Below are 117,760 nucleotides of genomic sequence, written 5' to 3'. Positions count from 1 at the left end.
GCTTTTACTTCTATTGTGCATAATCTGTGGCTATGTAAAGCCAGTCTACTGTTATATCCCTGATCTACATTTCAACCTTATAATGTCATGATAAACAAGTTGAATTCCTTAATAGCTTGGTGCATGTGGGACAGAAACATATAAATTGGGAGGTGAAATGCAGGTTTCTAGGCAGTTGTGTGTAAACAGAAGGTATTGGAAAGCAAGGAAAAAAAGAAGCAAAGGAGCTAGGAGAGAGGAACAAGTAAGGAGGAAAGGAAAATTACCAACATTAAGTGAGAATAAGTAAGAATAGGAAGTAGCAACACATGGAGAATAGAATATTGGGAGCCTATCAACCTATGGACATTACTCTATCATTTGGAAGAACACTATACTAATGTATGCCTTTCTACTGTGATGACCACTGAAACAGAAAGTGCAGGCAGGCCAGCATGTACTTTGGATGGCAAAGGCCCAATGACACACTTTAATATTTAGTTATAAGGACCTAAATGCAAGATAAAATGGCTTGATATTTCTACCTAAGGTTGGAGTTGGCAATTAAAGGACAGAACAGCAATCACTTAAAAGTGGGTTGAATGAAATGGGAGAATGGAGGCAGGTATGGATGTCAGAATAGAGTAAATGCTAAGAATCATCTTAGTGAAGGATCGTGACTCAGATGCTGTGGACTCTGATTTGGTCGCAGTTCAGCTACACTAGTTGTCTGCAATCTTCTTAAACCTCACTTCATCACAAGCTTCCCACCTGCTCTGGTCATCTCTTCAATTTCAGAGCAAAAGATTGGACTTTGTTATTGCCCAGCCTGAGATAGGCTCTACCTCTCCACTACAAGTCACATCCGCAGCTCGCAACAGGAAAATGGAAGAAAGTTAAGAACTTATTTCAGTTCCATACTTCAACCAAAATGAAGTGCTTTATTCAGAGGGTTATGGAAAAAGCAAGAAACGGAAGGTTCCTTCTGAAAAGGGAATACTGGTGGCCCCTACTCTGGAAATGAAAAATGATGTTAACCAGATTTCTCTGTTTGATTAATCAAAGACAATTATTTGCCCTTTCATTTCACAGTCATATCTGTTACACTGAAAAAAATGGTGATTCTTACTGTTCATTAAAAGGAAATATGTATGTAAATATTGTTTCTCAGATTTGACATCATGTAACACGTTTCCTTGGTTTGCAAAATATATTACATTGAATTTTTCATGGAACAGATGACAAAAGAAATTGATGGTTCAATTTGTAATGGTTGAGGAGGTCTTCAGAAGGAGGGAAGGATTAAGGGCATGGCATGGGAAATCCACTAAGAGAAGAAAAAGGTGATGCAGCATTGCTGCCATAGGTCTTAAGTGGGAGGGAAGGACGTGTTGCCAGAGAGATAGTGCAGGACCATTACATAAGGACCTTAACAAAAATTTTGTAAATATCAACTGGATGCTCTGTGGCATATTAAAGAAGGGCTTTGTTGTTCCCATTCCCCAATCACAAAAAAATGCCATTAACATTCTATGGTACATATGACTTCAGACATCTCAACACACAGCCTCGGGAAAGAAAGATTGGAATAGAAAGCATACGCCTTCCATTTATTGCCTGACCTCAAAGTGGTTGTGTCACTCTACATCAAAATTAAGGGACAAAGGATAAAACGACAACGACTCCAAAAGCAATACTTACAAAAACATTTGGTGTAAACCAATTGAACAAGTCATGGGGGGAGAGGAAAAGGGGGAGAGGAAGGAGGGAAATGAAGGAGGAGGTAACAAATTGTATAAGAAAGTACCCACTGCCCTACATATGAAACTGTAACCCCTCTGTACATCACTTTGACAATAATAATTATTCAGAAAAAAGTAAAAAAAAATCACAAAAAATAAATATATAAAATGAAGATACAATGGAAAATAAGATCAATTCTTTAATCTAAATATCAAAAAATCTTGACATGCACAAGATAGGAATGGCTACTGGGGGACTCCAGCAGACTTGAGAATCCCTGAGATGCTCTTAGGTTGTATGTTCATAGAAAAACATTTTGGGAACTCCTGAGCAATAAGAAACAGGGCAGACAAGAGGCACGTGAAGAAGTGTTCGACATCACTGGCCATAAAAGATATACAAATCAAAACAACATTGGTCTATGGAAAAAATGTTCAATGTGGAGTAGCAGTTAATGGGATATACATGATTTCTTCCTTATAGAACTTCATGTGTGGTGAGGAAAATAAATAAACTTAATATTAAATAGAGATTCTGATGGTGAGTTGACTTGGGTAGCATCAGTAAAACTTCTCTTTTTCCAGTTCAATTTATTAAAAACCATAAAAGCTCATCTATATACCAGCAATGATGAAGGTTCATTTCCTGTATGCCTATAGTTCCACTTGAAGGCTTCCAGCTTGGATACTTTTTCAAGACAGGAAAGGCCACCTGGACTCAGCTAATGATTCCTAAGTTTATTTCAGCCACTATTTTGACCACCACATTGGTTACAGCTTGGGAGTTTTCTCCTTTATTTTATTATCACCCACTTGCGATCCACATGGATAGGTAGGTATGATCAAAGACCTGGTAAAAGGGCAGACCGGAGGCAGCTTGACTGGTTTCACATCCATGCTTTGAGAGAAGCAGGACTAACATTACTAATACTCATTCTATTCCAGTTCTATCTATGTTAAAGTGAAGAAACCCATTTTTTTTATTTATTTTTTTAAATACATTTTTATTGTCAAACTGAAGTACAGAAGGGTTACAGTTCCATATGTAAGGAAGTGAGGACATTTCTTATCCAACTTGTTACCTCTCCCCTCAGTTTTCCTCACTTGCCCCCACCTCATTTTCCTGCCCCCCACCCCCGTGAGATGTACATTTGGTTTACACCATATAGTTTGTTAGTATTGCTGTTGCATTGCTTTGTCATTTTATCCTTTGTCTCTCAATGTTGGTAAAGAAAACACATTTTAACCCTTAGACTCTTGAATAAAATGAAAGAGACAATGCCTGCTGAGATCCAATGCCTTTCAATCTACTGGAATTTTCCACCCGTTTCAACAGACCCTTTTCCTTCACTTGAATTCTGAATAAGCATATCTCTTGACATTTGACAACCTGCATGTTTCCTACATCCCTTCACTGATTCCTCCCCTCTCAGAGAACACTCCATTAAAGACCTGGGAGAGGGTGTGAGGTAGGTTTGTTTATAATGCACATTCAGAGCACTCCACTGACTGCTCTTCTGGTAGATATTCCCATACTTCATATAATTCTTCTAGACACTTAACAAATCTATGTGGTGTCCTTCAAAGACCTGTCAGGAATCAACACATATAAATACTTCTGAATATACCCTGAATTAGTACAAAATTATTTAGGATGAACAAATTTTTTCCATCACATTTTATGGGTCCATTCTAGTCGTTTTTATTCTATTTTTATTTTGTGTTTTTTTTTAATTCATAAACAGTGACATGGAAAACCAATGTATCATTCACTCGGTAAATAAATTGTAAGTGTATGGACCTCACACAAGGCTGACATGGTGTCTCTCTAAATTTCTGCATATGGGATAAAATTACTGACGTGGAGAAGTGAGAGATGTGGAGCACTAACCCTTTGAGTTGGATGTTTAGATGATACTATATTTCTGTGATGATTGAACTCTTGTGTATAGGAAAGAAATCTCAGATTTTATTGATGAAAAGTACTAGATTGCATCTGTAGTCCAGAAATCTGAAACACCTGATTTATTACTTAGTCTCTGAGAAACTCTATTGTCTTCCACTCTTGTCTTCCACTCTGATTACCACTCTGTAGGGTAAAGCTGAGTAATCGAGGTTAGGTAATTGTTTCTGAAGCTTCGTTTTTGCTTTCAGAGACTCCACTTGGGAAGGTCTGAGTATGGAGCCAACCACACCAACCTTGATTCCAGAAATTATAGAAACATGTAATGATAACCACAAGGAAACTTGTAGCATGGAAATGACAATGCTTTGATGGTTGGAAGTCATTATTGATGTAGTTGGACTGTTTTGTTTTCTTAGAGGTTCAAATTTTACATCTTATTTATGTCTTAACATTATTTTAAGCTAATTTTATGCAGTATGAAGGTTAAACTTTGTTCCTTTGAATTATTTTGTGATTGTATCCTTTCCTCATAGAATTTGTTGGAAAGGCTTTCCAACAGACTCCGAGGGAACTGTGTACAAGATGATGGAAGGTGGGATCCTTGTTGATGATTATTTGAATATATGTATATATTTGAGTGCATATATTATATGATTATTTGAATACGTGTATATATGGCTTTGGAAAGAATTGTTCAGTGTATCCAGCTCTAGGATCCTGTAAGGCTCTTGAAATCATTTGTTTCAGGCCTGCCAAGACACCCACAGGCAGGACTCAAAATTTAATGAATCTAGGTGTGTTTTCATAGTAACAAAATTCTCCATTTCCAGAATCATCATAGCAATGTAACTTTGCATAACAAGCAAAGAACATTCATATTATGACAGCTAAACACACACAAATAATTGACAAGACAGACAAGGATGCATCTCCTTGAGTGCCTATGGCTCATCTGCCTGTCATATCACTTCACAACTAAACACACCCACATGCATCTTTGAGGAATAAGGATCATAAAACTGTCCATACAGAAGTCTTCTGCATGTTTTATTAATTTCTATATTCATTTTAGCTAAACCATAAATGGGACATAATTTTGAAGTACTATGTGATGTTTGGATACAAAAATACATTGTGTAACATTTAAATTATGATCAAGATATCATGCTCAGTGTTATTACTTCCATAGAATGAAAAGATTTAAAATACTTTAACTTTGTGAAATGTAAAGCATATTATTATTATTATCTCATAACACACTAATAGGAAATTATGCCCTAGTACTTCTCACACGTATCCAGTGATAACGAAGTATGGTTTGACTGACCTCCTGTGGTTCCTCCCTCCCTATACTTTTTTTTTTTTGGCCAGTCCTGGGGCTCGGACTCAGTGTCTGAACACTGTCCCTGGCTTCTTTTTTTTTTATTCAAGGCTAGCACTCTGTCACTTGAGCCACAGCGCCACTTCTGGCCATTATCTGTATATGTGGTGCGGGGAATTGAACCCAGGGCCTCATATATATGAGGCAAGCACTCTTGCCACTAGGCCATATCACAGCCCCCCTCCCTATACTTTCCCCAGACTCTGATATTCAGTTTTTCTCTTTTCAACTTTGATGAGACCATTTGATATTTCATATGTGAAGGAGATCATCCATTGCTATCTCTCTGTGCCAGGCAAATTTGATTTCATTTAATGATCCCAAGTTATGCTATAATTCCACTGATGACAAGATTTAATTCATTTTATGGCTAGTTTATATGTACATATACACATGTATATGCACATTTATATGTATATAGGAATACACACATGCAATATGCATACATACTCATTTTCTTTTATGTTATGATCTTTAAGTAACTATACAGAGGAGTTGCTATTCAACAAAGTACTTTATGAAAATAAAGCATCTTGTCCAGTTTCATCTCTTTCAACATTCTCCCCACTTCCTCCAAACCCGCACCATCACTTTTCTTTTTATTGTTATTAATTAAATTTTGTTGACAAGGTGTTGTGCAAAGGGGGTACAGTTACATAATATGGCATTTCTTGACCCTCACTTTTCTTAACCTTGTATGCTATGCATTGAATTTTATGATTGCATTCTCTCCTACTTCCTCTCCTCATTTCTCTACCCACCTCCGCTTGATCCCACTCCTCCCTTTATCCGTTTATCAATTGGTGAACACTTAGGCTGTTCCAATTACCTAGGGGTTGTAAATACCAGCAATATACCTGTGGATGCAGATGTTGCTTCAATTTTTGAATTTCATTTCCTTTGGTATATCCCACTAGTGAGATTTGTAGATCATAGGTTAGTTTTGTTTTCACTTGCCTGCCTGTCCATATTGTTTTCCAGAATGGACTAATTTCTATTTCCACCAACAGGATTAGGAAAACTACTTACATGATCATATAAAATGATATTTACTGAAACGACCTCCAAAAAGTGGAAACAAGAGGAATGGACATCACACTTTTAAGAGGTAAACTGGGAGCTAAACAATGGTTAAATATATAGAGATTCAATATTGGGTAAATTAAGGAAAGGGAAGGGGAAAGAAAGGAAGTCTGAAGATACGTAGAGTTGAAAGAAAGAATGGGAAATACTGTGAAAGCATGGAAACTGTGTTGTGGGAAATACAGAGTGTTGTGAAAAGTAGAAAAAAAAATAAAAGAAAACAACTACACCAACAAGTAACAACCCACATAGAAAACTCATAGGCTAAAATCATGACAGACTAAATCAAAGCAAATCAGTCATTTCCCTGAGAAATGTGGATACAGACTGATCTCTGACCAAGGTCAGTACTCTCTTCCAACATGTGACCCTGAAAGAACTATCTGGGTTTGGTACTGCCTCAAATTCTCATTTAGGGGCTGTCTTTGGAAGTGTTTCTTCTAGAGAATCATAATTCTCTACAAAATCTCTAGCTCCTGTAGTGACTTGGTGAGACCTGGGTACAATATTGTTGGTAAGTTGAGACTCTGGAGCAGTTCTCAGTGGAGTACTGGTGCTTGATTATCTAGATTCTAAAGGATGTTGGAAGTTTCGAGGCATGTAAAGTGGTAGCTAGAGGTAAAGTGGGGCACAGCTAGGGAGTCATGAACCCTTTATCACTCCTTAGCCCACATCTTGCCCTCCATAGGGAAGCTGGTTACTCATCTTACCTATCTGCCACCCACTCTCTTTGGACCTGATCTGTGGACCCTCATCCTCATCCTCACCCCCTATTACCTACTTGTTGGAATTGTTCTTTTTTTCATCTATTACACTTGTCTGGCCTACAGCCCATCTAGAATCAGTACAGCCACCTGAGACATACACATGGCACGTGTATCTGTTTGGATGATAACCTTTGAGCCTCCCGGAAGGTAGCTACTATGGCTTACTAGTTAGAGGCTTTGATAACTATTAATCAGTGACTTTCATTACTATATATGACTAGTAATTTTATTTGAGGTTTTCTCTAGAGTTGAGCTTAACCCTGTTGATCAAAATCTTCTGGGATTCCCAGTAGACTTCACTGGCCAAATGGTATAATCGTAAATGCTGTGTCTTCCCCTTTGGTCTGCTATGAGGCTGCCTAGTGTTTCTGCCGGCTTGTCTTGAGGTTTATTATATTACTATAAATAACCCTCTTTGTGCTCTTTTCCCCTGGTAACTTTCAAAGTAATTTAATCGGTTTCATTATAACTTCTTTTTTTTTCTTTTTAAAATTTTTTTTAATTTATTTATTTTTATTAATTAAATTTTGTTGACAAGGTGTTATACATAAAGGGTAAAGTTACAGTAAGTGTCTTGTGATATCTTACACCTCATTTTTCTTTCCCTTCCCTAGATCCGGTAGGCATATATACAATACCCAGTGTACCAAAATCATATACAGTAACCATCTAGCATACACCAAGGGAAATTCACCTAGAACTTTTTTTTCAAATTTTTATTATCAAACTGATGTACAGAGAGGTTACAGTTTCATAAGTTAGGCATTGGATACATTTCTTGTACTGATTGTTACCTTGCCCCTCATACCCCCATCCTCCTCTCCCTTTCCCTTCCCCCCCATGAGGTGTTCAGTTCACTTCCATCAAACAGTTTTGCAAGTATTGCTTTTGTAGTTGTCTTTTTTTACCCTGTGTCTCTCAATTTTGGTATTCCCTTTCAATTTCATAGTTCTAATACCAGTATACACAGTTTCCAATATATTCAGATAAAATTACAGAGATAGTGTAGGTACAACCACCGGAAGGCGATACAAGAACATCATCAATAATAGAAGCTACAGATACATATGGGAAGTTGAAAGTGGTTACAACTGTGATATAACAATTGTTTCCATAACATGGAGTTCATTTCACTTAGCTTCATCTTATGCATTCATAAAGGTATAGCTATATCCCCAAACTCATTATAACTTCTTATTCAGGCCAATAAAACATCTAAATTACATTTACACACACTGCTTTACACTCTTTTTTTGTCCTGTGTGTGTGTGGACATGTATGTGATATTTGTTTATTTTTTCAGGCTGGTATATTTCACTTAATATGAGGAGGTCCAGCTCTATCCACTTTCTTGCAAATATCATTACTTCATTCTTTTCATGACTGCACAATTGTGTGTATCTCAATTTCTTTGTCTATTTATTGTCTGATCTATACATGGGCTGATTCCATAGTTTTGCAGTCATGAATAGTGTTACTAAAAACATGGATGAGTAAGTATTTTGATTGTATATTGACATATTTCTTCAGATAAATGCCCAGGAAGACACATCTAGCAGGATCATAGGGTGTTATATTTTTAGGGTTTTTAGTTACACCCATACAGGTTTTCATAGTGGCTATACCAATTTACACTCCTACCGACAGTGTGTAGCAGTTCCTCTTTCCCCACTTCCTCCCCAGAATTTTACTTCAATTGAGATGAAATATCAATTGCATCTTGATCTTCATTTTCGACTTCTTAGCAGGATCATTAATGCAACAGTAAGAAATGTAAGGGGCATAAACAAGAGAGGAAGAGGTCAAATCACCTCTATTTGTAGATGATGTCTGATCTTATAATTTACAAAACCCTAAAATATCCACACTAACAGAAAAAAAAAACCCTTAGATCTGATCAGCAATCTCAGTTAAATAGCAAGATACAAAATAGACATATGAAAATTTGTTGTTTTTCTGCATGTCAATGTTAAGCAGAACAAGAAAGTAATCAGGAAAAGACTTCTATCATTGAATTCATAAAGCAGGCACCCTTACCATTCAGCCATAGCTCAAGCCCTGCTTTGTGTTCAGGTTACATTTTGAGATAGAGCCTTACCTCCTACTCAGGTAAGCTTCTGGAAAAGAGTCACCTATAATAAATAGACATACATCATCACTAGTACCATCAGTTTCTTCAGATGTTTTCCCTCTTCCTCTTTTCTTCTTACACACACACACATCACTTTACCTTTATCTCCTCTCTGCCTCCTTTTAGTTGCCTTCATATATATCAACATAAAACAATTCTGCTCGGCGCTGGGGTATGGCCTAGTGGCAAGAGTGCTTGCCTTGTATACATGAGGCCCTGGGTTCGATTCCCCAGCACCAAATATACAGAAAACGGCCAGAAGTGGCGCTGTGGCTTAAGTGGCAGAGTGCTACCCTTGTGCAAGAAGAAGCCAGGGACAGTGCTCAGGCCCTGAGTCCGAGGCCCAGGGCTGGCCAAAAAAACAAAAATAACACAATTCTGCTCTTCTTTCTTTCTAGGCTAGCCCACTTACATACTAGCACACCAACATTGTGCAACACAGAGATACCATACTAAGGATTTCATGTTTGGATCTGATGCCACCCCTGAATATCCCTTTGACTGAAAGATACAAAGTCTACTGTCCTCTCCAATACGCACATCTTATCCTGATCATAACAGGTCCCGTATCTGTCAGTGGACACTTGGTTTATCTCCACACCATGCTATTATGCACTTCCTAAAAGTCTCATCAACCGTATACAATTGTTACAGTTTTTCTACATCCTTTCCTGCACTTAATTCTTGTTTAGTTGTGTTTACATTGTATTCATCCTAACTACTGGGCCACCATAGTCCAGTATAGTTTTGATGTACACCTTTCTGATGATTCATGGTGGTAAAATTATTTTTCATGAGCATTTCCAGTATTTAATTGAATTCTATGATTGTTAGTATATTTTATTTTTAAGATTCAGGATTTTTTACATTTTTTTGGATTTTTATTTGGGGGTTTGTTTGGTTTTGGTTTTTTGTTTTTTGTGGGAGGTTTTGCCAGTAGGGATTGAACTCAGTGCCTAGGCACTGTCCCTGATGCTCTTTTGGTCAATTCTAGCACTGCAGGACTTGAGCCACAGCACATTTCCAGCTTTCTCTGTTTATGTGATACTGAGGAATTGAACCCAGGGCTTCATGCATTCTAGGCACTCTACCACTAAGCCACATTCCGAGACTGATATTTTTACATATGTTTTTAATCACATATATAAATGTAATTTATTTTCCTACTTCATTTATTGACTTCTTACTTTTATTACCTGTACTCTTTGATGTAACAATCCTTGACATTTTCAACTAGATTGTGTTTCCTGGAGTTTTGTTACAGAACGCATAGCCATTGCCGATGTAATAAAGGTTTACTCTCCTCTTTGTTGTTTTGTTTCCTCAGAGATTCAAATTGTACATCTCTTATTTAAATCTTTACAATATTTTATTTTAACTTTTATGTGATTTTATTGTTGTAAATTACTTTGTGATATTATCATATTCTCAATAAAATGTATTAGAGAAATTGTATTTTAAATTGAGGGAATTTAGACCTCTTGTTGAAATCACTGAGATAGATAGACAGATAGATAGATAGATAGATAGTTTAATTTCTATTCTGAATATAAAGTTGTTAGTGATACTAAAGCTTTCTATTATATATATATTGGAATCAGAAGTGTGTGTTTTCCATTTTGTTATTTTCCAAAATAATTTTTGTACATTGGCATCTCTACAGTTTCCACATGCCTTTAAAGAATTACTTTCTACATTTTAAACAAAAGTCACTGTCATGATGAGAGGTGTGCCACTACATCTGCAGATTGCCATGGATAGTAAGAAAGTCTTGATACTAAGTCTTCCTATCTAATTTCTAGGTGTCTTTTTTCTTTGAAACGTGTCTTGTAGTATGCAGTATAGGCAGATTTACTCTCAGTCATTTCATGATTGTAGGCAATATGGTTAATGGGAGTATTTTCTAAATTTACCTGGGTTTGAATAAAGGAAAATTTGCTTATCAGGTTGATTGCTAGACTGGCATTCTTCCACTTGTGACAGGTTACCTGCCTGGATTTTATGCTTTTGCGGGTTTTTTTTGTATATATATTTGTTTGTTTGTTTGTTGAGCTGTTGTCTCCAACCACTTTCTGCCTTGACAGGCTTTGAACTATGATCATCTACATCTCAGCCTCCTTGGCAACTAGAATACAGATGTGAGACACTGGGACATGCCAGAAATATTTTCTTATGTACATTCAGAGAGCTTGTTGTTAATGTTTACAAATGGAACTAATGCCCTGGTGTTGACTTTGTATTCTGAAGCACTGCCAAATTTAAAATCACTTCCTCTGTGCTCAGTATTCAGGGTTTCCTGTGTAAGTCCTTTTTTTAAACCTAAAAACAATGATAATTTTATTTTCTTCCCTTAAATTTGGATTTGTCATTTCTCTGTAACCAGAAGCAAAAGATACATTCATAGAAAATAGGTTTTGCTAGTGAAAAGTGACGACACTGGCCAGGATAGACTGCAGAAGATGAAGCAAAGACTAAGTGCTGGCGTGAAGGATATGGCTAACTCAGCAGACAAGTACTGGCCATTGTTGCTGATGCCCAGCAGGCTGCTCAGGGTAAGAGGAGATGAGAGCAAGGCAGCATGGATGACATTATGAAGTACTAAGAGATAAGTCTCCATCCAAGAGTTTATGGTTAAGTGGAGGAACTCATTACATAACACAGGTGGAGAAGTTCCTTGAGTATGTTTTCTGAAAGGATAGTTGGTATGCTTCCAGTTCCTGGAATTGATGATGTTATGCTCATAATGTGGTAGCTCGTGGGGAATTTCCTGTGTGAATTATAAATAGGAATCATCATTATTAGTGAATTAAAATGTTGGATTGATTCACAAGAAATATATTGATGGCATTGTTCAATGATATATTTACTGATTTTAGGATGATTGCATCTGTCAGTTACTGAAAGAACAATGCAATTCTAATAGTAGATTCACGTATTATTCTTTACCTATCAGAATTTCTTTGCTATCACATACTTGGAAAACCAACTGTAAGTCACATTTACATGCAGGATTGTTATGTCTTCTCAAAGGATTGGACCCCATATCATGAGGTAATAACATTCGAACTTATGCTTGTTATAACAAGCTCTAATGCTTCACTACAACTCAACATTTTTTCTTGTGGTTTTTCCCAAGCAGCGTAGAATGTGATTCTCCTACACAGGTTCCCTGAATAATGGGATGAAAGGGCATGGTTTCATGCACAGGTGTTTTCATGACAAGGAAAAAGGTGTTCTTTTTTTTGTTTATTGTCTTTGTAAAGGTGATGTATAGAGGGGTACAGTTACATAAGTCAGGTAAAGAATACTTTTTTTTTTTTTTGCCAGTCCTGGGCCTTGAGCTCAGGGCCTGAGCGCTGTCCCTGGCTTCTCTTTGCTCAAGGCTAGCACTCTACCACTTGAGGCACAGCACAGCGCCCCTTCTGGCTGTTTTCTATATATGTGGTACTGAGGAATCGAACCCAGGGCTTCATGTATACGAGGCAAGTGCTCTTGCCACTAGGCCATATTCCCAGCCCCAAGAATACATTTTTTAACAGTGTCACTGTTCATTTGCTTTCTCCCAGATTTCCTCTCTCTCTTGTATAGTTCATTTTCAACATAGTGTCTATTGAATATCGCATGATAGCTTTGCTCACCCTTTCTCCTGCCATTTCTGTGTGCCCTCCTTAGCCTTCTCCAAACAGATCAACTTACATATACAAGACATACAGAAAACAAGAATAGAAACATACTGAACTTTTGGGATCTTCTCCTAAGGATATCCTCTTGTGATCTCTGTGTGAATGTGTAGAATCCTGTATAATTTATCATGTCCAAGGGTATTTTTTGTCTTGTACCATCCAATGTGTTTAGTTGTAGCTTTATAGGCACATTCATGTTTTTTTAAAAATGAGGAAATCCATGCAAACTATATTTCTTTATGTCTAGCTTACTTCACTTAATTTTTCCAAGTCTTTCCATTTCTTTGTGAATGGTACAATACCATTCTGTCTGGTGGAAGAGTAGAATTCCATTGTGTGTATATGCCATATTATCTTCCTCTATTCTTCCACTGAGGGGCATCAGGGTTGATTCTTTATCTTGGCAATGGTAAATAGTGATGCAGTGAAAATGGTTACACTGGTAGCTTTAGTGTGGCCTTGCTTGTGGTCTATTGGATGAATGCCCAGCAGTGGGAGTGCTGGGACACAGGGAAGCTCTCTGTTTAGTCTTGCTTTGGTTTTTTTTTTTTGCCAGTCCTGAGGCTTAAATTCGGGGCCTGAGTACTGTCCCTGGCTTCTTTTTGCTCAAGACTAGCACTCTACCACTAGAGCCAAACTGCTACTTCCAGCTTTTTCTGTTTATGTGGTGCTGAGGAATAGAACCCAGGGCTTCATGCCTGCAAGGCAAACACTCTACTGCTAAGCCCCATTCCCAGCCCTCTGTTTAGTCTTTTAAGTAACTTTCGTACTGCTTTCCAGAGTGGTTAAACAATTTACTTTCTCATAAAGCTGTTCTTTCTTCTTGCTTATACAGTGCATCACAAGAAGCACACACTGTCTTGCATTGCTAGTCAGGTGGCTGGATGAACCTGGAAAACCAAAATCAATTACAGGGAAGGAAGTCAATTGAGGTGGGGACAGACACCTGTTAAGGGACCAAAGGAGCATAACACTACATATTCTGTTCAGAATATCTCCTAAGAATCATGACTCACTGGCTTCTGCTGTCTTGTTTGTCAGCTGGGTCTCAGAACAGGAAATCACAAGGCTGTGGTTTGTCCAGAAAGGAGATACTTAAGCCTCAAAGTTCAATTGGAGTGAGACCTCTATGGGGCAGAGTAGTATCCTATGGAGATTATCAACCCAGGAAGTTTTCACTTCAACCTCCTTTTTATATTGTAAAAGTGATATACAGAGGGGTTACATTTACATAAGTAAGGAAATTAGTACATTTTTACTGAACACTGCTACCCCTTCCTCAATTTCTCCTGCTATGCCTACCCCCAAACTCTCCTCCCCTAAATTGTAAAGTTCCTTTCCAACATAGTGTCTTGTGACTAACACTCTTGCATTGGTTTACCCGTTGCCCTTTATCTCACCATTTCTGTGATTCCTCTTTCCTACCCCAAATCAGATAAACTATATGCAATACTAAGGGTACTAAATCAAAAACAGTGACAACAGTATAAACCATAGAAAAAGAGAAAAAGGAAATACCTGCAAACAGTACAGTATTTAAAAAACTCTTGTAATATACTCATTACCTTATTATCTAACTGTAACCCATCTGTACATCACATTTACAATAAAAATTAAATAAAAATAACTTCTTGTTTCTTTATCTTAGAATTCATTTCTAATAGCATCATTTTCTATGGTCATATGTACATAGCTCTTGAGCTATTGTGATCCTCAGCTAAAACTGTCCTAGACATATTCTAGGGAAACCAAGGAACCTCTGTTTCTTTGGGTTTGGCTTACTTAATATGATTTTTTTCCAAGTCTTTCTGTTTCCTTATGAATGAGGCTATGTTATTCCTTCTAATGGAAGTGAAGAATTCCATGGTGCATATATACAACATTTTCTTGACCCATTCACCTACTGAGGGGCATCTGGACTCATATCATATCTTAGCTATGGTAAATAATGCTGCAATGAATTTAGCTTTGCTTTCGTGTGGCCTAGTTTGTGGTCATTTGTGTAAATACATGTTTCTATAATTTCTGGAATCAAGGTTGGTGTGGTTGGCTCCATACTCAGACCTTCCCAAGTGGAGTCTCTGAAAGCAAAAACGAAGCTTCAGAAACAATTACCTAACCTCGATTACTCAGCTTTACCCTACAGAGTGGTAATCATTATTTTCATTGTAAAGTGGAAGACAATAGAGTTTCTCAGAGACTAAGTAATAAATCAGGTGTTTCAGATTTCTGGACTACAGATGCAATCTAGTACTTTTCATCAATAAAATCTGAGATTTCTTTCCTATACACAAGAGTTCAATCATCACAGAAATATAGTATCATCTAAACATCCAACTCAAAGGGTTAGTGCTCCACATCTCTCACTTCTCCACGTCAGTAATTTTATCCCATATGCAGAAATTTAGAGAGACACCATGTCAGCCTTGTGTGAGGTCCATACACTTACAATTTATTTACCGAGTGAATGATACATTGGTTTTCCATGTCACTGTTTATGAATTAAAAAAAAACACAAAATAAAAATAGAATAAAAACGACTAGAATGGACCCATAAAATGTGATGGAAAAAATTTGTTCATCCTAAATAATTTTGTACTAATTCAGGGTATATTCAGAAGTATTTATATGTGTTGATTCCTGACAGGTCTTTGAAGGACACCACATAGATTTGTTAAGTGTCTAGAAGAATTATATGAAGTATGGGAATATCTACCAGAAGAGCAGTCAGTGGAGTGCTCTGAATGTGCATTATAAACAAACCTACCTCACACCCTCTCCCAGGTCTTTAATGGAGTGTTCTCTGAGAGGGGAGGAATCAGTGAAGGGATGTAGGAAACATGCAGGTTGTCAAATGTCAAGAGATATGCTTATTCAGAATTCAAGTGAAGGAAAAGGGTCTGTTGAAACGGGTGGAAAATTCCAGTAGATTGAAAGGCATTGGATCTCAGCAGGCATTGTCTCTTTCATTTTATTCAAGAGTCTAAGGGTTAAAATGTGTTTTCTTTACCAACATTGAGAGACAAAGGATAAAATGACAAAGCAATGCAACAGCAATACTAACAAACTATATGGTGTAAACCAAATGTACATCTCACTGGGGTGGGGGGCAAGAAAATGAGGTGGGGGCAAGTGAGGAAAACTGAGGGGAGAGGTAACAAGTTGGATAAGAAATGTCCTCACTTCCTTACATATGGAACTGTAACCCTTCTGTACTTCAGTTTGACAATAAAAATGTATTTAAAAAAATAAATAAAAAAATGGGTTTCTTCACTTTAACATAGATAGAACTGGAATAGAATGAGTATTAGTAATGTTAGTCCTGCTTCTCTCAAAGCATGGATGTGAAACCAGTCAAGCTGCCTCCGGTCTGCCCTTTTACCAGGTCTTTGATCATACCTACCTATCCATGTGGATCGCAAGTGGGTGATAATAAAATAAAGGAGAAAACTCCCAAGCTGTAACCAATGTGGTGGTCAAAATAGTGGCTGAAATAAACTTAGGAATCATTAGCTGAGTCCAGGTGGCCTTTCCTGTCTTGAAAAAGTATCCAAGCTGGAAGCCTTCAAGTGGAACTATAGGCATACAGGAAATGAACCTTCATCATTGCTGGTATATAGATGAGCTTTTATGGTTTTTAATAAATTGAACTGGAAAAAGAGAAGTTTTACTGATGCTACCCAAGTCAACTCACCATCAGAATCTCTATTTAATATTAAGTTTATTTATTTTCCTCACCACACATGAAGTTCTATAAGGAAGAAATCATGTATATCCCATTAACTGCTACTCCACATTGAACATTTTTTCCATAGACCAATGTTGTTTTGATTTGTATATCTTTTATGGCCAGTGATGTCGAACACTTCTTCACGTGCCTCTTGTCTGCCCTGTTTCTTATTGCTCAGGAGTTCCCAAAATGTTTTTCTATGAACATACAACCTAAGAGCATCTCAGGGATTCTCAAGTCTGCTGGAGTCCCCCAGTAGCCATTCCTATCTTGTGCATGTCAAGATTTTTTGATATTTAGATTAAAGAATTGATCTTATTTTCCATTGTATCTTCATTTTATATATTTATTTTTTGTGATTTTTTTTTTACTTTTTTCTGAATAATTATTATTGTCAAAGTGATGTACAGAGGGGTTACAGTTTCATATGTAGGGCAGTGGGTACTTTCTTATACAATTTGTTACCTCCTCCTTCATTTCCCTCCTTCCTCTCCCCCTTTTCCTCTCCCCCCATGACTTGTTCAATTGGTTTACACCAAATGTTTTTGTAAGTATTGCTTTTGGAGTCGTTGTCGTTTTATCCTTTGTCCCTTAATTTTGATGTAGAGTGACACAACCACTTTGAGGTCAGGCAATAAATGGAAGGCGTATGCTTTCTATTCCAATCTTTCTTTCCCGAGGCTGTGTGTTGAGATGTCTGAAGTCATATGTACCATAGAATGTTAATGGCATTTTTTTGTGATTGGGGAATGGGAACAACAAAGCCCTTCTTTAATATGCCACAGAGCATCCAGTTGATATTTACAAAATTTTTGTTAAGGTCCTTATGTAATGGTCCTGCACTATCTCTCTGGCAACACGTCCTTCCCTCCCACTTAAGACCTATGGCAGCAATGCTGCATCACCTTTTTCTTCTCTTAGTGGATTTCCCATGCCATGCCCTTAATCCTTCCCTCCTTCTGAAGACCTCCTCAACCATTACAAATTGAACCATCAATTTCTTTTGTCATCTGTTCCATGAAAAATTCAATGTAATATATTTTGCAAACCAAGGAAACGTGTTACATGATGTCAAATCTGAGAAACAATATTTACATACATATTTCCTTTTAATGAACAGTAAGAATCACCATTTTTTTCAGTGTAACAGATATGACTGTGAAATGAAAGGGCAAATAATTGTCTTTGATTAATCAAACAGAGAAATCTGGTTAACATCATTTTTCATTTCCAGAGTAGGGGCCACCAGTATTCCCTTTTCAGAAGGAACCTTCCGTTTCTTGCTTTTTCCATAACCCTCTGAATAAAGCACTTCATTTTGGTTGAAGTATGGAACTGAAATAAGTTCTTAACTTTCTTCCATTTTCCTGTTGCGAGCTGCGGATGTGACTTGTAGTGGAGAGGTAGAGCCTATCTCAGGCTGGGCAATAACAAAGTCCAATCTTTTGCTCTGAAATTGAAGAGATGACCAGAGCAGGTGGGAAGCTTGTGATGAAGTGAGGTTTAAGAAGATTGCAGACAACTAGTGTAGCTGAACTGCGACCAAATCAGAGTCCACAGCATCTGAGTCACGATCCTTCACTAAGATGATTCTTAGCATTTACTCTATTCTGACATCCATACCTGCCTCCATTCTCCCATTTCATTCAACCCACTTTTAAGTGATTGCTGTTCTGTCCTTTAATTGCCAACTCCAACCTTAGGTAGAAATATCAAGCCATTTTATCTTGCATTTAGGTCCTTATAACTAAATATTAAAGTGTGTCATTGGGCCTTTGCCATCCAAAGTACATGCTGGCCTGCCTGCACTTTCTGTTTCAGTGGTCATCACAGTAGAAAGGCATACATTAGTATAGTGTTCTTCCAAATGATAGAGTAATGTCCATAGGTTGATAGGCTCCCAATATTCTATTCTCCATGTGTTGCTACTTCCTATTCTTACTTATTCTCACTTAATGTTGGTAATTTTCCTTTCCTCCTTACTTGTTCCTCTCTCCTAGCTCCTTTGCTTCTTTTTTTCCTTGCTTTCCAATACCTTCTGTTTACACACAACTGCCTAGAAACCTGCATTTCACCTCCCAATTTATATGTTTCTGTCCCACATGCACCAAGCTATTAAGGAATTCAACTTGTTTATCATGACATTATAAGGTTGAAATGTAGATCAGGGATATAACAGTAGACTGGCTTTACATAGCCACAGATTATGCACAATAGAAGTAAAAGCATGCTTGCAGGCGCGCGCTCCGCAGTGCTGCAGCCTGGCCAGCAGCGAGCCGCTCTGGGCACTCGCAGCCCGCATCCTTTTCTCCTTTTCCTCAGTCGCAGGAGCCCCCCCCCCGCCCCCCCGCCCCCCCCCGCCCCCCACCTGCGGGCGGGGAGGAGGAGGCGGGGGTGGGGGAGGAGGCAGAAGCAGAGGCGGAGGAAGCGGGCGGGGGAGGAGGCCAGGCCCAAGCGGTCCTCGCACCTGCCCGCACGCATGCACGCACGCACGCCGTTCCCGCTCCGCCCGCCCCTTGGGCCGGCTGCCGGCGCTTTCCGGGCGGCCCCCGGCGTCCTGCGCCCGCGGAGCTGCCGCCCCGCCCCCATCGCCACCGGGGCCTTGCGTTCGTCTCGCCGCTCCCCGCCCCCACACCGGGCGCGCGCACTCCGCTTTCGGAGCCGGCAGGGAAGATGGGCCGGGGCGCCCGGGTCCCAGGCGGCGAGGCGCCGGCGTCTTAGAGCGGAGCCCGGAGCTTTCGGAGTGCGAGGTGAGCCGGGGGGCCGCCCGCGGGGTGGGGAGGCCGGGCCGGGCCCCGCGTGAACCCTGCTCGCCGCGCCGGCAGAGTTGGAAAGTGCGGCCTCGGGCGGCGGCGGGGGCTCGTCAGGGCCGGCGTCTCGGGGCCGCGGGCTGGAGGGCGGCGTGGGCTCCGCGTGGGGCCCGCGGGGGCCGTGGCGGGGGCGCGGCTGTGTCCGCCGCCCGCGGGGACCCCGGGCCGCCGAGACGGAGGGTCGCAACCCTGGCGCGCGCTCCCTGGACGGGGTCGGCCGCCCGGCGGGGGAGCCCGGGGCGCCGGGGGGCGCTCCGAGCCGGCCCGGCCGCCCTGGGTTCGAGGCCGGGGATTGCTCGGGTGGGGAGGTGGGGGTCGATTTTCCTCTCCCGGAGAACCCAGGCGCCATTGCGGGAAGGAGCGTCGCGGGCCCCGGACGGAGCTAGCCCGGGCGCCGGGGTGGGAGCAGCCCTCGCGTCGGCCCCGGAGCCCCTTCCGCGCGCGGGCCGGGCGCCCCGCGGAGACCCCACCGTCCGCCGGCTCCGCGTCCCGTGAACGCGGCTCGATCCGCCGCGCAAGCCGGCGCCGGGCTCCGCGGATGGAGGAAGCAAATGAAGGTTTTCATTTCATTGTAATGCTAGATTATTCCCTGGAAAACATTTTCTTTCATCTTGTCTCTGCCCCTGAATCTCCCTCTCACTTTCTCTCCATGCCTCACACCCTCGTTCTTGCATAGTCTCTCTCTCCTTTGCTCTCTAAATATTCCTATCCAAGAATCACTTTCTTCATAATAACCATTTCCTAGTGACTTCCAATTTCACATAATTTTCCTACGAAATTAAACTTAAGTTAGCATTTCCTTTGGGCACAATTTTATTTATAAATATTTTGTACGTCACATATTTCTTTTTTTTTTTTTTTTTTTTTTTTTTTTTTTTTTTGGTCAGTCCTGGGCCTTGGGCTCAGGGCCTGAGCACTGTCCCTGGCTTCTTCCCGCTCAAGGCTAGCACTCTGCCACTTGAGCCACAGCGCCACTTCTGGCCGTTTTCTGTATATGTGGTGCTGGGGAACCGAACCTAGGGCCTCGTGTATCCGAGGCAGGCACTCTTGCCACTAGGCTATAGCCCCAGCCCACATATTTCTTATTATATGTTAAAATTACTGAAAGCAGAAATTGCCTTTCTGCCTTTTTGTGTCCTTTATTTAATTCATAGATTCCATAAATTAGTCAAGTACAGAGCCATAATTTGAACTCAATCTCAGTCACAGTTCACCAGAATCCCAACTATGAAGGCAATATAAATAAAATATTTCTTCCATAAACTCCAATTTTCTGTATGCTTAAAAAAACAAACAAACATTTTTTGCCAGGCACTTGTGGTTCACCCCTGTAATCCTAGCTACTCAGTGGGCTGAGGTCTGAGAATTGTGGTTCCAAGCCAGCCTGGGCAGCAGGCGACAGTGGGAGGTAGCCAGCCATGCAGCAGGCCAGCATGCTCTTGCAAGGCCACGTGTGTGTACAGAACACACGCAATTGTAAATGCATCTCCGTGTGCATATGTGTATACATGGACTCTGACCCACGTGGCCTGCGTGCCCGTGTGTCCACCTGTGTCCTTGTCCCTCCATTTCTACTTGTGCTAATGGATCCCTTGATTCCTTTTATGCATATTAACCTATAGAATGCATTCACTCTCCAGCTCAGAAGGAGCCTTCTGGAACTGACTGCGAATCTGCACATAGATGCTAACATGATTCACTTAAGCTCCATAAGCGGAATCATTGCAGCCAATTGCCTTTGCAAATTTGGCACTAAACACCCAGAGTGGGGAAGAAGATTGATATTAAAGTGTGAAATCAGAAAAGTATTTGAATACTTGTGGGAGGTTATGAGATCCAGAAAGGTCAGCATATCTAGTTAAGTGTTTTCTTGGCAACAGAAATCTATTCCCCTCATATTACTAGTTGAAAAAAAAGGAAGATATTACCAGTATTAGAATTTCTCAGGAAATATTGCATTCAGCTTAGTTCCTCATTATGACGTTGAGTAAAAATGTCTTCCCACAGCTGCATCCTGATTGAGTTCTACGCCTCTGTGAGTTTGTCCAAGTGCAGTGAACACACAAAGCGTTAGTGCATTTTATAAGTCACTGAGGCTTCCTTGTGATGATTCCTCAGTCTGTGGTCTTCCGCTATTGGAAGACAGATCAAAGGACTCTTGTGCTAACCCAGGAATCCACAAGGAAAGGCAGTGGTACCATGTGGCATCAGCAGGCCTGGCCCGATGCAGCAACGAGGGAGGACCCTACAGGTCACCCCACACACACCAGATCCGAAACACACATGACATTATGTACTGTCGGGAGCAGAGTGTCAGGAGCTGAGCTAGCAGCTAAGCTCATCTTGACCTCTGGCTGTGCCAATGTTGGGAGCCAAACCTGCAGCTAGGTTCATTATCGCCTCTGGCTGTGCTGTTACTGCCAGGATATATGCTAAAGGCAAAGTCCACAGCCACTGTCCGGAATTGCTTTGTTACCTTGTGTCTACTGTAATCAAATGTTGTAAACTTCAAAGCCTCTTTGTGTTCTGGAATTTTAACAACCCTATGCTATTCCCTGGTTCCAAAACTGCATATAAGCTGGGAGTTGAGAATAAACTGTTGCTGCAGTCTTGAGTCTCAATCTCGAGATGCAGACCTCCCGTACCCCCCCAAAAAAAGAAGTAAAAGCATTATGCCTAGTATAAGTATCAAGCATATAAGTATGTTTTTAGAGTTGAAAAATTTTTTTGGTCTAGGTTTTGTCTAGTTTCAGGCTCATGGCCTGAGCAGTGTCCTTGGGCTTTAATCTCAAGAGTCGTGTTCAGCCCCTTTTTTCAGAGTTTCATTTCCAGTCTTTATGGTGCTTGATTGGCCTTTCCTGTGTGCGTTGGTGTTCAAGTGTGATATGGCTACAGGTATGTGGCAACAGTGCCCACACTAGAGTTAATTTTAAAAATTGATTTAAGTAGATTTAAAAGAAGTTGAATTGAAGAACTTCCTGGGTTGAAAATCTCCCAAGGACACCACTCTGCCCAGCAGAGGTCTCACTCCTGTTGAACCTTGATGCTTAAGGATCTCCTTTCTAGATGAAGCACAGCCTTGTAATTTCTTGTTCTGAGACATAACTGACCAATCTGGTAGCAGAATCCAGTGAGCCACGTTTTTCAAGAGATACTCTGAACAGAAGTGATATTTTCCTACTGTTTCTCAACATGTGTCTATCCCCACCTCAATTGATCCCCTTCCTTGTAAGTGTTTTTGGTTTGTGAGTTTCATCTGCCACCTGACCTACAATGCAAAAAAAATGAGTGCTTCTTCTTATAGCTCATGTAAGTTCAAAGAAGGAACCCTGTATAGGAATGTAAACATGTTCAGCTCCTCTGGAAAGCAGGATGGAGGTTTCGGAAAAGAAGCTAAGGTATTTCTGGACATAAGCCCAATCTGAGCCTCTCCCTTTATCTTCTACCTTTCTGTAAGCTATTGCTTTTCTGGAGCCTTAGGTTTCCATCTGTGAGCATAGGCAGCAGTCAGGTTTGCTTTGAGGCTTTAAAATTGAAGAATAAAGAGTATCATGTTGTTACTCAAGATTCACAATAGCCTGGCTTCCTTTTTTCTTTCCTATTCTCAATGTAACACTATTTCTTCATACATATTCTTTGAATCCTATTGTTAAGATGCTTCTACTTTCAATTCTTTTTTTCTTTTTTTGTGATTTTATTTATTTATTTATTTATTTATTTATTTATTTATTTGGCCAGTCCTGGGCCTTGGACTCAGGGCCTGAGCACTGTCCCTGGCTTCTTCCCGCTCAAGGCTAGCACTCTGCCACTTGAGCCACAGCGCCGCTTCTGGCCATTTTCTGTATATGTGGTGCTGGGGAATCGAACCTAGGGCCTCGTGTATCCGAGGCAGGCACTCTTGCCACTAGGCTATATCCCCAGCCCTTATTTATTTATTTTTTAATATATATTTTATTATCAAACGGAATTACAGAGAGGTTACAGTTTTTTACATTAGGCGTTGGATACATTTCTTTTTTTTTTCTCTAATTTTTATTATCAAACTTATGTACAGAGAGGTTACAGTATCATACGTTGGGCCTTGGATACATTTCTTGTACTGTTTGTTGCCTTGTCCCTCATTCCCCCCCTCCCCATTGCAATTCCTTTTATGGTTTTTTTTTTTCTTTCATCTGAGACAACACTCAAACTTGTTATCTGATGCTGTTACTCATTAGCTGTCTCTCTGTGATCTGAGCTGCACCCCCAAACCTTCTTTCCTATTTCTTATTTATGTATATTAGCTTTGAGCAGTAGCTGTTATGCTATTACATTATTATAGTTCTGCTCTTATTTTATTCATATTAACAGTGTTTCATAGGAGCATTGTTATGCTCCCAAAGCAATTACTTACTTATTCTTCTACTTAAGCTTTCAGGTTTTTTTTTTTTTTTGCCAGTTCTTTGCTTGGACTTAGGGCCTGAGCATGGTCCCTGGCTTCTTTTTGCTCAAGGCTAGCACTCTGCCATTTGAGCCACAGCACCACTTCTGGCCGTTTCCTTTTTATGTGGTGCTAGGGAATTGAACCCAGGGCTTCATGTATACAAGGCCAGCACTCTTGCCACTAGGCCATATTCCCAGACCAATTTTTGTCTAGTATAAATATTACATTTTCAAGTGTTAGCTTTTATGATTCTATTTTCTAAAAAACATTATGGCACAGACAATATAGCCTGTTTGTGTGCCAGTTAGGGGGGCTTGAGCCCAGGGCCTCAGGCTCTCATTTAACTTTTCACACAAGGCTCATGAACTACCACTTGAGCCACACACCTCCTCCTCCAGTTTTTTATTGATTAATTTGAGGTAAGAGTTTCTTACATTGGTCTGCCTGTTCTGAACTTGGAGCTGAGATCTTCAGTGCTCAACTCCTCAAGTGGCTAGGAAGACAGGAGTGAGCCACCAGCACCTAGTATGTTGGTCATTAAAAAAATATCATTTGAATGATAATGTATTTTAAATATCCAGAAAATGTCTTCAATGCTTTTTTCTGTAATGACGTTGTGATGGTCTAACCTGTGTTCTCTTCAAAATTATGGATTAAAACCTTCAGAACCTCAGAAAATAGTGATATTTTGAAACATAACTGAGCAAGAGGTGATTATCTTAATTGGAGATTATTAACATAGTCCCGAGTGTAGTATGTCTTGTATTTGTATAAAAAGCACAGTTTAGGGGGAAAATATAAGGGTTAGAAACAGGGAGAGATGCCATCAAAAAATCTAGGAAGACAGACATCAAAAGAAGGATGACTGCCAAGATCCTCATCTCAGATTGATAGCTTCTGAGAAGTGAGCAATCACCTTCTGTGTTTAAACTATCCAGTCCTTGGCATTTCAGTTTTGTATTCCTGTTAACCTAGCATTTACCTACTGTATAACAGGTATTGAAGTTTCAATGTGAAGAAGAAGACAATGGCTCCTTTGAGCTAATTCTCAAAGGACAGGCTAAAATTCCCACAAAAGTAAATAGATATAGAAAGACAATGTGAAGGCATAAACAGATACATTGACTGTACAGACATGCACAAGAGAATTTAGTATATAATAAACTCTAGCTACGGGTTAGTATACTACAAAAACCTTGAAAATGAGCAGCGGTTAAGGGAGCAGGAAAGGCAGGATGGTATGGTGTTCCAGAATGTCAGACAATGGTGTTAGTGCAATCAACAATAATATATCTCACACCAAGTAATGGTAAATCTCACATGTCTCACCAGACATATAATTCATAAAGGAGGTAAAACATATGATAACAGCTTGATTTAATAATAGTATGTTGAAAACATGTGTCAAAACATGACAATGAAGAGAAAATTGTCTTTAATGATCATGCCTTTCAATAATAATCAATTTAAAACTCATATATAAATGTGTATAGTTGCTTTCTTTGTATAGGAAAAATGGAATACAAACAAATGTCTTCTACTTCTGAATATTAAATGAAAACATTTTGTTGACAAATAGAATAATAATCAGTACTTGAGAAACAAAGAAATAGAAAACCATTGATAACTTGTAAGAAATTGGATGGATTTTGAACTCAAAAGATTAGGTACTATATGATTCTTTTAAAATGGCATTTGTCTTGTGAAAAATAATGGAGATGAGTAGGTCGGTGGCAACATGGATGTGGGCATTAAGATGGTATGCGTAATGACAAACAAATAGCCTCAAAGCATTTCTTGAATGAAGGCAAAGTTCCATATTTGAATCCGATAGTGGTTATATGAATCGATGCATGAACTAATATGTCAGAGGTTATAAACAAAATTACACTTCATAAAATTGAGTGCACATAAAATTGAAGAAATCCAAGCATCTCCTCCAGGAAGTATAGTCATGACAGAACTTCCTGTTGCAACATCAGTTTTGCTGGACACAGATTCTTTTCTGTGTCTGAAATTTTCTGAAGAGAATTTCAAAGAAAAATAATTCATGAAGAGCTATTCAGAGGAAGATAAATCTGAGCAATTTGTTGTCAATGTCAAGAAGCATAGAGGCACTCTTTCAAACTACATGAATCCTTAAAATGTCTTGAAAAGCAGCCTAAAAATGCAATTGAAATTTAAAAAGCCCTAGGGTTGATACTGGGCATTAACTTGAAATAAACCAAAAAGTTAGTAAGATTGGCTGGTGATAATAGTTCAGTGGTTGCGAACTGGCTTCTTATATGTGAAGCCGTAGGTTTGATTCCGAGCACTGAGAATAAAGTTCCAAAAATGGATTGGAAGGCAATATGAGTGCCCCTGACATATTTCAGAGATATAAGGTTGAGAGAAGAACAGATGGATGTCAAGTAGAAAAGGCAGCATTGGCTCTAAAGATCTGTTTCTTGCCAGGAAGGGTGACCTTCATCACTGTTCCATTCTGCTTCCCCACAGTGCCAGTGCTTCCTGAGCAAGGCTGCCTCCACTGTCACCCACACATTCCAGTGTCTTGCAGAGTCCTCTGAAAAAGAAGTAGCATGAATGTCTGCCGCAGCTGCTTCCTAAAGGAGCCAATAAGGGAAGAAGTGATGAGAACGGCACAGCTATTAACAGACCAACAATGGTGAAGGAGTACATCAGAATCCTTGTGAGTCCAAACTGAGGCATCAACTGCTGCTGAGGGACGAGTCATGGAGGAGCAATACATCATATGAAACCATACCTTTTTCCCCCTCACATTCCTATCACGGGTAACTGATTTTTAATACCCTGGGTATTGTATATATATTTATTAGAACTAGGGAATGGAAAGGGAATACCAAAATTGAGAGACAAAGGATAAAAATACAAACCAATGCAAAAGCCATACTTACAAAACCATATGGTGTAAACCAACTGTACAACTCATTGTGTGGAGAGGAAAATGGGGAGGGCCAATGTGGGGAAAAAACAGGAAGGAGATAAGAAGTTGGATAAGTAATGTACTCACTGTCATACAAAAGAAAGTATAACCCCTCTGTACATCACTTTGACAATAAAGAAGAAAAAAAAAAGAAACAGCAGCAAAAAGAAATCAGACATGCTTCACTGAGAAATACACCTGTTAACTCCAACCAACAAGACAAACAGATTATACCAAACCCCATCACAGGGCTGGGAATATGGCCTAGTGGTAAAGTTTTGGCCTCCTATACATGAAGCCCTGTGTTGGACTCCACAGCACCATATATACAGAAAAGGCCAGAGGTGGCACTGTGGCTCAAGTGGTAGAGTGCTAGCCTTGAACTAAAAGAAGCCAAGGACAGTGCTGAGGCCCTGAGTTCAAGCCCCACGACTGGCAAAAACCAAACCAAACCAAACACCATCACAGCCCATTTCTAAGGTGTTCAGCAAGGAAAGGGCATAAATAACACATTTGCATGGCAGATAGTATGTGTCTTCAGTGTTAGCAGTGGTTCCAGTGGGGCCACAGGGTGGCCAGGCATGGTGGTTGTTTATAGCATTGAGTGTGTTCAGCCTACAGTTCTACTAAGATGGACAGAAGTCAAGGAGCTGGGGACAGAGATGGGGATAGACGGAGAATGAGGTGTTCTAGCAGCAAACCTGTCGCATGGTAGCAGAGTGAGAGTGTGATTTGGCTAGGCTGAGAATGTCAGTGAATATATTTCTGCACATGCAAATGTGTTTCCTGTAAATGAACTAAGGTGGTGATGAATTGAGCAAACTTGGGGTCAGAGTCTTCAAGTAACAAGCTATGGTAGTCTGTCTCTCCTTTTTTTTTTTTTTTTTTTTTTTTTGGCCAGTCCTGGGCCTTGGACTCAGGGCCTGAGCACCATCCCTGGCTTCTTCCAGCTCAAGGCTAGCACTCTGCCACCTGAGCCACAGCTCCCCTTCTTGCCGTTTTCCATATATGTGCTGCTGGGGAATCGAACCAAGAGCTTTAGGTGTAGGAAGCAAGCACTCTTGCCACTAGGCCATATTCGCAGCCTCTGTCTCTCATTTTTGATATTCTCCTTCCCTAGTTCATATATATATATATATATATATATATATATATATTCCAATGTATTCCTGTACATAATGTATGTTATATATATACATGTATGTATATGTGTATATATATATATATATTACCCAGGATAATGAAATCATTAACAGTGATATCAAGGGTAAAATCCTGTGAAAAAAAATACAAAAGAAAGTGGCATAATTTCAAATGTTACTTTTCCAACAGCAACAAAAATCATAAGCCACTTATTTCCATAACCTGGAGTTCATTTCATTTAGCATCATCTTATGTGTTGAGCTATTTTGATCGTCTGCTGACTATCCTAGACATCTACTAATTATTACCAATGAGGAAAACGGTAGAATCTATATTTCTTTGGGTCTGCCTCACTTCACAGTTTAATTTTTTCTCAAGTTCTTCCATTTCCTTATGAAAGGGGCAGTGTCTTTCTTTCTGATAGAGGCTTAGAATTGCATTGTGTCTATGTGCCAGATTTTTTTGACTGTGGGTAGAAAAGGTTCAGTTGCATTATTTATTTATTTGTTTATTTGTTTGTCGGTTGGTGGGTTTATTGTAGCAGAGTTATGGATTTGACTTATACTCTTGGATAGGCATGCTAAACCATCCAATTAAGTGCTTTAATTTTGCTCGCAACGATGCTGACAATTAATTTGATATCAAGTGTGAGAAGGAAAAGTGTAGTTCCCCAGGCTCAAGCCCAAAAGGGCTTGGAACATTTCACTGTCTTAGAGTTTACTCTTAGCTTCTATAACTCCATTTTTTTCCTCTTCATTGTCAAAGTGAAGCACAGAGGGGTTACAGTTTCACATGTAAGGCAATAACAGTGAGTTCAACTTGTTACCTCCTCCCTCAATTTTCCCCCTGTCTCCCCACTCCCCCTTTCTTTCTCCCCCCATGTGCTGTACAGTTGGTTTACACCAAATGGTTTTAAAAGTATTCCTTTTAGAATCGTTTGAGTTTTTATCCTTTGTCTCTCGATTTTGATATTCCATTTTCATTCCTTAGTTCTAATACATGAATATACAATATTCAGGGTACTCAGATGAGATACAGTGATAGTTGGAGTACAACCATAAGAAGGTAATACAAGAGAAACCAAAGAAAAGCTATGTTTTCACCTGGCATGTTTAAAATAATTTCAACAGTGTTATAAAACTTGTTTCCATAACATGGTGTTCATTTCACTCAGCATCATCTTAAGTGTTCATAGGGCATAGCTATTGGGCTCTTGTTATCCTCTTCTGTGAATAGCCTAAACCTGTACTAATTGTTCCCGATGAGGGAAACTATAGAGTCCATATTTTTTGGGTCTGGCTCACTTCACTTTGTGTAATTTTTTCCAAGCCTTTCCATTTCCTTACAAATGGGGCAATGTCATTCTTTCTGATAGAGGAATAAAATCCATTGTGTATATATACCACATTTTTCTGATCCATTCATCTACTGAGGGGCATTTGGTTTGATTCCATACTTTGGCAAAGACAAATTCTGTTGCAATGGACTTTGTTGTGCTGATGGCTTTAGTGTGTTCTTGTTTGTGGACTTTTTGGTAGTTGCCCAAGAGTGGGGTTGCTGGGTCGTAGTTGGTCCCTATGTTTAGCCTTTTGAGGAACCTCAATACCACTTTCAATAGTGGCTGAACAAGTTTATATTCCCACCAATAATGTAGTAGGTTTCCCTTTTGGCCACATCCCCTCCAGCATTTGTTATTGTTATTGTAACTCCATTTTTGTGACTCCATGTTAGAGGACTGCACCCACATCCATGAGAATAGTTCCTGAAAGTTTGATATTTAAAGATAGATGTAGCCTTTGCTCCTCTTTGTTTCGACGTAGCAATCATAGTAATGAATTGTGAAATTGATCATAGTAATAAATTATCGAAATATCATAGTAGTAAATATAGAAATACCATGGTAACTGTCAGGTTGCTCCACTTAGGATTGAGTATTGGATTGTTTTTGCCTGCTCATGCTTGCTTAGTTGTTATTAGGGATACATGGCAACAATTATTAAAAATGAAATTTGTATTAGGTCAGGCTGACTGTGAATTTCTGTTTTTGTAAATGGCTTGCTTCACCCATTTGTGACTTGCTTTGTTTCCTCTGAGTTGAACCCCTGCATGTCATACATGACCATCTGCTGTAGAATACATACTTTCTTCCTTTAGAAACCCAACCTTTCCGAGGCTCAGTGCTTTAAACACAGTACATATTCCCATAGGAATATGGAGGGAAAATGTCTGAACAACTGCTGTGGATAAGAAAATTATACGCAGATATTTTTGATGCCAGTCCTGGGACTTGGACTCAGCTCCTGAGCATTATCCTTGGCTTCTATTTGATCAAGGATAGCACTGTAGCTCCTGAGCCACAGGGTTAGTTCTGGCTTTTTCTGTTTATGTGGTGCTGAGGAGTTTAAGCCAGGGCTTTGTGCATGCTAGGCAAGCACTCCGTAATCTCAGCCCTATGAACTGGGTTTTGTGGTGTATAGGAGAATTCTCCCTATTGATTTGTAACTAAATCTAAAAAGTGCTGAGTAAGAAAATATTAGAAAATGTAACAGAGCTTTGTTCATATATATTTATGTAGATATCTACTTTCATCAAAATAACATCTCTGAGAAAAGCTGGGAAAACTGCATTCATTTGATGATACTAAGGAATTACTGAGATATTTCAGAGAAATAGTCTGAGACAGGAGAAATAACTGTCAGTTGTGTTATGGCCAGACTAACCCACAAAGCCACATCTAAAAACCAGGGCAGAAGTTGTTTTTCATGGCTGCACTCTGTGCTGACATCTTCAGGGTCCCCTGAGAAAGGCTTTCTCTGCATTCATTGTCTTCAGGAGTGGCCTGCAGAGCCCTCTGCAGAACTTGCTAAAGGTTCTTCCTGTGCCACTGCCTGAAGGAGCCCACAAAGAAGTAAATCTCAGGGTTGGCACTGCTATTAACAGAGGCTAGTTAATCTAAAAGCTCTGTAAGATAATAGTAGAAGTGGTGGATATCAATAGAAGGCACAAGTTTTAGTAAGGAAAAAATTGGAACGTACAGTTCACAGAAGGTTTAGACCAGCAGCAAGAGCAGGACACTCACATACAACCTGGTCATTGACATCCATGGAGAACCACAGCACATCCTTACAGTCATTGCCAGGCTGGACCCTGAGACAATCACAAACAGAAGCAGCAAGTATCCATCAGCAGAGAGTCTACTTAACTCACACTGATTCCCATAATAAAAGACAGAAACACTTGGGCAGTAATGAGAATGCAAAGAAGAAAATGGCACTGGTAGGACCCAGAGCAGCACACACATCAAGGATGATGCATGTCTTGGGCGGCAGCACCGGTTGCAGATGGGATACAGGACAGACAGGCAGAGTTATGAATCTGGGATCTTCATTTTTTTTTTCTCTTGCAAGTCCTGGGGCTTATACTCAGGGCCTGAGCACTGTCCCTGTCTTCTTTTTGCTCAAGGCTAGCACTCTACCACTTGAGCCACAGTGTCACTTCTGCCTTTTTCTGTTTATGCTGTGCTGAGGAATCGAACCCAGGACTTCATGCATGCTGCAAGCACTCTATGGCTAAGCCACATTCCCATTTGCTAATATGAAGTTCTATAAGGAAGAAAATCATGTATATCCCATTAACTGCCACTCCTTTACACTGAGCATTTGTTCCATAGACCATGCATTTTGCTATTTCAACCCATGTTGGGAGAAACTCCATGTAAAACACATAAGACGATTTTTGTGGGATCTCATCAAGAAGAACACCCTTCACAGCATGTCCTGGTCCACTGGTGTGTTGTGCAGTGTTCTTTCTGTTTTCTGTCCAGTTCATTGTTTCTCAGGAATTCCCAAAATATTTTTATGTGACCACAGTACTTGAGAGAATAACAGGGGCTCTTCAGTCAACTGAAGTCCCCCAGTAGCCAGTCACTTTTTCTGCATGTTGGGAGTTCTGTTTTGATATGTTAATGGAGTAATTGATCTGCTTTTCCATTGCATCTTCATTGTAATGACAGAAGGAAGAGACATACAGCCACTTCAAGGTCATTGATAAACAGAAGTTGTATGCCCTTTATTCACATTTTTTTCTTCCCTAGCCTGGGTGTTGACTTGCTTGAAATACTGTTTACCCTATGATGTTGATGAACATCCTTTGTGATTGGGGAATGGGAACAACAAAGCCCCCATGTAAGATTCAGCAGAGCATCCAGACTACACCTTACAAACCTTTTGTCAAGGACCTTATGTAATGGTCCAGAATGGAAGTAGTCATCCTTGCTTTCTAATAAGTAAAAAGTACAGTTTGCATTTGTCAGATGTATTCCAGTTTTGAAGTCCTTTTTGTAAAGATGGTGAAAACTCTATTAAGTGACCAAAGAGAAATCAACTGTGAGCCAGAAATAATAGCTGTAGTGGAAATGGGATGAGAAACATTTCAATTATAGTTAGAACTCATGTAGTAGGAAATCAGAGAAGATGTAAAGGCTATTCTCATGTTCCATGAAAAAATTGTTTCCAACCTCCCTGTTATCTTTGGCTACCCAAGAGTGTGGTTTTTATAGAACACTTTCCCTTCTGTATGGGTTTTAGTGGAGCATTGGACAGCACCATTAGCATACTGAAGGACAGAGGGTGGGGACTTTTTTTTCCCCATCAATTTCACTTTTACTAACCTGGGATTTGGTGGTGATGCATTGCTAAAGCTGCTTGGTCAACTTCTCCTATGCCAGATAGAGCTATGGCTGCACTCTCTCTGGCAACGTGGCCTACCCTCTACTGCAGAAATTCTGCTTCACATTTCTCTGCTCCCAATGGCTTCACCATGGGGTTGTCACTTTCCCCTGAGTCCTATCCTACATGAGAGATAATACTGAAGGCCTCCTCAGTCATTACAATTTGAGCTGTCAATTTCTTTTATCCATGATATATGAGAAGTGCAATGAAGTATATTTAGAGAACCGACTAAACATGTCTTATATGGTATCAGATCTGGGAAACAAGATATTCAAACATATTTCCTTTTAGATGATCATTAGGAATTAGCACTATCTTCAACAAAACAGATGCGAATGGAAATGAAAGGGCAAATCAGGGCATATGAGCTAGATACAAGGAAAATGTGGTTGACATCACTTTGAATATCCAGGGAAGGAGGGACAGTTACTCAGTTTTCAGAAGGAACCTTCTATTTCTCACTTTTCTCATAAAAACTGAATACAGCACCTCATCTTGAAAACAGAGATGTCAACTGAGACCAAATATCATAACTGGATATCTTTATGTAACTGAAATAAGTCCTTACTGTTCTTACATTTTCCTGTTCAGTGTTGACGATGTAACCTCTTGTGGAGAGGAAGAACCTTTCTCAGGCTGAGTGCAGTCTTTTTTTTCTTTTTTTTTTTTTGCCAGTCCTGGGCCTTGGACTCAGGGCCTGAGCACTGTCCCTGGCTTCTTCCCGCTCAAGGCTAGCACTCTGCCACCTGAACCACAGCGCCGCTTCTGGCCGTTTTCTGCATATGTGGTGCTGGGGAATCGAACCTAGGGCCTCGTGTATCCGAGGCAGGCACTCTTGCCACTAGGCTATATCCCCAGCCCTGAGTGCAGTCTTTTTGGAAATTGAAGAGATGACAAGATCTTATGGAAAGCTTGGGATCAAGTGAGGCTTATGAAGACTGCACACAACCCATATTTTCTTTATCTGTGCTGGAAACAAATCAGAGACCAGAGCTAACTGAGTCATAATCCTTCACTGAGATGATTTTTGGCATCTACCCTATACTCACACCCATATCTGCCCCCGTCATCCCATCTCACTCAGTCCACCTGCCTTCGAGTAACTGCAGTACTCTCAGGTAGAAATATCAAGTGATATTAGCTTGCATTTGGGTCCTTATAATTCAGTATTTAAGTGCACCATTGGGCCTTTGCCCTTCAAAGTGCACCCTGTCCTGATGCACTTAATGTTTCAGTATTCATCATACAGAAAGGCATTCATTACTCTAGCTTTATTCCAAATGACAGGAAAATGTTTACAAGTTGATAGGCTCCCATAACTCCATTCTCCATGACTTACTATTTCCTGTTTTTACTTATTCTCCCTTAGCTTTGATTTTCCTTTCCTTCCTTCTTTGTTCTTTTCCTCCCTTCCTTTTTTCCCTTCATGGCTCCCTCTCCATGTCCCTCCAGTCCCTCCCTCCCTCGCTTCCTCACCCCCTTCCTTTATTCTTTGCCTTCCTTCCTTCCTTCCTTCCTTCCTTCCTTCCTTCCTTCCTTCCTTCCTTCCTTCCTTCCTTCCTTTTCATTCCTCTTTGCTTTTCACTAGCTTCCGTGTACATACAAATGCCTAGAAATCTGCATTTTATCTTCTACACTACATGTCAGAACACAAAGCTATTAAGGAATTCAACCTGTATATCACGACTTTAAGGGTTGCAATGCGGATCAGGGATATTGCACTAGACTGGCTGCTGTATATGCATGGATTATGCACAACAGAAGTGAAAGCTTTATGCCTAGAACAAATATCAAGTCCATACTTATGTTTTAAGAGATGAAAATTGCTTTTGTGTGGGTTCTGGGCCTTGAACTCATGGCCTGAGTACTGTCTCTGGGCTTTGATCTCAAGGCTAATGTTTTACCATTTATCTCGAGGAGCACTTCCAGATTTTCTCATGGTTAGTTGGGAGATAAGAGTGCTATGGATTTTCCTGCTGGGGTTGGCGTTGAAGTGTGATCCTAGATCTTAGCCTCCTGAATAGACTGCAGTAAAAGGGTGTGGCACCTGTGTCCACACTAGAGTTAATTTTTTAATTGTTATTATTAAGTGGATTTAAAGAGGTTGAAGTGAAGAACTTTCCAGATTGATCATCTCCCCAGGATACTACTCTGCCATGTAGAGGTCTCACTCCTATTAAACCTCGATGCTTAAGTATCTCTTTCTAGCCTTGTGATTTCTTTTTCTGAGTCTCCACTGACAAATGAGGTAGCAGAAGCCAGTGAGTCATGTTTCTCCCAGATACTTTGTCTTACTGAGCTGGCTAAGAATTGGAAAATGAAGATCAAAATGGAGTTGAGATTCCATCTCAACTGACGTGCAATTCTGGGAAGGAAGTGGGGAAAGAGGAGCTCCTACACACTGTTGGTATGAGTGTACATTATATAGCCACTGTGAAAACCAGTATGTGTGCTACTAAACAACCCCAATAATATAACACCATATAATACTGAAATCTATCTATCTATCTCAGATATTCCTAGGCATTTATCTGAAGGAACATGTCAATATACAATAAATATATCTATAAATCCATGTTCATAGTAACTATATTGATGATTGCAACACGATGAAATCAGGCCATGTATTCATCAGCCTAAAATAGACAAATAAATTGTGATACATTCAATTGTGCAGACATAAAAAAATGACTACAGGAAAGTGGAAAGAACTGGGGCTGCTCATATGAAGTGAAATATAACATCCTGAAAAAATAAACAAATATCACATGTTCTGTCTCTTATGAGGAATATAGACCCCCACTTTCCAGAATAGGTGACATGAATATGAAATGGGGAGTGTTTGAAAAAGGAAAAAGAGAGGGAAAAATAGTGTGCGTAAATATAATTTAAATATTTTGTAGGCATGTATGAAAATGGTATGATGAAACCGATTAAATTACTTGCTAAGTTACCAGGCGAAATGTATACAAAGATGGTTATTTATGGTAATAAAATTAACCTCAAGTCAAGCCTACAGAAACACTAGGCTGCCTCATTGTAGACCAAAGGGGAAGACGACAGCACTTATGGTTATATCATTTGGCCAGTGGAATCTACTGGTAACTGCAGAAGATTCTGATCAGCAGAGTTCGGCTCAACTCCAGAGAAAACCACAAATAAAATTACCATATATCAGTAATGAAAGTCACTGATTAGTAATTATCACAGACTCTAACAAGTAAGCCATAATAGCTACCTTCTAGGATGCTCAGAAGTAGCGATAATATCCAGGCAGATACACATTATTAATCAGACTTCCTTTCTTTCCCCTTTCCTTTATCTAATATTGAATCTCTATATATTATCCACTTTTAGCTCCCAGTTTATCTCTTTAAAATGTGATGTCTATTCCTCTTTTTCCACTTTTTGGAGGTCATTTCAGTAAATCGCATTTTATCTGATCATGTAAGTAGTTTTCCTAATCCTGATGATGGAAATACAAATTAGTCCATTCTGGAAAACAATATGGACAGGCAAGTAAAAACAAAACTAACCTATGATCTGCAAATCTCACTAATGGTATGTATCAAAGGAAATGAAAGTCAAAAATTGAACCAACGTCTGCATCCACATGCATATTGCTGGTATGTACAAACTCTAGGTAATAGAAAGAACCGAAGTGTTCACCAGTTGGTAAATGAATAAAGGGGAGGACTGGTATCAAGGGGAGGGGGGTAGAGAAATGAGGAGAGGAAGTAGGAGAGAATGTAGTCATACAATTCAATGTATAGCGTACAAATTAAAGAAAAGTGAGGGTGGGGGTTGGGAGGAAGGTGGGAGTACGTTGAAAGGGATGAAACTTGTCAAGATGATTTATTTTCATAAATTACTTTGTTGAATACGTAAAGATCATAATATATAATAAAAAGAATATGAGCATATATTCATATTGTTTGTATGTATTCCTATATACATATACATGTGCATATACATGTGTGTATATGTACTTGTATTTTTTTTATTTTTTTCCTCAAATTTTTATTATCAAACTGATGTACAGAGTGGTTACAGTATCATACGTTGGGCATTGGATACATTTCTTGTACTCTTTGTTGCCTTGTCCCTCATGCCCCCCACACCCCCTTTCCCTCGCCCCCCAGGTGTTCAGTTCACTTACACCAAACAGTTTTACAAGTATTGCTTTTGTAGTTATTTCTCTTTTTTTTACCCTGTGTCTCTCAAATTTGGTATTCCCTTTGAATTTCCTACTTCCAATACCAGTAAACACGGTTTCCAATATACTCAGATAAGATTACAGAGATAGTGTGGGTACAACCATAGGAAGGTGATACAAGAACATCATCAATAATAGAAACTACACATACACATAAGACGTTGAAAGTAGTTACTACTGTGATATATCAATTGTTTCCATAACATGGAGTTCATTTCACTTAGCATCATCTTATGTGCTCCTAAGGGTATAGCTATTGGGCCTTGTGATGCTCTGCTATGTCTTGCCTAAACCTGTACTAATTATTCCCAATAAGGGAGGCCATAGAGTCCATGTTTCTTTGGGTCTGGCTCACTTCACTTAGTATAACTTTTTACAAGTCCTTCCATTTCCTTACAAATGGAACAATGTCATTCTTTCTGATAGAGGCATAAAATTCCATTGTGTATATGTACCACATTTTCCTGATCCATTCATCTATGGAGGGGCATCTGGGTTGGTTCCAGATTCTCGCTATGACAAATTGTGCTGCAATGAACATTGTTGTGCTGGTGGCATTACTGTGATTTTGTTTGTGGGCTTTTGGATAGATACCCAACAGTGGGGCTGCTGGGTCATAGGGGAGTTCTATATTGAGCCTTCTGAGGAATCTCCATACTGCTTGCCAGAGTGGCTGAACCAGTTTACATTCCCACCAACAATGAAGTAGGGTTCCCTTTTGGCCACATCCCCTCCAACAATTGTTATTATTAGTTTTCTTGATATATGACATTCTTGCTGGGGTGAGATGGAATCTCAATGTTGTTTTGATTTGCATTTCCTTTATGGCCAGTGATGTAGAGCATTTTTTCATATGTCTATTGGCCATTCTCATTTCCTCATCAGAGAAGTTTCTTTGTAAGTCTTTAGCCCATTTGATGAGAGGGCTATTGGTTCTTTGCGGTTTTGTTTTGGAAGAAGGTAATTTTTTTAGTTCTGCATATATTTTAGAGATGAGGCCTTTGTCTGTTGAATGTCCGGTAAAGATCTTCTCCCAGTCTGTGGGCTTTCTGTTTATCTTGAGAGCTAAGTCCTTTGCCGTGCAGAAGCTCTGGAGTTTGATGCAGTCCCATTTGTCCAACCTTTCTTTGATTTGTAGCCTTTCTGGGTCTTTGTTAAGGAAGTTCTGTCCTGTGCCAAGGAGCCCAAGTGTTTCTCCTACTCCCTCCTTTAGTGTTTTCAGGGTGCCTGTTTTGATTTCAAGGTCTTTAATCCATGTGGAATTGATTTTGGTGCAGGGTGATATATAAGGATCTAGTTTTAGTTTGTTGCATGTGTTGAGCCAGTTTTGCCAGCACCACTTGTTAAAGAGGCTATCTTTCTTCCATACTATTGTTTTAGCTCCTTTATCAAAGATTAAGTAGGCGTAGTTCTGTGGGTTTAATTCTGGGTCTTCAATTCTGTTCCATTGGTCTTCAGGCCTGTTCCGGTGCCAATACCAAGCTGTTTTTATTACTATAGCTTTATAATACAGCTTGAAGTTGGGTATTGTAATTCCTCCAGCACTGTTCTTTCTGCTTAGGAGTGTTTTTGCTATTCTAGGTCTTTTATTGTTCCATATGAATTTCTGGATTGCTTCCTCTATTTCATTAAAGAATGGTGTTGGGATATTAATGGGTATTGCATTGAATTTGTAGATAGCCTTTGGCAATATTGCCATTTTGATTATATTAATCCTCCCAATCCAGGAGCATGGGAGGTTTTTCCATTTTCTTAGTTCTGACTTAATTTCATTTTTCAAGCTTTTAAAGTTCTCTTCAAAGAGGTCTTTCACTTCTTTGGTTAAGGTTATTCCTAGGTATTTTATGTTTTTGGGGGCTATTGCAAAAGGAGTTGCTTTCCTGATTTCAGCCTCGGTCTTCAGGTTGTTAGCATAGAGAAAGGCCGTTGATTTTTGAAGTTTTATTTTATATCCTGCAACTTTGCCAAAGTTTTGGATCAGCTCTAGTAGCTTGGGGGTAGAGTCTATGGGATTCTTTAGGTATAGGATCATGTCATCTGCGAAGAGAGAAAGTTTAACTTCATCTTTTCCTATTTGGATCCCCTTTATATTCTCTTCTTGCCTAATTGATCTGTCTAGGAATTCTAGTACTATGTTGAAGAGCATGGGAGAGAGTGGACATCCCTGCCTTGTTCCTGATTTTAAAGGGAATGGCTTTAGTTTTTCACCATTTAGAGTTATGCTTGCTGTTGGTTTGTCATAAACTGCCGTGATTATATTCAGGAATGTTCCCTGGAATCCCAGTTTTTCCAGGGCTTTTAGCATAAATGGGTGCTGGATTTTATCGAACGCTTTTTCCGCATCCAGCGATAAAACCATGTGGTTCTTTACCTTGCTCCCGTTGATGTGGTGGATTACATTAATTGACTTGCGTATATTAAACCAGCTTTGCATCCCTGGGATGAATCCAGTTTGATCGTGGTGTATGATTTTTTTGATGACCTGTTGAAGTCGATTGGCCAGAATTTTGTTGAGAATTTTTGCATCTATGTTCATCAGGGAGATTGGTCTGTAGTCCTCTTTCCGTGATGAGTCTCTGCCTGGTTTTGGGATGAGGGTTACACTGGCTTCATAAAATGAGTCTGGTAGTGAACGTTCTCTTTCAATTTCATTGAAGAGTTTGAGAAATATTGGAGTGAGTTCTGTTTTGAAGGCCTTGTAGAATTCTGCGGTGAATCCATCTAGACCTAGGCTTTTCTTGGATGGGAGATCATTTATTGCTGTTTCTATTTCAATACTGGATATGGGTCTGTTTAGAAGGTTTAAGTCTTCATAGTTGAGTTTGGGGGTATCAATTTTTTCTAGGAAATCATCCATTTCTTCCAAGTTCTCGAATTTGTTGGCATAAAGGTTTGCAAAATAGTCCCTTATTATTTTCTGAATTTCGGTTATTTCTGTGGTGATGCTACCTGTTTCATCTCTTATCTTGTTTATTTGAGTGTGCTGCCTTCGTTCTTTGGTCAGGTTTGCCAGGGGTCTGTCTATCTTGTTGATTTTTTCAAAGAACCAACTATTTGTTTTGTTGATTCTTTCGATGGTTTTTTTCGTCTCTAATTGATTTAATTCTGATTTGATTTTAATTATTTGCTTCCGTCTATTGACTTGGGGTTTGGCTTGCTGTTCTCTCTCCAGAAAATTAAGGTGCTTCCTTAAATTACTGAGTTGCTGTTTCTCCAGTTTGTTGATGTATGTATTCAGAGATATAAATTTTCCTCTGAGTACTGCCTTTGCTGTGTCCCAAAGGAGCTGGTACTTTGTGTCCTCAACTTGGTTGAAGTCCATAAACATTTGAATTTCTGTTTTAATTTCTTCAATGATCCACTGATGGTTCAGCAGTGTGTTCTTTAGTCTCCATGAATTGTGGGATTTTCTGTGGTGGCTGAATGAGTTGAGCTCTAATTTTATTCCATTGTGGTCTGAAAGAATGCAGGGAATGATTTTGATACTTCTGAATTTGTACAGATTTTCTTTGTGCCCTAAGATGTGATCTATTTTGGAGTATGTTCCGTGTGCTGCCGAAAAGAATGTGTATTCTGTCCTTGCTGGGTGGAATATTCTGTAGATGTCGATTAAGTCTAGTTGGTCTATGCAATTGTTTAGTTCTGTGGTTTCTTTGTTCAGTTTTTGGCGTGTTAATCTGTCCAGAGGTGATAGTGGAGTGTTAAAGTCCCCCACTATCATTGTGTTTGGGTCTATGAATGTTTCTAGAGCCAGTAGTGTTTGTTTGATGAAGTTGGGTGCTCCTGCATTTGGCATGTAGATATTTAGGATGGTTATTTCTTCCTGTTGGAGAGATCCTTTTACTAGTATGTAGTAACCTTCTTTGTCTCTTCTTACCTTTTTTAATTTGAAGTCAATTTTGTCTGATACTAGGATTGCAACTCCAGCCTGCTTATGGGGGCCATTTGCTTGATAGATTTGTTTCCAGCCTTTCACTTTTAGAAGATGTTTACTTTTGCTGGATAGATGTGTCCCTTGGAGGCAGCAGAAAGATGGATCTTGATTTTTGATCCAAGTTATGAGCCTATGTCTTTTGATTGGAGAATTAAGTCCATTAATGTTGACAGTTAGGATTGAGAGGTGATCGTTTGTTCCTTTCATTATCACTATCTTGTTTAAAGCTGTGTCTTCCCATTTCTTGATCTAGTGTTTACTAATTAGGGTTCATTTCTCTGTCTGTGTTGGGATCTTGATTATTTTCCCTGTATAGTACATCTTTAAGGATTTTGTGTAAAGCTGGTTTGGTGGATATATATTGTTTCAGTTTTTCCTTATTGTGGAAGACTTTTATTTGACCTTCGGCTATGAAGGAGAGTTTGGCGGGGTACAGAATTCTTGGTTGGTAGTTGTTTTTATTTAGAGTTTGGTATACTTCATTCCAGGCTCTCCTTTCTTTCATGGTCTCTGCTGAGAAGTCTGGGGTAATTCTGATTGCTTTTCCTTTATATGTGATTGTTTTCTTTGCCCTAACAGCTTTGAGTATTTTTTCCTTGCACTCTGCTGAAGCTGTTTTGATCACAATGTGTCGGTGGGAAGTCCTATTCTGGTCTGGTCGATTTGGGGTTCTAAATGCTTCTTGTATCTGTATAGGCCTTTCCTTCTGGATGTTTGGGAAGTTCTCAGCTAATATTCTGTTAAATAGGTTGCCTATCCCATTAACCTCTTTCTCCAAGTTTTCCTCAATACCTATTATCCTTAAATTGGGCTTCCTGATTGTGTCTTGAATCTCCTGTAGCGATCTGTTTTGTTGCTTGGACTGGATTTGTATTGATTTTTGATCTTTCTCCATAGAATCTAAGGAATCTTCAGCTCCTGAGATTCGATCCTCTGCTTCAGTTAGTTGGGACTGTAGGCTAGCTACTTGATTTCGAATCTCTTTTCCTTCTGACTGGTCTTTCCTGATGATTTCCATGTCATTTCTTAGGTCCTCTATGGACTTCTTTACTTCATTAACTTCATTACTTTGGTTTTGAGTGTTGTCTCTCAAATCTTTAAGTTGGGTAGCTATCTTTTCATTTGACTCTTGAAGCTCACTTATCTATTTGTGGATGCCATGAAATTCTCCATTAATTTTTGCTTTGCCTCCTCACGCTCAAACATAATTGACTGAAGAGATTCAAACTTTTCATTTATCATGTTTATCAGTAAACTTTGTAGAGCATTTTGGGGGTTTTCTTTTATGTTTTTGATTGACTGCTCTGCCTCCTGCTTGTTTTGGGTGGGGGATAAGACTTCATTATTTGCCATCTTTCTTGTGTTTCTTCTGCCCATTTGAATTGGGAATGCTAGTCTACCAGCACCTGTGAGCACTGTTTTAAGACCCAAAGCAGCCCTTACCAAGCACTGTTGTGTAAATCTTACAATTTCACAATTATATACAGATAACTTGTATACCTGTCTATAAAGTTAGATTTGGTGTTCCTAAAGAATACAATTTCAATATAACATCCGATCCTGGGCCCTGTATTCAGTAGTTACTTATTTACTGTTACAACCCTATATGCAATTCTTGTTTTTATATTAAGTTCTTTTAGGACTGGCTTTCTCTATGAACCCCTTTGATTCACTCGTATTAAGCTGGGATACCCTCTATCCAATAACCAGGAGTCAATGGAACCTGGAGGTCAGGAGGGTAAGTTGGAGGTAGTAAAGAGAACAGAGTAAAGTGTATTGGGGGGGTGGTGATTTTGGTTTAGTTTCAGTGACGTGGAAATGTGGAGAAGAGTAGAGTCAGTAGAAAGAACATTGATAAAATGACAGACACTGGAGAGTTGGCAGAAAAGGGTATAGGTGTTATTTATAGGAAAGTAATTTTTAAAGGAAGAGGACGCAACGAGAGAAATGAAGTAAAAATACTGGAAGACAGATACACAAAACAGAGAAAAATTATTTAAAAAGGAAGCATAAGTAAATAAAAAGGAAAATAACAGAAAAGGAACAACCCAAACAAATAAACAAACACAAAAAAAACTTGATCAAACAAACCAGTAAAAATGGAAAACAACCAAAAAACCAACAAACCAGAAAAAAAAAAACAAACAGCCAATGATGTTTCAGGTGTGAAAAAATTTAAAAAAAAATTTAAAAGAAAAGTTTTTAAAAAAATGTTTGAAAAGAAAAAGAAACCAGTCTCTGGTTTCCCTGCAATGGACTGCAGTCTATTTTCCTGGTTGGCTGGTTTGACTTGATTTCAGTTGGCAAGGGGTGGTTCTGTTCTGACCTTCTCCCCTGTTGGTGCAATCGTGGGTCTCTGAGGTTCGCACAGCTTGCAGGCAGGCCTTGGGCGTCCTCTGTCGATGGGGACGTGAGCAGTCTCAGGAACTGTGGCTCCTCTGTCTGCTGTGGGGCCGCTGCCTTTGATGCCTGGTCTTGACTAGGCTGTGGACTCAGCAGGGCGGGGCGTCTCTGGCCTGTTTTGCTCCGCTGAGAGTTGCTTGCCTGAGGGAGGCGGCCTCCTTGGCATAGGTAGCTATGGGATGCAGCTCCGTTTTGGGCTGGGAATTAGCTTCCTCTGTGACGAGACCGTTTAGCTGTCCCCGGAACTGTTTGTTCCTCCGTCTGTTGTTTCCGTGCCCCTGGTAGCTGCTCGCAGCTTTTGCTTTAAGTTTAGAAATTCCGTCGGGCAGGGCGGGGCACCTCTGGCTAAGCCCCGGACTCGCCTCCCGCCAGGGCAGGGGGCGTTCTTCTGGGCGGAGCTGGTTCTCACTGATTCTGCCCCTCCTGCCCTTTTCAAAGATGGCTTTTTTGACCTCGCTTTCCCCAGGCCCGCTTCAGTTCCAGTCTGGTCTGACCCTATGCCAGTGGCAAAGATGGCGATTTGCTCTGGCGGTGGGGACAGGGATGCCTTCCAGAAGCTAGACTGTGGGCACAAGTGAGGATAACTTTTGGGGTACTGTCTCTGCGATGTCAGGTCCTCTGTGCTCGGCTGCCGTCTGGAGTATTTAACGCTTTAGCTGTGCGGAGTGCGGGGGGCGGCTGTGCCCGGCACTGTGCAGGAGCCGGCGCTGGCGCGGCAGGACGCTGCCTGGAGCTCAAATCTGTGTTTTCAGACCAGCAAAGTCGATTTTTCCTTCCTGTTCAGAATCCCTGTACTGTTAGAACTTACTTTGGCTGTCTTTCTCGGAGAAACAGTTTCTATGAGGTAGGAAAACTACGATATCGGACGGAGCTCTGCAAGGACTCAGCCGCTCCTCCGCCGTCTTCCTCTGGATCTCCGTATATGTACTTTTAAACTTGTCATAAAATGAATGAAATCTTGTCATCAATGGAATTATGGCATAACTTGGGATTATTAAGTGAAATGCAATTTGCCTGGCACAGAGAAATAACAATGGATGATCTCCTTCACATATGAAATATCAAATGGTCTCATCAAAGTTGAAAAGAGAAAAACTGATTATCAGAGTGTGGGGAAAGTATAAAGAGGGAGAAATCACAGCAGGTCAGTCAAACCATACTTCGTTATCACTAGGTAGGTATGAGAAGTAATAGTGCATGATTTCCTATTAGTTTGCCATGAGATAATAATAATTCACTTTACAATTAAAAAAGTTAAAGTATTTTAAATCTTTATATTCCACGGAAGTAACCCTGAGCATGATAACTTTATCATAATTTAAACATTGCACAATGTATTGTTGTATTCAAACATCACAGAGTACTTTAAAAGTATGTCTAATTTTATGGTTTAGCTAAAATGAATATAAAAATTAATAAAACATCCAGAAGACTTCTTTATGGGCACAGTTTTATGACCCTTATTCCTCAAAGATGCACGGGGGTATATTTTGTTGTGAAGTGATATGACTGGCAGATGAGCCATAGGCATTGAAGGAGATGCATCCTTGTCTGTCTTGTCAATTATTTGTGTGTGATTAGCTGTCATGATATGAATGTTCTTTGCTTGTTATGAATGATGATTCTGGAAACAGGGATTTTTGTTACTATGAAAACTCTCCTACGGGCTGGGAATATGCCCTAATGGCAAGAGTGCTTGACTCATATACATGAAACCCTGGGTTTGAGTCCCCAGCTCCACATATATAGAAAACGGCCAGAAGTGGCGCTGTGGCTCAAGTGGCAGAGTGCTAGCCTTGAGCAAAAAGAAGCCAGGGACAGAGCTCAGGCCCTTAGTCCAAGACCCAGGACCTGCAAAAAACAAACAAACAAACAAACAAACAAAAAACAGAAATCGAAAACACTCTTAGATTTATTAAATTTTGATTCCTGCCTGTGGGTGTCTTGGCAGGCCTGAAACAAATGATTTCAGGAGTCTTACAAGATCCTAGAGCTGGATACTCTGAACAATTTTTTCCAAAGCCATATATATATACTCAAATAATCATACAGTATATGCCGTGAAATATATATTTAAATAATCATCAATGAGGATCTCAAGTTCCCTCATCTTGGGCAGAGTTCCTTCAGAGTCTGTTGGATAGCCTTTCCAATGAATGATATGAGCAAAGGATAATAGCACAAAATAATTCAAAGCAAGATGATTTAACCTTCACATCAGGTAAAAATTTACCTTAGCTTAAATAATGTTAAGACCTAATGTTGAACCTCTAAGAAAACAAAACTGGTTGGATTCATGGCTTAGCTGGAAGAGGGCTAACCAATGAACAAAAGAGGCTGCAGATACCAAGTTTCAGTCTGAGACCTGAATCTAGACTAAAAGAGAAGAAAATAACAACAGCATGAAGAAAAACAGAAACAAAGGAAACTTTTACGATATTAGACTTGGCCAAAATTTCTGTACCAAAACTACAGTAAACACAATGAGTTATTAGGAACTGGAGAGTATAAGAAAGTATAGCTTTTGTTATGTATGAAAGAACCTAGGCAATAAAAGAAGTCAGTCTGGGGGGACATCTGGGAAGACGGCAGAGGAGCAGCAGAGCCCTAGCTAAGCTCCCTTGGACATCGCAGTTTTCCCACTCCAGAGAAAATTTTACTCCCAGAAAGACAGCCCAAGTAAGTTATAACAGTACAGGGTAAAATTACAGGGATTCTGGCCAGGAAGAAAAAATTTACTTCGCTGGCCTGAAAACACTGATTTGTGCACCAGGCGGGAATACCAAAATTGAGAGACACATGGTAAAAAGACAAACAACCACAAAAGCAATACTTGCTAAACTGTTTGGTATAAATGAACTGAGCAACTCATGGCAGGGAAAGGGAATGGGGAGGGGGGCGGGGGGAATGAGGGAGGAGGTAACAAACAATATAAGAAATGTATCCAATGCCTAAGGTATGAAAGTGTAACCTCTACCTACCTCAGTTTGACAATAAAAACAAAAAAAAGAAATCAGTCTGGGAAATTGAAAAATACATTGCAAATCATGTATTAAGTAAGATTTTATATCCAGAATATACTAAAGAAACTCTTATAATGTAAAACCAAGTCTATGTTATAAATCAAAATATTCAATTAAAATGGTGGAATGCATCTGAAAAGAACATGTAAGACCTCATAGCTATTGGGATGGTTGCCATCCAAACATAAAAGTATTGGAAAGGAAGTAGAGAAATTGGAACACTTGTACACTGTTGATGGGAGTTTTATGCTGTGTAATGATTATGATCAATGGTGTAATGATACTCAAGAAATGAAAAAGTCACTTCCCTATGATTCAGTAATCCAACTTTAAACTACACATTAAAAGATTTTTTTTCGAACATAAAGAGCACAATAAATGTATTATCAACATTGCTGTTACTGTTGTTGTTGTAAAAGAGGTTATAGCAAAGGCTTCTGTGTAACTAAAAAGTTTTTTCACAAAACTTTCATTTCAGAGGCTCCATAAATTTACAAATACAAAACACCTGGTAAGTTACCTTTACTATCAGCACTTTGAAAATTATTAAGCACAAACATTACAAAGGTCACATGTTTAAATTTTTATGCTATCTTCAATAAAACTTTACAGACATAAATGATAGCGAATATCTTATCTATAATTCTTCATAGTTGGGCTTTAAATTTAAATTTTCTTGAAAATGATACACAAGGGGTTAGAAATGTCAGTCAGCAGGGCAGTACTTGCCTAGCATGCATAAGAATCTGGACTCCATCTTTAGTACCTCATCCCCTTCCCCGCCCCCGACAAAATATATATATATATATAAAAGAAATTATGTAGCTAATAGAAAATCAACATGCAGTGTAATCTTTTTTCAAACTAAAAGAAATGCTTTTCAAGTTTGTAAGAAAATAGGTGACTGTGCACATTACATGTTTTACTTAACACAAAATCTCCCTTCTGTAAATAAATAAAAAATGTACTAAAGTCTACGGAGCCCTCACAACTGATAAATTCTTCCTTTCACTTTTAATCAGGCTTCCTGTTCTAAGAGCTCAGCAGACAGTGACTGGAGACACTGCCTCCCAACTTCGGTTCACCTTTGCAGTTCCACAAGGGACACCATGTCAAGATTGTTCAGCTTTTTTGATGAGTGCTGCGTGAGTAACTAATGTGTAAATGCAGATATGTATAGAAAGCAGTTTTTTTTTTTTTTTTTGGCCAGTCCTGGGCCTTGGACTCAGGGCCTGAGCACTGTCCCTGGCTTCTTCCTGCTCAAGGCTAGCACTCTGCCACTTGAGCCACAGCGCCGCTTCTGGCCGTTTTCTGTATATGTGGTGCTGGGGAATCGAACCTAGGGCCTCGTGTATCCGAGGCAGGCACTCTTGCCACTAGGCTATATCCCCAGCCCTAGAAAGCAGTTTTGACAGTGATGTATTGCAACTGGTTCCAGATGTCGGTAAGGGATGCTTGGCCAGGCATCTGGGGCTCCACTGCCACAGAACAGCACCAGGACCAAACCAGTCTTCAAAACACCATGGCACTTTAACTTCAATTAAAATCTTCTTAAAACAATTATGTTGTTTCTCTTCTTTCAAGACAACATCATAGTATTCTCCTGCTTTGCTGTTTGGTTGTTTTAATCTGTTTTCTCTTTGATCTCACACAAGACGCTGAAGAGCACGGGTTTCATTCTGTGACAGTTCAGGGCATGTTTCTTTGCTTGTGCCTCCTCCAAACTCTAGTAGGTGATAGTCATGATCTGGTGGAGGATGACGCCAATGTCCTGCTTCCTGCCGTCGCCGTCCGCCCCTTCGTGGCCGTGCGTGGGAGGCGGCAAGGCCATGCCCCCCTGCACCGAGTGGCCGGCCAGGGTCACCCCGGCCAGAGTCTGCAGCATCCTGGATTGATCGTCCATCCCGCCACGCGCGGGCGGGCGGCGGCGGCGACCAGGGAGGAGAAGAAAGAGGGGGAGGGGAGGCGGCCGCGCACTCTCCGCCCGCGCGGGGAGGGGGCGTCCCGGCCGGCGGGGTACGCAGCTGAGGCGGTACGGACGGACTGGCGCCCGGCTTCGGCTTCCGCCGCTGCCGAGGCTGAGGAGGAGCGGCAAGCGGAAGCGCCAGGCTCCGCGGCGGTGGCAGAGGCGGAGAAAGCGGCGCCCGCTGCCCTCACGCGCCCGCCGCGCCGACTCCTCACTGCCGCGCGCCCCGCCGGGCGGCCCAGCTTAACTTGCTCCTCAGCATCTGCCGAGTTGCCGGGACACCGCCCCCCCCCCCCCCCCCCCCCCGCGCCAACCTGCGCTCTCCCCGCCGGCAGCCTCCTCCTCCGCCGCCGCCGCCGGGAGAGATCCAAGCCCCGGCGGCCCAGGGGAGGGAGTGGCGGAGGCGGCGGGGGCGGCAGCGGCGGCGAAGGCCGAGTGGGCCGCGGGGATCGAAGGGGGGCGGAGGAGGAAAGTTTGGGAGCTGGCGGGCCGGCGCGGCAGAGGCGCTGAGCCCGGTGGAGGGCCCGGCGGGCCGCGCGCCGGGCGGGCGGCAGAATGATGGGGCGGGAGAAGTCGCAGCTACCACCGCAGGAGCCACGCTTTTATGGTTTTTAATAAATTGAACTGGAAAAAGAGAAGTTTTACTGATCCTACCCAAGGCAACTCTCCATCAGAATCTCTAATACTAAGTTTATTTATTTTCCTCATCAAACATGAAGTTCTATAAGGAAGAAATCATGTATATCCCATTAACTGCTACTGTTCCACATTGAACATTTTTTCATTAGAACAATGTTGCTTTGATTTGCATATCTTTTATGGCCACTGATGACGAGCACTTCTTCATGTGCCTCTTGTCTGCCCTTTTCCTCATTGTTCAGGAGTTCCCAAAAGGTTTTCTAAGAAACATAGGACCTAAGAGTATCTCAGGGAATCTCAATCTTCTGGAGTCCCCGAGTAACCATTCCTTTCTTCTGCATGTTGACATATTATTTTTTTTTTCCAGTCCTGGGTCCCGGACTTAGGCTCTGAGCATTGTCCCTGGTTTCTTTTTGCTCAAGGCTAGCACTCTGCCAGTTGAGCCACAGCACCATTTCTGGCCATTTTCTATATATGTGGTACTGGGGATTCGAACCTAGGGCTCCCTGTATTAGAGGCAAGCACTCTTGCCACTAGGCCATATCCCCAGCCCAAGTCGACATTTTTTGATATTTAGATTAAAGAATTGATCTCGTTTTTCCATTGTATCTTCATTTTATTTATTTATTGATTGTGATTTTGTGATTTTTTTCTGGATAATTATTTATTGTCAAACTGATGTACAGAGGGGTTACAGTTTCATATGTAAGGCAATGCGTACATTTCTTATACAATTTGTTATCTCTTCCCTCATTTCCCTCCTCCTCCATCCCTCTTTCCTTCTCTCCTCCATGACTTGTTCAGTTGGTTTACACCAAATGGTTTTGTAAGTATTGCTTTTGGAGTTGGTGTCTTTTTATCCTTTGTCTCTCAATTTTGATATAGAGTGACACAACCACTTTGAGGTAATGCAATAAATGGAAGGAATATGCTGTGTATTCCAATCTTTCTCTTCCCTAGGCTGTGTGTTGAGATGTCATAAGTCATATGCACCATATGATTTTAATGGCATTTTTTTTTGTGATTGGGGAATGGGAACAACAAAGTCCTTATTTAATATGCCACAGAGCATCCAGACGATACCTTACAGAATTGTTGTTAATGTTCTTACGTAATGGTCCTGCACTATCTCTCTGGCAACACGTCCTTCTCTCACACCCAAGACCTACTGCAGCAATGCTGCATCACCCTTTTCTTCTCTTAGTGGATTTCCCATGCCTTTGCCCTTAATCCTACCCTCCTTCTGAAGGCCTACTCGACCATTACTAATTGAACCATCATTTATTTTGTCATTTGATCCATGAAAAATGCAATGTAGTATATTTTGAGAACCAAGGAAAAATGTGTTATTATATGATGTTAGATCTGAGAAATAATATAAACATACATATTTCCTTTGAAATGAACAGTAAGAATCACCATTTTTTTTCAGTGTAACAGATCTGAGTGTGAAATGAAAGGGCAAATATGTGTCTTTGATTAATCAAACAGAGAAATCTGGTTAACACCATTTTACATTTCCAGAGTAGAGGTCACCAGCATTCCCTTCTCAGAAGGAAAATTCTGTTTCTTGCGTTCCCCATAGCCCTTTGAATAAAGCACTTCATCTTGGATGAAGTATGGAACTGAAATAAGTACTTACCTTTCCTCCATTTTCCTGTTCAGAGCTGCGGATGTGACTTGTATTGAAGAGGTAGAGCCTATCTTAGGCTGAGCAATAACAGAATTGACTTCTTTGTTCTGAAATTGAAGAGATGACAAGAGCTGGTGGGAAGCTTGTGATGAAGTGAGGTTTATGAAGACGGCAGACAACCAGTGTGATTTTCTGTACCTGAACTGCAAGCAAAACAGAGACCACAGCATCTGAGTCACAATACTTGACTAAGATGATTCTTGGCATTTACTCTATTCTGACATCTATACCTGCCTCTGTCCTCACATTTCATTCAGCCCACTTTTAAGTGATTGCTGTTCTGTCCTTTAATTGCCAACTCCAACAATAAGCAGAAATATCAAGCCATTTTATCTTTCATTTAGATCCTCATAACTAAATATTAAAGTGTGTCATTGGGCCTTTGCCATCCAAAGTACACGCTGGCCTGCCTGCACTTTCTGTTTCAGTGGTCATAATAGTAGAATGGCATTCATTAGTATAGTTTTCTTCCAAATGAAAGAGCAATTTTCATAGGTTGAGAGGCTCCCAATATTCCATTCTCCACATGTTCCTACTTCCTATTCTTACTTATTCTCATTTAACTTTGATTATTTTCCTTTCCTTCCTTACGTGTACCTCCCTTCCCTCTCTCCCTCCCTCCTTCCCTTCTTCCCTCCTTCCCTCCCTTCCAACCTCCTTTCCTTCCTTTCTTCCTTCCTTTCCACGACCTTCTGTTTACATACAACTGCCCAGAGACCTGAATTTCATCTCCCATTGTATATGTTTCTGTCCCACCAGCTCCAAGCTATTAAGGAATGCAACTCATTTATCATGACATTATAAGGTTGAAAAGTAGATCAGGGATATAACAGTAGACTGGCTTTATATATCCACAGATTACTCACAATAGAAATAAAAGCATTATGCCTAGTATAAGTATCAAGCATATAAGTATGTTTTTAGAGTTGAATTTTTTTTTTGTCTAGGTTCAAGGTCTTAAGCTTATGGACTGAGCAGTGTCCTTGGGCTTTAATCTTAAGTATAGTGTTCAACCCCTTTTTTCAGAGCTTCATTTTCAGTCTTTATGGTGGTTAATTGGCCTTTCCTGTGTGCGTTGGTGTTCAAGTGTGATATGGCTACAGGTATGTGGCACCAGTGCCCACACTAGAGTTAATTTTCAAAGTTGATTTGATTAAGTAGATTTAAAAGAGGTTGAAGTGAAGAACTTCCAGGGTTGAAAATCTCCCAAGGATACCAATTTGCCCAGAAGAGGTCTCACTCCTGTTGAACCTTGATGCTTAAGGATCTCTTTCTAGATGAAGCACAGCCTTGTAATTTCTTGTTCTGAGATGTAACTGACCAATCTGGTAGCAGAATCCAGTGAGCCACGTTTCTCAAGAGATACTCTGAACAGAAGTGATATTTTCCTACTGTCTCTCAACATGTGTCTATCCCCACCTCAATTGATCCCCTTCCCTGTAAGTGTTTTTGGTTTGCGAGTTTCATCTGCCACCTGACCTGCAATGAGAAACAATGAGTGCTTCTTCTTATAGCTCATATAGCTGAAAGAAGGAAATCTGTATGGGAATGTAAACATGTTCAGCTCCTCTGGAAAGCAGGATAGAGGTTTCTGAAAAGAAGCTAAGGTATTTCTGGACATAAGCCCAATCTGAGCCTCTCCCTTTTGTCTTCTATCTTCCTGTAAGCTATTGCTTTTCTGGAGCCTTAGGTTTCCATCTGTGAGCCTAGGCAGCAGTAAAGTTTCTTTGAGGTTTTAAAATTTAAGAATAAAGAGGATCATGTTGTTAGTGAATATTCACAATGGCATGGCTTCCCTTTTTCTTTCCTATCCTTCCTATCTTTCCTGTCTTGCAGAGACCTCTGAAAAAGAAGTAGCATGAAGGTCTGCCGCAGCTGCTTCCTAAAGGAGCCAATAAGGGAAGAAGTGATGAGAACGGTACAGCTATTAACAGACCAACCATGGTGAAGGAGTACATCAGAATCCTTGTGAGTCAAAACTGAGGCATCAACTGATGCTGAGGGACCAGTCATGGAGGAGCAATATATCATATGAAACCGTACCTTTTTCTCCCTCACATTCCTTTCCTTTGGTTTTACCCCTGATATCAGTGTAACTGATTTTAATAGCCTGGGTATTGTACATACCTTTATTGGAACTAGGGAAGGGAAAAGGAATACCAAAATTGAGAGACAAAGGATAAAAATACAAACCAATGCAAAAGCCATACTTACAAAATCATATGGTATAAACCAACTCTACAACTCATTGGGTGGAGAGGGAAATGGGGTGGGCCAAGGCGGGAGAAAAACAGGAAGGAGATAACAAGTTGGATAAGTAATGTACTCACTGCCATACATATGAAACTGTAACCCCTCTGTACTTCACTTTGACAATAAAGAAAAAAAAAAGAAAGAGCAGCAAAAAGAAATCAGACATGTTGCACTGAAAAGTATTACTGTTAACTCCAACCAACAAAACAAACAGATTATACCAAACATCATCACAGGGCTGGAAATATGGCCTTGTTTTAAAATTTTGGCCTCCTATAAATGAAGCCCTGGGCTTGATTCCTCAGCACCATATACACAGAAAAGGCCAGAGGTGGCGCTGTGCCTCAAGTGGTAGAGTGCTAGCCTGGAGCTAAAAGAAGCCAGGGACAGTGCTGAGGCCCTGAGTTCATGCCCCAGGACTGGCAAAAACCAAACCTAACTAAACCAAACAAAACAAACACCATCACAGCTTCTTTCTAAGGTGTTCAACAAGGAAAGGGCATAAATAACACATTTGCATGGCAGATGGCATGTGTCTTCAGTGTTAGCAGTGGTTCCAATGGGGCCACAGGGTGGCCAATCATGGTTGTTGTTTATAGCATTGAGTGTGCTCAGTCTGCAGTTTCTACTAAGATGGACAGAAGTCAAGGAGCTGGGGACAGAGATGGGGATAGATGGAGAATGTGGTGTTATAGCAGCAAACCTGTCGCATGGTAGCAGAGTGAGAGTGTGATCTGGCTAGGCTGAGAATGTCAGTGAATATATTTCTGCATGTGCAAATGTGTTTCCTGAAATGAACTAAGGTGGTGATGAATTGAGCAACCTTGGGGTCAGAGTCTCCAAGTAACAAGCTATGATAGCCTGGATTCGGTTCCATACATTGGTATGACTGGTATGATCGAAATTCCTTCACTGTTATCTTGGGACTTCTCAGCAATTAATGACCACGAGCTAGTGTATGAGGGAAACTTAATTTGTTTTTCAATTTTGCATCCAGATCTGATGTATAAGTCATGTGTTTTGTTTAAACTTATATGAAATTTTTCCGTTTCATCTATTTTCCTTGGTTTAGAACTGCCATTGCCAAAATTTCATGTATTAAATGGGTTCATTTTTTCTGCCATTAGTGGAATTCCAAGTCAGGTTCTCAAATTCCTGCTTATTTATTTATTTTTTGTGGCCAGTCCTGGGCCTTGAACTCAGGGCCTGAGCACTGTCCCTGGCTTCCTTTTGCTCAAGGCTACCACTCTACCACATGAGCCACAGCACCACTTCTGGCCATTTTCTATATATGTGGTGCTGGGGAATCGAACCCAGGGCTTCAAGTATACGAGGCAAGTGCTATTGCCACTAGGCCACATTCCCAGCCCTCCTGCTTATTTTTTATACAATACTTAGACATGATATATATTATATATATATATATATATTTTTTTTTTTTTTGCCACTCCTGGGGACTGGACTCGAGGCCTGAATACGATCTCTGGCTTCTTTTTGGCTCAAGGCTAGCACTCTACCACTTGTGCCACAGTGCCACTTCTGGTCATTTTCTACATATGTGGAGCTGAGTAACCAAACCCAGGGCTTCATGTATACAAGGCAAGCACTGATGCCACTCCGCCATATTCCTAGCCCCCAATGTTTGGATATGTAACTTGAGCCACACCTCTAGTTCCTGACTTAGGCTGTTTCGCTGGGTAAGTGTCTTTCAGACTTCTCTACTGGTGATGCCTTGAACTCCCAGCTTTAGAACAGGCCACACTTGAAGCTTGCATTACTGGGATGGGCTGTTACACCTGGCATGACTTTATGTATATCAACTTTGGTATGTTGATGATGGTTTTTCCTTTTCAGTGTACATATTTTCTATGTACTTTTTCAAATATATTCTCCACAAAGAAGTCTCTTAATGTTACTAGAGGTAAAATCTTCTTACATATTTGCACAAAGCATGATGATCTATATACACACTTGAATTCACGGTTGGAAGGGAGTCCCACATACCACTACAATTACTCTGGCATTTGTGGTAGTTGACAGAACCCCTTTCTAGAACATGTGATATGCCATGTGCTAGAGCTTTAGTAGCCACCCTACCACCCCATGGAGTCATTGCTTGGACTCCTTGCCACTCTCTGTGCACTTAGCATTTCCCTGTATATCCGCTGAGTTCTCTTGTACAGCTCCAGGTCACTCTGTGTTTTCCCCACTCAGGCAGGACACACATGTGTCTGGAGCATCAGATTGCAGGGTTAAAAAATCCACAGTATTTGGAAATTCATGAACTGTACAATACAACATAATGTAAACATTAACATTTTATTAACTTATGAGAATAAATAGAATAAAAATTTTACACAAACCAGGGCAAAAAGAAAAACAGAGAAATTTTGGGGAATAGTGGAGGGAATATCTAAGTCTACAGGGGCCTCCAGGTTGCTGTCAGGAAGGAACTGTAGGTCCCAGTGCTCACAGGAATCTACCTCTTCCTTCAAGCTAACATTTCCTTCCTGATGTGAAAGAGGGGCAGATTCTACTTTCTCAATAGGAGTTTGCTTCTGCTGCAGCAGGATGGATTTTTCCAGATAATCTTTGAGGACAGATTTACTTTCCTCAGTGGACTCTAACATTTTGACCTGCTTTAAGGGTTCTCCTGAGCACAGCGTGGGCATGTTTTCCAGTAGCCCCGGGGCTGCTTGATCCAGCAGACCAAGAGGAGTGCTGGCTTTAATACATGGGAGCTGCTCTGTGCTGACTGTGGAAGTCACAGGAGGACATTCTAAATCACTTTCTTCTTCTTCTTGGGTACCTACAGGTTCACCTGTGTTACAAATGGGCTTCAGAAGCACTTGGAGGTCCACATGGATTTCCTGTATCTGCTTGCTGGAGTCCAGTGCTGGCTCCAGCTCTCCATCCATCACCATCCCTGACATCCCCGATGTGTTCTTTATTGGGAGGTCAGGAGAACCTGCTCCTCTGTGGCCAAAACCTGAAAATAAAAATAGGTACAAAATTATTGAAGAGAACACTGTAAGTAAAGGTGGGACTACACTTCCATGAGGATCCAGTGGAAGAGGCTGAAAAATTTGAGTTTGGACTGAACACTGATGAGAAGGTAGTGATTCTAATCAGTGGCAATGCCCAAGTACTTTGAAAATGAGAACAGACTTCACCTGGCAGCGAATATTCATAAAAGGACATTTGGCCAAGCTGGGTTTGCTCAGCCTTCTGGGCATTCAGGCCCATCCCTAGAGACCCAGGTTCCTTCCCTACTCACAAGCCCTCAGGCGCCTGCACAAGGACTGCTTTCCCTTTTTCTTCCCCTTCCTCCTCACAGGCTCCTGCAGCTCATCCACAAGAATGTGTAGTCGGAAGAGCCGGTCTGAGGAGGGCATGTGGAGCTTGGTATAGTGCAATAGTTCTTTGACGCTGTCTCTGTTCTTGTGAGCGTGGAAATCAGCTGGGTAGAAGTCCATCCACATGGTAAAGATGGAACAAAGGGTGCTGTGGGCAGATTGGTGACAAGGAGATGGAGAGCCAACCCTCCCCACCTTGAATCTCCCACTATAGTCCCTTTCTGGCTGGACTCTTATATGCAGATGTGCAATGAGGGAAGAGAGAGGAAACTACCTAGAACAGGTTGGTCTTCACAACCCACTCTAGAAGTTTCTGGAAGACAATTCTCTAAAACTATCACTGTAACAGGCAATGAGTATATTATTTCCTCAGAGGATCTGACTTTCTGCACACAGGCCTCACTGTCATCTGTGAGTCCACAAGCCCTCCTTCAGGTGTGTCCTCTGCCACCACTGACAACCAGGTTCTCAACCCTATGGTGGAAATCAGCAGTTGTATGCAATATAGAATGTGGCACTTTTATTTAGAAGCCTTACTCTTCCTGTTTTCCAGGGGATAACTTTTGTGTGCAAAAGTGCACTTACTTCTTTACTTGCTCATCTTCTGCATTGTTCCAGTGGAGGGATTTGTACCTGTGGGAGGAGAGGAGGGAGTCAGCTCTATGGGTCTCCCTTTCTAACTGGGACTGAGTAGGTGCTAGATTGGGAATGGAAAATTCAAAACAACTGACACTTGTCTATACAGATCAGTGAACATTGTGCTAAGAGGCTTATGTGTGTGTCCTCAGTAAGTGTGCCAATAGCTCACGACTAGAATCCTAGCTAATCAGGAGACTGAGATCTGAGGAACACGGAGTGATTTGTCAGTCTACTCAGAAAATGTCTAAGGACACTTTTGTCCAATGAACCACAAAAGCCAAAATCAGACATGTGATATAAATTTTAGAGAACTAGCCCTGAGCACGAAAGGAGCAGAACCTAGGCCTGGAGTTCAAATAGCAGCCCTGGAATACACACACACACACAAACACACACACACACACACACACACACACACACACCCTAAATGCATTAGGGGTTATAAGTGAGCCAACATATTCCATTTTTGAGGCCTCAGCAGTGATTCACCCTCAGTTCAACCCACCACCCCAGGCTTTTCTATATACTGTAAAAATTCACAGGCATCCAAGATAGCTACTGAAACCTTATTTACTAATGGGAAATGTCATATTTTGGGACTCACAAAGGTAAGGGTGGAAGTTGGGTGCCACTGATACAGCCTATAATCCTAGCCTCTCAGTAAGCAGAATGCTGAGGCTCCAGTAGCTTCTGAGGAAATGAAATGTCCTGGGTGGGGCAGGCCTCAGAAACTGGCCAGTGTGTGTACTACTTTGTTTCATGCCAAGCTCCCATTAGAAGACCCCAGTGAAATACAGAGACTCAGAGTGGTGCCAAGTATTGCAAGACTCAGCCAGGTAGGGGTGAGCAAACTTGGGTTTGAATGGGGAACACTCACTTTTCAAATATAATGTCCAACACTTGCTCCATTGTCCCCCACTGTCTGTAGTTATGGAGCACGTTCCTTACAAAGAAGAGATCGCCTTTCTGGTAGGCAGGGACTAGGTTGAAAACCAGCATCTCCAGCAGGCCTGCTCCAGGGCTCCAGCTGGCTGAATCATTTTCACACTAAGTTGATGAAAAAGAAGGGATCTTTCAAACATGGACATCAGAACACGCTTAAAATTGAGTCACTCTGATATAGTGGATTGAAAACTATACACAAACAAATATTTTCTCAGGATAGGCAGTGGGAAGCATACGAGACGGTTCTATATTGGACCAGGATTGGGTAGAATAGGTTTTCTAGAGTGAGTGTACCTTGCCCGAGTGGCCTTGGACATGTCTTGCTTTCATCCTGGAAACAGGCCTGCGATGTTGCACTTGTGGCTTGGTGCTGATCCATTTTCTGCAGCTTTGAGAGAGGCACCCAAAGCTCTCTTGGCTGAGACTTGAGTCTCCTGGCCTTCGAAAACAGCACGAGAACATCTTTCTCGCTTCTGTGTCACAGGCCAAGTGAACTGATTTGAGGGGACTGTAAGTTACAGTTGCCTGGTTCTCTGGGTTCCATGTTCTATTCCATTGTGAAGGATGCAGGGTCACCTCTCAGGGTCCAATGTCCTGGCTGCCTCCTCACACATGACAAACTAGAGGCTGAAATCTCCCTTCCCACATTGTCATGTGCACATGTAGACACAATCAGCAGCACACCTTGTTGTTCAATCCCTACATCCTCTGTTAGGCCTTGGTACTGGCATGGGCTCATCTTCCGGGAGCCATTCCTAGGTCAGATCCATGCCTTGCCTGTCACTATTATACTCCCACATCATTTCAACTCTCAGGGCCCTCTAAGCCTCTGTGCTTCTTGTACAATTTTTGACATCTTTGTCCTAGGACATGTAGCCTAATCATCTGTCCATTTTGTGCCTCTGTGCTGTCATCTCAAGGAAATGTAAATACTTGGTGATGGGAAAACCAAAGAAGTATTGGAAAACCAACATTAGGATTTTCCTGAGATGGTACTGTAATGCCCAAGTCGAGAGAAACTCATCAAGAAGACCACTGAGAGCCTGACGTTCCGAAATGCAAAAGCAAGGCTTTAATCAGGCGAGTTGTAACTTGGGCCTCGTCCCTTACACTGACGCAGCAGAGATAGGGAAGAAGCCTGAGCTGGATTTTTACAGGGCCTATAAAGGCAAAAACTACGAAATTTACAGCAAGCAGGTATTTGGGCAGAATTAGGGTATGGACCGAAGGCTGATTGGCTTGGGGCTAGGGGCATTCTAGGAAGGTCAAAGGTTATCAAGGGAGTTTCCCAGCTGTCTGTGCTTTTACAAGCTGTACTGGTAATTGGGTGATTGACAGTCTGGGTCTGTTTCTAGTGTCCTTTTATCTCGTACTTTGTGCAGTCCTTCCCAAGGCCAGGCACAGAACAGAGTAGCTTCTTTAATTTGTAGATAGCTTCGTTCTAGGATTTTACAAGTGCTGTAGGGAGTCTGGCTTTAAGGTTGTTAAAGAATTTGCAGCTTAACTGCTTAACAGATGGTGAAAACCATCATGTGTGCTACAAAACAACCCCAAAATAAAACACCATATTATCCTGATATCTCTCTCTCTCTCTCTCAGATATTCCCTGGCATTTATCTGAAGGAACATGTCAATATACAATAAATATACCTATAAATCCATGTTCATAGTAACAATATTCATGATTGAAAAACGATGGGATAAGCCCATGTATTCATCAGCCAAAAATAGACAAATAAATTGTGATACACTCAATTGTGCAGTCATAAAAAATTGACTGCAGGAAAGTGGATAGAACTGGGGCTGCTCATAATCAGTGAAATATACCAGCCTACAAAAGTAAACAAATATCACGTTATGCCTCTTATGAGGAATATAGCCCTTCACTGCCCAGAATAGGTGATATGAATGTGAAATGGGGAGTGTTTGGGAAAGGACAAAAAGAGAGAGTAAAGGAGTGTGCATAAATATAATTTAAATATTTTGTAGGCATTTATGAAAATGGTATGATGAAACCAATTAGATTACTTGAAAAGTTATCAGGGGAAAAGAGTACAAAGAGGGTTATTTAAAGTAATAAAATTAACCTCAAGTCAAGCCTACAGAAACTCCAGGCTGCCTCATTGTAGACCAAAGGGGAAGACGACAGCACTTATGGTTATATCATTTGGCCAGTGAAATCTACTGGTAACTGCAGAAGATTCTGATCAGCAGAGTTCGGCTCAACTCAAGAGAAAACCACAAATAAAATTACCATATATCAGTAATGAAAGTCACTGATTAATAATTATCACAGGCTGTAACAAGTAAGCCATAATAGCTACCTTCAAGGATGCTCAGAAGTAGCAATAATATCCAAGCAGATACACATTATTAATCACATTTCCTTTCTTTCCCCTTTCCTTTCCTTAATTTATCTAATATTGAATCTCTATATTTTAACCATTGTTTAGCTCTCAGTTTATCTCTTAAAAGTGGGATGTCCATTTCTCTTGTTTCCTCTTTTTGGAGGTCATTTCAGTAAATCGCATTTTATATGATCATGTAAGTAGTTTTCTTAATCCTGATGATGGAAATATAAATTAGTCCATTCTGGAAAACAATATGGACAGGCAAGTACAAACAAAACTAACCTATGATCTGCAAATCTCCCTAATGGGATGTACCAAATGAATGAAATGAAATGAAATTCAAAAATTGAAGCAACATTTGCATCCACAGGCATATTGCTGGTATGTACAACTTCTAGGTAATAGAAACATCCTTAGTGCTCACCAATTGATAAACGGAAAAAGGGGATGAGTGGGATCAAGGGGAGAGCGGTAGAGAAATGAGGAGAGAAAGTAGGAGAGAATGTAGTCATAAAATTCAATATATAGAGTACAAAGTTAAGAAAAGTGAGGGTGGGGGTTGGGAGGAAGTGGGGACGATTTTGAAAGGGGTGAAACTGGTCAAAATGATTTATTTTTATAAAGTAGTTTGTTGAATAGCAACTCCTTTGTATAATTACTTAGGATCATAACATAATAAAAAGAATATGAGTATATATGCATATTGTTTGTATGTATTCCTATATACATATAAATGTGCATATACATGTGTATATGTACTTTTAAACTTGCCATAAAATGAATGAAATTTTGTCATCAATGGAATTATGGTATAACTGGGGATTATTAAGTGAAATGCAATTTGCCTGGCATGGAGAGATAACAATGGATGATCTTCACATATGAAATATCAAATGGTCTCATCAAGGTGAAAAAGAGAAAAACTGATTATCAGAGTCTGGGGAAAACATAAGGATGGAGGAATCACAAGAGGTCAGTCAAACCATACTTCGTTATCACTAGATAGGTATGAGAAGTACTAGTGCATGATTTCCTATTAGTTTGCCATGAGATCATAATAATATACCTTACATTTCACAAAGTTAAAGTATTTTAAATCTTTACATTCCATGGAAGTAACCCTGAGCATGATATCTTTATCATAATTTAAACATTGCACAATGTATTTTTTAATTAAAACATCACATAGTACTTTAAAAGTATGTCTAATTTTATGGTTTAGCTAAAATGAATATAAAATTAATAAAACATCCACAAGACTTCTTTATGGACACAGTTTTATGACCCTTATTTCTCAAAGATGCATGTGGGTGTATTTAGTTGTCAAGTGATATGACAGGCAGATGAGCCATAGGCACTGAAGGAGATGCATCCTTGTCTGTCTTGTCAATTATTTGTGTGTGTTTAGCTCTCATGATATGAATGTTCTTTGCTTGTTATGAATGATGATTCTGGAAACAAAGATTTTTTGTTACTATGAAAACTCTCCTATGGGCTGGGAATATGCCCTAGTGGCAAGAGTGCTTGACTCATATATATGAAACCCTGGGTTTGATTCCCCAGCACCACATATACAGAAAGAGCCAGAAGTGGCGCTGTGGTTCACGTGGCAGAGTGCTAGCCTGGAGCTAAGAGAAGCTAGGGACAGTGCTCAGGCCCTGAGTCCAAGACCCAGGACTGGCAAAAAACAAACAACCAAACAAAAAAATATAAAAACAGAAACCAAAAATACTCCTAGATTTATTAAATTTTGAGTCCTGCCTGTGGGTGTCTTGGCAGGCCCAAAACAAATGATTTCAGGAGTCTTACAGGATCCTAGAGCTGGATACTCTGAACAATTTGTTCCAAAGCCATATATATATATATATATATATATATATATATATATATATATATATTCAAATAATCATATAGTACATACACTCAAATATATACATACATATTCAAATAATCATGAATGAGGATCTCAAGTTCCCTCATCTTGTGCAGAGTTCCCTCAGAGTCTGTTGGATAGCCTTTCCAACGAATGATATGAGGTAAGGATAATATCACAAAATAGTTCAAAGCAAGATGGTTTAACCTTCATATGACGTAAAAATTAGCTTAAATAATGTTAAGACCTAAATAAAAAGCATGAAATTTGAACCTCTAAGAAAACAAAACAGTGGTTGGATTAATGGCGTAGCTGGAAGAGGGCTAACCAATGAATAAAAGAGGCTGCAGATACCAAGTTTGAGTCTGAGACTTGGATCTAGACTAAAAGTGAAGAAAATAACAACAGCACAAAGAAAAACAAACAAAGGAAAACTTTTGCTATATTGGACTTGGCCAAAATTTCTGTACCAAAACTACAGGAAACACAATGAGATATTAAGAACTGGAGACTATAAGAAAGTATAGCTTTTGTTATGTATGAAAGGACATAGGCAATAAAAGAAGTCAGTCTGGAGGGATGTCTGGGAAGATGGCGGAGGAGCAGCAGAGCCCTAGCTAAGCTCCCTCCGACATCATAGTTTTCCCACTCCAGAGAAAATTTTACTCCCAGAAAGACAGCCCAAATAAGTTATAACAGTACAGGGATTCTGGCTAGGAAGAAAAAATCTACTTTGCTGGCCTGAAAACACAGATTTGTGCTCCAGGCGGGAATACCAAAATCGAGAGACACATGGTAAAAAAGGACAAACGACTACAAAAGGAATACTTGCAAAACTGTTTGGTATAAATGAACTGAACAACTCAAGGGGTGGAAAGGGAATGGGGGAGGTGGAGGGGGGAATGAGGGAGGAGGTAACAACCAGTACAAGGAATGTATCCAATGCCTAATGTATGAAAGTGTAAAGTCTACCTACCTCAGTTTGACAATAAAAACTTAACAACAACAAAAATAGAAATCAGTCTGGGAAATTGAAAAATACATTGCAAATCATGTATTAAGTAAGATTTTATATCCAGAATATATTAAAGAAACTTATAATTTAAACCCAAGACCATGTTATAAATCAAAATATTCAATTAAAATGATGGAATGCACCTGAAAAGAACATGTGAGGACTCATTCTCATTGGGATGGTGGCCATCCAAACACAAAAGTATTGGAAAGGAAGTAGAGAAACTAGACCATTATAGACTGTTGATGGGAGTTTTATGCTGTGCAATGATTATGGTAAATGGTGTAATGATACAGAAGAAATGTAAAATGTCACTTCCCTATGACCCAGTAATCTAACTTTAAACTACACATTAAAATATTTTAATCTAAGTTCTTAATGTACTTATCTCTCTATGCTAATGGTATCATGATTCATAGTACTAAGATGAGGAAACAAGGTCATGGTCCATTGATATATAAGTAGTGTGTTAATGCTCTGAACCAGGATAAGACAGAGTAGTTCCCTATCAGTTAGATAGGGAAATAATCCAGAAAGAGTCCCCAAAGATTTTGGGGTCTGCCAGTGAAAGGGGTATATGCCAGTCACATGGACATGATTCCAGCTGTATCTCTTGCCAGAGACAAAGGCAGAGAATTTGGGGGGGGTTGTTTGTTTGATTTTGTTTTTGCTCTGAGTCTCAGAGTGTTCGGGGACCTATTTCAGGGGTGTCCCCCTTAGTTCTTGTGCTTGGCCAAGCGGCCCTCATGAAGAACTGTGTTACTTTGTGCTTGCTGGGCTTCCTTGTGTCCTTGGAGTCTTGCCTCACAGTGACACACACCCTTCACAGGAAGTGCACCACATTCCTCACTCACTGCACCACTCCTTTGGCAGATCAAGAAAAGGTTTTTCCTAGCCCTGGAAAAGTCAGAGATGTTCAGAGTATTGTTCAGCTCACCCTACCAGTGTCCCTCATGTGGATCTGTGTTTGTTTATGCCACAGAGTTTGTTAGTGGTCTTACAAATATGATGGGCTCAGAGACATGAATCAGTCTCACTCTTCTGTGAGGTTCCAGGACCACAGCTAGTACCTAATTTTTCTTAAGGCCAGAAGAGCCTCAGAATGTAGTATTTTGGTCAGCTTCCTCAACTAGAATCCCACCTGGACATTCATGTTGTTTTCCAACTGGGCTGGGTGGTGGACATTGTGTTGTGCATTCAGAGGAATGTGTGCTCAGCTTCCTTCATCCCACACTTCACCAGAGTAAGAGCATCGAGCGTGTTTCATCAGTGTGGGCCAGTTCCAGGTATGCTTGTCTGGCCTTTAGTCAGCTTGCTTTTCCAGGAGTCCCTCTTGGGGAGCTATGGTGTTTATTTGTATCCACTTGGGTGTTTGGTGATCTTTGTTATGTAGCAGACACAGGGAAAGGCAGATATTTCTCCCTCTTCCACACCTGGCACAGTTATATTGCAGCTTTGTTATTTCTTCATTTCCTGTAGAAATCTAAGGTTCAATATTTTTTTTATATTCTCTGGTCACTATCCTACATTTTATTGGTACCTTCTTTTCTTTTACGAATTTACCCACATTTCTTTCAAGCCACTTATTTGAGTGTTAATCTTGTGTCCCAAGAACACAGAAATGTGGTATTTGTCTATAATATGAATTGTTCTCTCTTTATTCCATCACTTTCTTTCCTATGTTGGAATTTATTATTCCATACCCTTTCAGTTTTAGTGTTCATGCCAAAATATGAAATTATTCTATTGGCTTCTTATATGGGATTTATTGCTTGTATCTTACTCTTAAAAAGTGGTTGCATCTTACTGTCTTCACTCTGATGTGCTGTAGAGAGCTTGTTTATTGCTCTTGTGTTCTTGGTTTCCTATTATCAAGAGATAGCTGGATAATCATTTTGTGAAGATTTGGAGATGGCTCTGTATTGATTTTATTAAATGTGTTCTTTGATAGATTTTATTCCAGCCTTTCACTTTTAGAAGATGTTTGCTTTTGCTGGATAGATGTGTAGATTGGTGATAGCAGAAGCACGGATCTTGATTTTTTGATCCAACTTATGAGTCTATGTTGTTTGACTGGAGAATTAAGTCCATTAGTGTTGAGAGTTAGGATTGAGAGATGATCATTTATTCTTTTCATTATATCTACCATGTTAAAAGCTGTGTTTTCCTATTTCTTTCTTTTTTTTTTTTTTGCCAGTCCTGGGCCTTGGACTCAGGGCCTGAGCACTGTCCCTGGGTTCTTTTTGCTCAAGGCTAAGCACTCTGCCACTTGAGTCACAGCGCCACTTCTGGCCATTTTCTGTGTATGTGGTGCTGGGGAATCGAACCCAGGGCTTCACGTATATGAGGCAAGCGCTCTTGCCACTAGGCTATATCCCCAGCCCCAAGTGTTTTCCTATTTCTTGATCTAATATTCTGGTTTTCTATTTAGGGTTCATTTCTCTGTCTGTAGTGGGATCTTGATTATTTTCCCTGTATAGTATATCTTTGAGGATCTTCTGCAAAGTTGGTTTGGTGGAGATATATTTTTTCAGTTTTTCCTTACTGTGGAAGACTTTTATTTGACCTTCAGCTATGAATGAAAGTTTAGCTGGGTACACTATTCTTGGTTGGTAGTTATTTTTATTTAGGGTTTGGCATACCTCATTCCAGGCTCTCCTTGCTTTCATGGTCTCTGCTGACAAGTCTGGGGTAATTCTGATTGGTTTTCCTTTATATGTGATTGTTTTCTTCTCCCTAACAGATTTAAGGATTCTTTCCTTGGACTCTACTGATCCTGTTTTGATCACATGGGTTGTGGGGATGTCCTGTTCTGGTCTGATCGGTTACGTGATTTAATGCTTCTTGTATCTGTATAGGCCTATCCTTCTGGATATTTGGGAAGTTCTGGGCTAATATTCTGTTAATTAGGTTGCCTATTAACTTCTTTCTCCAAGTTTTCTTTTTTCTCTTTTCCTTCTGATTGGGCTTTCCTGATGATTTCCATGTCCTTGCTGTACTTATCTGTTAGGTCCTGCATGGACTTCTTTACTTCATTTACTTCATTAATTTGGTTTTGAGTGCTGTCTCTCAAATCTTTTAGCTGGGTAAGTATATTTTCTTTTGACTCTTGAAGTTCAATTATCTTTCTATTTGAGGAGGCCATGAAATTCTCCATTAGTTTTTGCTTTGCCTCCTCACGCTCTACAATAGTTGACAGAAGAGATTAGTTGCAATACTAGTGTCAGATAAAATTGACTTCAAATTAAAAACAGTAAGAAGAGACAAAGAAGGTCACTACATTCTAATAAAGGATCTCTCCTACAGGAGGATGTAAAAACACTAATTGACCCTAACACATTGATAGTTGGGGATTTTAACACTCCACTATCACCTCTGGACAGATCAACACACCAAAAACTGAACAAAGAAACCACAGAACTACACAACTGCATAGACCAATGAGACTTAACTGACATCTACAGAACATTCTATCAAGCAACAACTGAATACACATTCTTTTCGACAGCACATGGAACATCCTCCAAAATAGATCACATCTTAGGGCACAAAGAAAAGCTGTACAAATTCATAAGTATCAAAACCATTCCCTGCATTCTCTCAGACCACAATGGAATAAAATTAGAGCTCAGCTCAAACAGCCACTGCAGAAAATCCTACAATACATGGAGACTAAACAACACACTGCTGAATCATCAGTGAGTCATTGAAGAAACTAGAAGAAAAATTCAAATGTTCATGGAATTCAGCCAAGATGAGTAAACTAAGTACCAGCTCCTTTGGGACACAGCAAAGGCAGTACTTAGAGGGAAATTTATATTTCTGAGTGCCTACATCAACAAACTGGAGAAACAGCAACTCAACAACTTAAACAAGCACCTTAATCTCCTCGAAAGAGAACAACAAGCCAAACCCCAAGTCAATAGATGGAAGCAAATAATTTAAATCAAATCAGAATTAATTGAATTAGAGACAAAAAAATCGAAATAATCAACAAAACAAAGAGTTGGTTCTTTGAAAAAATTAACAAGACAGACAGACCCCTGGCTAACCTGACCAAAAAACGAAAGTAGCAAACCCAGATAAACAAGATGAGAGATGAAACAGGTAACATCACCACAGAAACAACCAAAATTCAGAACACAAAAAGGGACTATTTTGCAAACCTTTATGCTAGCAAATTTGAGAACCTGGAAGAAATGGATGATTTCCTAGAAAAAATTGATATCTCCAAACTCAACCATGAAGATTTAAACCTTCTAAACAGACCCATATCCAGCATTGAAATAGAAATGGCAATAAGTATCCAAGAAAAGCCCAGGTCCAGACGGATTCACAGCAGAATTCTACAAGGCCATCAAAACAGAACTCTTACCAATATTTCTCAGACTCTTCAATGAAATTGAAAGAGAACGTTCACTACCAGACACACTCTATGAATCCAGTATAACCCTCATCCCAAAACCAGGCAGGGACTCATCACGGAAAGAGAACTATAGACCGATTTCCCTGTTGAAAATAGATGCAAAAATTCTCAACAAAATTCTGGCCAATCTACTTCAACAGGTCATCAAAAAAATCATACACCATGATCAAACTGGATTCATCCCAGGGATGCACAGTTGGTTCAATATACACAAGTCAATTAATGCAATCCACCACATCAACCAGAGCAAGGTAAAGAACCACATGGTTATATCTCTGGATGTGAAAAAGGCATTCGATAATATCCAGCACCATTTATGCTAAAATCCCTGGAAAAACTGGGATTCCAGGGAACACTCCTGAATATAATAAAAGCAGTCTATGACAAACCAACAGAAATCATAATTCTAAATGGTGAAAAACTCAAGCCATTCCCTTTAAAATCAGGAGCAAGACAGGGATGTCTGTTCTCTCCCCTTCTCTTCAACACAGTAGTAGAATTCCTAGCCAGAGCAATTAGGCAAGAAGAAAATATAAAGGGGATCCAAATAGGAAAAGATGAAGTTAAACTTTCTCTCTTCACAGATTGTGGGGCACACCCTCCCTGACGCCTTGCATCATTAAGTGAGGTTCTAGCTGGCCCTGCCTCTTTTCCCAGCCTTCGACAGAGTGTGAGCCAAGGTGGCCTCTGGTGGTGAACCCAGAGGCGGTCTTGTGGGCTGTGATGTAGATGTAGGACTCCCCTTAGGGAGGGGTCCCTTGGAGCTTCACCCTGACAGACAGCTCAGGCGTCCATTCATAGCCCTACATAGGTACACGTGCCCCTCCCCTTCTGCCACCCTCTGAGCCCTTTAAAAGAATAGCTCATTGCTGCCATTAAACATTAACGCTGACTTTGCTCCCGGACTGTTTGTGCGTCCTCCGATGAAAGGGGGCTGGGTGGCAGTTCGTCGGCCCTTCCCTCTTCGAGGCTGTCCGGGTAGGGCGTATTTTCCCATCTCTCCTGCAGCAGAGGCTAAAAACCCCCAACAGCATATGACATGATCCTATACCTAAAGAACACTATTGCCGCTACTCCCAAGCTACTAGAGCTGATCCAAAACTTTGGCAAAGTTGCAGGATATAAAATAAACCCTCAAAAATCAATGGCATTTCTATATGCTAACGACCCAAACACTGAGGCTGAAATCAGGAAAGCAACTCCTTTTGCAATAGCCTCAAAAACCATAAAATACCTAGGAATAACCTTAACCAAAGAAGTGGAAGACATCTATCCTGAGAACTTTAAAAACATGAAAAATGAAATTAAGGCATAACTAAGGAAATGCATAAACCTCCCATGCTCCTGGATTGGGAGGATTAATATAATCAAAATGGCAATAATGCCAAAGGCTATCTACAAATTCAAAGCAATACCCATTAATATCCCAACACCATTTTTCGATGAAATAGAGGAAGCAATCCAGAAATTTATATGGAACAATATAAGACCCAGAATAGCAAAAACGATCCTAAGCAGAAAGAACAGTGCTAGAGGAATTACAATACCCAACTTCAAGCTGTGTTATAAAGCTATAGTAAGAAAAACAGCTTGGTATTGGCACCGGAACAGGCATGAAAACCAATGGAACAGAATTGAAGACCCAGAAATGAACTTACAGAACTATGCCTACTTAATCTTTGAAAAAGGAGCTAAAAAAATAGGATGAAGGAAAGACAGCCTCTTTTACAAATGGTGCTGGCAAAACTGGTTAAACACATGCAACAAAGTAAAACTAGATGCTTATATATCCCCCTGCACCAAAATCAACTCCAAGTGGATCAAAGACCTCGAAATTAAAACAGACACTCTAAAAACACTAAAGGAAGGAGTAGGAGAAACACTTGGGCTCCTTGGCACAGGACGGAACTTCCTTAATAAAGACCCAGAAATGCGACAATCCAAAGAAAGTTTGGACAAATGGGACTGCATCAAACTCCAGAGCTTCTGTAAGGCAAAGGACATAGCTCGCAAGATAAACAGAAAGCCCACAGATTGGGAAAAGATCTTTACTGGCCATACAATGGACAAAGGCCTCATATCTAAAATATACGCAGAACTAAAAAAATTACCTTCCTCCAAAACAAAACCGCAAAGAACCAATAGCCCCCTCATTGAGTGGGCTAAAGACTTAGAAAGAGACTTCTCTAATGAGGAAATGAGAATGGCCAAGAGACATATGAAAAAGTGCTCTACATCACTGGCCATAAAAGAAATGCAAATCAAAACAACATTTTGATTCCATCTCACCCCAGTAGAATGTCCTATATCAAGAAAACTAACAATGACAAATGTTGGAGGGGATGTGGCCAAAAGGGAACCCTGGTTCATTGTTGGTGGGAATGTAAACTGGTTCAGCCACTGTGGAAAGCTGTATGTAGATTCATCAGAAGGCTAAGCAAGGACCAAGCAGCCCCACTTTTGGGCATCTACCCAAAAGACCACAAACAAGAACACACTAAAGCCACCAGCACAACAATGTTCATCGCAGCACAATGTGTCATAGCTAGAATTTGGAACCAACCCAGATGCCCCTCAGTAGACGAATGGATCAGGAAAATGTGGTACATATACAAAATGGAATTTTGTGCCTCTATCAGAAAGAATGACATTGCCCCATTTGTAAGGAAATCGAAGGACTTGGAAAAAGTTATACCAGGTGAAGTGAGCCAGACCCAAAGAAACATGGACTCTATGGTCTCCCTCATAGGGAATAATTAGCACAGACTTACGCTAGTCACAGCAGAGGATCACAAGAGCCCAATAACTATACCCTACGAACACAAAACATGGCGCTAAGTGAAATGAACTCCATGTTATGGAAATGACTGTTATACCACTGTTATACTTACTTTCCACATGTGATGTGAAAGCGTAGCCTCTATTGTTGATGATCCTCTCGTATCCCCTTTCTGTGGTTGTACCTGCACTATCTCTGTATCTTATCTGAGTACATTGGAAACCATGTATACTGGTATTAGAACTAGGAAACTGAAAGGGAATGCCAAAATTGAGAGACACAGGGTAAAAAACACAAAACATTACAAAAGCAATACTTGCAAAACTGTTTAGTGTAAATCTACTGAACAACTCATGGGGGGAAAGGGAAAGGTAGGGGGGGAGGGAGAATGAGAGAGGAGGTAACAAACAGTACAAGAAATGTATCCAATGCCTAACGTATAAAACTGTAACCTCTCTGTATATCAGTCTGACAATAAAAAAATGAATAAATGTGTTCTTTATATCTTTTACCTTCCAGCCTTTCTCTTTTACCTGGATCCAAGGTTCACAGGGTTACTTTTATAATGGTGTGCTAGAGACCTTGCATATTTCTTTTGTATTTCCTTTTTTTGGTCTTTGTATAGCTGAATATTCATATCTGTATACCTTGTTTTCATATGAAGTTTCTCTGTTTTCAACTTTGTCTTGTCTGTTGTCCAAGCCTTCATGTGGGGGTTAATTTGTGTTATTGAACTTTCCTTTGGCAGAATTTCAATTTGATTTTTTGTAGATTTTTATTTTCATTAAAAGTCTATTCACTCCTTTCTCGTATGCCAGTCCTGGGGCTTGAACTCAGAGCCAAGCACTGTCCCTGGCTTCTTTTTGCTCAAGGCTGGCACTCTACCACTTGAGCCACAGCGCCACTTCTGGCTTTTTCTATATATGTGGTGCTGAGGAATCAAACCCAGGGCTTCATGTATACGAGGCAAGCACTTTACCACTAGGTTATATTCTCAGCCATATTCAAACCTTTCTCTACAAGCCTTTCCCCCTCTGCAATTTGAGCTTCTAGAGGCATGAAGTATGTAAGTTTCGCTAAATATGTCAGAAAATGGGAGGTTTTAAAGAAGTAGTGAATTCTGCACTGAAAAGGAAAAACGAATTTACCAGTGTTGACATGGGTCGAGAAGTTTCACTTGCTTTATTTACGGTTTATTTACGAATTCTTTTGTTGGTTTATTTTAGCAGTGGTATGTATTTGACTTATACTCTTTTTTTTTTTTTTGGCCAGTCCTGGGCCTTGGACTCAGGGCCTGAGCACTGTCCCTGGCTTCTTCCCGCTCAAGGCTAGCACTCTGCCACTTGAGCCACAGCACCTCTTCTGGCCGTTTTCTGTATATGTGGTGCTTGGGAATCGAACCTAGGGCCTCGTGTATCCGAGGCAGGCACTCTTGCCACTAGGCTATATCCCCAACCCCTGACTTATACTCTTATACATGATAGGTACCACTATCAATGGGCTAAATCTCTCATTGTATTAGTTCTGCTCCCAAAGGTGCTGACAATGAAATAAAAATAAAGATATAGCCAAAAGTGTATGGTAAATCATGAGTTCACAATATCTTCTAAAATCCAATAGTTCCATGCATGTTTCATAGATGGTTTCCCACATCCTTTTACCTTGAAGTCAATACTGGGGTTCCCATGAATGTCCAACTGGGACTGGTCACATATGTTTCTAGACTTTAGATTGTTCTAAGAACTAAAATTAAGGGTAGTTTACAAAACTAAACGCCATACATTTTATTACCTGAATTAAAGACCAGCTTGTCTACATGTCAAAGATATAGCCAAAAATATGTGCAAAATCATGAAGTTTACAATGTTTTCGAAAATCCAATAGTTACATGCATGATTTATAAGTGGTTTCCTGTCGGGATCTGAACCATCCCTTTCTCCCCGATCTCCCGGGGACAATGCCTGAACCCCAAAATCTATGAAAGAGCACTCGGCCTTGCCTTCTGTCCACAGGAGGCCAAAGGCGTACTCTCATGGAATTGTGCTAAGTTGAGGAAAAGTTGCTGAAGCCTCCCCTCCCCCCAGTCCCCTCACATGTCACATATGTTTCTAGAATTTAGATTGTTCTAAGAACTAAAATTAACAGTAGTTTACAAAACTAAAGGCCATACATTTTATTACCTGTATTAAAGTCCAGCTTGTCTACATGTCAGTGACAAATATCTGTCACAATCTTTATATAAACAAGTAGCAGTTTTCATTTCAATAGAGAATATGCCTTCAAAGCCATCATATTCTAAAAGGCCTATAGATTTAATGAAATGTGGACTCATTCTCTCCCCAAAAACTTAACTACTCGCAGAAATGCTTTAAACACAGTTACAGATTATGATATCCATAGGAAAACAGAGAGGAAAAGGCAAACAACTACAAAAGCAATACTTGCAAAACTGTTTGGTGAAAGTGAACTGAACACCTCAGGGGGGGAAAGGGAAAGGTGGGGGGAGGGGGGTATGAGGGACAAGGTAACAAACATTACAAGAAATGTATCCAATGCCTAACGTATGAAACTGTAACCTCTCTGTACATCAGTTTGATGATAAAAATTTGAAAAAAAAATCTGAAAAATACTGTGGATAAGACAATTATAAACAGGGTCTTGTGGTGTGTAGGGTAATTCTTCCTATTGATGTGAAAGAAAATGACAAGAAAATATTAGGAAAGCTGTTTGGGCCGTGCTCTGTAGCAGCTATGCGCCGTGTGATGCTTGGGCAGGGGAAGGGCACACGCTCCATGTTCTGCATGCAGGTGAAGCACCTTAAGGGGGCTGCACTCCTGTGCGCCATACACTTTGGAGAGAGGTACGGCTTCATCAAAGGCATCGTGAAGTACATCCTCCAAGACCCTGGCTGCGGAGTGCCCCTCTCCAAGGTGGTCTTCTGTGACCCCTAAGGGTTCAAGAAATGGCCGGAGTTGTTTGTTGCCGCCGATGGCATCCACACGGGCCAGTCCATGTACTGTGGCAAGAAGGCTCAGCTCAACATTGGCAATGTTCTTCCCGTGGGCACCATGGCTGAGGTATTATTGTGTGCTGTCTGGAGGAGAAGCCTGGGGACTAGGGCAAGCTGGCTCGGGCCTCTGTGAATTATGCAACAGTCATCTCCCACAATCCTGAGACCCAGAAGACCCCTGTGAAGCTGGCTTTGGGCTCCAAGAATGTCATCTCTTCGGCCAACAGAGTTGTTGTTGGTGTGGTGGCTGGAGGTGTCCAAATTGACAATCTTATTTTGAAGGCAGGCCTTGCCTAGCACAAGTATAAGGCTAAGAGGAACTGCTTGCCACGTGTAGGGGTGGGGCCATGAATCTTGTGGAGTATCCATTTGGAGGTGATAACCACCAGCTCATTGGCAAACCCTCCACCATCTGTAGAGATGTCCCATTTCCAAGTACGCTTGTCTGGCCTTTAGTCAGCTTGCTTTTCCAGGAGTCCCTCTTGGGGAGCTATGGTGTTTACTTATATCCACTTGGGTGTTTGGTGATCTTTGTTATCTAGCAGACACAGAGAAAGGCAGATATTTCTCCCTCTTCCACACCTGGCACAGTTAGAGTATAGCTTTGTTATTTTTTCATTTATTGTATAAATCTAAGTTTAAGTATTTTTATTTTATATTGTCTGGTCACTATCCTACATATTATTGGTACATTCTTTTCTTTTAAGAATTTATCCACATTTCTTTCAAGCCACATACTTGAGTGATAATCTTGTATCCTGAGAACTCAGAAATGTGGTATTTGTGTATAATATGCATTTTACTCTCTTTAGTCCTTCACTTTCTTTCCTATGTTTCAATTTATTATCCCATACCCTTTTCAGTTTTAGAGTGCATGTCGAAATATGAAATTATTCTATTGGCTTCTTATATGGTATTTATTGCTTGTTGCATAGTCTTTTAAAAAAATTACTTATTTATTGTCAAGGTGATGTACAGAGGGGTTACAGTTTCATACATAAGACAGTGTGTAAATTTCTCGTACAATTTGTTACCTCTTCCCTCATCCCCCTTTCCCTCTCCCCTCATGAGTTGTTCAGTTGGTTTACACCAAATGGTTTTGTAAGTATTGTTTTTGGACTCATTTTTCTTTTTATCTTTTGCCTCTCAATTTTGATATTCCCTTTCCCTTCCCTTGTTCTAATACATGAATATACAGTATCCAGGGTACCCAGATGAGATACAGTGATAGCACAGGTACAACCACTGGAAGGGGATACAATAGGTCATCTACAAAAGAAGCTATGATTTCACATGGCATGTTGAAAGTAATTACAACAGTGATATAACAGTGGTTTCCATAACATGGAGTTCATTTCACTTAGCATCATCTTATGTGTTCATAAGGGCATAGCTATTGGGCTATTGTGATTCTCCGCTGTGACTAGCCTTAAATCTGTGCTAATTATTTCCTATGAGGGAAACCATAGAGTCCACTTTTCTTTGGGTATGGCTCACTTCACTTAGTATAATCTTTTCCAAACCCTTCCATTTCCTTATGAATGGGGCAATGTCATTTTTTCTGATAGATCATAAAATTCGATTGTGTATATGTACCACATTTTCCTGATCCATTTGTCTACTGAGGGGCATTTGGGTTGATTCCGTATTTTGGTAATGACAAATTGTGCTGTGATGAACGTTGTTGTGATGGTGGCTTTAGTGTGTCCTTATTTGTAATCTTTTGGCCAAGAGTGGGGCTGCTGGGTCACAGGGGAGCACTATGTTTAGCCTTCTGAGGAATCTCCATATGGCTTTCCAGAGTGGTTGAACAAGTTTACATTCCCATCTATAATGAAGTAGGGTTCCCTTTTGGCCACATTCCCTTCAGCCTTTGTTATTGTTAGTTTTCCTGATAATGGACATTCTTACTGTGGTGAGGTGGAATCTCAATGTTGTTTTGATTTGCATTTCTTTTATGGCCAGTGATGTAGAGCACTTTTTCATGTGTCTCTTGGCCATTCCCATTTCCTCTTCAGAGAAGTCTCTTGTTAAGTCTTTAGCCCACTTGTTGAGTGGGCTTTTGTTTCTTTGAGGTTTTTCTTTGGAGGAATTTAGTTTTTTTAGTTCTGCATATAGTTTAGATATGAGGCCTTTGTCTGTTGTATGGCCAGTAAAGTTCTTCTCCCAATGTGTGGGCTTTCTGTTTCTCTTGCAAGCTATGCCCTTGCCCTAAGGAAGTGGTGCAGTTTGATGCAATCTCATTTGTCCAATCTTTCTTTGATTTGTAGCCTTTCTGGGTCTTTTTAAAGGAAGAGTCATCCTGTGCCAACGATCCCAAGTGTTTCTCCTACTTCTTTTTGTAGTGTTTTCAGGGTATCTGTTTTTAATTCAAGGTATTTGAGCCATTTGGAATTGATTTTGGTGCAGGGTGATATATAAGGATCTAGTTTTAATTTGTTGCAGTTGTTGAACCAGTTTTGCCAGCACCATTTATTAAAGAGGCTATCTTTCATCCATCCTACTTTTTTAGCTCCTTTATCAAAGATTAAGTAGGCATAGTTCTGCGGGTCCATTTCTGGGTCTTCAGTTCTGTTCCATTGGTCTTCAGGCCTATTCCTGTGCCGTTACAAAGCTGTTTTTATTACTGTAGCTTTATAACAAACCTTAAATTTTGGTACTATAATTCCTCCAGCACTGTTCTTTCAATTTAGGATTGTTTTTGCTATTTGGGGTTTTTATTGTCCATATGAATTTATGTATTGCTTCCTCTATTTCATTAAAAAGGATGTTGGGATATTAACTGGTATGGCATTCAATTTGTAGATAGCCTTTGGCAATATTGCCATTTGACAATATTAATCCTCCCAATCCAGGAACATGGGAGGTTTTTCCATCTCCTACTTTTAAGTGGTTGCATCTTAGTGTTTTCACTATGATATGCTGTAGAGAGCTTCTTTACTGCTCTTGTTTTCTTGGTTTCCTATTATCAGGAGATAGCTGGATAATCATTTTGTGAAGATTTGTAGAATATTCTGTAATGACTTTATTAAATGTATTTTTTTATATATTTACCTTCCAGCATTTCTCCTTTATAACTGAATCCAAGGTTCACAGGGTTACTTTTATAATGGTGTCCTAGAGACCTTGCATATTTCTTTTGTACTTTCTTTTTTTTTTTTTTTTTTGCCAGTGCTGGGCCTTGCACTCAGGGCCTGAGCACTGTCCCTGGCTTCTTCTTGCTCAAGGCTAGCACTTGGCCACTTGAGCCACAGTGCCACTTCTGGCCGTTTTCTATATATGTGGTGCTAGGGAATCGAACCCAGGGCTTCATGTATACAAGTCAGACACTCTTGCCACTAGGCCATATTCCCAGCCCTTCTTTTGTACTTTCTTTTTTTTTGTCTCTGTGTAACTGAATAGACTAATCTGTATACCTTGTGTTCATGTCCAGATTCTCTGTCTTCAACTTCGTTCAGTATGTTGGCCACCCTTCATGTGGGTTATTTTGTATTATTGAACTTTCCAGTGGCAGAATTTCAATTTTGATTTTCCTAGATTTTTATTTTCATTAAAGTCTTTTCATTCCTTTCTCTACAATCCTTTCCCCCTCTGTAATTTGAGCTTCTAGAGGCATGAAGTACCTAAAGTTTCCCTAAATATGTGAATTCTGCACTAACAAGGAAAAATGAACTTACCAGAGTTGACATGGTAGAGAAGATTCATTTGCTTTATTAATGATTTATTTGTAAATTCTTTGGTTGGCTTATTGTAGCAGTGTTATGTATTTGACTTATAGTCTTATATATTGTAAGTACTACTATCAATGGGCTAAATATGTCCAACTGTTTTAATTCTGCTCCCAAAGGTGGTGACAATGAAATACAAATAAAGATATAGCCAAAAATATGTGCAAAATCTTGAAGTTTACAATGTCTTCTAAAATCCAATAGTTACATGCATGATTTATAAGTGGTTTCCCACAAACTTTTACCTTGAAGTCAATAATGGGGTTGCAATAAATGTCCATCTGGAACTTGTCACATATGTTTCTAGAATTTAGATTGTTCTAAGAGAGAACTAAAATTAACAGTAATTTACAAAACTACAGGCCATGCATTTTATTACCTGAACCAAAGACCAGCTTGTCTACATGTCAATGACAAGTATATGTAGCAATCTTTAAATAAACAAGTAGGAGTTTTTATTTTCAGAGAGTATATGCCTTCAAGGACATAATATTCTAAAAGGCCCATAGGTTTAATGAAATGGGGACTAATTCTCTCCCAAATAACTACATGCAACAATGCTTTCAAAACAGTACAGATTATGGTATCCATAGGATTACAGAGAGAAAGTGAAAAATATCCGAAAAAGTACTGTGGATAAGACAATTATAAACAGGGTTTTGTGGTGCATAAGAGATTTCTTCCTATTGATGTGAAACTAAAATGATAAATTACCAAGTAAGAAAATATTAGGAATGGTAACAGAGCTTTGTTCATATAGAGTGATATAAATATTTTATTTTCATAATAATGCCACCTGGCAGAAAAGCTGGAAAATTGAGACAAGTGCATTTATTTGAATATATTAAGGAATTACTGAGATATTTCACAGACATGGACTGAGACAAGGAGAGACAATTTTCAAGTGGCTTATGGCCAGACTCACTCACAAAGCCACATCTAAAGACCAGGACATGAGTTGTTTCTCAATGCTCCACTCTGCTTACTGACATCTCCAGGGTCCCCTGAGAAAGGCTGCCTATACATTCATTGTCTTCGGGAGTGTCCTGCAGAGCTCTCAGCATAACTCGCTTAAGCTTTTGCCTGTGCCTCTGCCTTAAGGAGCCAACAAAGAAGTAAATAATGGGGTTGGCACAGCTATTAACAGAGGATAGTAAATTTAAAAGCCTTTGAAAGTAACAAACGAAATTGTGGACATCAATAGAAATCTCATATATCAGGAAGAAGTAGATGCCATAGGGAAGCCCACAGAAGATGAAGACCAGCACTGTGAGCAGGACGGTCCCATACAACCTGGTCAGTGACATCCGTCCAGAACCACAGAACATCCTTGCAGCCAGATCCCGAGAGAACTACAAATAAAAACAGCAAGTATCCAGCAGTAAAATGTCCACTTAGCAGACAATAAGAATCTCCATAGTAATCTTGACAGTAATAAATTACCAAAACAGGAAATAGCACCGATAGTGCCCAGACCAGCACACAGAGGAAGGATGATGCATGTCTTGGGCGGCGGTACCGGTACCATATGGGACACAGGACAGACAGGCAGCGCTCCAGACTAATAACACTGAGGAAGCTCAGGCCTGTGGTATAAGAATAGAGAAAACAAAATTGAATAACATGCTGGAGAGATACTCTCATATCAAACAAATATCTGGTGAATTAATCCAGAGTATATATAAATTGAAAGCAGATGTAGAGGAAGTCAGCCACAGCCAGGTTTAGAATGTAGACTGAGATGGCATTTCTATGAATGCAGAAGCACAGGAGCCAGATCACAGTTGCATTCCCTACCAGTCCAACCACATCAATGATGACTTCCAAGCATCGGAGCATTGTCATTTCCATGCTACAAGTTTCCTTGTGGTTGTCATTAGATGTTTCTGTAATTTCTGGAATCAAGGTTGGTGTGGTTGGCTCCATACTTAGACCTTCCCCACTGGAGTCCCTGAAAGCAAAAATGAAACTTCAGAAACTCTTACATAACCTCAGTTACTCAGCTTTACCCTGTAGAGTGATATTCATTGTAAAGTGGAAGACAATAGAGTTTCTCAGAGACTGAGTAATAAGTCAAGTGTTTCAGATTTCTGGACTACAGAAGCCAATCTAGTACTTTTCATCAATACAATCTGAGATTTCTTTCCTGTACATAAAAGTTCAACCATCACAGAAATATACTATCATCTAAACATCCAACTCAAAGGGTTAGTGCTCTACATCTCTCACTTCTCCACGTCAGTAATTTTATTCCATATGTAGGGATTTAGAGAGACACAAAGATCACCATGCCAGCTTTGTGTGAGATCCCTATACTTACAATTTATTCATTGAGTGAATGAGTGATGCATTGGTTTTCCATGTCACTGTTATATGAATTTAAAAAACACAAAATAAAAATAGAATAAAAACCACTAGAACAGACCGAAAAATGTGATGGGAAAAAATTTGTTCATCCTAAGTCATTTTGTACTAATTCAGGGTACATTCAGAAGTATTTATATGTGTTGATTCCTGATAGGTCTTTGAAGGACACTATGTAGTTTTGTTAAATGTCTAGAAGAATTATAAGAAGTATGGGAATATCTACTAGAACAGCAGTCAGTGGAGTGCTCTGAATGTGAATTATAAACCTACCTCACACCCTCTCCCAGGTCTTTAATGGAGTGTTCTCTGAGATGAAAGGACTCAGTGAAGGGATGTAGGAAACATGCAGGTTGTCAAATGTCAGGAGATATGCTTATTCAGAATTCAAGTGAAGGAAAAGGATCTGTTGAAACGGGTGGAAAATTCCAGTAGATTGAAAAGCATTGGATCTTAGCAGACCTTGACTCTTTCATTCTATTCAAGAGTCTAAGGGTCAAAATTTGTTTTCTTTACCAAAATTGAGAGATAAAGGATAAAACGACAAACTAATGCAACAGCAATCCTTACAAACTATATAGTGTAAACCAAATGTACTTCTCACAGGGACGGGGGGCAGGAAAATGGGGTGGGGCAAGTGAGGAAAACTGAGGGAAGAGATAACAAGTTGGATAAGAATTGTACTCACTCCCTTACATATGGAACTGTAACCCCTCTGTAATTTACTTTGACAATAAAAAATATATTTAAAAAATTAAAAAAATAATAAATGGGTTTCTTCACTTTACCATAGATAGAACTGGAATAGTATGAGTATTAGTAATGAGTCCTGCTTCTCTCAAAGCATGGATGTGAAACCAGTCAAGATGCCTCAGGTCTGCCCTTTTACCAGGTCTTTGATCATACCTACCTATCCAAGTGGATCGCAAGTGGGTGATAATAAAATAAAGGAGAAAATTCCCAAGCTGTAACCAATGTGGTGGTCAAAATAGTGGCTGAAATAAAATTAGGAATCATTAGCTGAGTCCAGGTGGCCTTTTCTGTCCTGAAAAAGTATCCAAGCTGGAAGCCTTCAAGTGGAACTATAGGCATACAGGAAATGAACCTTCATCATTGCTGGTATATAGATGAGCTTTTATGGTTTTTAATAAATTGAACTGGAAAAAGAGAAGTTTTCCTGATCCTACCCAAGGCAACTCACCATCAGAATCTCTATTTAATATTAAGTTTATTTATAGACCAATGTTGTTTTGATTTGCATATCTTTTATGGGCAAAGAGGACGAGCACTTCTTCATGTGCCTCTTTTCTGCCCCGTTTTTCATTGCTCAGGAGTTCCCAAAACTTTTCCCTATGAACACAGGACCTGAGAGCGTCTCAGGGAATCCCTAGTCGGGTGGAGTCCCCCAGTAGCCATTCCTTTCTTCTGCATGTCGAGATTTTTGATTTCAGATTAGAGAATTGATTTCATTTCCCATTGAATCTTCACTTTATTTATTTATTTTTTGCGATTTTGTGATATTTTCTTTTTTCTGAATAATTATTTATTGTCAAACTGATGTACAGAGAGGTTACAGTTTCATATGTAAGGCAGTGGGTACATTTCTTATACAATTTGTTACCTCCTCCCCCATTTCCCTCCTCCCCCCTCCCCCTTTCCCACTCCCCCCTCACCATGAGTTGCTCAGTTGGTTTACACCAAATGGTTTTGTAAGTATTGCTTTTGGAGTTGTTATTTTTTTATCTTTGCCTCTAAATTTTGATGTAGAGTGACACAACCACTTTGAGGTCACGCAATAAACGGAACAAGTATACTCTTTATTCCAATCTTTCTCTTCCCTAGGCTGTGTGTTGAGATGTCTGAAGTCATAGGACCATATGATGTTAATGGCATCTTTTGTGATTGGGGAATGGGAACAACAAAGTCCTTGTTTAATATGCCACAGAGCATCCAGACAATACCTTACAAAGTTGTTAAGGTCCTTACGTAATGGTCCTGCACTATCTCTCTGGCAACACATCCTTCCCTCATACCCAAGACCTACTGCAGCAATGCTGCATCACCCTTTTCTACTCTGAGTAGATTTCCCATGCCATCACCCTTAATCCTACCCTCCTTCTGAAGGCCTACTCAACCATTACTAATTGAACCATCATTTATTTTGTCATTTGATCCATGAGAAATTCAATGTAATATATTTTGAGAACCAAGGAAACATGTGTTATTTGATGTTAGATCTGAGAAATAATATAAACATACATATTTACTTTAAAATGAACAGTAAGAATCACCATTTTTTTTCAGTGTAACAGATCTGAGTGTGTAATGAAAGGGCAAATAAGTGTCTTTGATTAATCAAACAGAGAAATCTGGTTAATATCATTTTACATTTCCAGAGTAGGGGCCATCAGTATTCCCTTCTCAAAAGGAACCTTCTATTTCTTGCTTTCCCCATAACCCTCTGAATAAAGCACTTCATCTTGGATGAAGTATGGAACTGAAATAAGTTCTTACCTTTCTTCCTTTTTCCTGTTCAGAGCTGCAGATGTGACTTGTAGTGGAGAGGTAGAGCCTATTTCAGGCTGAGCAATAACAGCGTCCAGTTCTTTATTCTGAAATTGAAGAGATGACAAGAGCTGGTGGGAAGCTTGTGATGAAGTGAGGTTTATGAAGACGGCAGACAACCAGTGTGATTTTCTGTACCTGAACTGCAAGCAAATCAGAGACCAGAGCATATGAGTCACCATCCTTCACTAAGATGATTCTTGGCATTTGCTCTATTCTCACATCCATATCTGCCTTCATCCTCCCATTTCATTCAACCCACTTTTCAGTGATTGCTGTTCTGTCCTTTAATTGGCAATTCCAACCTCAGGTAGAAATATCAAGCCATTTTATCTTGCATTTAGGTCCTTATAACTAAATATTAAAGTGTGTCATTGGGCCTTTGCCATCCAAAGTACACCCTGGCCTGCCTGCACTTTCTGTTCCAGTGGTCATCACAGTAGAAAGGCATACATTAGTATAATTTTCTTCCAAATGATAGAGTAACATTCATAGGTGGATAGGCTACCAATATTCCATTCTCCATGTGTTCCTCCTATTCTTATTCTCATTTAACTTTGATTATTTTCCTTTCCTTACTTCCTTGTTCCCTCCCTCCCTCCTATCCTACCCTCCCTTTACCCTTCCTCCCTTCCCCCTCTCTTCTTCCCTCCCTCCCTTCCCTCTCCCTTCCTCCCTCCCTCCCTGCCTCCCTCCTTCCATCCTATTCTCCCTCCTACCCTCCCTCCTTTCCTCTCAACCTCCCTCCTTTCCTGTCTCCCTCCCTCCCTCCCTTCCTCCCTCCCTCCCTCCCTCCCTCCCTCCCATTTTTTCTTCCTTTCCAATACCTTCTGTTTACATACAACTGCCCAGAAACCTGCATTTCATCTCCCATTTTATGTTTCTGTCCCACATGCACCAAGCTATTAAGGAATTAAACTGGTATATCATGACATGATAGGGTTGAAATGTAGATCGGGGATATAACAATAGACTGACTTTATATATCCATAGATATCAAGCCTATAAAAGTGTTTTTAGAGTTGAATTTTTCTTTTGTGTACATTGTAGGTCTTGAACTCATGGCCTGAGCACTGTCCTTGGGCTTTATTCTCAAGGCTAGGTTCTACCACTTTATCCAGGGCTCCATTTCCAGCCTTTTTGGTGGTTAATTGGAGTTGTGTGTGTCATGGCCTTTTCTGTGTGGGTTGTTGTTGAACTGTGATCCTAAGTCTTAGCCTCTTGAATAGATGTGGCTACAGGTGCCCACACTAAAGTTAATTTTAAAAATGGTTATTATTAAGTAGATTTAAAAGAGGTTGAAATGAAGAACTTCACTGGTTGGTAATCTCCCCAGGACACTACTCTGCCCTGTAGTGGTCTCATTTCTATTGAACCTTGATGCTTATGTATCTCTTTTCTAGATGAAACCTTGTGATTTCTTGTTCTGAGACGTGACTAACAAATGTTGTAGCAGAATCCATCGGGCCATGTTTCTCAAGAGATACTCTGAATAGAATATGAAGTGATATTTCCCACTGTCTCTCAACATGTGTCTATCCCCACCTCAATTGATCCCCTTCCCTGTAAGGGTATTTGGTTTGTGAGTTTCATTCTGCCACCTGACCAGCAATGAAAAAACAATATATTTTCCTTTTTATAGGCCATATAAGCTCGAAGAAGTAACACCTTTATGGGAATGTAAACACGCTCAGCCACTATAGAGAGCAGGATGGAGGTTTCTGAAAAGAAAAGAAAATATTTCTGTATATTAGCCCAATATCCATGCATATATGGGCCTCTCACTTTTATCTGGTACCTCCCTGTAAGTTATTGCTTTTCTGGAGCCTTATGTTTCCATCTTTGAGCCTAGTCAGTAGGAAGGCTAAGCAAATCAATTTTGCTCTCGGTTTTACAATTGAAGAATAAAGCATACATATTGTCACTCAAGATTCACCATGACCTGACTTCCCTTTTTCTTTCATATTCTCTATGTGACAGTATTCTTCATATATATTCTTTGAATCCTATACTTAAGTTGCTTCTACTTGCTATTCTGTTTTTTTCTTTATTTTCAAAGAGAAGTACAGAGGGGTTATGTTTTATATGTAAGGCAGTGAGTACATTTCTTATCCAACTGTTACCTCCTCCCTCATTTTTCTCCCACCTCTCTCCTTCCTCTTTCCCTCTAACCCCCATGAGTTGTATAGTTGGTTTACACCAAATAGTTTTGTAAATATTGCTTTTGGAATGGTTTGTCTTTTTATCCTTTGTCTCTTGATTTTGGTATTCCCTTTCCCTTCCCTAGTTCTAATATACGTATATACAGTATCCAGGTTACTGAGATCATATATAGTGATAGCAGAGGTAAAACCATGGGAAAGGAATATGAGGGGAATAAAAGGTTACTGTTTTACATGGCATGTTGAAAATAATTACAACAATGATATACCACTTGTTTCCAAAATGTGGAGCTCATTTCATTTAGCATCATCTTATGTGTTCATATGGGCATATCTATTGGGCTATTGTGATCTTCTGCTATGACTAATTTAAATATGTACTAATTATTCCCTATGAGGGAAACCATAGCTTCCATGTTACTTTGGGTCTGGCTCACTTCACACACTATGATTTTGCCCAAGTCCTTCCATTCCTTACAAATGGGCAGTGCCATTCTTTCTGATGGAGGCATAGAATTCCATTGTGTATATGTACTACATTTTCCTGATCCACTCATCTACTGAGGGGCACCTGGGTTGGTTCCCCAGCACAACTAAGTTCATTGTTATTCTTTTTATCATGTTTCTTTTTTCATCTGAGACCAAGACTCAAACTTGTTATATGATGTTTTCGCTCATTGGTTCTATCTCCATGTTCTGAGCTGCACCTCCAATCCTTCTTTCTGTTTTCTTATTCTTATTTATGAATATTAGCTTTGAACAGTAGCTGTTAAGCTATTATATTATTATAGTTCTGCTCCTATTTTATTCATACTAATAGTGGCTCATTGGAGCATCTTTATGATCACAAAGCATATACTTCTTTATTCCTCCACTAAAGTTTTGAATTATTTTTGTCTGGTATAAATATGACATTTTTCACGTGATAGCTCTCATAATTTCATTTTCTAAAAAATATAACCTGTTTTTGTGCCAGTAGTGGGGCTTGACCCCATGGCCTCAAGCTCTCATTTAACTTTTTCACACAAGGCTCATGTTCTACCACTTGAGCCACACCTCCTCCTCCAGTGTTTTTTTAATTGATTAATTGGAGGTAAGAGTTTCTTAGATTTAGCCTCATCTGACTTGGAGCTGAGACCCTCAGAGTTCAGCTTCTCAAATGGCTGGGATTACAGGTGTGAACCACCAGCACCCAGTGTGTTGTGCATTTTAAAAAATATCATTTGAAGCAGTGGCCAATTAGCTCAGTTGGTTAGAGAGTGGTGCTAATAAAAATATCATTTGAATGATAAACTATTTTAACTATTCAGAAAATTTCTTAAATGCTTTTTTTTCTGTGGATACTGTGTAATGACCTTGTTTTAGATTAAAATGTGTTCTCTTCAAAATTGTGGATTAGAACACTAACCTTCAGAACCTCAGAAAATACAAAGACACACTTCATAAAATTGAGTGCCTATATAACTGAAGAAACCTAAGCATCTCCAGGAGGTATAGTCATGGCGGAACTTCCTGCTTCAACATTAGTCTAGCTGGACAGAGATTCTTTCCTCTTTTTTTTTTTGTTTTTGTTTTTGTTTTTGTTTTTGTTTTGGCCAGTCCTGGGGACTGGACTCAGGGCCTGAGCACTGCACTGTCCCTGGCTTCTTTTTGCTCCAGACTAGCACTCTGCCACTTGAGCCACAGCACCACTTCTGGCCATTTTCTGTATATGTGGTGCTGGGGAATTGAACCCAGGTCCTCATGTACACAAGGCAAGCACTCTTGCCACTAAGCCATATTCCCAGCCCAAGATTCTTTCCATTACCAAGAAAAATTCAAAGAAAAATTATTCATGAAGAAAGATTCAGACGAAGAGAAATCTGAGCAATTTGTTGGCAGTGTCAAGAAGCATAGAGGCACTCTACTTTCAGACAAAATATTTCCTTAAAAATATATTGAAAAGCAGGTTAAATGCACTGGATATCAAAAAGTCCTAGGCTTGATACTTGGCATTAACTTGAAATAAGCAAAAAAATTTAGAAAGACTGGCCGGGGATAATAGTTCAATTGTTAAGAACTGGCCTAGTATATGTGAAGCCCAAAGTTTGTCCCCAGCACTGACAATAAAGTTCTAAAAATTGATTGGAAGACATTGAGGTACCACTGACATATTTCAGAGATATTAGGTTGAGAAAAGAGCACATGGATGTCAAGTGGACAGGGCAGCCTTGGCTCTAAAGATCTGTTTCTCCCCAGGAAGGGTGATCTTCATCACTGTTCCATTCTGCTTCCCCACAGTGCCAGTGCTTCCTGAGCAAGGCTGCTCCCACTCTTATCCACCTGTGCAGTGTCTCGCAGGTTCCTCTGAAAAAGAAGTGCTATGAAGGTCTGCCACAGCTGCTTCCTAAAAGAGCCAACAAGGGAAGAAGTGATGAGAATCTTACAGCTGTTAACAGACGAACAATGGTGAAGGAATACACCTGAATCCTTGTGAAGCCAAACTGAGGCATCAACTGATGCTGAGGGACCAGTCATGGAGGAGAAAAACAACACTATGAGTATGATGGTTGCTTATAGCCCTGCCAGTGTTGTCTATAGGGCTCTCCAGAGGACTCTGAGAAGGCGAGTCAGAATGAAGTTAGAAAGAACCATAGTTAGAGAAATCAGACATGCTTCACTGAAAAACACAATTCCTAACTCCAACTAACAAAACAAACTGATTTTTACCAAATGCCATCACAGCTCCTTTCTAAGGTGTTCAACAAAGAAAGGATATTGATAACACACTTACATGCCAGATGGCATGTGAATTGAGTATTAGCAATGGTTCCAGAGGGGCTAATGGATAGGAAAGCCTGGTTGTTGTTTGTAGTATTGAGTGTGCTTAGCCTGCAATGTATGCTAAGATTGACAGAAGTCAAGAAGCTGGGGTCAGAGATGGGAATAGATGGAGCATGTGGTGTTCTAGCAGCAAACCTGTCACATTGTAGCAGAGTGAAAGAATGATCTGACTAGGCTGAGAATGTCAATGGAGAAGATATTTTTGCATATGCAAAATCATTTTCTGCAAATGAACTAAGGTGGTGATGAATTGAGCAAACTTGGGGTCAGAATCTCCAAGTAACAAGCTATGATAGCTTGGATTCAGTTCCATTCATTGGTATGTTTGATATGATTGAAATTCCTTCACTGTGTCCTTGGGGCTTCTCATAAGACTTGTCATGACCATAGTGCTGTGTGAATTACTGTCCCAGTGTTGCAGGGAAGGAAAACAGGTGGATGCAGAGAGTAAATTGCTTGTCAAAGTTTAATGTTTTTGAATACGAATTCAAACCCAGTTTATGTCAACTCTAAGCTTATGCTTTCTGTCTATTCTAACATAGATCTCTGTTGATGTGAGACAAGTATGTGTTAAAGACCCAAACATTATGGAATTCAGAGCCAGAAATGTCTCAAGTGTAAGAATTCAGAAATACAGAATGAACTTGGCATGCTTATGAATCAAAGTATGGCACCCAAGGAAAGGACAGGATATCATCCTTTTTGTTTGTGTTTTGGACATCAGGCTTGAACTCATACTGGGCCCTGTCCCTGGGCTCTTTTGCTCAAGGCTGTTCTCTACTATGTTGAGCCACAGTGTTACTTCAGGTTTTCTTCATAGTTCATTGGAGATAGGAGTTTCATGGACTTTCCTGCCTGGGCTGACTTTGAATAGAGATCCTCAGATCTCAGCCTTCTGAGTGACAAAGATTATATGCTTAAGCCACTGGCACCTGGCCAGAGGTCTTGAGAGGGGTGTGATCTTTGGCTTGGACAGGTGTGATGATGGTTTAACTTGGTAGGTCACAAATGGTTGCATTCAGACAGGAACACTTCTTACATACCTAGGTTCTGCTGTAAGTGTTGTACCCCTGTTCTCACTGCTTATTAGATGGATTAATGCATGTATGAGAAGGTTGGTGTTAATGGAATAAATGGGTTAATTGGAGAGATGAAAGGGGAATTCAATTAAAGGTACCAGAACACACACCTACAATGAAATGAGCAAAAGTACATCATTATCATTCTTGTGATCAACACTTACTGTCTTTAAAATAGTTACTTATGAGTCTCCAAGTGACTAAGTTTGACAATTAATGTGTTTTAAAACCGAGTATTCAAAAAGTACCTTGAAGTATTTCAGTGCACAGTATCTGTGGTGATTGGATTTGTGTTTCAGTTGAATTACTGCACAATATAAGGGAGGAGCAAGTAAGGATGGGGGCTTAGTGCTACTAAACCAATGTGTGGAGAACAGGAATTTTTATGGGGGACAAAGTGCTTTGTACAATATAGGCCTGTCCAGTTCTCTCTGTCAAGAGATGTTTGGTAGAGTTTACTTTGCAAATGAAAGCTTTTGTGTAAAAGAAGTACCTGAGGAGACAGTACAAAAACTGCCAGATGTAGAATGTAAAGAGAGGAGGTCATGAGTCTGGCTATGAACTAAGGACTACTTAGTCATGTCTGGGTGAAAATCAGCAGCTGACTGATTTTTTCAGGTATTTATTCTCTCAACCCTATTAAGAGATTATGAAGTAAAAGTCTCTTCATCCCACTTTTACAAGTAATCATATTTGCAACCTAAAAACTTGGGTGATTAGCCACTGTCTCACATAGTATGGCTAAGAACACTGCAAGACCTCCACAAGACCTACAGATTTCACCAACCCCTTTGTTTAAATTACAAGGATGGAAGAAAAGCTGATGCATCATTTTTACTGTATATCACAATGACAGTCAAAATTGTGACAAATAAAAAAAAAACTAGCAGGACCAACCTCCGGAGAAAAGATATGAAGAGAAATCATTCAAACAGAAAACCAAAGAGAGGAGAATGAAAGTGAATTATGCACCAGGGACTGGTTCCTCTCACCTAGAATTCCAGCTTATCAGGAGGCTGAGATCTGAGGATCTCAATCCAGAGAGATGAACCTGAGAAATTCTCTTTTATTTTCTTTATTTTTTATGTTTTTTTTAATTGTAAAAGTGCTGTGCAGAGGGTTACATTTACATAAGTCAGATAATGAATACATTTCTGTTTGAAGAGTGTCACCCCTCTCTCATTTTCTCCCAGATTTTTTTCCCTCCTGACCCCTATGTTGTATAGCTCATTTCCATCATGGTGTCTATTAAGTATCAATTTTGAATTAGTTCACCTTTGTCCCACTGTTTCTATCCTTCCTCTTCCCTTTCCCAAATCAGATAAATTTACATACAAGTAAAAAGGTACAGAAATAAAAAATTGTCTGAGAGATTCTTATGTATAATTAACCATCAAAAAACTAAAAATGGGGTATGTGGCTCCAATGGTAGAGTATCAGCCATGAGCAAGTGCAAAAGCCAAGCTTGGGTACAAGGCCTTCTTCCCCTTCCCCTACTCCTCTCTCCATGTATCTCTCTCTCTCTCTCTCTCTCTCTCTCTCTCTCTCTCTCTCTCTCTCTCTCACACACACACACACACACACACACACACCATACCACACCACACCAGAAATCCAACTATGAGCTAATGGCAGAATGTAGGGGCCTTTTCCTGACACCAAAATGCTGCCACTGCTCCAGAAATGACAGCATACACAGCATGGTCTCCAAATGAAAAGCATATATGCCTCTCATGAGTGCAGAGAAACATAAAGGGCTAAATACACCCGCCATAAGCTCCTATAGAGTTCTCTGGACACCAGAATGTGATGGACAACCAGAAACTCTAGTATCCATACTCGAAACTTTACTGTTTCTGTATTTTTCCTAGGGTATGACAAATTTATCTTCTTTCTCAAATCTAGAACTCCTTAAGGAAAGAATCCTATTTGATTTTGTTCACTGTTGTATTTTGAACATCTGGAATGTGTCTCTTAGCATCCATACATTATAGTCTTCATTAAACGGAGGAAGAGCCCCTGCCTTTCACAATTAGGATTTTCCTAAGATGGTTCATTGTCTCATAATTAAACACAAACTTTCATATCATTAAACTTAAAGAATATTTTGAGTTAGGAACCAGTAGGATTTCCCTGAGATCATGCATGAAGAGTAGGCCCCGCACCAGTCCCTGGTGTAGTGGATCTCTTTTTCACTTTCCACTGAAGAGTTATTTATTATTCTGAAGAAGTTCCTAAAAAAAATCTTCATGTTTTCAAAAATTCTGAGAGACAACCAGGGACTTTAGGTAATGTCATATTTTCCAATCTCCATTTGCTTTATGTTATAAAATATTCCAAGATTTTTCTTATACAAGTAGAAAGATTCTGTTTTTTACCTTGTCTTTATGTGGGATAAGATAATGTGTTTAGATCCTGGTCAGGAGATGGAATCAGGAATGCAGTGATGAATTCCTTCCTCTTGAGATTATCCTGCTCTTTCCATCTCCTCTTCTCACAGCGTGGAACTCTGATGTGGCTGGATCCCATTCGTGACTGAGAATGAGATCACCTGTCTAGGTCTAGGAACAGTGATTCAGAAGGAGTTGGAGCTCTAGCTTGCATCAAAATTTCTTTCTTAGTATCATTTCTTTCTAGGTCATTATCGTAATGGGTCTCTATTGGCGCATCTGAACTTATGCTCCAAATAAATGTATTATGTTTTAACTTTTTATATTGCATTGCATTGACAGGAGATTTTTATTTTGTTGAGTGTAGCTGATTGCCTCTTAAGATTTACATTAGAAAAAAAGTAAGTGGGAAATAGAAAAGAAAGAAAGCTCTTTTGAAGATTATATGAGATATGAATTGGAGAGATTTAGATAGAGTAAAATCCATCAAACTAAAAAGTATAAAGAGGATTTGAGGACTAGTTTTATTTACTAAGAATATTTTTGTTTTATCTGTCTTAGTCCTGTTTGGCATTTCAAGATGGTAGATTCTATGTTCCTTGTCAGGGGGGTAGTTTTTACTTTGGGTTTTGGTTGAATTGAATCATCAGGAGGTAGTACTCAAGACACTAGACAGCAGAATGAAAACAGGCCTTTTAAACTTCTGACTACATGGTCTTTCCACAGCAACAAGCCCTCTCTCTTCCTGCTTATCATCTTCTCCCTCTAAACTCGGCCAATCTCTTTCTTGAAAAGGAGTCCTCTACTCTTCTCTATTACTGGCCTACAAGTGATTCACCACCATACATGGTCCACTTTCTGTTAACTCATCCCATCCTTGTAAATAGCTTTGTTTTTAAGTGTCCATCAAACATCCCACGTTGAGGCATACCTTTCTTCTTGGCAAAATTTTGCAGCTGCAAAGTAAGGAGAAGTACTTTAAAGATCAAGTGAAGCAATGAAACCTGACTCTTCACCAGCTCAGCTCTTAAAGCCAAGTTTGAGGCTCACCTTGCTCCTTAAAAGAAAGGAGGAGCCAGCCTTTCCCTTATGGCAGCATCTTTGAATGGTTGAATTAATGGACAAAGTATGGAGACATGCATATGAGGGCACAATGATCAGCTCATCCACTGGAAACTCCCACAATCAAGTATGTTTACACCCAGTTTTCAGGATGAAGCTCCTGTCCTCTGCCTTTTCTGAAAGAAGCTTTTTCACCCCTCTATGTAGCAATTCAAGGAGATCAACAAAAAATGTGAACTCAGACTAAATCCGGTAATTCTGAATAAAATATTTCTTGGAAATAAGGTATTTCTTTAGCTTTAAATTAAATAATTTTAACTAGGAACACAGCATTTATTTTGTTTTGTAGTACAGAGTTGTGCAGTCTTGGTTTTTAGTAGGAGATTGTTTCTGACTTACAGTGATGCCAGAAGTCTCTTCCCTATATTCTAACCTGGGAACTATCTACAGGAATGGGAGTGAAATCTGGTAACCAAGGGAGGCCCTTCAACATGAAAGACAGCACTGTGATTTTCTTTTCTCTACAGAACTACAGGAATTTTGGAGACCTGAGCCAATTAGGATGCAACTATACTTTGAGGTGTTTCTTGGCATTTACCCATTTTCACTCACACAGCAGCCTCTCCATCCTGTCTCCCATCACATCTGCTCTACCTATCAGTGAGCAATTGTTGTTTTGAAGCCTTTATTTGCCACCTAGCAATGATACCCATTGCTTTAATTCCCATCATTGGTGATTAGAAGCCTAGGTAGGAACTATAAGTAATGTAAAATTTAATTGTAAATCTCTATAAATGAATAAAGAAGTACTATACAGGTTTGTTCATGGCTTACCATGATTTGACTAACCTTTAATGTCTCATTGTCTTTGCAAAGTAGTGATACATATATTTCAAACCAAATATTGGAGAAGTATATGCAAAGTCGCTGTCTCTCAATCTCATTCTCCAGAGACTACTCCTCCTTATACTTTCTTCTCTCATGCCTATATTGTGAGTAGTGCTGAATAGTAAATTTATGATTAGTAATAATAAGTATATCAGTTCATCTCCTATATTAAATGTGAATATTCAAAAATATATGTACTCTATCTAATAAGGCTTTTCTATTGTTTTAGTTTTGTATGATGTTATTGAATATTTAACAACATTGTATTTTTAAGATTTTGTTTTGGTGAATAGTTTTATTGACAAATGCAAGTAGTTGGCATTTAAAAATAACAGTGGAATTAGGTAATATTTTAAATACTTGGAAAACTTTTATATATTCTTGAAAAGAATGCACGAATGCCTGGAAACCTGATAGGAATGAAATCAGAAGGAGTTGGAAGCTCTAACTCATGTTAGAATTTCTTTCTTATTAGGTTATTATAATACTGAATCTCTATTAGAGCATCTGAACTTATGCTCCAACTAAATACATTATGTTTTAAGTTGCATTCCATTTACAGGGTATTTTGATTGCTTCTCAATATTTACAGTAGATAAACAAGTTGAAAATAGAAAAAAAGAAAGAAAGCTCTGTTTGACATTAACTAAGAAATAATTTGATGATATTTAGAAGGAAATACTACCCCAAACTAATATATATAAAGAGGGCTTCAGGGATAGTCTCATTTACCAAGACTACTGCTATTTTATTCATCTTGATCCTGTTTGGCATCTCATGATGGTGACTTTTATATCCCTTATCATCAGGGGGATGATTCTCCTTCTGGTTTTTGATTGAAAGGAGTCATCAGGATATCTCCTGATGACACCTGATGTCTCCTGTCACACAAGAGAGTAGGGAGGTTTTTGGTGGTTAATTGATAGTAAGAGTGTAATAAGCTTTCTTGCCTGGACTGGCTTTACCACAAAATCTTCAGATCTCAGCCTCCTGAGTAGGATTACAGGTGCAAGCCACTGGTGCCTATCCAATTGGAGGAAAATTTAAGACATTATAGCATTTAGGCTGTAGTATGTGTATTGCTGACTACTTTTAGCCAGGTATGCATTGAGACTGAGGATATAAAAGCAGAATGGAAAGATTTGAATAATAATAATAATAATAATAATAATATATTTTGTGAGTACAGTAGGAACCACATGTAATGCTTTGGTTCAAGATAGTTTGATTATTACAGAGATTGACAAAAATGAAAGGAAATCAAGCACTCAACACACAGACAATAAGAAAGGCACTTTGAGTGCCTCTCAGGAAATGGCTGGACATAAGTAGTCATTAGTCTGTGGATCACAGGCTCATTATTCTCTTCACATCACATATTTATTGATAAGACCTCTATGAATTACTTGTTTTTGCCAATTCTATATATTGCCATTCTACTTGTTGCATATTTAACAAATCAATGGCACTGGCTTTTACAATAGGTTGCTTGGTAAATTGTGGAATTATCTGTTTAAGTTCTTAATGCAATAATCCTTCCACAATCTACTTAAACCACATCTTCAAGCCTAACAAGGTCTTCTCCCTCACTTCTCTCTCTGCTCTGTGTCTGTATCTTGGAAGGATTTGGAGCCAATTGTACTAATACACAGACACATTTGAGATCTAGTATTTCACATTCCACTTAAAGACCCAGAAAAACAATGATCTAAGTTGAATCTATTTTTGTAGCCAGCCTCTGTGCTTTGACATGATTGTTTCCTTATGAGTAGCATGTTATCACTCTAAAGGAGTCACTGCAACTCCTTTCAATGGTAGGTCGATATTGAGAGAAGTGCATGCTTATTGTGATTAGAATGACAGTGTAGAGAAATGGATTTTTCAGGATTTCTGGTATTGTCCTTTAGTTCACATCCACAACAAAGTCAAACTGTGCCACCATTTTCTGAAAAGTGATAGCAAAGTAAAAAGGATGTAAAATTCAGAATGTGATGGTTCTATTACCTTCTTGTGTTGCCTAGGAGGTACTTAGGACATAAGTGCATCATGGAGTCAACTTGAGAAATCTGGTTCAATGATTCTAGGCTCACTGTTCAATATTCTTTCTTTTTCTCTACCCTTAGCATTTTAAACAACAACATGATGTGGACAAATTATTTTTTGATTATGTGTATTTAGTGTTCTCAATGCCTCTTCTCCTTGGATGTCCATCTATTTCCCTATACCCATTGGGCTGTACCAGGAAAAGAGAAAGACATGAAATTTCCATTTTGGCAACTTCAGTGCTTGAAGACATGAATGTGACAGCATAAAAAAAGTGAAAGAGGAGTCTTCTTTATTCTTGGACTCTTTCCTCATACCTCTTTACATAATATGTATTCAAATTTAATGAGCCCAGGAGAAATTTGCTGCTTCCCTTACCTGAGGAAACAAGGTAGGATACAGGAAGACTTTTCCAAACTAAAATTTATGGATAGGTGTATCACTTGCTGTGTTTGCTTTATAAGTGGATGTTGAGGGTTGGGATAGACAGGTTAAAATTATGAGATGTAGGGCACTGATCAAGGTGAATTGTACTCATAACCTTATTTATTTACTTGATACCTTTTTATACAATTACTTAAAGTTTATAAAAATTTTAAAACAACAAAAATCTAAATGTCTATTTCCTTTGTATATCTCTCAAGGTCTTAGTAGGTAATCTAAAATGGGGGTAATTGGAAGGGAATACCAAAATCGAGAGACACAGGGTAAAAAAGACAAACAACTACAAAAGCAATACTTACAAACTGTTTGGTGAAAATGAACTGAACAACTGAACAACTCATGGTGGGGGGAGGGAAAGGGAGAGGAGGAAGGGGGGAATGAGGGACGAGGTAACAAACAGTACAAGAAATATATCCAATGCCTAATATATGAAACTGTAACCTCTCTGTAATTCAGTTTGATAATAAAAAATATATATTAAAAATTGTTAAAGGGAAAAAAAGAAAAAAATGTTTATGACAGTTTTTACAGTTCATGATGATTATGACAGCTTACCAACAGTAGTATATCTGGAAGAGTTACATAAGAGGATAAGTATTAGCCCACTCCTATCATGTACAGTGCTAATGAGGGACTCAAAGTCACCATGTTTTAAAAAAAAACAACAGCCAGAAGATGTTGTCAACACTCAAAATCGTTAAATCAATATTTCAGTTTTAGATGTAGTTGTAAAAAGGAAACAGATAAAATTGATACCCTGAGTATTACAGCAACACTGCCACTTTAAAAATTGACAGAGGGAGACAAGCAAAAATCAGAAAGAGAGAAAGAGTGGAGAAAGAGACAGAGAGCCAGTCTTAGGGCTTTGTCTGTGTCCTACACAGCATGTGCCAGATATTTCTCTTTCTGCATTATGTGGTCATGACCTGGCTTTGGATAGTGAGTGGGAATGTAGGGATAATAGAATATTCCTATGCCAATATAGAACCTGTGCTTCAGTAGAGATAACCTACACTGTAAATAAAGCAAGAACTGGGCTTGAAAGTAAATTCTGGAGCTCACCAGACTTTGATATATTATTTAATCTCTCTAACCTCCTATTTTTTGTCCAACTTGTTACCCTATTCCTCAAATTTTCCTCCCAGCTTTCTTTCTCCCCATCCCCCTTCCCCAGTTGTACAGTTAGTTTGCAGCATATTGTCTTATAAATATTTCTGTTGGATTGGTTTGCTTTTTACCCTTTGTCTCACCATTTTAATGTTCCCCTTCCCTTCTCTAATTCAGAAAAACACATAAAAAATACCCTGGGTACCAGAATCAAATACAGTGACAACATAGGCTAAATCATAGAAAATGAACAGTGAAAAAAGAAATAATTTTACATCACACATTAAAAAGAACAACATCAATGGTAAACCACTTGTTTCCATATATTGTAGGTAATTTTGCTTAATGCCATCTTATGTGATCATATGTAGCAATAAAAGAAGACAGTCTGTGAAACAGAAAAACACATTGCAAATTGTGTACCCAGTGATGATATCCAAAATATATTTAAATTAGTGTTTGCAGGGAAATGGTTAGAACTTGAACAAATAATGTTGAGCGAGACAAGCCTAGAGCACAGAAAACAAAGGGGCATGGTCTCCTTGATATATGACTGCTAAGGAGGGGGAAGGGGAAACAGTAGAGACCAGGTCTGCGAAACCAAAAACTTCTTGTCAAATGGTATTTCCCACAGGATTGGGTCAGCGAACCTACATTATGTAACTAAAACCAAACAACTACTCAACATATAAAGGTCAAAAATAGGCCTCTCAGTGGATCACAATAGCTCAAAAGCTATGTATGTACGTTCATATAAGACTATTATTGACATATTGTCTACTGTCGACATTACATTTAAAGCCCTAGGCGAATTTTCTTGGGGTAGGCCATGTGGCTACTGTATATGTTCTTGGTACACTGTGTATTGTATATATGTCTACCTGACCTAGGGAAGGGAAAGAAAAACAGGGTGTAAGATATCACAAGAAATGTACATACTGCCCTACTATGTAACTGTACCCCTTGTGCACAATACCTTGTCAAAAATTTTTGTTTAGGCTGGGGATATGGCCTAGTGGCAAGAGTGCTTGCCTCCTATACATGAGGCCCTGGGTTCAATTCCCCAGCACCACATATACAGAAAACAGCCAGAAGTGGTGCTGTGGCTCAAGTGGCAGAGTGCTAGCCTTGAGCAAAAAGAAGCCAGGGACAGTGCTAAGGCCTTGAGTCCAAGCCCAGGACTGGTAAAAAAAAAAAAATTGTTTAATTAATAAATAAATTTTTAAAAAACTCTTGAAATTTAAAACTAAAAATGCATTAAAAATCAAAGTATTCAATTAAAATAATGGAATGCTCAGAAAGATTATGTGAGGCCTCACTGATATTACAAAACAAGTGTTGGAAAGGAAGTAGAGAAATTGGAACACTTGTACACTGTTGATGGGAGTTTTATGCTGTGCAATGATTATGGAAAATGGTATGATGAACCTCAAAAATTTTAAATGTCACTTTCATGTGATTCAGTAATCCAGCTTTTACTGTAGATTAAAACTATTTTAATGCTGGTTCTTAAAGTACTTCCCTGTCTATGCTCACAGTATCACTATTCATAGTTCTAAGATGTGGAAACAATTGGATGGTTCATTGAAAGATAATTGGTCTGTTAATGCTCTGGACCAGGATAAGACAAAAGAGGTTCCTATCACTTAGACAGGGAAATAGTCCAAAAATAGTTCGCAAAGATTTTTGGGGTCTGCTAGTCAAAGGTGAATATGTCAGTCACCTTGACATGATTCTAGCTGTGGATATCTCTTGCCAGAGACACAGCCAGGGAATGTTTTGTGGGTTTGTTTTGTGCTCTGAGTCTCAGACTGTTTGGGGATCTATCAATGGTGTGTAGCCCCTTAGTTATTGTGCTTAGCCAAGTGGTCTTCATGAAGAACTGTGTTACTTTGTTTTTGTTGGGCTTCATTGTGTCCTTGGAGTCTTGCCTCACAATGACACACACCCTTCACAGGGAAGTGCACCACACTCCTCACTCACTGTGTCATAGCAATAGTTTTTCCTAGCCCTGGAAAGGTCAGAGATGTTCAGAGCTTTGTTCCGCTCACCCTACCAGTATCCCTCATGTAGACCTATGTTTATTTATGCCACAGAGGTTGTAAGTGGTATTATAAATAGGTGGGCACAGGGAAATGCACCAAGCTCACTTTCTTCTGTGGCAGGACCACAGCTATTACATAATTTTCCTCAAAACCAGAACAGTCCCTGCATGTAGTATTTGGTCAGCTTCCTCTGCTAGATTCCCACATGGGCAGTGATACTGTTTACCTTTATCTGGGTGGTGGTCATTGTGTTGTGCAGTCAGAGGAATATGTGCTCATCTCTCTTTCTTACCATACCTTACCAGAGTGATAGCCTGAGTGGGTTTTATCAGCCGTGGGCCAGTTCCAGGTATGCTTGTCTGGCCTTTAGTCAGCTTGCTTTTCCAGGAGTCCCTTGTGGGGAGCTATGGTGTTTACTTGTATCCCTTTGAATATTTGGTGATCTTTGTTATCTAGCAGACACAGAGACAGGCAGATATTTCTCCTTCTTCCACACCTGGCACAGTTACAGTAAAGTTTTGTTATTTCTTCATTGCCTGTATTGATCTAAGGTTCAATGTTTTTTATATTCCCCAGTCTCTGTCCTAGATTTTATTGGTATACTCTTTTCATTTACCCACTTTCCCACAATTCATTCAAGCCACTTATTGAATTTTGATATCAGCTCCTAAGGACCTGGAAATGTGGTATTTGTCTATAATATTCATTCTCCTCTTTCTAGTACAACACTTACTTTCTTTCCTGTCTTGGCATTTATTATTCCATGTCCCTTTCAGTTTTAGTGTTCCTGTAGAAATAGGAAATGATTCTACTGGGTTTTCTTTATATGGGACATGTTCTTGTCTCATAGTTTTAAATGCACTTTTGGGTCTTAGTGTTCTGTCTATGATAAACTGAAGAGAGATTCTTTACTGCTCTTATTTTATTGGTTTTCTGTCATCTGTCTATAATTGGATAATCATCTCTTTCTGAAGATTTGGAGAATAGTCTCTTATTATTTTGTTAAATGTGCTATATATGCCTTCAACTTCCATCCTTTCTCCCTCATCTGATAACGTAGCTCTTAGGTTTAACTTTATTTTTATAACTGAATATTCTAGTATGTATACTTCGTCTTCATGTCAAGATGATCTGTTTTCAACTTTGTCCAATCTGTTGTCGATGCTTTCACATGTTTTTTTAGTTTAGTTATTGGGCTTTCTATCTGCAGAATTTCATTTGATCTTTTCAAGATGTTTGTCTTGATTAAATTCTTCTCATTCCTCTTTCTGCAAGCCTCCCCAATTTGAACTTCCATAGGCATGAAGAATCTGAGGCTTCCCTAAATACACCAGAGAGTAGAAGGATTTAAGTAAACACTAAATTCTGCATTGATAAAGAACTGAAAAGACCATGGGTAGATAAGGTTCAGTTGCTTTATTTATTTATTTGTTTGTTTTTTTGGATGGTTAATTGTAGCAGAGTTATAGATTTGACTTATATTCTTGTATATGCTATTCAATAGCAACAATAAACATAGTAAAAATGTTCAATAGGAAACATGTTAAATCCACCCAATTAATTGCTTTAATTCCACTCCATAAGGTGCTGACAATTAACTTGATGTAAAGACATAGCCAAAAAATTGGTTCATGAACACCTCAGGGGGGGAAAGGGTAAGGGGGAGGGGGGAGGGGGGTATGAGGGACAAGGTAACAAACAGTACAAGAAATGTATCCAATGCCTAATGTATGAAACTGTAACCTCTCTGTACATCAGTTTGATAATAAAAATTTGAAAAAAAAATTGGTTCATATTCCTGAAGTTGACATTGTCTTATAAAAATCCAGAAGTTATATGAACTATTATAAATTGTTTCAAACATTCTTTTAACTTGAAATAAATACTGGGATTGAAAGAAATGTCCAAGTGGGACTTGTCCCACATGTTTCTAGACTTCAGATTGCTCCAAGTATTAACAAAAATTAATAGTAATTTACAAAACTAAAGGATATGCATTTATTACCTAAATCAAAGACTACCTTGTGAACAGATCAGTGACAAATATCTCCAGCAGTATTTATATAAACAAACAGAAAAATTTATTCAGTGTTTATGTCTTCAAAGACATCATAGTCCAAAAAGTCTGATGATATAAGGAAATATTACTCATTCTCTCACAAATAACAACTACATGCAACAATTCTTTAAACACAGTAAGGATTATGATTTCCATAGGAGTATATAGAGAAAATAAAAGAAAATGTAAAAAATTATGGTGGATAAGACAATTGTGAGCAGTGTCTTGTGATGTATAGGAGAATGATCTCTTTTGATGTGAAATTAAAATGAAAAAGTTCTGAGTAAGAAAATATTAGAAAAGGTAACAGAGCTTTATTCTTATATACTGATATAGTCTACTTCCACAGTAATGTTACCTCTGAGAAAATTCTCAGAGGTAATTCCCAGAAAAATTGAGAAAATTTCATTCATTTGGATACACTAAGGAATTACTGATACTTCAGAGAAATGGACTGAGACAAGGGCCGATAACTGTCAATTGTGGTGTGGATAGATTCATTCAGAAAACCACATCTAAAGACCAAAGCTAAAGACGTTTCTCATTGCTCCACTCTGCTTCCTGACATCTCTAGGGTCCCCTGAGAAAGGGTGCCTCCACTTTCATTGTCTTCAGGAGTGTCCTGCAGAGCCCTCTGCAGAACCTGCTTAAGGGTTTGCCTCTACAGCTGGTAAAAGCAGCCAACAAAGTAGTAAATGATGGGGTTGGCACTGCTGTTAACAATGGTTAGTAAAATAAAAAGCCTAGGAAGGTAACAGGGGTAGTCATAGACATCACTAAGACTCTTATATATCAGGAAGTAGATGCCATAGGGCAGGCCACAGAAGATGAAGACCAGCATTGTGAGCAGGATGGTCACATAGAGCCTGGCCAGTGACATTTGTCGAGAGCCACAGCACATCCTACAGTCAGAGCCAGGCTGGACCCTGAGAGAACCACAAATAAAAATACCAAGTATCCATCAGTAGAAAATATAAATAATCTACACCACTTCTGACGTTTGATGGTACAGTAAAAAGTTATCACAAAAGGAAATGGCAAGGACAGTGCCCAGACCAGCACACACATGAAGGATGATGCATGTCTTGGGCAGCGGCACCGGTACCAGATGGAACACAGGACAGACAGGCAGCGCTCCAGGCTAATAACACTGAGGAAGCTAAGGCCTGCGGTATGAAAATAGAAAAACACAAAGTTGAAGGAGACATAAACGAAATCGAATTCATTTCTACCAAGGAAAAATCTTGTGAGTTCTTCCAGGCCTAAAATAAAGTTAAAGCAGAGGTAGAGGAAGTCAGCCACAGCTAGGTTTAGAATGTAAACTGAGATGGCATTTCTTTGAATCCGGAATCCCAGGAGGCAGATCACAGCTGCATTTCCTGCCAGTCCAATCACAACAGTGATGACACTCAACCATCCAAGAATTTTCTTCTCCATGACACAAGCGGTCTGATCGTTGTAGTTAGGGCCATATGTTCCTGCCACTTCTGTCATCAAGGCTGGTATGGTTGATTCCATGCTCAGAATCACTTCATCAGTGACCCTGAAAGCAAAAACTAAGCTTCAGAAACCTGTATGTAATTTGTATTTCACAGCTTTACCCTGCAGTGTGTTAATCATTATTTTCATTGTAAAGAAGGAGAAAATAGAGTACCTAAGAATTTAAGTAATATGTCGAGTTGAAGATTTCTAAAATTCAGAATCAATTGCAGCACTTGTCATCAACAGAGCTTGAGGTCTCTGGCCTCTACATTAAAACCTTTAAATATCACAAAAATATACTATAATGCAAACACCACACTCAGGGAGCTACTGCTATAGATCCAGCACTACTCCAGGCCAGTATTTTCTCTCATATGTGGGAAGTTAGAGAGACACAAAGATCACCATGCCAGCTTTGTGTGAGGTCTCATAATTTATTCACTGAGTGAATACATGATACACAGAGTTTCCTTGTCACATTATATGAGTTAAGTGAAAAAATAAAATGAGAATAGTATATAAACCACTAGAAGAGACCCATAATATGTAATGGAAAGAAAATTCATACATCTGAAATCATTTTGCACAAATGCAGGGTATAACCTGAAGTATTTATGTGTGTTCAATGATGTGATGTTGATCACTGACAGGTCTTCGAAGGACACCGCTAAATGTCTGGAAGAATTAGGTGAGGTATGGGTGTATCTTAATAGAGGGGTGGTGAGTGGAGTGCTCTGGCTCTGCATTATAAACCTATTGCACACCCTCTCCCACATCTTTAATGGAGTTTTCTCTGTGATGAGAAGAATCAGTAAAGGGAAGTAGGAAAAGTGCAGTTTGCAAAATGTCAAGAAAAATTCTTATGCAGATACTTACAAAACTGTATGGTGTAAACCAACTGTACAACTTATGGGGGAGACAGGGGGATGGGGAGGGGTAGGCCGGGGAAAAAAGGAGGGAGGGGGTAACAAGTTGGATAAGAAATGTACTCACTGCCTTACGTATGAAACTGTTACTCCTCTGTACTTTACTTTGACAAGAAAAAAATAGAAAGAGAAAAAAATGCTTATGCAGTATTCAAATGGAGAAAAAGAATCAGCTAACAATGGAGTTACTCATTCCAGTAGATTGATCTGCATTGATTCTCAGCAGGCATTGACTCTTTGATTCTATTTAGAGTCTAAGTGTTAAAAAATTGTTTTCTTCACTTTACCCAAGATAGAACAGGAATAGAATGAGTATGAATAATGAATCCTGATTCTTCAAAGCATGCATGCAAAACTAGCAGGGCTGCCTCAGGTCTGCCCTTTTACCAGTTCTTTGAACATAACTACCAATGATTCCATGTACAGTGCAGAGGATGATGAAAAATCAGGAGAACTGCAAAGTTGTAGCCAATGTGCTAGTGAAAATTATGAATGAAATAAAATTAGGAATAGTTAGAAAATATATATCCAAAGCCAGAGGCCTTCAAGTAGAATGAGGGGCTTGCAGGGAGTGAGTTAGCCATGTACTCTGGTAGATAGATGGGCTTTTATGGTTTCTGGTGTCTTGAACTAGAAAAAGAAAAGTTTTACTCATCCTACACAAGGCAACTCACCGTTGGAATCTCTATTTAGTATTTTTTCTGGGCTTACATCATTAAAAACAGGCTCCATACCATCTCCTGGGTGATTGGTACCCTGTGTGAGGCTTTCTTTCTGTTCTCTGCCCAGGTACTTATTTCTCAGAAGTTCCTCGTATGTTTTCTTATGACCACAGAACCTGAGAGAATATCAGAGGTTCTCAAGTCTACTGGAGTACCCCACAACCCATCTTTTCTTCTGCACCTTGTCATTTTTTAATATTTAAATTAAATAATTGATCTAATTTTTATTATATCTTCATTTTTATAGCCAGTAATCAGAGTGACACAGCCACTTCAAGGTCATGTGATAAACACAAGAGTATGCTCTTTTTTCACATCTTTTTCCTACTAGTGTGGTATGCCAATATGGCTGCTATCATGATCACCATATAATGTTGATCAACATCCTTTGCAATTGGGAAATGGGAATATCATGGTCCTTGTTTTATATGTGGCAGAGCATCCAGACTATACCTTATAAACTTTTAGTTAAGCTTCTTATGTAATGGTCCTATATGGAAGTAGTCATCCTTATTCTCTAATAAATAAGAAATACATTTTGCATTTGTCAGATACATTCCCATTAACAAGTACTTTTTGTAAATATGGTGAATGCTTTATAGAACTGACAAAAGAGAAATCAGATTCAAACCAGAAACAATACTGTGATGAAGATGAGATGAGAAACAGTTCCGTGATATTTAGACATCAGGTAGTAAGAAATCAGAAAATATGTAAAGACTATTCTACTGTTCCATGAGCAACTTGTTTCTAAACTTTCCTGTTACCTTTGGCTTCCCAACAGTGTAGTTTTTATAGAATTCTTTCCCTTCTGTGTGGGTTTCAGTGGAGCCATTGGACAGTACTGTTGGCATACTGAAGGACAAAGGGAGGCAAACTTTTCTATTTCCGTCTTTTACCTCCCTTTACTAACCTGTGATTTGGAGACAGATGAGTTTCTAAAGCTGCTTGGTCATCAAATTCTATGACAGAGAGAGCTGGGGCTATACTTCCTCTCTGGCAACACATCTGTCCCTTACACCCTAAGGCTGGCCACACAAATGCTTCACCTTTTTCTTCTTTTAGTGGATTGCCTACGCTTTTCCCATTTTTACCCTGAATCCTACCCTACCTGTCAGAGAATCTCCTCCTGAAGGCCTCCCCAATCATTACAAATGGAACCATCAATTTCTTTTATCTCATGATCCATGAGAAATGTAATGCAGTATATTTTGAGAACCAATGAAATGTGTATATGACTTCAGATCTGGGAAAATATATACATCCATATTTCCATTTCAGTGAATAGCATTCTCTTCAATGTAACACATCTAAATGGAAATGAAAGGGCAAATAAGGGCCTTTGATTTGGATAGCAGGAAAATCTGGTTCACATCATCTTAAAATTTCAGAATAGGGGGGCTGGGAATATGGCCTAGTGGCAAGAGTGCTTGCCTCGTATACATGAGGTCCTGAGTTCGATTCCTCAGCACCACTTATACAGAAAATGGCCAGAAGTGGCGCTGTGCCTCAAGTCTCAGAGTGTTTGCCTTGAGCAAAAAAGAAGCCAGGGACAGTGCTCAGGCCCTGAGTTCACGGCCTAGGACTGGCCCGAAAAAAAAAAAATTCAGAATAGGAGCTACCAGTATTCAGTTTTTCAGAAGGAATCTACTGTTTCTTGTTTTCCCTATAACACACTGAATAAAGGGTCTCATCTTGGAAACACAGGGATATGAACTCAGAGCACATATATGTGTATATAGAAACTGAAATAAGTTATATGTAAATGTATATGTAACTGAAATAAGTCCTTACCTTTCTTTCATTTTCCTGTTCAGTTGCAGATATAATGTGGAGAGGAAGAGCCTTTCTCAGGTTGAGCAATAACAGTGTCCACTTCTTTGTTCTGAAATTCAAGAGGTTGTGAACAGCTTGTGTGGAAGTGAGGCATATGAAGACTGCAGACAACCCATGTGATTTTCTCTACATGTGCTAGAAGCAAATCAGAGACCAGAGCATCTGAGTCATGATCCTTCACTGAGATGTTTCTTGGCATCTGCCCTATTTCTATACCTGTATCTTCCTTCTTCATGCCATTTCATTTAGTCAACCTTCTTTTAAGTAATTGCTGTTCTATTTTTAATATCCAACTTCAACCTTAGGTAGAAATACCAAGCCATTCTAGCTTGCATTTGGGTCCTTAGAACTCAATATTAAAATGTGAAATTGGGCCTTTTCCATCCAAAGTGCATGCTGGCCTGACTACACTTGCTGTTTCTCTGTTCATTGTAGCAGAAAGGCATTCATTAGTATCGTTTTATTAAAAATGATAGAAAAATATTTAAGTTGATAGGCCCCCAATATTCCAATATCCACGTATTAGTACTTCCTAGTCTTACTTATTTTCATTCAACTTTGATCATTTTCCCTTCCTTCCTCATTCCCTGCTTTCATTACTTCCTTTGTCCATTCCTTCCTTCCTTTCCACTACCTCTGTTTACAAGCAACTGCCTAGAAACCCACGGTTCATCTCCCATTCTATATTTCAGAACATCTTATGTTTCTGTCCCATGTGCTCAAAGCTATTAAAGAATTCAACCTGTATATCATGACAGTAGAGGGGTGAAATGAAGATCAGGGATATAACACTAGACTAGCTTCTGTGTATCCATCCGTTCTGCTCAACAGAGGTGAAAGCTTTAAGCCTAGTACAAATATCAATCATATACATACATATATATATAGTTTAAAGTTGAAGTTTTCTTTCAGCAGGTTCTGGGAATTGAACCCATGGCCTCAGCATTGTTCTTGGGCTTTAATCTCAAGGCTAGTGTTCTACCACTTTATCCAGAGCTCCATTTCTGGTTTTCTGATGATTAGCTGAAGATCGGGGTGATATGGCCTTTCCTGTGTGGGTTGGTATTGAAGTGTGATGCTAGATCTTAGCTTCTTCAATGTGGTACTAGTCAGTAATGTAGATTTTTAAAATTTTTTTTTATTAAGTGGATTTAAAGAGGTTGAAATGAAGAACTTCCTGGCTTGATAATCTCCCCAGGACACTATTGTGCCCTATAGAGGTCTCCTATTGAACCTTGATGCTTAAGTATCACCTTTATAGATGAAGTACGGCCTTTTGATTTCTTGTTCTGAGACTTAACTGACAAATGAGACTACAGAATCCAGTGAGCCATGTTTCTCCCTAGATACTCTGAACAGCATATGAAGTGTTATTTTCCTTTTGTCTCTCCACATGTGTCTATCCACACCTCAATTGAGCCCCTTCTTTGCAACTGATTTTGGCTTGTGAATTTCATTTTGCCACCTGACCAGCAATAAAGACAATGTGTGCTTCTTCTGATAGCACATATAAGCTCGGAGAAGCAAAACTTTATGGTAATGAAAACCTGGTCAACCACTCTGGAAAACTCTAAGCTTATGCTTTCTATTTATTTTAACATAGATCTCTGTTGATGTGAGATAAGTATGTGCTAAAGACCCAGACATGGAACCCAGGGCCAGAAATGTTGTGTCAAGTGTAGGTATTCAGAAATATAGACAGTGAACTTAGTAAGCTTATGAATCAAAGTATAGTACCCGAGGAAAGGACAGGATATCATCTTTTTAAAAAAATGTGTGTGTTGGTCATTGGGCTTGAACTCAGTGACTGGGCCCTGTCCCTGAGCTCTTTTGCTCAAGGCTAGTTCTCTACTATGATGAGCCACAGTGTTACTTCAGGTGCATAGTTCTTTGGAGATATGAGTCTCGTAGACTTTCCTGCCTGGGCTGACTTTGAATAGAGATCCTCAGATCTCATCCTCCTGAATGGCAAGGATTACATGTTTGAGCTACTAACACCTGGCTGAAGGTCATTCTTTAAGGTCTTGGGAGGGGTATGATCTCTGGCTTGGACAGGTGTGATGATGGTTCAGCCTGGTAGGTCACAAATGGTTGCCTGTGACAGCCATTCAAGACAGGAGTACTTCTTACATATCTAGGTTCCGCTATAAGTGTCACACACCCTGTTCTCTTTACTTATTGGATGGATTAATGGATGTATGAGAAGACTTGTAGTAGTGGAGTAAATGGAAAAATGAAAGGGAAATTCAATTAAAGGTACCAGAACACACACCTATAATGAGATGAAGACAATTTTGTTATTATCATTCTTGCGATCATCACTTATTGTCTTTAAAATAGTTACTTATGTGTTTCCAAGTGACTAAATTTGACCATTAATGTGTTTTTAAACTGAGTATTCAAAAAGTATACCTTGAAGTATTTCAGTGCACAGTATCTGTGGTGATTGGATTTGTGTTTCAGTTGAATTACTGCACAATATAAGGGAGAAGCAAGGAAGTAAGGATGGGGGCTTAGTGCTATTAAACAAATCTGTGGAGAACAGGAATTTTTATGGGGGACAAAGTGCTTTGTACAATATAGGCCTGTCCAGTTCTCTCTGTCAGGAGATGTTTGGTAGAGTTTACTTTGCAAATGAAAGCTTTTGTGTAAAAGAAGTACCTGAGGAGACAGTACAAAAACTGCCAGATGTTGAATGTAAAGAGAGGAGGTCATGAGTCTGGCCATGAACTAAGGAGTACTTAGTCATGTCTGAGTGAAAATCAGCAGCTGACTGATTTTTTCAGGTATTTGTTCTCTCAACCCTATTAAGAGATTATGAAGTAAAAGTTTCTTCATCCCACTTTTACAAGTAATCATATTTGCAACCTAAAAACTTGGGTGATTAGCCACTGTCTCACATAGTATGGCTAAGAACACTGCAAGACCTCCACAAGACCTACAGATTTCACCAACCCCTTTGTTTAAATTACAAGGATGGAAGAAAAGCAGATATAAGATGTAGCAGTATCAGATTCCAGAAGCAGATAGGAAGTCATTCAAATACAAAACAAAAGAGAGGGGAATGAAAGCCAAGTATGCACAAGGCACTGGTCTCTCTCACCTAGAATCCCAGCTAATCAGGAGGCTGAGTAGTGAGGATTCAAATCCAGAGAGACAAATCTGAGAAATTCTTTCCTTTTTTTCTTTATTTTTTACATTTTTATTGCAAAGGTACTGTGCAGAGAGGTTACAGTTACATAAGTCAGATAATGAATACATTTCTGTTTGAACAGTGTCACCCCTCCCTCATTTTCTCCCAGGTTTTTCCCTCCTGACTTCCTTTTCACCCATGTTGTATAGCTCATTTCCCTCATGGTGTCTATTGAGTATCAATTGTGAATTAGTTCATTCTTTGTCCCACTGTTTCTATGCTTCCTCTTCCCTTTCTGAAATCAGATAAACTTACATGCAAGTAAAAAGGTACAGAAATAAAAAACTGTCTGAGAGATTCTTATGTATAATTAGCAATCAAAAAGCCAGAAATGGAGTGTTTGGCTCAAGTGGTAGAATACCAGCCATGAGCAAGTGAAAAAGCCAAGTGGGAGAACAAGGCCTTCCTCCCCTTCCCTACTTCCCACCCTCTGCATCTCTGTCTCACACACACACAGACACAGAGACACACAGACATACACTCACATACACACACACACACTCAGACACACACACACTATGAGAAATGTGTAGAGAAGTGGATTTTTCAGGATTTCTGTTGTATAATGGTATTTCCCTTCAGTTCACATCCACAACAAAGTCAAACTGTGCCACCATTTTCTGAAAAGTGATAGCAAGACACAAGGTTGTAAGATTCAGAATGTGGTGATTCTGTCACCTTCTTGTGTTGCCTAGGAGGTACTTAGGACATAAGTGCATCATGGAATCAACTTGAGAAACCAAGTTCAATGATTCTAAGCTCAGTGTTCTAATGAGCATTTAAAGCACTTTATTCCAAATCCATTAGGTTCAATGGCTGGAAGCTTCAAGGGCTTTCTCTGCTGAAACATAGTGTAGTGGGAATAGTTACTCAATGTAGTATTACAGACTTCTGTCTGTGGAGAATGTTTCCATGATTTGTGCAATGATAGAATGTCAGAATGTAGACTCAGAGCCATTGAAGATTTAATGTTATGCATTTCACTATTTAATAAATTTCATGGCTTCCCCAATCCCTCACGCTTCATTCACCCCTGCTAATTGTTAGTTCATATCATATGGTCTTGTAAGTATTCTGATTACACTAGTTTGCCCTCTGTCCTTTGTCTCACCATTTTGGTTCTCAATGCCTCTTCTCCTTAGATGTCCGTATCTTTTCCTACAGCCATTGAGCTGTAGCAGGAAAAGGGAAAGTCATGAAATCTCCCTTCTATCAACTTCACTTGTCCTCATAGTATGGGCTTAAACTCTTCTTGGTGCTCAGTAAAATCATGTACTAGTATACCTTGGTTGGAGATGGTAACCACCATTAACTCTCTGTGTAGGCATAAGCAATGTATTTCAAATGTACCCAAGGTTTCAGTAGAAGAATTCATGAAAATGGCACTTTCTTCATTTTCTACATGTATGTTTTATGTTAATTAACTTTGCTTAAAATATTGGTATTACATTTAAACTGAATTTTCATTTACCTTTAGGCTCCTTATTCATTCATTCATTTATTCATTTGCTCAGTATAAATTTTATGACTACTCCTTGTGACCTTTCAGAGGTGGGCACTGGGGACATAGCAATTGGCAAGAGAAAACTGATTTTTTTTTTCATGAAGTGAATGCACTAGCCATTTACAGTGCCCAGAGCACTGGCCATCCAGAAAATTGTCCTAGCAAAGAGTCACATTGCCTTTATGACTCTAAATCATGATAAGCTCCCTCCTTGTTTAATAGATGGATCCTAGTTACTGAAGATGCCCATAGATCTTGTCTGGACATCTGACTTCTTAACCCCCATGTGCCATGATTTTTTAAAATGCCAGTGTTAGGACTTTGTCTGTGCTATGCACAGTATGTGCCAGATAAGTCTCTTTCTGCCTCATGTGGTTACGACCTGGATTTGGATATTGAGTGGGAATGTAGGGATAATCAAACATTCCTATGTCAATATGGGACCTGTGCATCTGTAGAGATGACCCACACTGTAAATGAAGCAAGAACTGGACTTGAAAGCAAATTCTGGGGCTCACCAGACTTTGATATATTATTTAATCTCTTTAACCTCCTATTTCACTCTCCTGCAGAAAAAAGAGTCATCAGAGATCCTGCAGAAGGGCTCACATCTTGTTTGTGTTCTCAGGGGCCCCAGTGGAACATTTAAGAACATGGCTACAACCATCCTATCCTGGGATGAACAGAATGAACAGAAGTAACCAAGATATTCTGGTAACTGACAACAAGGAGACCATTTTTACTGCCTTTGCTGAGCCTCATTATTGCCCTAGTGGGATTGGCAGGAGACAAGGTTGTGCTCTGTGTCCTGGGCTTTCTCATGTACAGCAACACTTTCTCCACGCACATCCTCAACCTGGCTGGGGCAGATTCCTCTTCCTCTGCTGCCACATTTTAGGTTCCCTGGTGACAGTCATCAGGTTCTTCGGTTCAGTAAACTCTATCCCAAGCTTCTTAACCACTGGAATGCTCTTTCACTACATCACAGGCCTGAGCATTCTCAGTTCCATTAGCACTGAGCACTATGTTTTCATGCTATACCCCTTTTGGTATAGCTTCAATCGCCCAAAATCCATGTCAACTATCATGTGCAGTTTGCTTGGTCCCTATCCCTGCTGTTGAGCATGGTGCAAGGAGCTCAGTGTGTTTTCCTATTTAGAGATGGTGCAAGTAGATGGTATCAGGGGTTTGAATTCATTTGTGCTGCCTGATTTTCATTTGTTTTTATGTGTGATTCTTTCTGGATCTAGCCTAGCCCTACTTGTCGGGAGCCGAGCTAGCTGCTAAGCTCATCCTGAACTCTGGCTGTGCCGATGTCGCCAAGATGTCGGGAGCCAAACTTGCAGCTAAATTCATTCTAACCTCTGGCTGTGCTGTCACCGCCAGGATATGCTTACATGCAAGGACATTTGTTCACAGCCACTATCCAGAATTGCTTTGCTATGTCCGCACCTTGCTATGTCCGCTGGAATAGATTCCTATGTTAATCAACCTTGTCCTGTGTTTACTGTAATCAAATGTTGTAAACTTCAAAGCCTCTTTATGTTCTGGAATTTTAACAATCCTATGCTATTCCCTGGTTCCAAAACTGCATATAAGCTGGGAGTTGGAATAAACTTGGCTGCAGTCTTGAGGTTCAACCTTGCGGCTGCAGACCTCCCGTACCCCATCTTTGTCTCTTGTCTTTTTTCTCTTGCCTTATTTTTCCTTTTCCTTGATCCTCGCCGCCCCTCAGTCAGGATTCCCGTTTTACTGCCGGCTGGCCCGGCAGGCCTACTGGTCAGTATCTTCTGTAGCTCCAGGAGGAATGTGCTGACCAGACTGTATGTCACCATGTTCCTGGCAATGCTGGTCTTCCTCTTCTGTGGAATGCCCTTAGGCATCTGCTGGTATCTAGTTCTCTGGATTTAGAATTCTAACTCATTAAGTCAGCACTATCTCCAGGTTGTAATTGTGCTGTCCTGTGTCAACAGCTCTGCCAACCCCATCATTTACTTCTTTTCTTTTTAAAACTTTTTATTATAAAACTAATGTACAGAGAGGTTACAGTTTCATGCATGCATTAACCGGTTTCTTTTGTAATGCTTAGTACTCTGGCATATGTTTTATTTCTAGGAAACAACAAAACAGATTTTTCTTTTAATTTAATTTTATTGTCTAGGTTATTTACAGAGGGCTTACAATTACCTATGTAAGGTAATGAGTACCTTTCTTGGTGAACATTACTACCCCTCCCTCATTTTTCTCCCACGTTCTCTGTCCCCCCACTTCTCTTTCCCAAGTTGTAAAGTTCATTTACCACATAATGCCTTGTGATTGCTGTTGCACTGGTTCACCCTTTGTCTTTTTTCTCACCACTTTTTTGTTTCCCTTTCCTTCTCCAAATCATGTAAACAAAGTGGTTGTACCATCTCACATATTCACTACTGACTTTTGTTTTCTCATTTCTTCATCTGAGGTATCCCATCCTACTATCAAGGCCAGATTGGGAAGAGAAATCCAAAAGATTTCTTTATTGATAAAAATTTTTTGACTCTTAGTGTTTAAAGATGCATGTGGATGTGTTCAGTCATGAAGTGATATGACAGGCAGATGAGCCATAGACAGTCAAGGAGACGCATTCTTGTCTATCCTGTCAAGGACTTGTATATATGTAATGATCCTTTAATGGATATTTCTTGCAAAATTACATTACTATTATGACTGTGGGAATAGAAATTTTTTGTTTCTGTGGAAATATTTCTAGATTTATTAAATTTAAGGTCCTAACTGTGGGTACCTTGGCAGTTCTGAAACAAATGATTTCATGCCTTATATGGTCTTAAGACTGGATATTCAGAATGATTCTTTCTAAAACTCTCTCTCTCTCTCTCTCTCTCTCTCTCTGTATGTACAGATATTCAAATAATCTTCAACAAGTATATCAAGTCCTTCAGTCTTTTGCACAGTTCTGACTGAGTCTGGATGGTCTCATCAACAAATGCTATTGAGGATATGGTACATTCACAAAGTAATACAAAGTAAGAAAATTTAACCTTTATATCACACAAAAATTAGCTTAAAATAATGTTAAGACTGAAATAAGAGACTTAAAGTTTAAAACTCTAAAAAATCAAAATGGAGTGGATTCATCAGATTCCTGGCTCAACTGGTAGAGAGTCAGCCAATGCCCAAAGATGTTGCAGGTACTGAGTTTGAGTCCCAGTCTTGGATCTAGAATAAAAGGAAACAAAACAACAACAACAACAAAAACAAAAACAAGAGTAAACTTTTGCTACATTGGACTTGGAAAAATTTCTGTACAAGAACTATAGGAAGCACAATGATATATAAGAACTGAGACCATAAGAAACTATAACTTTAAATGTTTTTCTTTTATTTTGATTATCAAGGTGCTGTACAGAGAGGTTACAGTTACATCCATTAGGAGTGAGTACATTTCTTGCCCAGCTGGTTGCCCTATCCCTCAATTTTTCCTCACATCTTCCTTCCTCCTCTTCCTCGCCCAGTTGTACAGTTAGTTTACAAACTATTTCTTGTAAGTATAGCTGCTGCATTGGTTTGCCTTTTATCATTTGTCTCATCATGTTAATGTTCTCCCTCCCTTCCCTAACCTAGACAAACATATATAAAATACCCTGGGTATCAGAATAAAATACAGTGACAACAGAGGTAAATTGTAGGGAAAACAAACAGGCAAAAAAAAGAAATAATTTCACATAGTACATTTTAAAATAACACCAATGATAACCGCTTGTTTGCATATATTGGAGATAATTTTGCTTAGTGTCATCTTATGTGATCATATGTAGTCAATAAAAGAAGTCAGATGTGAAGCTGAGAAACATATTGCAAATTGTGTATCATGTGAAGACTTGATATCCAGAATATATTTTTAAAAGTCTTGAAATTTAAAACTAAAAATACATTAAAAAATCAAAATACTCACTTTAAATGGTGGAATGGTCATAAAAGATCATGTGAGGCTTCACTGCTATTAGGATGGTTGCCATCCCAACAAAACAAGTGTTGGAAAGGAAGTAGAGAAATTGGAACACTTGTATACTTGGATGGGATTTTATGCTGTGCAATGATTATGGTAAATGGTATATGAACCTCAAAATTTTAAAATGTCATTTCCATATGATTCAGTAATCTAACTTTTAACTACACATTAAAAAGATTTTAATGTAAGTTCTTAAAGTACTTTCCTATCTCTGCTGATAGTATCACTATTCATAGTACTAAGATGTGGAAACAATCTGATGGCCCCTTGATAAATAAGTGGTCTGTTAATGCTCTGGACCAGGATAAGACAGAGAATCCCCTATCAATTAGACAGGGCAATAGTCCAAAAATAGTCCCCAAAGATTTTGGGGGTCTACTAGTCAAAGGAATATATGCTAGTGACAAGGACATGATACCAGTTATCCAGAGGCATAGCCAGGGCATGTTTTGTACAAGTGTTTTTCACCCTGAGTCTCAGAGTGTTTGGGGACCTATTTCCGGGGTGTAGCCCCTTAGTTATTTTGCTTGGCCAAGAGGCCCTCATGAAGAACTGTGTTACTTTGTGCTTCCTGAGCTTCATGGTGTCCTTGGAGTCTTGACTCACAGTGATAACGCACCCTTCACAGGAAGTGCACCACACTCCCACTCACTGCACCACGCCTGTGACAGATCAACAAATGTTTTTCTTTTCTAGCTCAGGAAAGGTCACGATCATTCAGACCATTGTTCAGGTCACCCTTCTAGTATCCCTCATGTAGACCTGAGTTTATTTATGCCACAGAGCTTGTAAGTGGTCTTATAAATATGGTGGGCACAGGGAAATGTACCAAACTCACCCTCTTCTGTGCGGTTCCAGGACCACAGCTATTATATAATTTTCCACAACACAAGCGCAATCCCAGTGGTGTTTTTGTCAGCTTCCTCTGCTAGAATTCCACATTGGCAGTGATACTGTTTAGCTCTATCTACTGGGCTGGGTGGTGGTCATTGTGTTGGGCAGTCAGCTCCCTTTTTTTTATCACACCTCACCAGAGTGACAGCCTGATTGGGTTTTATGAGCTGTGGGCCAGTTTCAGATATGCTTGTCTGGCCCTTAGTCAACTTGTTTTTCCAGGAGTCCCTTGTGGGGAGATATCGTGTTTACTTGTATCCACTTGGGTGTTTGATGATCTTTGTTATCTAGCAGACACAGGGAAAGGCAGATATTTCTCCCTCTTCCACACCTGGCACCATTATAGTCAAGCTTTGTTTTTCATTTCCTGTATTAGTCTAAGGTTCAATGTTTTTATATTCTCTGGTGTATGTCCTAGATTTTATGATAATACTCTTTAGTTATCAACTCACCCACAATTCTTTCAAGCCACTTATTTGATTTTTAATCTTGGTTCCCAAGGACATGGAAATGTGATGTTTGTCTACAATATGCATTCTTCTCTTTTTAGTACAACTCTTTCTTTCCTGTCTTGGCATTTATGATTCCATGTCCCTTTCAGTTTTAGCATTCCTGTAGAAATAAGAAATTATTCTATTGGGTTTTCTTTGTATGGGACTTTTTGTCTCATAGTTTTAAATACACTGTTGGATCTTAGTGTTTTTACTATGATAAGCTGTAAAGAGCTTCTTTACTGCTCTTATTTTATTGGATTTTTATCATCTGTCTATATTTGCATAACCATCTCTTTCTAAAGATTTGGAGACTAGTGTCTTATTATTTTATTAAATGTGTTGTTTATATCTTCAGCTTACAGCCTTTCTCCCTCACCTGAGAACATAGCTCTTAGGTTTAACCTTATAATAGTGTGGTAGAGATCTTGTGTATGTCCTTTGTGCTTTTTCTTGTTTCTTTATAACTGAATATTCTAATATGTATACTTCATCTTCAGGTCAAGATATCTGTTTTCAACTTTGTCCAGTCTGTTGGAGATGCTTTCAAATGTTTTTTATTTGAGTTATCAAGTTTTATATCTGCAGAATTTCAATTTGATATTTTCAAGATTTTTTTAAGGTTTCATGCTTTCTTTTTTCTTATTTATTGTCAAAGTGATGTGCAGAGATGTTACAGCCTCATACATTAGGCCTTGGGTACATTTCTTGTACTGTTTCTTCATTATATTCTTTTCATTCCTCTTTGTGCAAGCCTTCCCAATTTGAACTTCCAGAGGCATGAAGCATCTAAGGCTTCCCTATATATATTAGAAAGTGGGAGGATTTAAGGAAGCACTAAGTTCTTTATTGAAAAACAAGAACTGAACTGAGCATGGGTAGATAAGGTTCAGTTGCTTTATTTTTTTTGTTTTGTTTTTCTGTTGTTTGGTTGGTTTATTATAGCAGAGTTATGGATTTGACTTATACTATTGTATATGCTATTCAATAGCATAAACATGTTAAATCTGCCCAATTAATTGCTTAATTCTGCTCCAAAAGGTGCTGATGTAAAGACATAGCCAAAAAAAAATGGTTCAAGTTCCTGAAGTTGATGTTGTCTTCTAAAATCTAGTAGTTACACGAACTATTCATAAATGGTTTCAAACATTCTTTTAATTTGAAATAAATATTGGGGTTGCAACAATGTCCAACTGAGACTTGCCTCACATGTTTCTAGACTTTACATTGCTCCAAGTAAGAATGAAAATTAATAGTAGTTTACAAAACTAAAGGATATACATGTATTACCTGAATCAAAGACTAACTTGTGAACAGGTCAATAACAAATATCTCCAGCTATCTATATTAAAAAAAAAACAGAAAATTTTATTTTCAGAGTGTTTATGTCTTCAAGAACATCACAGTCCAAAAGTTCTGATGATTTAAGGAAATATTGACTCATTCTCTTACAAGTAACTTAACTACATGCAGAAATGCTTTAAACATAGTACAGATTATGATTTCCACAGGGATATACAGAGAAAATAAAAGGAAATCTGAATGACTGCTATGTATAAGACACTTGTTAACAGGGTTTTGTGGTGTATAGGACAATTGTATCTACTGATGTGAAATTAAAACAAGACAGTGCTCAGTAAGAAAATATTAGAAAAGGTAACAGAGCTATGTTTATATAGACTGCTAGAGAAATTAATTCCACATTCACAGTAATGCTATCTCTGAGAAATCCAGAAAAACTGAGAAAAGTGCATTCATTTGAATACACTAAGGAATTACTGATACTTCAGAGAAATGGACTTAGACCAGGGCAGATAACTGTCAGTTGTGGTACAACCATATTCATTCACAAAACCACACCTAAAGACCAAAGGAAAAGTTGTTTATCATTGCTCCACTCTACTTCCTGACATCTCTAGGGTCCCCTGAGAAAGGCTGCCCCACATTCATTGTCTTCAGGAGTGTCCTGCAGAGCCCTCTGCAGAACCTGTTTAAGGGTTTGCCTCTGCCGTTGGCGAAAGCAGCCAACAAAGAAGTAAATGATGGGGTTAGCACTGCTATTAACAGTGGTTAGTAAAATAAAAAGCCTAAGAAGGTAACAGGGGTAGTCAAAGACATCACTAGTAATCTCATATACCAGGAAGTAGTGGATGCCATAGGGCAGGCCACAGAAGATGAAGACCAGCACTGTGAGCAGGACGGTCACATACAACCTGGTCAGTGACATCCGTCCAGAACCACAGAACATCCTTACAGTCAGAGCCAGGCTGGACCCTGTGAGAACCACAAATAAAAACAGCAAGTATCCAGCATTAAGAAGTGGAAGTAATCTACACCAGTTCAAATAATCATCGATAATTATGATGGTACAGTAAAACGTTTTCAGAAAAGGAAATGGAAAGGACGGTGCCCAGACCAGCACACACATGAAGGATGATGCATGTCTTGGGCGGTGGCATCGGTACCAGATGGGACACAGGACAGACAGGCAGCGCTCCAGGCTAATAATGCTGAGGAAGCTAAGGCCTGCGGTATAAGAATAGAAAAACACAAAGTTGAAGACATAAATGAGATGGAATTCATTTCTCCCAAGGAAAAAGCTAATGAGTACTTGCAAAGCTATAATAAAAGTAAAGCAGAGATAAAGGAAGTCAGCCACAGCCAGGTTTAGAATGTAAACTGAGATGGCATTTCTGCTCATTCGGACACCAAGGAGCCAGATCACAGCTGCATTTCCTGCCAGTCCAACCACAGCAACGATGACATTTAACCACCCGAGAATTTTGCTCTCCATATCACAAGCGGTTTTATAGGTGTAGTTAGAGTAATATGTTTCTGTCACTTCTGTCATCAAGGCTGGTGTGGTTGGTTCCATGCTCAGAATCATTCCATCGGTGCCCCTGGAAGCAAAAACTAAGCTTAAAAACTCTTATGAAATTTCTACTTCTCAGCTCTACTCTGCAGCTTGGTAATC

At 39.5% G+C, this 117,760-nt stretch overlaps 1 protein-coding gene, 1 long non-coding RNA gene and 1 pseudogene across 2 annotated transcripts in view; 2 read left to right on the top strand and 1 right to left on the bottom strand.

Moving 5' to 3' along the window:
- Nucleotides 1-19,003: 19,003 nt before the first annotated feature.
- On the top strand, nt 19,004-47,210 carry LOC125361821. The gene is made up of 3 exons (XR_007212996.1): nt 19,004-19,152; nt 26,132-26,427; nt 47,051-47,210. It is a non-coding gene; the product is annotated as an uncharacterized LOC125361821 (long non-coding RNA).
- Nucleotides 47,211-72,713: 25,503 nt separating this feature from the next.
- Nucleotides 72,714-73,270, top strand: LOC125361741 (annotated as a pseudogene).
- Nucleotides 73,271-116,701: 43,431 nt separating this feature from the next.
- LOC125362448 (mas-related G-protein coupled receptor member A-like) overlaps nt 116,702-117,760 on the bottom strand; it is a 2,863-nt gene continuing 1,804 nt past the window's right edge. The window contains exon 2 of the mRNA XM_048361294.1: nt 116,702-117,686. Coding sequence (XP_048217251.1) covers nt 116,702-117,686 — 985 coding nt within the window. The remainder of the gene's footprint in view (nt 117,687-117,760) is intronic.

The sequence above is a fragment of the Perognathus longimembris genome, chromosome 13, assembly GCF_023159225.1.
Source record: "Perognathus longimembris pacificus isolate PPM17 chromosome 13, ASM2315922v1, whole genome shotgun sequence".
NCBI lineage: Eukaryota > Metazoa > Chordata > Mammalia > Rodentia > Heteromyidae > Perognathus > Perognathus longimembris.
Note: the sequence above shows the minus strand (reverse complement) of the source record. Positions and strands in the feature narration are given on the sequence as shown.